We start from the raw sequence: 142,278 nt of genomic DNA on the forward strand, positions 1-142,278 counted from the left end.
CGTGATGGAGGTATGCAGCCTGAAGAGCTGTGGAAAATAGGACAGCCTGAGAGCTGTAGCAGCCTGAAGAGCTGTGGAAGATAGCTGTAGCAGCCTGAAGAGCTGTGGAAGATAGGACAGCCGAGAGCTGTGGCAGCCGGAGAGCTGGGACAGTGGAAGATAGGACAGCTGAGAGCTGTGGCAGCCTGAGAGCTGGGACAGATATGGATATTGTAACTGTGTAATGGAGAAATTGTTAAAAGAAAAGGGGGGAAATGTAGGGGCCTGAATATATGTATTGTTATAAAGGAGTCCTTGTGAATATATATATGTAGTGAGAGTCCTATGTATTAGATAGGTGGGTCCCAGCTATTCTAAATGAGCTACAGTTGCAAAGTCCTTAGTTGGGCAGCAGCTGTAGCTTGTGAAGGCAACTGGGATAAAAGGGGTGGGCCGAGAGCCCAGGAGGAGCCCCTATGGAAGCCATGAGGAACTGTGCTGCAGAGAGGAGCTGCATAATAGGACCAGCAAGAAGGTATGGACTTTAAGATGGGACTCCAGAAATATGAAATACAATAAGATAACAACAACACACTCAAGCCTGGTGCACATTGCTGGGACAAATCAAAATCCCAATAATCCACAGCCTAAATCTGTGATTGGAGGGCAGGCCTGAAAAACAAGATACAAACTGAGAATGTGGGCAGCTCTGCTGGGCTATCCTTTGCTTCCTCGCCTGCAGCCCTCTCAGAGGAGGGCTGTGTGGTGTGCAGGGCTGTGTGAGAGCTGGGGTGGCTCATCTGAGCTGCCTGCATCCCTCATCAAGCTCAGATGGCAGCAAGAGCTCTGGGCTGTGACCTGCAGCCTCCTGAGTGTCACAAGAAGGGCAGAAGGTGGTCCTTGCTCCAGGTGGGCTATCAAATTCCCCTGGTCTATAGGGGTACACAGCGCAGACTTAGTTAGGAATATTGTCAGGCCCTAAAGGGAAATCACTGAAGCTTAAAGACTCCTCTGGCAGCTCCTGCCCTGCTGGTCATCTCCTCTGGCACCTCCAGCTCCTGCCCTGCTGGTCATCTCCTCTGGCACCTCCCTGGGCTTTGCTCTTCAAGACTTTCTGGGCAGACTTCAGGAGCAGGGCAGAAATGCCCCTGTCAGTGCCACAGCTCCATGCTGGGTGTCTGGGACCAAGCCATGCCCTCCACAACCCCAGCCCCAGCAGCACCAAACCCACAGCATCCTGCTGGGACCACAGCTCACTTCCTTCTCTAACCTGGAATTACAGGCAGGCCCAGGAGAAACAGAGCTGGTCCCTGAAGGGCTCCTCTGGAGGATGAGGAAGGACCCAGCAGATGGTTTCAGTACAAGCTCTGAGGCAGGCTTGGGCGGGGTGGAGGCAGCCCTGAGGCCTGGCCCCAGATGTCGGTGTAAACAGCTCCTCTGGGCACTCCTGGCATGGACAGCAAGGGCAGCACGTCCCCACCTGCCAGGGCCTGAGATTCAGCCAGAATGTGCAGGCAGGGCTGAGCTGCCTCCTGCAGCTCTCTGGCAGCACAGAATCACAGAACCACAGACTCACAGAATCACAGAATAATGAGGCTGCAAGAGACCTCTGAGATCACGAGTCCAACCTATGCCCTTACACCTCAACTAGACTATAGCACCAAGTGCCATGGCCAGGCTTTTCTAAAACACATCCAGAGATGGTGATTCTGCCGCCTCCCTGGGAAGAGCATTCCAGTGCTTTATTATTCTTTCAGTGAAAAATTTCTTCCTAATATCCAACCTATCCTTCCCTGCCATAGCTGGAGACTGTGTCCTGGTTCTGTCAGAGACTGACCCCACCTGTCTGCAGCCTCCCTCAGGAAGGTGTAGAGAGCAATAAGGTCACCTCTGAGCCTCCTCTTCTCCAGGCTGAACAGCCCCAGCTCCTTCAAATGTTCCTCACAGGGCTTGTGTTTGTTCCCAGCCCCTCACCAGCCTCGTTGCCTCCTCTGGACACGCTCAAACATCTCAACCTCCTTCCCAAAGAAACTCTCTGGGCTAAATTCTCTGATAAATGTAGTCTAAGGTGCAGGAAGAAGAAGCTGTCATGGGTTTCTCTTGGCTCTGATGTGAGTTGTGTTTAGCAGGTTCTGCAGTGCTGGATCGTGTGGTTTCCTTCAGCATCTCCCCACAGCTATGCTGACCCAGTCATCTTTCCTAGAATCCTTCCTGTTTTCTAGGGTTTTCTCTTCTAGGTAAAGTTCCTGTATTATGATGACTCTCTGGTTTCTATGCATTCATTTATTTCTTTTTGCTTTTTATAAAAGAGCTACAAAGAGAGAGAGTTGAGCTCTGAGAAGGAACCTAAACACCAACCATCCACACAGTGTGAGACAGCTAAGTCTCTGGAAAGGGAGACCGAGGAAATCCATATTCTTAGCAAGAAGCCATCTGGAAATTGTCAGAAGACCTTGTGTGGGTGTGTATGAAGCACTCCTAACCCCTGGAGCTGATCTGGGGCTTCAGACAGGGCTCATCCATCCTGGATCTGGCCCTCCATGTCAGGGTGGGCACAGCCAGGGCTCATGGGCAGCTCTGCTTGCACCAGCACAGGGGCTGCCCTTGCTCTTGGGGTCTCTTGGCAAGCCCTGCCTGGCATCAAGCAGACTTGCTTTCAGTTTTTCCTTTTAAGCCAGACAAAGCCACCTCTTAGGGCTGTGAAAGCAAGAAGGGAAGGGGTGTCGCAGGCAACTTTTATGAAAAATCCTTTCCTTAGGATTTTTCCTCCTGAGAAGCTGGGAGGCCTCAGGAACAAAATGTAAACAATGGTTATCTGCTGCTGTGGAATGCAACAGGTGCATCTGGGATTGGTTTCATGTGGTTGTTTCTAATTAATGGCCAGTCACAGTCAGCTGGCTTGGACTCTGTGTCCCAGACACAAGCCTTTGTTATTCATTCCTTTCTATTCTATTCTTAGCTAGCCTTCTGAGATGAAACCTTTTCTTCTTTTAGCATAGTTTTAATGTAATATATATCATAAAATAATAAATCAGCCTTCTGAAACATGGAGTCAGATCCTCATCTCTTCCTTCAACACAAGGCCCCTGTGAACACGGTCACAAAGGGGAGCTGTGGGTTAGGGGTTAAGAGAGGGGAGCTCTGGTTTCATGTCCTGGCTACAAGGCTGCTTTTTTTTCTGTTTGTGTTGGGTCCCAGAAAGAGACTTTATGATGTTTGTGTGGGGAGGGCACCTGGATGATTTACTCCTGAGCTGTGTCAATAATGGTGTTTGCACTGGATTCATCTGAAGGAGGAAACAATCTTGAAAGCTTCCAAATCAGAGTTTCCGGCTCCTTCTCCAGACAGTGGCACCACCTGGGACCCCCAAAGGCAGGGTGAGCCCCATGGGGGTGTGGGATGAGTCTCTGGGGGGGGGGCAGGACAAACCCCATTCAATATTTGCAGCAGCCTGAGCAGGGCTGGCACCTGGAGCCAGCAGTTTTACACTAGCAGCTCACTGCTGTAAGCCATAGAAAGGTCTGATTTCACCCTGAGCTGCTCAGCAGGTCACTGCAGCACGTCTGCCATGCTCCTGCTGGGTGGAATTCATCCATGTCAGCCTGCCTGGCACCAGGCTCTTCACAGCCCCTGAAATGCTCAGTGCTGGGCTGGGCAGACTCTGGATCTGTGCAATGACACCTCCAGTGACATCCAGCCCTGGGAGCCCAGGGTGAGGAGGGGAGGAGGAGGAGGGCTCCAGCTGGGAGCTGCCAGCATGGTAAGGGGCTGGTTCAGTCTGGCCAGGAGGAGCAGAGGGGAATTGCTGCTGGGAGCGCAGTCACAGAGCTGCTGGAGCCAGGCTCTTCCTCCCCTCCAGTGACAGCTCCAGGGGTCCCACAGTGCAGGGCAGGCATTGGGAACCCTCTCTGCACTGGGGCAGGCTGCCCAGAGGGGTCAGGGAATCTCCCTCTGTCGCAGACATCTTTTATGAAAAATCCTTTCCTTAGGATTTTCCTCCTGAGAAGCTGGGAGGCCTCAGGAACAAAATGTAAACAATGGTTATCTGCTGCTGTGGAATGCAACAGGTGCATCTGGGATTGGTCTCATGTGGTTGTTTCTAATTAATGGCCAATCACAGTCAGCTGGCTCAGAATCTCAGTCCAAGCCACACACCTTTGTTATCATTCCTTATTTTTCTATTCTTAGCCAGCCTTCTGATGAAACCTTTTCTTCTATTCTTTTAGTATAGTTTTAATATAATATATATAATAAAATAATAAATCAAGCCTTCTGAAACATGGAGTCAGATCCTCACCTCTTCCCTCATCCTCAGACCCCTGTGAACAATGTCACATAACCCAGATGCAGATGGAGGCTGTCTGCTCCAGTTTCCAGGGCAGGGTGATCTCCACATAGAGATTATTGGTCCAGGAAGGGGAATAGATGTGGAAAGGATTCACTTTTGCCCCCTGAGCAGGAGGTGGGTGTGAGGAGAGAGAGCTGTTCTCGCAGGCTAAGGTGGCTGGAATTTTCTTTGAACGCACTCAGGATTTTGGAATAGAAGCAAGGCAAGGTTTTCTTGCAGGAGCAGGTGCAGTGTGTGCACAAGACCCTGGGGCAGCAACAACACCGTCCTTGGAATTGTGTGACACAAGTGGCCACTGAAAGAGAGGAGAGGTGACATGAAACTATCTTTAATATATTAAATATATATATATTTAATATATATTTAATATATTGTTATGTACTGTGAGCCTCCAGGACAAAGTCTGCTCCTGCACTTGCCACCTAGGGAACTCCTCTGGGAGTGATGAAGCCTGATTCCCTGTGCTTTGTGCTGTCTGGCTGGATCCTCTCTACTTTGTGTCCATCCCTTGTGGCTCTGCATGGCAGCAACAGGAAAATCCCCCTTGCAGGACCTCTCACTGCAGCCCAGATGCCCATGTTGACAGAACCTATGTGAGCTTCATTTCCTCATAGTTTCTTTCCTTCCTTGTTCCTTTGTTAAATTTATCTGGAGAAGTGGAACATTACTGGGAGAGGACTGACTGAGGCTCATGGCAGGATTTCTTCCTCAGGGGAGAGGGTAAAAAAGGGAGTCCAAGGAACCCAGCAGTTGATCCTGTTACCTGCTTACCTTGAAATTAATCATCACAAATATGTCATCATTGCTGAAGGCATCATTAAGTTCAGGATTTTACTGTCAGCCTAATTGTATGAACCATCTTTGTGTCTTGGTTAAGTCTTGAAATACAGTCTCTTCTGTGGGCTCTCTGCCAAGTGATTTAATTTTAATGCTGTTGGAGTCAGGTTTTTAAAGCACACCTCAAGCAGAGTAAACACACTGTGCTCCCTGGGCCTGGCTTGTTCCTGTACATGAGTGGGATCAGCTGAACAAGCCAAGCATGAAGATGTTGTGCAGCTGAGCCTTTCTGCCCTGAGCCACCTGGCTGTCCCCTGCCTCTGCTGCAGACAGCTCATGACACTCCAATTTTTATTACAGGAAGATCTGTAAAATGTTTACATTTCTTTCCTAAAATCCAGGTTGCCACAAGAGGTTTGTCCTCCAGTGAGCTGCACTTCTCCAGCCTGTTTTCAGAGCATGGGAGGGTGAAGAACAAGGGCAGCTGCCTGCAGGGCACTGTGGAGGGTGGGGGGCAGCAAGAGGAGCACCCCAGGAGAGCCCCCAGCCCTCTGTGCTCGGAGCTGCTGTGGGATGGATTTGTCTGGACAGGCTGGCAGCTCCCCGTGCCAGCAGGAGCTGTAGCTCAGCAGGGAGCTCTGCTGGCAAATGCTCCTCAGTGCTAATTAGCCCTGCTTGGCCTCCAGCCCTTGCTTGTTTGTTTGCTTGTTTGTTTTTCTTGCACTGGCTCATCTTACTCCTAAGATACAGCAAACATGTCATGAGCTGCCTGTTTCAGGCATCATCCGTGCTGCTGCTGATATAACATCCCATGAAGAAAAGAGATACAATCGTCACCTTCCCCACTGATGCCTGCCTGCTTTCCAAATCCTTCAGGAGCTGGGTTTGTAACCCAGCTCACTCTGATTCCCCCTTTACCTCAGACAGCCAGCGTGGTGTGTGGGGCTTGCAGAGGAGCTGAGGTGCCAAAGAAACACCCTGGTGTGTATTCCATCCCTGGGCGCTGGGACTGTGAGCAGCAGGGGTGGGTGTGTATTGTGTGTATTCCATCCCTGGGCGCTGGGACTGTGAGCAGCAGGGGTGGGTGTGTATTGTGTGTATTCCATCCCTGGGCGCTGGGATGTGCTGCTCTCCTGCCTGCAGGACCTCAGGCACCTGAGGAGCAGTGGTGGGCAGTGTGAGTGACCTGGGTGTGATGCTGTGGGAGTGATGCTCCTCAGTTTCCTGAGGGAGGCATGCTCCACAGCTGTGCTGGCAGCAGCACAGGGCAGGGAGGTGAGGCTCAGAGGAGTGGCAGTGCCAGCTGCTGGCTGTCCTGTGTGCTGTCCCTGCTGTGGCACTGCAGCACAATGGCCTCTTTGTGTGACAGGCCCAGAGGAAGCTGCACTGTCAGCTCACAAGCTCAGAAACAGCATGTGTTGTTGCAGGAGATGACAAGAGGAAAAGGAAAGCAGAGGTAACCTGCACCTTCCAGAGACCCCAGAACTGCTCCTGAGCCATGTGTTTGTATTGGCCATGTCCTGCATCATGTGGGAACTCCTGGAGGTCACACCAAGCAGGTGAACTTTCAGAATTGTGGTGTGAATTCTTTGCTGCCCTGATCATCTGACTGAGTGGCCTTCTGCTTGCCAGTGTGCCAATGGTACCTGTGACACCACATCCTCTGCCAGGGCTTCTGCACAGCTGGATTGCTCTGTTAGAGCAGAGAGATGGGATGGCCCCTCTTCTGTCTCACAGCAGCCTTCTCTTTCACTGGGTGACCTGGCAGCTGCTGTCTGTCCATCCTGTCACTCCTTCCCCTCTGGAGAGCCACTGCATTCTCGTGGCAGTCACACCCCTGTTTACACGATGCCCCTGATAAATTGCAGTCTGGCTGGAGCAGGAGCCATGGTCCTCGGCCAGCCTTTGGAAGGTATTCCAGATCCCTGCCTGGCAGCTGGCTCAGGGGTAGGTTCTGCATTAGCAGCCCTGGTTCTGACACCGCTGTGTCCTTGTGGAATGCTCTGAGCAGATGCTGCATCTGGCTGGGGCTGCTCCAGGTGCATTCAGATCATATCTTAGGAAAAGCTGCTCACTCACTCACACATTCCACTCCTTTCAGCAGCTTTCTGTGTGCCCTGGCTCCATGGGGACCCTCCCATTTCAGTGCCCATTTGTCACAGACATCTTTTATGGAAAATCCTTTCCTTAGGGTTTTTCCTCCTGAGAAGCTGGGAGACCTCAGGAACAAAATGTAAACATTGATTATCTGCTGCTGTGGAATGCAACAGGTGCATCTGTGATTGGTCTCATGTGGTTGTTTCTAATTAATGGCCAATCACAGTCAGCTGGCTTGGACAGAGAGTCTCAGCCACAAGCCTTTGTTATTCATTCTTTGCTGTTCTATTCTTAGCCAGCCTTCTGATGAAATCCTTTCTTCTCTTCTTTTAGTATAGTTTTAATGTAATATATATAATAAAATAATAAATCAAGCCTTCTGAAACATGGAGTCAGATCCTCATCTCTTCCCTCATGCTCAGACCCCTGTGAACACTGTCACACTCACTGATCAGTTTGGACTGAGCTGCTCCATGTGCTCTCACTGCTGGCTGCCTCAGTGCCCTGCACTCCCTGCTGCTCCACCCAGCCTGGCTCCAGCAGAGCAGGGAACACCTGCAGCTCTCCTGGGGGTGTGTCAGTGCAGGTGGTGCTGGCCTGGGTGGATCAGAGAGACCCAGGCTGTGCAGTCTGTCTCAGGAAGGGCAGGGTCTGAGTGTCCTCCCTGTGCTCCTTGCTGCAGATGTGAGCACCTGTCCCAGCTGCCATCTCAGCACTGTGCCAAACCTGAGCTGGTGACTGACCTGTTGTGCCAGGGCCTGCCTCTGCTGCTGGAAAACCTCCAGGGATGCCTGTCCCTAAGGTCACTGCCTGATAGAGACACGACAGCAGGCCCAAATCGTGCAGCCAGCCTCTGTCACTGCTCCCTGATCGCCTGTGCAGCCAGGCTGTGTCACTGTCACTGCTCACCTGTGCAGCCAGCCTGTGTCACTGTCACTGATCACCTGTGCAGCCAGCCTGTGTCACTGCTCACCTGTGCAGCCAGGCTGTGTCACTGTCACTGCTCACCTGTGCAGCCAGCCTGTGTCACTGCTCACCTGTGCAGCCAGGCTGTGTCACTGTCACCGCTCACCTGTGCAGCCAGGCTGTGTCACTGTCACTGATCCCCTGCTTGCTTGGGTAGTGTGGGGTACTTAGTTAAGTAAGTTTTAGGCTCTCCACCCTGTTTGGGTGCTGTTCTCTGCTACACCTTACACTTCACCTTAGGGTTAGGGTTCTGTGGCTTATGGTTAGGTTTTAGGGTTAGGGTTAGAGTTAGGGTTAGGGTTAAGTAGTAAGTAGTAGAAGTAGTAAGTAAGGTGATCACTTCACTGATCACCTGCTTGTTGAGGAGTTTTTGTGTAGAGGAATTTTTGGCTCTCCCTCCTACTTGGGTGCTGTTCTCTGCTACACCTTATACTTCAGCTTAGGGCTAGGGTTCTGTGGCTTAGGGTTAGGGTTAAGTAGTCAGTGCTAGTAAGTAAGTAGTAGTAGTAGTAAGTAAGGTGATCACTTCACTGATCACCTGCTTGTTGGGAACTTTTCATGTCAGGGGGTTTTTGGCTCTCCATCCTATTTGGATGCTGTTCTCTGCTACACGTTGCACTTCACTTTAGGGTTAGGGTTCAGTAGGTTAGGGTTAGAGTTAGGGTTAGGGTTAAGTAGTAAGTAGTAGTAGTAGTAAGTAAGGTGATCACTTCACTGATCACCTGCTTGTTGAGGAGTTTTCGTGTCAGAAAGTTTTTGGCTCTCCCTCCTATTTGGGTGCTGTTCTCTGCTGCACTGTACACATCAGTGGTGTAGCACTGCCAGGACTGACAGATCAATACACACCTTTGGGCTTTACACGCGTGTGACAGCTGTGGCCAAAGAAAACTCTATTTTCTGAATACAGCACACAGGTTATTGGGCCTGACTAGGCCTGCTAAGTACAGGACTTTTGTTCTTTAGTTTGCCAACACTGCGATCTGAATGCTTGTGCAGACTGGGAGGGTTAGGTGGAGAAATTCCCCTAAAGTCACACAGCTGGCAGATGTAGGAACAGCCCAGCCCTGCTGCTGCCCTGCCCACCAAAGTACACTGCTCCTGTGCTGTCCCTTCCATCATCTTCCTCCATGTACCTCCCCTCCCTTGTCCTTTCCTCCCTCCAGCCTCTGGGGCGAGGTGGGGCAGGGATGGGCAGGGAGAGTCTGGCTTGCTGAGCTCCATCTGTCAGGCAAAGCTGCACAACTCCCTTTCCTTGCACCAGCATTGAAGGAGTTCAGCAGCCAAGCCAGCTGGTAACAGCAATAAACTTGGCTGGTTCTTAGTAAATTTTTACCATCTCCAGATCTGGGCTAAAAATCCATCTTCTCCCCAAAGGGGACAAATGCTGCCAGTTGTCTGCACCACCCAAACCCTGTGACTCAGCCGTGATGGAGCTCCACAGGGTTCCTCATTGTGGGTACACATTGCACTGAACTCTGGCACCACTGAGGCACTCTGGCCTGCCTGCTGTTGCATTCCCCACCTGGAATTCACCACACAAGTCACAGCAGCACAATAAAAGCCAACAGATGAGCTGAGTCAGAACATTCGGTGCTTTGCTGTGCTCAGGTCAGGGCTCTGCTACCAACATTGGGGTTCCAACAGCAGGGAACCCCACACCACTGGGGCTACAGAGGGACTGCAGGCTGGCTCCCCTCTCCAACCCCAGTCTGGAAAGGGCTGCCTGTGCTCAGAACCTCTCTGATTTCTGAGGCTGGGATGTGGAGTCACTTAGAGCAAGTTGTTCCCAAGTGGAGCACACCCTGTACAGGGCAGTCTTTGTCGATGGCAGCTCACTGCTGTACCTGGTTTTCTCACAGGTGTGATGTACACGTGTTATTTTTGGCCCCTCAAAGCAGGTTTGGTGGTCACCCATGCCAAAGTTACACGTGACATGAGGTATTTCCAAGAGACCAACATGGGGTTTCTCCTCCCCTGGCCTGCCTGTGCTGTGTCTCCTCCAGAGACACTTCACCTCCCTCTGTGCAGCTCTCTGTTCCTCTGCCATGGATTTGGGACCACTCAGAAAGGTGGGTTTCACCCACAGGCTGTGTTGTGGTAGGCAGTGGGGCAATCATGGCTCTGGTAAAGGCGTTGGTTGTGCAGACTTTGGAACCAGATCAGAATCCAAAATTCCCCTCGACTGGGGAATTTTGGGGTGCCAAAAGCTCTGAAAACATCTTTTCTCGCAGTGAACAGCCACTGCTGCTCACTGCACTGAGAAAAGCTGGCAATCCCTGGGCAGACAAGGTGAGATGTGCTCATGTCTGGGGTCAGGTTTGCAATGGAGGAAGGCACGGTGGGAGCACAAGGTGTGGTGAAATTCCTGGAGAAAACGGTCTGCAGTAATCCAAACGGGAGTTCCCGTGTGCTGCAGGCATCAAAGCAGCCCCCCCTTGTGCAGGTGGGAGCCTGGGCTGCTCCCCGTGCCATGGCCAGACTCCACATGCCTCTGGTTTTGTTACTCATGCCTGAATCTTTTCATTCCCTTGGGGAAACTCATAAAAGTAATTGTTAAATCTCTGGCAAGGCGCTGGGAGGAGAGGGAGGTACAGGGAGATCTCTGCCCTGGCTGCTCTGTGGTGCTGCAGCCACCTCAGGCTGAGCTGGCCCTTGCCAGGGGCCCTGTCCCAGGGTGATGCTGTGATGCTCTATCCCCATTTGTGTGTTCTGTTTATGCTGGATATCATGTTCTGTGCCTTCAGGACTGGCTCTGAAGTGTGAAAGTTTTGTTTTGGTTTTGCCTCAGCCGCTCCCCCACCGCTGGTGGGACACACAGACAGGGCAGTGCATGGTGCTGCTTTTGCTTTTTGCTTTGCTTTTTGCTTTGCTCTTGCTCTTGCTCTTGCTCATGCTTCTGCTCATTAGTTAGTTTAGCTAAGCAGTCCAAATTTTCCCTGGACTGTTTCTCCTTCCCCTTTTTTGGACCTACACAAACCTGCTCCAGACTGGGACCTGGGAACACGGAGAGTTTGCACCTTGTGGCTGCAGCAGCTGCCCCAGCACAGGAGGGACTGAGAACAGAGCAACCACCCCCCGAGAGACTTTCTGAATTTGTCATCTTTTTCAGAGCAGTGACAGGGTGGTGCCACCTGGTATTGTTCATTTTGTGTGCTGGGGGTGCTGTGCCTGTTAAATAAAAAGGTTCTTTCCACTTCTCTCCTAGGAATCCTTCCCAAGGGGAAGGGGACGTGTGGGTTTGCTTTCTGGAGGGGCCTCTTTGGAGGTTTTCTCCCAAATTTGCCTTAAACCAGGACAGGCACCCATGCAGGGCCTCACCCATCCCCTTCCCCTTTGGGCTGATCAAAAACCTCCCTGGAGAGCACAGAACTATCAGAACTCAGTGCATCCCTCTGGATGTCCAGAGCTGCCAGGACCCTGCCAGGGGACTCAGAGACCCTGGCACACAGCCCAGAACACCTGTGGGTTTGATTGTGACCCATGGAGCAAATTGCCAGCTTTGTATGAGGACCTGAAGGCCACAGAAGTTTAAGCAGTATAATGATAAAATTATCACTGGGTGAAAAGGTAGATTTTGGGGTTTTTAGAATGGGAGTTTTGGGGACAAGATGGCAGAACTTGGACGTGTCCAGCCTTTCGTCTTCTTCTTCACCTCCATCTTCTGCAGTGATGTTGGCACTTCGGGATTGGTTTAGAGTAGAAGCTCACTGTCTAACACAGGTGATAGGTATTGGAAAGTAATTGTAAACATGTTACACGTAGTTTGTAGTATAAAGAGATAACACCACCCTGGGGCAGGCAGAGTGCCTCTGTCTGTCCTGCTGAGGGAACCTCAGCTGGACAGGAGGAAAATTTTATAGATAAGATACAATAAACAACTTTAAGAATGAAAACTGAAGAACTCCAGCTCGTTCTTCGGACACTTGGGCCAAAACAGAGACTTTTCACATATCTCAAGGCTGCAATTAACAACAAAACTCCGAGATGGAACCAGCACCCAGCCCCCAGCACCTGCAGTGTCCTCACCTTGAGCTGCTGAGTGCAGGGACCAGCAAAGGACACCAGGGATGGGACCTCTGGAGAGCATCTCCTGCCCTGGGAGGCTGCACAGTCCCCTGGAAAAGGGGATTAGGGCAAATATTTTGTTGTGTGCCCCAGACAAGAGCACTGAGCACTGGGTATTTGATACCCCAGCAGGATCACTCTCTGCCTGCCCGCCACAGCTAAGCCCGGTGCTTAGCATCAGGAAATCCCTCACAGCCCTGCAGCCTTTGAAGGCAACTGTGACCCTTTGATTGGCAGCCCTAAATCTGACTGGACTTAAAATAGAACCTCAACATCAGCTCTCTGAAATTCAGCTCTCTTCAAGCCTCATTTTTTTTGGCCCTGCTTAATTCTGATTTCGACATACAGGCATTATAATTAGGCAATTTGCAAATGGAAACCATAAAAAGAAAGCAAAATAAGGCTGTGTTATGTAGTGACAGCCCTGTGCTCACTATGTTAACTCTTTCCCTGGGCCATCAGAGATGGGATGCTGTGTTGGGAGGGCTCCTACTCTCATCTACAGGGATTCTTATGCTCTGGTTTTGTAACAGGTATTTCAAGCAATGGAGAAAAGAGGGGAAATTCCAGTCTCTGAGCTGGCTGACAGACACCAAACACTCCTGCCCAGGTGTGTCCCACAGCTCAGAGGGTCTCCAGGCCAGAGGCTATTTACATCAGTAATGGTGGGTGAGGCTTCATGCTAAGAGCTCTCTTCTGCTCTCCTGCCTCCATTTCCAGCTGCCTACAGTATTTCTGATTGCTTATCCCAGTTAAGGAACAGTGAAATCCACATATATGCTCCAAAGAGTTGGGAGTTTTTCACCAGTAATTAAACAGTCCTTTGTGCCTGCTTTACAGAGCACCTCAAATGAGACACCTCACACTGCCAACAGCTGCACAGCACAGCACATGGATGACAAAGATTTGTTTCTTTGTTTGATTTTAATTATTCTGCTTCACTGCAAAATCCCTTCCAGTTATCCCAGTATAAAAGCCCTGGGTAAACAAAGCTGATTTTGCTTGTCTGATGTGTTGATGGCACCGGTGGATTTTGCTGTGCTGGGGAGTTTTGCCAGGATAGCTGCAGCAGCAGGACTGGGCAAGGGCAGGTGGCAGGATCTGGATGTGCATCAATTGATTGGCAGCCAATGCTCTGCATCTCCTGCTCAGTCAGTGATCAGGAATTGATGGGGGTGGGATGGTGGGGATGGACGGAGAGCAGAGATCTCTGCAGCCAGGTCAGGAACTTGGGGTTCATTGCAAAGGGCCTGGGTGCAGGGCCCTGCTGAGATTTGGGGTTTATTGCCAAGGGCCTGGGTGCAGGGCCCTGCTGGGATTTGGGGTTTATTGCCAAGGGCCTGGGTGCAGGGCCCTGCTGGGATTTGGGGTTTATTGCAAAGGGCCTGGGTGCAGGGCCCTGCTGGGATTTGGGGTTTATTGCCAAGGGCCTGGGTGCAGGGCCCTGCTGGGATTTGGGGTTTATTGCACAGGGCCTGGGTGCAGGGCCCTGCTGGGAGCTGCAGCCACAGCTCAGAGCAGTCCTGAGAGAAGAGAGGGGGAGAGAGGATGAGAGGGTAAGAGAGAAAAAGGGTAAGAGAGCAAAAGGGGTAAGAGCTAAGAGACAAGAGTAAGAGTATAGAAAGTAAGTGAGCAAAGTTCCTGTTACAATACAATAAATCCTCTTCTGTGTTGAATATTCTGATTCTCACTAACCAATCTAATACAAGATACAAATCCTATAGCATCTTCATACAGCCTATAAGAATCATTACATTACCACACTGGGTTACATTTTAAATCCTAAAAACTCCTCTTTGGGCTCCTTCTGCCAAGCTGTAGGGTCTGCTCTGACCCTTGGAGCTGTCTGCAAGCAGAGGGTGTTGTTCCATCAAAAGGGGATTACCTTCAGCTGGCCATGACATTGTTTTCCAGTTGTTCAGTAACTGAGGCATCTCAAAGCTTGCTTTAATTTCAATCTCGCTTATAGTTTCCATATTCTCAAAATCTTTTGCCAGACAATCATATTTATAAGGCTTTCCTGCTTCGTCTTCCCCAACAAGGAACATGATGGGTGAGGGTTCTGCTGCCTCAGCCAGTACCCAGTGTGCTGGGAGCAATGCAGGCTGATCCCTGCTTGTACCAGGAATGTGTGGGGGCTTCCCAGCACTGGCAGCAGAATGTGCCAGGGAAGTGTGTGCATGTGCTGTGCACACCTTGAGGCTGGGGGTTTTTCCTCAGGGCACCCCAAAGTGAGATATGTCAGCACTCTGTGTAAAACCCGGATGCCCAGGCAGGCAGGAGCCTCAGCTGGGGCTGTGCCCTGCAGCTCTGAACAGGCTGCTTGCTGGAAAACATTTTTCCTGACCATTTCTGCCACCCTGACTTGCATTCAAACACTTCAGAGTCATCTGCTGGGGAGCTGCCAGTGGCCCACTGCTGCTCTGTGGCTCTGGGTCATGCACAGACACGCAGGGGAAAGAATTCTTCCCCTCACCTCCTTATCTGCCCAGGAGGAATGCAGAGCAGCCTTCATTCAGTGCACACACACCACGCTGTCTCCAGGAATAACCTTCTGAAATTACCTTTTTGGAGCTTGGGAGAGGGGGATGCTAAAGAGGAGCTGATGGTTTTGAGGGAGCTGGAGAAAGAGGAGAGCATGGAAAAAATAATAATAATAATTTCTATCCTTCTTTTTCCTGAAAATGGTGGTTCTCTTGCTCTCACAACTCTTAAATATCCCTTAAAAAAAGGAGGGATCATATAGTTTGTTGTTCTCCACAGCAAGCCAGCTGTATGATCTTGGAAACCTTTTCATCCTGCTTGTGAGTGCAGGAACTCTTTGGAAGCTCGAGATGAAGTTTCCTGTCTCTGCCCTGTGTCCAAGGGGCACACCAGGAGCTGAGCTGTGATTCCCTCCCAACACCTGGAATCAGAGCTCCCCAAAACACCACAGCAGGACCCTGTAGGCAGTGTGTGCAAGCCAATCTGCTACTTGCCTTCCACACTTTACTTCCCTGTCTGTGGTTGTCTCTGCTCTGCTGTTGCAGTTTCACTGCTGCTTTGGGCTGGTTCTTCTGCCCTCTGTGGTGTTGACTTTATTGTGGAAAAATGTGGTGAGGTTCTTGGAGAAGCAATTATTTTGTGTACTGGCTTTAGGCTCCTCATGTTTGCTGCCTCCTTATCTTTCTGTTTCCCAAGAAATCTTACAGATATTTCCTTCTGTGTGTGTTTAAATGCATGCACACCCATATATATGTATGTATATTTATGCATATACACATTTATGTATATATATTATGTATATAGGAGCTTGATACTTGCTCCTATCTACCTAATTAAGGTGTCCAGGGCATCTACACTGGAGTGTGGATACTTGCATGTATAAACCTAGCAAAAACTAATAGTAAGGTCAGGACTAAGTCTTTTGTCCCTGGGTGTGTGTGGCAGCCATCTTGACATCTTCAGTGTCATGCTTTTTGTAAGCTACAAGAATGTAAAATTTGGTGGGTGATTGGTTGATGATTTGTCATCATGGTTTGTATTTTTGTTTGGTTTTTTTGTGGGGTGGGGGGTTAGTTCTGGGATTAATTCTATGTTTGTTTTGGGGTGGCTATGGAGTGATGATGACAGTTGGTTATTGGTTTTGATACTAGGAAATGTAGAGGAAGGTTAATTTAAAGTGTATTGACAAATTATTTGGATAATGTAGGGATATATGGCTTAATTATTTAACCAAAAAAAAGTCAAGATAAAAAAAAATTGATGCGTAAAATGGAATTTAAATACTAGCTCCTAGTAAATGATACAATAATTAATATGTGTAATTAAGATGATAAAATTATCATATTAATTGCACAAGCACACATGTGGATGTATATATGGTGGGTCAAAGAAATCGTTGTTGAATTCCTGCAGTGTCCATGAAAATGAGTGTGTATTCCCTAAAATGAGTGTGTATTCCCTAAAATGAGTGTGTATTCCCTTCATGTATTCACTGAGAGGGGTTTTCACCCGTATCTGAAGGGATTTTACCAGATGTGGCAGTGTGGCATCGGTAAGCACAGTCAGCAGGCACCGCACAGCACTGCAGGTGCTGGAACTCAGTTCAGCCACGGATATTTCATGGCTCTGAGGCAGCCAGACTCCACTCCTCCCTGTGAAGAGGTGAAAAGGCTGAAAAGAGCATTGTTGAAGCTATGACAGACCTCTGGGACAAGGACATCTTGCCCTTGAGGAGGGGGTTATTGCCCACCTTGCTGTGGTGTCCGTCCCAGCTGTGGAAGGAGCCTTGGCTGGAATGGCAGAGATGCGGGTGCTGGAGTGGAGCTGCTCCTGCTGTCAAACACAGCTGCTGTCCTGGCTGGGCATTTTCTCTGATGGCAGCCACTCAAACCAGCATTTCCCCTGGGAATGGAGAGTGTTGTCCCCTGGAGCTGGCAGCTGTGGGTCTGTCTGAGGGGCAGCTGTGACCATGTTCACAGAGGTCTGAGGATGAGGGAAGAGATGAGGATCTGACTCCATGTTTCAGAAGGCTTGATTTATTATTTGATGATATATATTGCATTAAAACTATACTAAAAGAATAGAAGAAAAGGTTTCATCAGAAGGCTAGCTCAGAATAGAATAAGAAAGAATGATAACAAAGGTTTGTGGCTTGGGCTCTGTGTCTGAGCCAGCTGACTGTGATTGGCCATTAATTAGAAACAAGCACATGAGACCAATCCCAGATGCACCTGTTGCATTCCACAGCAGCAGATAACCATTGTTTACATTTTGTTCCTGAGGCCTCCCAGCTTCTCAGGAGGAAAAATCCTAAGGAAAGGATATTTCATAAAAGATGTCTGTGACAGGGACCCACTCCTGGTGTTGTGCTGATGGCACCTGGAACTGTCCCTGCTCTCTGGGGGTGCTCTATGGGCACAGCTCTGGAGGTGGCCACGGGACCCATCCAGCTGCTTTGGCACTACCCAAAGCCATCTGAGGGCTGTTTGCCAGTGGCCCTGCATGCAGGGTGTGCCCAGGGCAGGCAGATCCCTCCTGCCCAGACCTGCCCCGTGCAGGGAGTGCTGCCTGCCTGGGTTCAGGGCAGGAGAGCTGTCTGAGGCTGGGAGAGGCCCCTCTGATGTGCATGCCAGCAGCTGCACACAGACACAGACAGCAGGATGAAAGGTGAAAGGTGTGTAAAATCCCCCCGGGGGCTAGGATTGAAGCTGTGAAACCCAAAGCTTATGGAAACACTTCAGGCTCCATCTGGGGTAGCCATGTTTCCCTCCAGAAGCAGTGGGAGCTGAGAGATCATGGGCTCTGACTCTACTGGTGTTTCATTTTGGAGCAGCCATGTGGTTTTGAAGCAAATTCCCTAATTGTCCTCACTCTCTGCACACTCCATGGGCTGGCAGTGCAGTTCTTTGCAGACAAACTGGGCTCATTCTGGTGGAAACCAGATTAGAAGTTCTGCCTGAGCTTGCACCAGATGTTCTCCAGCTGTGGAAGAAGAGGGTGTGGTGGATGAAAGCAGCAGCTGGTCCTGTGGGCAGCTGGGAAGGACATGCATGTTTAGGGGCTTGCTCCAGGAGATTCAGCCTAGCTGGAAGTGCCATCCTCCAGCAGCCCACATGGGGGGTGCAGGAGCCTCAGAACCAACAGCTTCAGCCAAGTGATCTCACACACAATTCTCTGCTCTTGTAGGCACTGCCCTTGAGCTTCTGTGACCCTGAGCCCTTGGTGAGTGGTGGCCACAAGTGAGTGTTGAAGTTTAGCTGCACAGATCACCTTGCTTGTGTCCCACACCTGCAGTGTGGCCTGTGCTGGAGTGTCTGCAGGCTTTGCCCTGCCAGGGTGAGGGTCAAGTGTCCCCTCTTTGTGCTGGGTCAGCACAGGCCATCAGGAGAGCACTGGCTGCTGTTTGACACAGTAGGTGTTTGACAGAATGGCCAGAATGGTTTTCTTCCTCCTCTTCTCTTGCTGAGACCTCCGTCAGAACAGATGCTGGATATTCCCTGGGGTGATCTGGAAAGTGATGGCAGCCATCCTGGGACACCTCGGGAAGGTCCCTGCTGCCTTCTGCAGCTGTAAAACACCTCTGCTGGAGAGGATCAGAGTGTGGAGGCCCTGGGCTGGCAGCTGGGTGTGTTTTACTGTCAGGGCAGAGCAGCAGCTGCCTCACCTGTTCTGTGCCCTGGCTGTGCTGCACTGTCAGAACTCAGAGCATCCCTCTGGGTGTCCAGAGCTGCCAGGACCCTGCCAGGGGGCTCAGAGACCCTGGCACACAGCCCAGAACACCTGTGGGCTTGATTATGAGCCATGGAGCAAACTACCAGCTTTGTATGAGGACCTGAAAGCCACAGAAGTTTAAGTAGTGTAATAATAAAATTATCAGTGGGTGAAAAGGGAGATTTTGGGGTGTTTAGAATAGGGGTTTTGGGGACAAGATGGAGGGACTTGGGCATGTCCAGACTTTCTTCTTCTTCTTTGTCTCCATCTTCTGCTGTGATGTTGGCACTTTGGGATTGGGTTAGAGTAGAAGCTTGTAGGAGGACACAGTATGGGTAATGTAGAATGTAATCTTATCCCCCAATGAATTGCAGCTGAACCCTATTACTAACGATTAGGAGCAGGCTGGATGATAACAAGCAACACCTGTAACCAATAAGAACAAGTGGTATAAAAGAGTGGACTGATGGGAACTAGAGTTAGAGAAGTCAGATGGCTGCTGTAAGGACTAAGAACAGTCAGTGCTTAGAGGAGATGACTATGAGAAAATTTGAGGAGGTATGAAACTCTGGCGCTATGGAATCCTAGCACTACAATGATAAAAGAACTCTTGATATACAGGACAACAAACTATAATGATAATAGAACTCTTAATATATATATAAGGCAACAGAAGCTCACTGTCTAACACAGGTGATAGGTATTGGAAAGTAATTGTAAACATGTTATCTGTAGTTTGTAGCATAAAGAGATAACACCGCCCCGGGGGCAGGCAGAGTGCCTCTGTCCTGCTGAATGGACCTCGGCTGGACAGGAGAAAACTTTTTAGAGATAAGATACAATAGACAACTCTGAGACCAAGAACTGAACGTGTGGGCTGAAACAGAGACTGTTCACGTGTCTCGGGGCTGCAATAACCTGCAGAACTCCTGCGACTGCCCTGGGCTGAGCACTGGGCCAGGGAACAGCCCCAGGAGCTCTCCCAAGCTCACCACCTCCAGGCTCTGTCCCCTAGCAGCTGTCACTGGGCTGGGCAGGGCAGCAGAAGATCCGGGCAAGGCTCAGAGCAGGGCCAGTTTCCTGCAGCTGTCAGGGAACAGCTGGAACACAAAGCAGCTCTTTCCAGGCTCAGAGCCACAGTCTCCTGCTCCTCCTTGTCAAGCTGGGCACAATCCCAAGCACACTCTGCCTGCAGGAATCACTGCAGAAAGGGGCAGAGCCTGCTGCTCTGATAGGGACATCCCCTCCCAGCTGCTTGATAAGGGCCAGTATGGGACAAAACCTCTCACAAAAGCAGCAGAGGGTCACTGCTCAAAAGCAAAGCATCTCCCAGCAACACATTAACCTTCCCAAGCACAGTTTGGTGCTTCCATGAGCTCTGTGTATCCCTTTTTGCATACTGTAAGTGAATAAAGTTCTTTCCTTTACTCCTCAGCTAGAGCCTGCTTTGCTCTATTTCTGGTCACATCTCACAGCAGACACCAGGGGAGAATATATTATATATATGGGGGCACTGGCATTGTGCCAGCATCAGACCAGGACACCATGAAACCATGCCACCATGATTCCTTTGTGTTTGCTGTTGGAGGATGAGCAGTGCCTGGTTTGGGAGGCACAGTGCTCATACGGAGTGAGCTCAGGGCTGGGGCTGTGCACAGGGTGAGCTGGGCTGGCAGCACCACTGCCAACACAGGGGCAGGATGGCAGGAGAGCAGCTGGGTGTCCCCTGCCTGCTGGGAATGAGCCTTGGAGAAGGCTGGGAGCAGTGGGAAGGCTGGGCCAGGCACTGCCTGCCCTGGGGAAGGGCTACAAGGGAATGTTTGCACAGAAGGACAGGGAAGAGGCCAGTGCTGGAGCTGGGGAGACAGTGGAGAAGTGATTCATATGGCAGCTGGTTGGAGAGGTGCTTTTCGAGTCCTGCCTCATCTCTTTAATCTGAGCAATCCCTGGCATCTTGCTGGTGCTTTTCATCTCAAGATCTCTGAGGTGAATGCAGTCATCAGGAAGCTGGAAAAATTCAGGTGCAGAGCAGGTGGAGGTGAGAGCCAGGACTAAAACAAGAGCAGCTGCTGCTGAAACTGTCCTGCCCTGGAGAACCAGGGGGCTGCTGAGCAAGCTCAAGTCTGTGCTGAGCTCAGCTGTGCTCCTGAGCTCAGGGCTCTCCCTGCTGCCGTGGCTCTGTGGTGGAAAGGGCTCTCTGCTCCTTCTGTGGGTTCTGATGGCCAAAGCCCTGGTCCTGCAGGGGTTTTTAGCAGGTGTGTTTGTGAGGGCAGTGCCAAACCACAGCTCTCAGGTTGGCTGTTTTGTTCTCTGCCCCAAGATGTGCAGGATGTCTCGGCTGCAGCACTTTTGAAGAACGAGTCTGGACTCTTCACTTTTCGGTCTTGAGGTTGTTTATTAATTCTTATCTATAAAATTTTCTTTCTGCCAGCTGAGATCTGCTCAGCAGGGCAGCCACAGGCACTCTGACCACCCCTGAGGCGGTGTTGTCCTTTTATACTACAAACTGCATATAACATATTTACACTTAATTCCCAATACCCATCACCTGTGTTAGACAGTGAGCTTCCACTCTAAACCAACCCCAAAGTGCCAACATCACTGCAGAAAATGGAGAACAAGAAGAAAGGCTGGACACACCCTGATTCCTCCATCTTGTCCTCATAACCCCCATACCAAAAATCCTAAAATCTACATTTTGTGATCATTTTGTTATTACGCCATTCAAACCTGTGTGACTTTCACATCCTCATGCCAAGCTGGCAACTTGCTCCAAGTCAAAATCAAATCCTCAGGTGTTCTGGGCAGCACGCCAGGATCTCTGAGCCCCCCAGTAACTCTGGGCATCCAAAGGGATGTGCTGAGTTCCCACACATGGCAGATGCCAGGAGCCACAAGTGTCCTTTAGCCCAGAGTGTTGTGAGAGCAGTGTGTGTGGTTTGCAGAACCTGTCTGTGCAGGTGCTGCTCTCCTTGTGTTCAGTGACCAGGCTGTTCTTCCATCACACCTATCAAAATAACATCTCAGCACTTCTGAGGAGTACATGGGGTGCTGTGATTGCTGTCCCAGGTGGATTGCTTGTTCTCACAGCCTCTCCAGTGGGGAGAGCACATATTTTAAAATGCTATGCTTTGTTCTTTAATACCCATGTAGGCTAAGGAGGGCAGGGCAGGGGACAGAGAGGTTTGAGGTTGTGTGGTTGCTCCTCAGTGGTTTCTTCCCACAGTCCAGGAAAGTCCCAGCTCCCACACAGGGATACTCTGCCCTTGTTTTGGGGCTGCTCTGTCCCAAGGAGCTCCCCTGCCTCACTTTCCCATCCTGCCTCTTCTCAATGTGTGGAAGAGAAACAGCCTGAGCAGCAAAGATGGTACAGACATAGGCAGTGCTTCTGGGGCTGCAAACCAGCCACTTTCAGGTTATCCCAGCCGGAGTGAGAAATTGTCCTTCAGCACACTCCTTCTGCTGGGATGGAGGAAGAGGAGGCTGTGCAGGGGGAGAGGCAGAGAGGAGGGGGTTTGGAGAACTCCTGGTAAAGGAAGGGCCAACCTGGCAGTGGTTTCTCTTACCCCAGCAATCATTCCCTGCTGAGCAGCTTCCCAAGAGCCACCAGAGCTTCTGTGCCGTCATTTTCCCTTGCCTCCTTGAAAAGGCGTTGTCATTATATTGTAAGGGTTCCATATTGCCACAGTTTTGTACCTCCTTGATGTTTCTTGTAGGCAGCTCCTCTGGGCACTGACTCTTCCTTGTCCTCACAGCAGCCATCTGACTCCAGTCCCCACCAATCCACTCTTTTATAACACTCTTCTTATTGGCTACAGCTGTGGCCTGTTAACATCAGGCCTGCTCCAAATCCTTAATAATTAACCCAGCTGCAACTCTTTTAGGGGGTAAGATTACTTTCTATACTACCTTTATTTACTTATGTTCTATTCCCCTACAGGAAGGGACCCTGGAGAGGAGGCATCATTCCTGTTCCTCCTCAGTGGCATTCTGCCGAGCAGGATGGACAGTCCTTCAGCCCTGAAGAAGAGCCCTTGGAGCTGCTTCCTGAGGACCCAATCTCTTTGTGGCAGCAGATGTGGAATTGATTGAAGAAGTCCATTTGCTGGGTGGTGTTAGCTGTGGAAAACTTGATGGAAATGTTCTAATGCACTCTTCAATTGCAAATATGTGGTAGGAGTTATGCAATTTATGCTGCCTAATGCAGGAGCCATAGGAGAGCCTCAGAGCAGAGTGTTCCTAGGCTCTGGTAGGGCTGTGGTGATGCCCCCAGCCATGTTCTCACCAGGACTTGGACTTAGAGGTTAAATATCTCAGCAGTCCAGAACAGATCCAGGGCTGGCTTCAGCTTCTGCTGCATCATTCATGAGTATGGGAAAGCTCTGATGAATGTGACAGACTTTGGGTTAGGTCCTCAACACAGCATTGGTTCTCATGAGATGAAATGTGAGCATAATGTCCCTGTAAGACAGGAGTGCACAGGCTGGGAGCTCTGAGATAATGGCATAAATAAAGGGAAGGTGAAGTCTTTGCTGTTTGTTTTCACTTTCCTCCCAAGGAATCTCTTCTGCCAGTGACCTGCAAGCACTCCCAGTCATGGCAACATGGCTCAGAGCAGTTTGAAGACATTTGAATTGCTTTTGCAGGTTTTGTTGGGGGTGCAGAGGATTAGGAGCCCCTGCAGGCCCTCTAGAGAGGCCACACTGGCAGCACAGGCTCCTTTTTGCCCAAGTGAGCACTCAACAATGAGATAAGTGAGGATACAGCTCATGTTCCCTTGTCCTGCCCTGTGCTCAGCCCACTCAGGCAGTGATGTGCAGGGGCTCAGCACCACTCCTACATCTCCAAAGCAGTTTGGCCTTGTCGCTGAGGGTGGTTGTGGGACCTCAGGCTGGGAGGAGGAGCCAGGAGAAGGCAGGGATGCTCAGGGGCCCCAGGGGTTGTGTGTGCCCCACAGAAGACAGCATGGCAGGGCCCCAGTTTCTCTTATATACTGATGGAGCTCTGCACTTTCCCAGTGGGAAAGGGTTTGCTCCTGTTTCTGAGAAATAAGTGAGAGTTTTCCTCTTGGTTTGCATGAGAGCTGGTCTGGGAGTGAAGTTTCCATGAAGGGGACTGTTGTGCATGTGGGTGTTCTGTCCACCTGTGTCACAGACATCTTTCCATGAAAAATCCTTTCCTTAGGATTTTTCCTCCTGAGAAGCTGGGAGGCCTCAGGAACAAAATGTAAACAATGGTTATCTGCTGCTGTGGAATGCAACAGGTGCATCTGGGATTGGTCTCATGTGCTTGTTTCTAATTAATGGCCAATCACAGTCAGCTGGCTTGGACAGAGTCCAAGACACAAACCTTTGTTATCATTCCTTCTTTTTCTATTCTTAGCTAGCCTTCTGATGAAACCTTTTCTTCTATTCTTTTAGTATAGTTTTAATGCAATATATATCATCAAATAATAAATCAAGCCTTCTGAAACATGCAGTCAGATCCTCGTCTCTTCCCTCAACATAAGACCCCTGTGAACACCGTCACATACCTGGGCTTATGTTGCTATAAAAATCAGTAATTGCTTTGTAGTGAAGGCATGTGAGGGTCCTGAGGCTCATGTCCAGCCTTCCCCACATCCCTGTGATCTCTGCTTTTTATTCTCCATTCACAAACACATGCCAGGAACAGCACTTTGGCAGGGGACAAAGCCCAGCTCTGCTCTGTCCCAGCCCTGCCTGTGCTGGGGAGATGTGCTGCATCCAAACAGGTCTGTCTGGCCATGCCTGAGCCCAGGAATCTGGTCTGGGAGCTGGTGCTGGCTCTTTTCAGCCTGCATATGAGGTGTCTGTGCCTTGGGAATGCAGTCCCTGTGACCGTGTTCACAGGGGTCTGAGGATGAGGGAAGAGATGAGGATCTGACTCCATGTTTCAGAAGGCTTGATTTATTATTTTATGATATATATTATATTATATTAAAACTATACTAAAAGAATAGAAGAAAGGATTTCATCAGAAGGCTAGCTAAGAATAGAAAAAGAAGGAATGAATAACAAAGGTTTGTGCCTCGGTCTCTCTGTCCAAGCCAGCTGACTGTGATTGGCCATTAATTAGAAACAACCACATGAGACCAATCCCAGATGCACCTGTTGCATTCCACAGCAGCAGATAACCATTGTTTACATTTTGTTCCTGAGGCCTCCCAGCTTCTCAGGAGGAAAAATCCTAAGGAAAGGATTTTCCATGAAAGATGTCTGTGACAAGTACCAGCTGGGAATGGGGTGCAACCTGGAAGGTGCTGGGGATCCATCCCTGGGCTGTGCCCTGGCAGGGCAGGGTCACAACCACTGCTGCAGATGTGACAGCAGCATCTGCCTGGGCAGAGCCTGTATGAGTGAGGGGCAGTTCCACCAGCAGCTGCCAAGGACAGAATTCACAGAATGACCAGGTTGGAAGAGACCTTCAAGATCATCGAGTCCCACCCATCCCCAACAGCTCAACTCACCCAGTGCCACATCCAGGCTTTGTTAAACACACCCAGGGATGGGGACTCCACCGCCTCCCTGGGCAGCCATTTCACAACTTTATCACTCTTTCTATAAAAAACTTTTTCCTGCTCTCCAACCTGTATTGGTGCAGCTCGAGGCTGTGTGCTCTGGCTGTGTCAGTGCTGCTGCAGACAGAGCCCAGCCCCAGCTGAGCACAGGCACCTTTCAGGAGCTGTGCAGAGTGATGGGGGCAGCCCTGAGTCTCCTTTTCTGCAGGCTGAGCACCCCCAGCTCCCTCAGGGCTTCCTCTCAGGGTTTGTGCTCGCAGCCCTTTGGTGCTCTCCACTCTGCACTGCCCAGCTGGCAGCAGGAGCTGCTCCCTTTCTTCCCCTGGGGACAAGATGGGAGCAGCTGGCAATGCATTTTTGGGTTGTCAGTGGAGAGGTGATCATAATGAAGAGCAAAGTGTTATTGCTCTTGTACAGTCCTGGCTTTGGTGAAACCAGATGGGTTTGAAGTAAGTATGGAGTTCCTTTGTCCAATGTAATTAGAAGCTGAAATTCGTGTGTTTGAAGTGGTGTGAGTAATCCTCTGCTTTCTTTCTGAAGAAACATTTTTTTATTTGTTTTTTTACTGGTGGCTTGCAATGGATTCCTGCAGTACTGGTTGGATAGAGGACAAGGAGGTCATATAAAAAGTCACCACTGGTTTGAAATGAAGGCAATGAAAAACGAGTGCCTTGTACTAAAAGTGTTGCTGGAGGTTGTTGGCCAAGTATTGCAGTCTCACTTTCCTATTTTTAAAACTCTCTCACCAGCTGTGATGTGACCCTTCCCTCCACACCCACAACAGAAAAAAAGCCCTTACTGATTAGAAACAGGAAACAATAAAACTCACTAACCACAAAGTATTTCCAAAGACACAAAATAAACAAGCAGAGATAGTGGGAAATAGATATTTCCTGCTGATCTCCTTTCAGCACAGTAACTAGAGCTAATAATTATAGTCCCTGGGGATTTACAGCTTTTGGAGGGAATGTATGTTTTTATGATGACTGAAGTAAAATATTTTCATCAGAGTCTGTCCCAGCATAGCAAGGAGGTGGCCAGGAGTGCCATGAGATGCATTGGTGACACCTTCTAGAAGTACAGGAGTGTGACCATGTTCACAGGGGTTCTTGGACGAGGGAAGAGATGAGAATGTTGACTCCATATTTCAGAAGGCTTGATTTATTATTTTATGATATATATTACATTAAAACTATACTAAAAGAATAGAAGAAAAGGTTTCATCAGAAGGCTGGCTAAGAATAGAAAGGAAAGAATGATAACAAAGGCTTGTGTCTCAGACTCTCTGTCCAAGCCAGCTGACTGTGATTGGCCATTAATTAGAAACAACCACATGAGACCAATCCCAGATGCACCTGTTGCATTCCACAGCAGCAGATAACCATTGTTTACATTTTGTTCCTGAGGCCTCCCAGCTTCTCAGGAGGAAAAATCCTAAGGAAAGGATTTTTCATGAAAAGATGTCTGTGACAGGCTCTCATGGCATGGGCTTTTATCTGAACCTCCCTTTATATGTGACAGTAAGCTGGGAAGATCTTTAATGCCTTTTCTCTGCCAGGATTCTGCAGTTTTCTTTGCCTGGTTGCTTTCTCTAGCCATGAGTATTCTGTGTGCTTGGGCTGGCCCCACCTCCCACTCTCCCCTGGACTTTGCAGTGGATCAGGATGAGGATGATGATGATGATGTGTATTTTTCACATTAGTGATCACCCCATCAGGAAAGGGGGAATCTTCATTTTCAGGCAGAGGGTGGAAGCTGAGGTTGATATTTGTGCAGTTCTGGATCTGTGCAATTCTGTCTTCACCTGATGTCTGACCTGCCTTACCTCCCTCCAGCCAGGGAAGTGGGCCAGTTGTTTCTGCTGCCACCCTCATACCACTGCTCCTAATGGCTGGATAAAAGGGAAAGCTTCCCAGGAAAAGATGCTAAACCCGGAGGTGTCGGTTTCACTCCTGCAGCACCTCATCCAATACATCTCCTGCATAATGAGCCCCTGAACTGCGGGGCCGTTCATTAGTATGCTCCGTGTTTGTTTAGGAGCTCCCTGCTCCTTTATTTCTGCTGTGAGCAGCTTCTAACTGCCTCTGAGATGAAAAACGGGCACCAAATGTTGCCAAAAAGTGAGTAGATTTGTCCCAGTCTTCTCTGTCCAGTTTGCAGGGAATTTCACCTTCTGCTCTCTAGATGATCTTTGTGACTCAGTTATCAGTAAAAGCTGAAGCATCGATCCAGCCTGATAAACCCAATTCCTTATTTCCTTCATAACTTCTAAAGTGTCCCTGTGATGCAGGCAGGGCTGTCTGTGTGTGTGGTGAATGATGCTTTCCTACAAAGTGTTGGGGGCAGCCCCCAGTCCAGCCCCTCCAACTGCATCCAGGAAAAACTGTTTGTGAAAGAAGCAAATCGAAGCAGATGCTCCTCAAACACTCTTTATTCAGAGCACACAGGACAAGGCTGGGAGAAATGTCAGTCGTTATCTTCAAAAGGTTTATTTAGAACTTTTAGTTATGGAAACAAAAAAAATCCCTAAATATAACGATATGTAACATATATATATAACATATGTAAATATATATACACACATGTACTCACAAGCTCTAGAGCAGGCTGGGAACAGCAAAGCCTGAGTGAGCAACCCACAGAGCATTTCTAAAAAGTCCAGACCAAGTCTCTCCCTTTTTCTCTTTTTTTTTGTTTTTTCCTCCTAATAATTGCAGCATTTTTACAGGACTCAACACTGGAATATCCTACATGGCACAGGGATGATATTAAAAATACAAAGCAGAAGACACCAGTTGCTTACCCTTTTATCCAACAAAGGGATCTCAATGGCTTATGTGAGATCTGAAGGTAAACTTGATTCCAGAGAGGTTTGTTGCTTATTGCCTTGAGTTTTATTAATACAAAGTTAATTATTTTAGAATGTAAGACAAGAAAACTATATCATTATTATACACTAAAGAGCACGAGAGGATTCTAGACAATAATTTAGATGTATTAAATAAATAAGAAATAATAGCAGCCTTCTACAATGCAGGCTACACATAGGTTTACTTCGGTTTGAAGTACCCAGGTCTTTAGTACACCTACAGGAACAGATTTGCTCCACAAGTGTTTTAAAGCAACATATCTATAAGATACATACGTAAAGAGTGTCTAAGGTTAGGACAAAAATGGAAAGCACACTTTACCACGGTCTCCACATATCTAATGACCCCATTCTGGGGTTGAAATGGGAAAAATTTGGCTGCAGAACCTGTCTGGGAGGAGGCGCAGCATCAGCCTGGTTGCAGAGCAGCAGCGAGGGCAGCTGGAGGGGATTTTTGGCAGCCTGCTTGTTCTCCGCCGGGTTTGTGCCTCGGCCCTTGGGGCTCGGGGCATTTTTCTGTGTCGGGAGAGGCTGCAGAGCCGGGCTGCCGGAGCGGAGCGCTGCCTTGGCGGGCTCATCCCCCGAGCGGGGCAGCGATTTGAGCAGGTGGTTCAGCAGCCGCGCCCCCAGGCTCCTGTCCATCCACTCGCAGGTGAGCAGCAGGTTGTGCACCTCGTGCATGCACTGGATGTAGCCGGTGCTGTACCTCTGCTGCGCCTCCAGCCCCACCTTGGAGTCGGCTGTGCGGGACAGACACAAAGGGTGAGCGGGGCAGGGTCACCTGGTGGTGTCTGAAGCATCTCTGGCTTTAGAGATGCTTTGTGTGCGGGGAAATGGTGAGCCCTGAGCCCTGTGCCCTGCAGGGTGAGTGAGGCAGGGTCACCTGGAGACCTGCCCGAGCACCTCTGGCTTTAGAGATGCTTTGTGTGCGGGGAAAAGGTGAGCCCTCTGCCCTGCTGCCCGGTGCTGAGGCAAAACCGCACCAAAAAGCGGAAATCGGCTCAGGAAGGGGAAAACGCCTCCCGTGGGTTCAGCAGCGCCCGGCCCCATCTCCCCATCTAGTGGAGAAAGGCAAAGCCCGGCAGGCTGGGCCTGGGCGGTCTGAAAGGGGCTTGTGCCAGGCTGCCAGGGCATCACACCCCCTGGCACAGGGTGAGGGACCCAGCACTCACCCAGCATCTTGCTGCTCTGGATGTTCTGGAGGTGCTTCACTGTCATTTCCAGGATGTCTGCTTTTTCCAGTTTAGACTGCTGAAAGGAGAAAGGAGGCAGCACTTAAAGGCAGAGAAGAGTTTGCACCCTGCCCAGTTTCTCTAAAGATTATCCATTTCCCTTCCTCCCCCCACAACCCAGTTTCCCACCAGCAGAAGGACAAAAAGCAGCATAAAATGAGCACTTACATCCAGGTGAAATGCACCCACGACAGTCTCCTTCAGCTGGTCCAAGCAGTTATTAATCCTTTCCCTTCGCTTCCGCTCAATGAGGGGTTTCCTTAACTGGCAAAGAAAAGGAGCAGGAAAGATCTCAGTTGATATTTTCATTTCCTCTCCCTGCTGCAGTCCAGCAAGGCCAGAGATCCCTTCCCTGTGTGAAGCCAGAGCAGGGTGACGCTGCTCAGCAGGGACAAGGTGTGCATGGAGCCTGTGCCCATCCCTGAGGTGGCATCACCTCTCCCTTCTCCCACTTCCAATTGTTCCGAACACAGAAACTCAAAAACAGAGAGGAGGCATAGAAAGGAAGCAGAAAAACACCCACGAGTTAAAATCAGAGAAAAAACCATCTTTCCAAGAGGAGAAAAAGCGTTTGTGACAGCAAAAGCTGTTATCAGTAAAAGCTAAAGCATCGCTCTAAATCTAAAGCGCTTCCTGAGTGGCTGGCACCCCTCATTGACGTGCCCAGCTCAGGGACACTCACCTTCCTCTCCTCCTTGGTGCTGGCCACCTTGTGCGTGCCCGTGGTGGCCGTGGCTGTCATCCTGGGGCAGGGAGCTTGGCAGGACGGGATGGGATGGAATGGGATGGGATGGGATGGGAAGGGAAGGAGGCGCTGGGGCAGTGGCTCGCTCCCCTTCCAGCTGGGCTCTTTGCTGCTCCGCTGCTCCTTGGCTGTATTTATAACCCCAAATTAGCATCTGAAAGGCAACTTTCCTTGGCGGGACTTCTTTTCCCACACGAGGGGTCGAGCCCGGAGGTTTGTGGCCATCAATCAAAGCTGACAGGTCACTGCTTCTTTTCAATGACCACGGCGGCCCCCCCAAACGGCGACAGATGTCCGGCCTCCGACGCTGGGCTTTGGAGGGATCCTTTGTTCGGCAAGAAGGGCAGGAAAATGGGCGCGCTCGGAGCAGCTTGCACGGCTCCTCGTTCAATTCGCACAGATTCCCAGGGAGGCACACAATGGCCGGGAAGCGCTTGAATTACACCTGGGAAAATGCCTTCCACTCATCGTTTTCTCCTCTATCTCCTTGAAGCCATGCCTGTTTTTTACCTGCTAAGCTGACCCCAGTTGTTTCACATCATTGTAACAGGCTCTTAATTTAAGAATAGAGTACTTCAGCTGGGAGTTGCTGCTCCCAGGGATTATTGTTACAAGGAAATGATGAGCGATTAAAAACTGTTGACAGCAGACACCCGAAGGAAGGTTGTTTCCATCACAGAAATCCTCTAGGGAAAACATGGGAACTTTATTTACCTCCTGGGAACCTGAATTATCTGTTGCACCTGGGTGGATGTAGGTAATATGTAACTCTTCTAATTTTTGGCTGCTCTGCAGAATTTAATATTAAATGTACAGGGTATTGAAGGTACTAACAAACCTAGAGTTGAGTTAGTCCTGTGGAAGGTTTACTTCTTTGGGTTTTTCCCCCCATGCTGCGAGGCTTGGGTGGCTTTGTCTGTTTGCTGCTCTGGAATGCTAGGCCAGGGCATGAGGGGCCTTTTGAGGAGGCTTGGTGTGGGGTGAGAACACACTTTTATACTTCCTCACTTCTGCCTGGCTTGGGGGAGCGTATGAAGGCGTTTTCATGACGTTGCATTTGCTTTCTGAAACTTTCTGAAGCTGCTCTGCTGATGAGCAGGGTTTGGCAGTGTCCTGTTGGGTCCCACAGGTGAAGCCCTGTGGATTGGTGTCGAATGTGTCACCTTATTGAAGTGGAGAGGAAGCAGCTGCAGCGGTTCAGAAGCACTGCAGGCCCTCCCAATGCACTGGGGGGATTTCCCAGCTCCTGGGAAAAAGAAATATTTTATTCAAATGAATAAAAAATAAGAGCAGCATTCTACAATGCAGGCTACACATAGGTTTACTTTGGCTGGAAGTACCCAGGTGTTTAGTACAGCCACAGGAACAGAGCACTCCACAAGGGTTTTACAGAAACATGTCTGTGAGGTAGATGGTGCATGGCTGCAGAGCCCTGTGTCCCTCCAGCCCTGGGTGGGGACATTCCCCAGTGACAGCAGCGAGGACATCACGCTGCTCCTTGCTCAAGCACCGTGTGGGTGTGAGAGTGTCAATGCAAACATACCTGCAGCACTTCTGCACGCCCTGCTGCCTGGCCTCAGCACCAAAACACGTCCCCAGCCATGGGAGCTGGCAGGCAGAGGCTGTTTGGCAGTCACATGCAGAGCTGAGGTGCAGTTCCTTGGTTTTATAAGTGCCCTACTTTGGAATGGCCTGGGACGAGCTGGGGTGGTGGTTGTGCTGGGAGAGGAGGGTTGGGAGGGGAAGGTTAACTTATCCTTTGTGCCAGGTAAAGGGGTGGGATTCTTATCTCTGGGGTGTTGTCTTCAGAGACAGCAAAGGAGATCCTACCACCCCATGCAGGAGGCCCCACATCAGCCAGCCCAGGCTCCTCACCTGTGAAGACTCCTTTGGTTTTCCAAGCTTTTTCCATCCCAGGGAAATGGATTGTTGCTGCTATTTGTAAAAGGTGTAGCTGAGGCCACATGATTGCAGCAGCTCAGCCTGGAGCAGGCAGGGCTGGGCTGGGGGCACAGAGCTCACTCTGTTTTGTGCCCAGCCTGGCGGTGCCTGCCCATCTCCCTCCACCTTGTGCAGAGGGCAGCAGGGAGGAGGTGAGGCGATCTGACCCAGCTGAGCACAACAGGGGTGTCAGCAAATCCACAATCACCCAAAGCTCTGAAAAGTGTGTCCCAAGCCTGCAGGGTGCAGCATGTGCCCCGTGTTGCTGGCCCGGAGGCTGGCCAGGACAGTGCCACCAGGACAGCTCTCTCAGTGTCTGTGATGGCAGCACCTCCTTCCTCAGCCTCTCTCCCTCCCTTGGCCCTGCCTCGCCCTCCCTCCTGCCCCCTTTGTGCTGCGAGCTGCTCCAGCTCCGGGGCTGCTCCCTGAGCTGTTCCTCTCCCTCCCAGGCGAGTTGGTGGCCAGGGGACACGGGGCTGGCAGGACAGGCCATGGGCAGTGGGGTGGCCCTCAGTGTCCTGCGAGCTGCCCCAGCTCCGGGGTTGTTCCCTGGGAGCCCAGGTGAGTTGGTGGCCAGGGGACACCGGGCACGGGCAGCAGGGTGGCCCCGGGTGCCAGCCGGTGCCCAGCCCAGCCTGGCACCGCAGCCCCTTGCCTTGCCCCTTGCATCTGCTGCGAGTGCGCTCATTTCAAGGTTCATTTGTAAGACAGCGGCGCGGTGCAAAAGCAGAGCAGCTTTGGCTGTAAACAGTTATTTTACACCTCTCAGTCACGGCAAAAGCCTTTATTTGGGAGGCGGGGGTGCGGGCGGGAGAGCTGCCCTGGCTTTGGGCAAGGCTGACATCTGTGCCGGGGATTGCAGGCACCCAACAGCCCCATGCTAATGAGCATTTCGGGAGCTTTCTGCGAATTCCCGCCTTCCTTTGGCGGTGCCACTGCCAGGTTTCACTGAAAAGGGGATTCTCCTTTGTAAACAAAGCCTCTCTTTTTTCCTGGGCTTTCCAAAAAGAAAAAAAAAAAAAAAAAAAAAAAAAAAAGGAAAGAGAGAGGGGTGAGCGCTGCTTAGAGTTTTCTCCTTTTTTTTTTCTATTTGTCTACACTTCACACTGCGGAGAAAGAGAACAACTTTTAACATCTGTTCCTGCAGTATTTAAGAGGGAAAGAAAGGCTGTTGAAAAGGGGGAAAGTGTGGCAGATGTTGGCAGGTTCCCCCGGGCGCAGATGTCCCGCTCGGAGCGGGGCTTTGCTCGGGGAGCGGCGGCCGGGGCCGCGCTGAGCCTCGGGACACGCGACTGCCGGCCGGGCGGGGGACGTGGGAAAGCGCCGCCGAACAAAGGCGCCCATTCAAACAAACCCCGGAGCCGTGAACAATCTAATCACCAGCAGAGAAATGGGCAGCAGCCCCCAGCGAGGGCGCGGGGGCAGCCGGTGGCCACGGGACGAGAGAATTTGACCGGGCTGCAAGAGCAGCGTCCCTTCCTTGCCCTCTGTGCTCCCTCGGGGCATCCAGCACGGAGCTGTGGGCAGGGATCCATCATTGCTGAGGTGCTCTGCAGCCCGGCTGTCCCACACAGCAGACAGGGATGGAGGGCTAGATGGACCTCTCTGGATAGAGAGCAGGCACCCCTGGGCTGGATGGAACCCTCGGGATGGAGAGCAGGGAGAGCAGGCACCTCTGGGATGGATGGAACCCTCGGGATGCAGGGCAGGCACCTCTGGGATGGATGGAACCCTCGGGATGCAGGGCAGGCACCTCTGGGATGGATGGAACCCTCGGGATGGAGGGCAGGCACCTCTGGGATGGATGGAACCCTCGGGATGGAGGGCAGGCACCTCTGGGATGGATGGAACCCTCGGGATGCAGGGCAGGCACCTCTGGGCTGGCCAGGGCTGTCCCACGCTCGGGACAAGGCAGCACCAGAGGAGGGACTGTGGGACAGCAGGGACATCTTCGATTAGGCTTTTAAAAAAGAGCTTCTCCCAATAAAATAATAGTAATAATATAAATAATAATAATAATAGTACAGCAGGGTCATCTTCGATTAAGCTTTTAAAAAAGAGCTTCTCCCAATAAAATAATAGTAATAATATAAATAATAATAATAATAGTACAGCAGGGTCATCTTCGATTAAGCTTTTAAGAAGCAGCTTCTACCAATATAATAATAATAATAATAATAATAATAATAATAATAATAATAATAATAATAATAGTGTCTTGTTAATAATAATAAGCCTCCAATCCTATTGATTACATCTAGCTGAAACACCTTTGTAAAACTGACTTTGATAAGGAAAAAAAGTTTATTTTAACAGCTTCTACCAATATAACAACAACAACAACAATAATAATAATAAATAATAATAAAATAATAATAAATTGTTGTTAATAATAACAATAAGCCTCCAATCCTATTGATTACATCTAGTTGAAATATCCTTGTAAAACTGACTTTGATTGGGAAAAAAAAAGTTTATTTTAATGAAAGCAAAATTTTTGAGAGAACTTTTCATTCTCCTTCTTTCTGGCTGATAAAATAATTTCAAATAAGTTTTTTTTCCATGAAAGCTGGTAATATTTCTGTTGAAGCACTTTGTAGGAAACAAGTGAGAAGCCCAGAGAAAGAGAAGCCGAGCCAAGAGAATTCACATAAGAGAGTAATTAATTCCAGTTTGATCTTAAGGCTGAGGAGCTCTGTGATTGTTCCTCTAATTCCTGCAATTTTCAGCCTGCTCCATCTCCGCCCCAGTCCATTTTCTCTGGGTTGTGGGCAGGGCAGAGCTGCTCCTGCCCATGTGCCAGGACAGCTCTTCCTCTCCCCTGCTCAGGGCCAGAGGGCACAGCCAGGTGAGCTGAGCTGAGCTGCTTCTTTGGAGGCCAAGGATGGGGACAAGGAGCCCAAAGCCCTGCTAGGCTGTGTTCCTCCTGCCAGCAGAGGCCTTTCTGCATTTCAGCTGGGTGAGGAGCTCCATGCTGCAGGAAGGGTGCTGCACAGCCCAGGCTGGTGCCCCTGCCTCTTGCAGCTGTGGGCACCAACTCAGACCCTGACAGGGCTCACAAGGAGGCTTGTGCTGTACTGAGGCAAGCCCAGCCAAGCCCAGCCTCGGCCCTGGCTGGTTGATGAATGGCCTCGTTAAGGCAGCTCAGCCTCTGGCAGGGATGGGTTTGCTGTGTGTGGGAGGAGAGCTGGGCAGGTTCCTGAGCACTGCTCAGTCTGCAGTGGGGGGTCACAGAAGGACTGTTTGATCCCTCTTTTTTCCAGGCTGGAGATCATCCAGGCTGGGTTTGTCTGTGTGTCTGCTGGCTGGGTGTGGGGCTGGGGGTGTCTGGCCCCAGCAGTGCCAGGGAGGCTCTCAGAGGCAGGAAAAGGGGTTCTGCTCCAGGGTCCTCCAGTCCATCCCTCCCAGGTGTCTGTGGGTTTGCTGGGCCTGGTTTCTACTCTACTTCAGCTCTACTTTCACCATCTGCTGTGTGCTCTGGGCAGCAAGGAGCAAAGTGCAGGGCTGGCAGCGAGCAGGGTGAGGTGGGGACTGTGACCATGTTCACAGGGGTCTGAGGATGAGGGAAGAGACAAGGATCTGACTCCATGTTTCAGAAGGCTTGATTTATTATTTTATGATATATATTACATTAAAACTATGCTATGAGAATAGAAGAAAAGGTTTCATCAGAAGGCTAGCTAAGCTAAGAATAGAATCCAAAAGAATGATAACAAAGCTTCTGTCTTGGACAGAAAATCTGAGCCAGCTGACTGTGATTGGCCATTAATTACAAACAAACCAACATGAGACCAATCACAGATGCACCTGTTGCATTCCACAGCAGCAGATAACCATTGTTTACATTTTGTTCCTGAGGCCTTTCAGCTTCTCAGGAGGAAAAATCCTAAGGAAAGGAATTTTCATGTAAAGATGTCTACGACAGGGGACAGTGGCTGCTGCCAGCCCAGGCTGTGGGTTGGCCCTGATGTGTGACCACGGGGCATCCTCTGCACCCTGTGCCCCCTCCCTCAGCCCAAGCTCCAGCCCTGCCCTGCCCTGAACAAACACTCCCCAAGGAGAGGCTGCTTTACAAGGGCTTTACTCACTCTCAATAAAGAGGGTTTTGTCCAGCTGAGGTTTTAAAAGGAGTAAAGCTCTCCTTTAAAATGTTTAAACCTGGATGTTTCCCAGTAGCCACAACCCCCAGGCAGGCCGTGCTGAAGCCCTGCTTCACCAGGGCTGTTGTGCTGCTGAGGTATTCGGTCGGGAGGAATGTGAGGAGCAGCAGGACGTGCCAGTGCAGTGACTGGGGTGCAGGTGGTGCCGGGGCAGGCGGGCTGGCTCCCGGCACTCAGGCACCCAGCTGGAGATTACTCACTGCTGCACGGCCCAGGGGCACCAGGGCTGCCTCTCCTGACTGGCCTCAGTTCAGCATGGTGGACCTGCCATGGCCCATCTCAGCCCTGTTTGCAGGAGGAACATGTGTCCTGCAGCCCGTCCAGGACAGGATGGTGCTGGAAATGGCTTAGTCAGAAAAGCAAAGGATGATTTATCTGTTCTTGGGATATGGGGAAGAGCATTGGGAGAGCACAGTCTCAATGAGCAGATGTGGAGAAAAGCGTTGGTTGGTCAGAAAAGCAAAGGATGATTTCTTGGGATGTGGGGAAGGGCATTTGCTGTGTTGAGGGCACAGTCCCAATGAGCAGATACAGGGAAGAGCATTGGTTGGTCAGAAAAGCAAATGATGATTTATCTGTTCTGGGGATGTGAGGAAGAGCATTTGCTGTGTTGAGGGCACAGTCCCCATGATCAGACACCACCCTCGATGGAAGGTGGGCCCAAGATCACTGTCAGAGCTGGCAGAGGGAAGCCATGGCTGTGCTGGGAAGGCTGCTCCTGACACCTCTGTGTTGGGATCCTTGGGGATGCAGTGACACTGTGTGTGCCAGGTCATGGTTTCTGGCACAGGGCTGGCAGGTGATGGGGTTGGTGGCTAGGTGAGCATTGTGTGGTGGCTGGGGAAGAGGCACAGGGCATCTGGCAGATGAGGTTGGTGTGGTGAGATGTGGTGGCCTATCAAAGCCTGTGAGTTCACCGTGGTGTGGGCAGGGAGCTCACCTGCTCCTCCTGCTATAGCTGAGGAGAGAGAGTCATACATGGCATTGGACAGTGCCACATGAAGTATTTGCATCACAGAGAAAGCCCAGTTCCAAAGGAGCACTGAACATCTGGAAGTTCTGTTGACATCTCTAAATCCATCTCTAAATCCATCTCCTTTACCAAGTGCTCCAAACCCCTCTGGCCCCAGCTCAGCCTCCTGGGTACCAGCTGGCTCTGCCATCTTTGGGAGTGAACTCCTGGGACAGGAAATAATTACAAGGCTGGTACCAGCTGAGTAATTCTCAGCTTTTCTTTCACACACCCCCATGCAGCCTTGGTGTTAAGGATCAGCTGATGCTCTTGCCATTGCTCAAGCTGTCTCCTGCCTGGCAGGTTAGCAGCGCTCCAGGCCCCACAGGAAATCTTATCTGCTGCTTCTCAGCCAGAGTGTTTGAGACACAGCTGCTGGGCCAAAAGCACCTTATAGGAAGCAGAAAATCTGATAAGCTGTGTGGGTGGTGGCAGGCTGTAAGGGTTAGCCCCTTGCCTGTGCTGAATTTTACACAGAGAAGACAAAACAAGTGCAAACTCTGCTTTTCTTCTTCCCAGACCAGCCCATGCAGCAGCACCCACCTTCTCACAGCTCCTGCTTGCTCTTCATATCTTCTCAGGGCCATGGTTCTCCTACTCCAAGGTGACTAAGAACTAGCAGGACTTCCTATACCTTTTTGTTCCTCCACAGCAATGAGAAATGCTCATCCCTGTAATAAAGGAGTGTCTCCTAGAGACACCTGAAGAGGGGGGAAAAGTGAAGAAATTGAACCGGAGAGTTGGTTTTAGAAAGCAAACAATTAATAACAAAAACAAAATAGTAGAAAACCTTTTGCTTTAATTGGTAAAAAATTAGTTAAAAACATAGAGATAAAAAAAAATCTTAGAGTACATCACAAGGTTTTATACACCATGCAGGATGGACTTGGCTCACACAGACCAGGACCAGGCTGCAGAGGTGGTAGAAAGGAAAAGAGCCAAGCTTCATGAGGAGAGCACAGGGGCCTTTGAGGGACCATTCAAGGAGAGCACTTGAACTTTCTTTTTGCAGCATGCCTTGATGTATATCATTCAGGAGAGCAGTGCTGGGTGTTCTCACACTCTGGTTGTGTTATATCATTCAGGAGAGCGGTGCTGGGTGTTCTCACACTCTGGGTGTGTTATTTCATTCAGGAGAGCAGTGCTGGGTGTTCTCACTCTGTGTGTGAGATGTTACCAGATGTCACCTGATAACAATCTGTAATGGAATAAACCAAGTGCTTGGTTTATTCAGTAAGCTTTGACTTTGACAGCAGCATGGATGCCTGACTCCCCCTGGGCTCAGCACCCTGCACACCCCACACTGCAGCCTCTGCACTTCCCACACTGCCTGTTTCCTCTTAGCTTCTCAGTTCTTGAGGCTGCAGAGGGATGTGGGTTAAGATTCATCTTTGTGAGAAAAATATCTCTTCTGTGAGTAAATGTGGCTTTTGTGCCAGCCTGGCCACACGCCAACGCCTGCTTTTTATAGTCCGTGTGCTTACGTGTGCTGTCACCACATCCTGAGGCCTGGCACAGGACACCTTGTCAGCAGGAATGGGGCAGCCCCAGGCTGTGCTCTGCAGCAGGGTGACCTGTGTGCTGTCCTGGGCCCAGCTCTGGGGCTGCCAGGGGGGCACTGCCCTTATAGCAGAATTCCCAACCTGCTGCCCACTGCTGTTGCTGCAGGGCTGGGCTTGCAGCACCCCAGGAAGTGGGAAATGCTCACCTGGGTGTTTGGCACTTTGTGGTCCTGCCTTGGCACAGCCTGGCTGCTGCTGGGACAGTGGAGAATGGGAGGAGGGGAAGGCATGAGCTGCAGGGCTCTGCTCTGTGTGAGCCAAGTCCATCTTGCATGGTGTATAAAGCCTCGTGATGTTATCTAAGATTTCTTTTTTCATCTCTATGTTTGTAACTACTTTTTTACCAATTAAAGCAAAAGGTTTTATACTATTTTGGTTTTGTTTATGAACGCTGTCTGCTTTAAACCAACTCTCCGGTTCAATTTCTTTACTTTTCCCACCTCTCTTCAGGTGTCTCTAGGAGACACTCCTTTATTACAGGGATGAGCATTTCTCATACTTGTGGAGGAACCAAAAGGTGTAGGAAGTCCTGCCAGTTCTTGGGGCACAGTCACCTTGGGGTAGGAGAACCATGGCCCTGACAAGATGAAGGGCAAGCAGGAGCTGTGAGAAGGTGGGTGCTGCTGCATGGGCTGGTCTGGGAAGAAGAAAAGCAGAGTTTGCGCTTGTTTTGTCTTCTCCATAATGAGGCCATTAATTCAAATAATAATAAAACCCCTACTGCCACAACCCTTTTTTTCTTGCTTGTTGATTTTTAACATTAGGAGCTGTGCCCTGGGTTTGCTCTGTCAAAAAGCAAAAGAGGCCACGAGACACATGAGTTCCGTAAGGGGTTTTCCAGAAGAATACCTGTGATCAGCTGGGTGTCTTGTTGTGTTTCAAAGATGATGTTTCACCTCCTCTTGTTGTATTTCAAAGATGATGTTTCACCTTTCTTGTTGTGTTTCAAAGATGATGTTTCACCCCCTCTCCCCATTCCAGGTGTGTCTGTACACACATGTGCAGACAGTGATGCCCTCTCACACCTGCACACAGACAATTTTCAGATGATACAATTTTGTAGTCCTTTTCCAAAGCAGTGCCTGCCTTGGAAGGTTGGGACAGCAGAGCTCTGGAGCTCTCTCCTCCCTGGGAGCCAGGGGTCCCATCAGGAGCAGGAGGAGAGCTGCAGAAAAACTTTAGAGAGTCTCAGGACAGGTTGTGTGTGTGTATTTGCTGGTGTTGTCAAGTGATGTGGCCAGGGCTCCTGTGCCAGCTGAACCTGAATCCAGCTGAAGGGCAGCACTAAGCCCATGCCCCTCACAGGTTTCTGCTGTAAGAGTTAATTAATTCATTTCTGCAAAGCCCTTTGAGGGGGTAAAGGGGTAAGCAAGTGCACAGCAGTGTTATCCAGAGGCTGTGTGCTTCAGAGTTTAACAGGCACTGCTTAAATATGAACCAAGTTAGTCACCTTGTAATTTCTTTAAAATGTAAAAGAAGAGGGAGAGCATCTAAAAAGAATAACCCAACAGTAATTTTCAGCAGTGTTCACACCCTTTTATCTTTCTGCTTGATTTGGGATTCTTACTGTATTTGCTTCCAGTTCTATTGAATTAATGGCTGTATTTCACTGTTTTTTTGTGTATGGTGTTTTGGTTTTAGCTCAGGAAATACATTTTACACTAGTGCTGTTTCTAGCTCAGGAAGTACATTTTTCACTAGTGCTGTTTCTTGGGGTGACTTCTTTTACTTCCTTTCATGTTTACAATGCTGATGGAAACCTGGTTGTGGCTTTAGTAGTAGATCCTCCCTGGAATGGATGCTGTGCTTTACAGATAACTTTCAATTGTTCCACAGTAATAAAAAGTTTATTAAAATGACTTGCTCTCCAGGTAAAGGGATTTGCAACAGATTTTTTTTTCTATGATTGTTCACGTAATTGTTTGGGGTTTTTTTCTGACAATGTTTACATGCTAACCCTTAGTTCTTGTGGTTTGTTATAATGTTTTTAAAATGTGTTCTAATTCTGAAATGGAACCTTGAATTAAAGATAAATCTTGGAATGTCCACGAGGAAAGAACCTCTTAACTGATATGAAAGACAATTACATTTAATTGTGTTTTCTGCCATAAATAGGATTTTGGGGGTGAGTGTCTGCTCATTATTTATTAATTGAATGAACTGAAAAGTAAAACAATACCCACAGACGTTTCTTTGAGGAAAGCTTTAGGAGTCTGCAGTGAATGTCTCCAGGCAGTAATGGGTGAAATGCAGTTTCAGGAACTGTCATGGGCACTTGTGAAAGCTGGTGATTAAATTCAGCCACTGCAGCTTGGTTTAAAGTCCATGGAAAGACTCAGGATTCTTCTTCTGCCGAACTTTAAACAGAAGAAATTCAGCATAACTGCAGTTGTCCCTACTTCTAATATTTCCTCCCTGAAGCACCTTGTCAGGAGCCAGGAACACGGGCTGTGCTCTGGGAATCACAGCACTCCATGCCCAGTTAAACATCACCTGGGGGTTGGTTCTGCTCTCCCCTCCTCGTGTGCCCCTCCAGACAGCTGGCAAGAGGCCCCAGTGTGTATTTTGAGATGATCTGTGTCAGGAGGCCATGGAGGTCCAGAGCCCCTCCATCCCATGGCGTGGGTGACACACCCACAGCACAGGAGTTACCTCAGGGCTCCCAGCCCTGCTCCCAGCACAGCTGGACACCTGTGACACCTGTGTGACACAGCTCCAGCTGTGACTCTGTCAGTAAAACTGTGGACAGTGACACCCCAAAGTGCATGGCTGGCAGCAAGGGCTGGGGGCACGCCGTGAGGGACACGAGGGGCACCTGGGGCCTGCGTGGGATGTGAGGGGCACTCGGGGCCTGTGTGTGACATGAGGGGCACTTGGGGTCTGCAGGGGACATGAGGGGCACTTGAAGCCTGTGTGGAATGTGAGGAGCACCCAGGGCCTGTGTGGGACGTGAGGGGCATTTGGGGCCTGCAGGGGACATGAGGGGCACCCAGAGCCTGCAGGGGACATGAGGGGCACTTGGGGGCACCTGGGGCCTGCAGGGGACATGAGGGGCACCCAGAGCCTGCAGGGGACATGAGGGGCACTTGGGGGCTGTGTGGGACATGAGGGGCACTTGAAGCCTGTATGGGATGTGAGGGGCGCCCAGGGCCTGTGTGGGACATGAGGGGCACTCAGGGCCTGTGTGGGACATGAGGGACACCCAGGGCCTGTGTGGGACATGAGGGGCACTCGGGGCCTGTGTGGGACATGAGGGACACCCAGGGCCTGTGTGGGACATGAGGGGCACTCGGGGCCTGTGTGGGACATGAGGGGCACCCAGGGCCTGTGTGGGACGTGAGGGGCACTCGGGGCCTGTGTGGGACGTGAGGGGCACCCAGGGCCTGTGTGGGACGTGAGGGGCACCCAGGGCCTTTGCAGGACATGGGGGGCACTCGGGGCCTGCTGCCAGCAGAACAGTGGGGACAGGAGGGGAAGCCACGTGGGGAAAGGTCATGGAAAAGAGAAGATAGAGCAGGAGATGGCTACTGGGCCTTGTGGAGAGCTGGGGTGGCCAACCTCACAGAGCTGCCATGGCACCCCATGAGGGAATGGCTGCTCTGCATGAGATAAGGGCTGAAGGGAGACAACAGGGCAGCCATATGGAGCTGCTTGAAGGAGGGGTAATTTCACAGGCTGACATATTGTTTTAACCTAGTTTTGCTATTTTTCAGTCTAGGATGGTGATGGGAGGAGCTAGAGCTGAGGTGTAGGGTTCCTTGAGCCTCCCACCCGCTGCACAAAGGCCAAGGATGCCATTCAGCTCTGTCCTTCCTAAGCAAAGCACCTGCATGCTTGTCCTTCTAAATACCTTTTCTTTTCCCCAGTGAAGTAACTTGGATTTTTTAAATCTTTACTCACTTCCTAATTTGCAAGGATTAATTAATTCACAATGGCTCTCTCAGTCATGGCTGTGAATTAGCAAATCATTAGTGTGCCAAGAGCCCTCTCACATGCTGTATTTAATCCCTGCTTCTAAGAGCTTAGGAAAATCATGCTCTCTCTGCTCAGGGATTTCTCTGCAGTGTGCAGGGCTGGTGATTGCACTGAACCCATTTCTGGCCTGCTCTCTTTTCCAATGGTCATTTGTAGAGCAGTAGTGTCTATCCTCCAGGAGCTGATATTGAATCCCTTTAACAGTGCTTGCCTTTAACTCCTCCTCCTCTCTCCTCAGTACTCTGATTATTATGTTTAAACTCCAATGGTTTTAGCCTAAGTATGGGCTCACAATTTTTCACACCCTTTCCATGTTGGTTTTGAGATCAACCATTCCCAGCTCACAAGTGGGATATATGAACTGCCAAAATTTTGCTGACCACACGTTGTGAGTTGAGGTCCCATCACCTCACACAGGCACCACAACCCCTCCTGCTTCAGGTCTAGTGCTGCTGCATCTCTTCCATCTTCCTGCAACAGCAAGTAAATATTTGAGGTAGATATAAATAATATTAGGAGGTAAATATAATAAATAGTAGGGATAAATGTAATAAAATTAGGAATAAATATAATAAATAAATACAATAAACATTAGGAGGTAGATATAAATAAATGTTAGATATAAATAAATGCTATGCATGCACACTTGTTTTTACCCCCATGTCCTGTTCCCTGGGTTGCTGAGCATGGCAGGATTGGCTGGGGCAGCCCCTCATGGCTCCAGCTTGGTGCCAGGCTGGACCTGGAGTCCCTGGTACCTGTCCAGAGAAGTGTCCTGTGACCCACCCTGTCCCACTGCCCAGTGCCAGCCCCTCTGCTCCCCTGCTGTCGGATGCTGGGGTGGCGGCAGGTGTTCTCAGATGCATTTTCCATGTCTGAGCTGTAGCACAGAGCTGGTGGAGACCCCCCAAGAGGCCAGAGGCAGCTGTGCTCACCTGCATCAGAGGTTCAGCAGCCAGGGAACTGTGATGTGTGGCGCCCAACCCAAACCTCCCCAGCAGAAGTGCAGCAGAGGGATGTGCAGCCAGGTAATCAAGAAGAAGCTGAAGATAGAAGCTGTTATGGACATTTTGGGAAGCAGGTCCCTCATGGCTGCATGCCGGTGCTGCATCAGACCTCCTGGGGCAAGGTTTGTAAGAAATTCATGACTTGTTCCATTAAAAATGTATCTTCTGCTTTAAATGTATTATAATGGGCAATATCAACTTGATCTGTGCTGGGAGAGGTGTGGGCTTTTCTCCATGCAGGCTAATTTGCATTTGTCACAGTGCCAGTAATAGATGAGTATTACACACAGGGACAGGAAACCATCTGGAGGCCTTCCATGCCATGCTGGGGAGTGCAGAAAACCTGCAGGCTGTAAATCAGCAGCACCTGATGCATCAGGACAATCAGAGCACGTCCAAGGCACGAGTTCCAGCCCCACCCTGAGGCCCTGAGGGTCACGGCATGGAAAAGAAGTTTTGTGACACTACAGAGGGTGTAAAGGGTCTGCAAAAGGACAGGGCAGAGGGCGGTAAAAATGGTGAAAAAAACAGTAAATGCAAATAAAAAATGAATAAATACCAATAAATAAAATTTAAATAGTAATTACAAAGACCGTTAACCATTAATAAAGAATAAAGGAATAGGTTGCACCTCGAGTTCTGCATGCTGTTTTGAGTCCCTCACTTTAAAAAGGACATTTAGGTGCGAGCATGTCCAGAGAAGGGCACCACGGTTTAGAACCCTTGTGTGATGAGGAGTGGCTGAGGGAGCCGGGGCTGTTCAGTCTCCAGGGGCTCAGGAGGGACCTCCTTGCTCTGTACAACCCCCTGGCAGGAGGCTGTAGTGACATGGGGCCGGTCTCTTCTGCCATGTCTGCACTGGGAGGACCAGAGGAAATGACTTTAAGCTGAAGCACGAGAATCAAATTAAATATTAAAAGATATTTTTCCCTGTTCAGGGGGTCAGGCATTAGAACACGTTGACAGGGAGGTGGTGGAGTCCCCACCCTGGAGGTGCTCAACAGGCACCTACATCTGGTGCTGGGTGATGTGGTTTAGTGGCTCAGGGGTACAGTGACATGTACCATGGTTGAACCGGGTGATCTGAAAGGTCTCTTCCAGCCCTGGTGGCTCTGTGACTCCAATAATAAGGAAAAGCGCCGTGAACAATAAAACGAGGAAATAGCGAGAGGCGCGGCTATTTCCCCCTGGGTCCTCCGCGGCGGCAGGGGGCGCTGTGGCGCTGCGGCGCGGGCGGAAGCGCGGGCGGGAGGGCCGGGCCGGTGCGACGCCGTGAGCGCGGGGCGGGGGGGACGGGCCGGGCGAGCCGGGGCCGCGCCGCCTCTGCCGCAGCCGCAGCGCCGGAGCCGAGAGCCGCCAGCGGGCGGGCGGGGCCCGCCGGACGCACAGGTACTGGGACGGCCGGGGCTGCGGGGGGCGAGGGCCGTGGGCATTGTCCGGCGCGGGGCCGGGCCGTGCCCTGCGGGCCGCGGGTAGCGCGGCCCGGCCGGTGCCCGCCGCGCTCCGGGCCCGTTTGTCCGCTGGGCGCTGGGAGGGACCGGCCGAGTCCCGCCGGCCTGGGCGGAGGGCAGCTCCGGGGACAGCAGCCGCTGCTCCGGGGGTGCCGCGCGGAGCGAAAGGGCACGGCCGGGGCTGCGCTTCCCGTGCGGCAGCGCCCCGGTCCCCGAGCCGCTCCAACGTCGAGCCGGGGAACGATCAACGTAAAGCCGCGCACGGCCCGGCCCGGAGCGAACCGCAGCGCCCGCGCCGCTCCCGAGCTGGGCGGAGGGGCAGCGGCTGTCCCGTGCCAGCGGCGGCGGGCCGGGGGCGCTGCCCGCGACCACCGCTCTTTGTTCGGCCCCGGGAACACGCTGGGGGCGGCCGGAGGTGCGGGGCCGGCACTGCCTTGCGCGGCCTCTCGGGGTCCGGCCCCGAGGCCTCTTCCTACAATTGTTGTTGCTGGGGTGGCCCCGCTAGGCCGCCGCGGCCGTGGCTGTGCGGGAGTGCTGCTCGCAGCCCGCTCTCCTGCGGACTGACCCACGGACACCCAGCGCGGCCTCATCGCTGCTCCGTGCCATAAGGAAAGTTTTGCCGTTGTTATTTTCCCTGTAAATCCCTGGTATGCTACCGGTACTGAAACTAGGATGTATCCGGTTTTGGTAATATAAAAATTTGTTTAAATTTTAATTTCTGGTGAGGGATCATGTAGGTGCCCAGGATTTATTTAAAACCTATATGCTGTCTTGTGGGAATGGTGTGATTTAATTTGCATGATGAGTCAAAGATTAAATTACATGACCTAGGCTCTTCAGTTTCAGTGAGGCAAATAATGCGTGGAAGAACAGTTTCAGTGTAGATCAGAAATGAAATTTGATTAACATCGAAATGTTGTAAAGTTTTGTCTGCGCGTGGGTTATTTTTAAAACTTACCTGTCAAAAACTCTTAATTTAAGATCCTTAGCGGTGTGGTTTATCAGGAAGTGTGCCTTCCTTTTTAACACCTAGAGCTCGTGCAGGCTGAGGAAATTTAACATCCTGAGCTTGCACCTTGGTATCACAGCTTTTAAATAATAGATCTTTACTATTTAAAACACTGTGTACCTTTTGTTAATAGCTATTACTTAATACCTGTTGATGTGGCACATGCCTTTAACTGCAGAAGGAAAAAAAGGCCACACAATATTTTGTGAAGTAGGATAAGCATGGTACCCATTCTGGGCTCAGGAGTTAGTTGGTTTTTTTTTTTGATTTTTTTGTTTTTTTCAGTTGTCCTGTAGAAATTGGCAGCTAAGGTGATCTGATAGGTTTCTGCCTGCTGTAAGAATATTGTATTTCACAGTTTTAGCTTCATGGTTTTCATGTGGTGTGGGAAACTATTGGGTCAGCCAGCTAGGATGCTTTTGGCTTCAATTTATTTATATTTGATGTGGATCTCATCAGTAGTGTAACATTGCTGTTGTTGAGGCTTTCCTTGGTCGGGCAGAGGCACCTTGGGACAGGAGAGGTTGTGCCTGGTGGTGTTGGGAACAAGCAGGACAGTGTTAGAATGTGAGTTTGTACATAAGAACCATGCTGCTGAGTTTTTCTGAATGCTGACAGCATTGATTTTTCTTTTTCTCTTAAGTTTAATGACATTCTCTTCTTTATGTTGATACAAAGTTGTGAAATTTTGATGTGTTCTGTGTGCATTGAGTGCACAGCTGTGTAAAACAGAATTTATATTTGTAAAAATACATGTGTTTACCAATAAAAGCAGCAGTTGAGTAATACTTTGTGACAGTATGTCTTTGAGAGATAATTACACTCTTTGGGTATTATCAAGCCCAGACAAATGTATATTCCCAGTGGGGTGTGATAATATTAAAACTGCACCTCTTGGAATTACTTGATTGGCTTATTCAGGAGGGAATGGTGTCTATTTTGCATTCTGTCATGTAGCTCTTATTAATTAATGGCTGATAGTTAAATGAGACTTGACTCTTGCCCTGTATGTGCTGCACTTCCCAAGGTTTTTTTATGGCATTTTGGTGAATATGAGAATTACTTGCCAATGTCTTCCCTTCTGAATAATTTCTTTGTTCAGTGTTTGTAGATTTTTTTTTACATTATTATTTGCAGCCCGTTTTTTTTGGGTTTTTTTTTTTTTTTGGTGTTAAATATTTCTGAAAGCTGATAATCTCTGTATGTGCTTTAGAGGCTTTAGAAACTTGCTAAAATAATGATTTTTTTGGTGGAGTTTCAGAAAGCTGTACTAGCTGGTGCTGCTTTGAAGCAGGGGGCAGGAAGAAGCCTGGTGGCCTTTTGAATTCCCTTCTGGCCCTGCTTTTCTGTACTTGTGACACTGTGTAATATGGTTTAATTACAAGAGCAGCTATTAAAGTATGATTATCTTAGTCTAATTGGAGGCATCTTGCAGTTACCTATCAAAAATAAGATTTGACTCATCTGCTCCTTCAAAATTAATAGTTCCACAACACCCTGCAGCTATTTATGTAAATAATGTGCCAAGCAAAAATGTGAGTTGAATATTTTTCCAATATTTCCATTTCTGCACTGTACAGTTGATATTTTCTATGTTTAATTCTCTCTCTGGCCGTGTTTTCTGTCCATACCATGCTTTTGGCACCACGAGGTGCAGAGGTGTGAGCCAAAGGGAAGCTGAATGTCTGCAGTGAGAAGGTGAAACTTTATGCTGAAATCCCTCCCCACCCCCAAGTGCAAACACAAAGGTTAAATTAGAAGATGAGGCTGTCTTGAATTATTTTAAAGGACTTGAGCTGGGCTGTTAAATGCATGATCAGGAGTACCTAAGGCTTCCACTGGTGTCATGTGAGTTTGGGCTTTCTTTAGCCTGAGCAGAGTTATGTGCTTTCCTTATTGCACCTTGTGATAAAATAACACATTCATTTGCCCCTGTTTAAATACTCCTCATAAAGGCTTGAATTCAGGATTGATCCAAACTGGAAGCAGCCAAAATTCTGTGTGTTTACAGGAATAACTGTGGTTGTTCCTCAACAGCCTTGTGGCCTCCTCTTTTCAGACAGTGTTAATTTAGGAAGTAAATGGCTTAGGTTTAAATAAACAACTGCAATTTGCTTTCTAACTCCCTTGGTCTGAGCATTCTAGCTATGCTTGATATAATCAAAATACACTACAAAAAGTTCCTGACTGTTGTCCTCAAATTTGCTAAAAAGAAGCAAATATTAAGCCTATCCACAAGGGCAGAAAATTCTGGGGGATATTACTGAATATTGTAGCTAATCTTTCTGTTTATTGAAATTCTGCTACTTGTAGTTAAATTCCAAGTTCTTTCTAAAGATGCATTTCCTCTGTAATCCTTCCCTCCCCTTCAAACACTCAGAAAATTCTTCACCAGAAAGTTAAATATAGCAAGACAGTTCAAAAACTGGCAAGTTATAATTAGTAGAGGACTGTAGTATTAGTGTAAGATGTTTTTCTAAGTTCACAAACATCTTTGGATGAAGATATTTAGGAGTTACTACATAGATATTTAAAACATTGGATATTTTAAAAATTCAGGTATACTGCCAAGTGTGGGAAATGGCTGCATCAGTGAAAAATTACTCTGTGCTGCTTTTGATCCTTGCCCTGTTGTGTATTTTTTTAGTCAGTCTTTATTGATAACAAATTGTTTTTTCTTACTAAGAGAATGTAACAAATTGTTTTAACTGCAAACCCTGCAAGATTTGAAACACGAGACTTAAAAATAGCTAAGATAGAACTTGGCTATAAATTAAAGAGAATTAATTTGTCAGCTTTTCAGGGAGCTGAATGTATGTGACTGTGAGAACAGTACTTATGTTCAGTCACTCATGTGTGAAATGCCTTATCTCCTTTGAAGTTTATCTGTGTTAAAACACAGAATGAAAAAATGGAGAAGCATTTCCAGAAATGTGCAATGTGAATGTGTGATCTTTTTCTGGCTGCTAAAGCTGCCCAGACAAACAGCTTGACATCTGAAGAAACACCTTTCTGAGAAGTTTTCATTGTTTTATTTACTGATTTTGGAGTGAGGAGAGGCAGCTGCACAGAGTTGGGGAAGGTCCCTCTCACACCCCAGCTGGCTCTTGCACCAGTGTTGCTTTGACTGTGCAACTTTCTGTCATTTTCTCTTTACTTTCCTGGCCAGGTGCATCTGGGAAGCTCCTCATGGATGGATTTATTTTTCCAAATATTCATTCAGAGCCGCAGCAGCTTCTCAGCTCATCTGCTGAGGAGCTTGCTGTGAGAAAAAGTCTGTAGACACAGAGTTCTGAGTGACACCCTGTATGGAGTGGTGGATGTGTGTGCTGATCACACCCCTTCAGAGCATCCTGCTGCACTGGAGCTCTGAGATCTTCCCCTGCCTAAGCAGTTTCAGGAGGTTTTGCTACACTTATAAAAATGATGTAAAAGTTATTGGTCATTTTATTTTATTTTTGGCTGTTACATGTGAAGTTACTGCTCTGGCAGATGATCTCATTTTAATTTTTTTTATGTACTGCTATAATTTATAAAATTACCCACTATATTAACAGCCACATAACATTATGACTTTATTGTACAGACAAAGAATAAGCACAAGTAAAGTCTGTTCACAGAGGCACAAAATTTTAGCCAAGAAAATGTGGGGGGTTTTGTTGTAAAAGAGGCCTTAGGGATGCAGACATGCACTGAGTGTAACACAGGGATGCCTGAGAAGTCTCTCCCACATGGTTTATGAATGCCTGGCTCTTCTAACCTGTCACACCTGCTCTTCAAGTCCCAAGTTTCTTCTGACTGGAGTTTGGTAGTGATGGAGAAACTTCTCAGGAGAATTTAAAGAGATAACCTTGGAGGAGGTCACTTGAGGCATGGTTCCTGATAAAGACTTTTTGTATGCTTGGTACTATATTAGAAAAATGTTAAGAAAGCAAAGTCAGTCTCTGAAAAATCAGCAAATATCCCAAACCTTGCTTTGCTTATGCTGATTTGGTACAAAATCCTTCTGTGGTTGTTTCCAGGTTTTTTCAGCTCACTGCACATAACATCCTTTGAATGTACTTGTTTAGTGAATACACCAAATACACTGCAACTGAAGACAGGAGGTTCCAGGTCCTTGAGGGTTTTTCTTTGGGTCACAGACACTCATGACAGTACATTTCACAGTGTTCTTCAGCAGCATGATGCTTTCCCCCCTTTTTCCAGGGAATGATGCTTAAGCACAGAGATTTTCTTCCTCTCTTGGGGTGTGTGACGTTTGTTGTGCATGTTGTCTGCTAGAGCACTTGAGGAACACACACTTAAACCTTTTTTTCCAGTGACACCCATAAAGTTGCCTAAACATAGATATCTGGATATATTTTAAGTACTCCAAAGCACCTGCCCTAGAGGTTTGTGATTTTCTGAAAGGGCAGTTGGAGACCCAGCTGTTGATATTGGTTGTTAGCCTTGGAATCTCATCCAGAAGAGGATGAACACTCAGGCTGTGACCATGTTATAGGTACCTGGGTTATGTGTTACCTCAGGAGAAATGAAGATTTGGGATCAAATTCTGCTGCCTGAGTCTTGTCCAAGAGACCTGTTTTTGCTGCCCTCTGCCTTGTTGCCTCCTTTCCACCTTTAAAAAAGGAAAAGTTCCTATGGAAATTTATATTTTATAGTCTAGTATAGTTTATCAGTGGAATGAGTGAAGGTTTCAATAATCCAGAGAATTGGAAAACCTTAAATCAAGTGTTGGCTGTTGGATTTCAGGGTTCAAAGATGAACCTGAGAAGTTCAGCTTGTCTTAAAATATGTCTGAAAGCAAACACAAGCTGCAGTAACCAGGGTAAATAGTCTTTTTCCATGCACCACAGAGGTAATGATTGACAGCAAAGACAGCTTCTTGAGAGCAGAATATGTTGGCTAAACAAGTGCTGTTCTGGAGGTGATTATTTAGATTTGTAATCTCTAAGAAAAGCAGGAGATTGACTCATCAGAATTGACTAACATAGTTCTGTTTTATGTCTGTAATTGACATTGAGCAATATCTAAACTCTGCTGCCTCTGTAATAGGGTGGAGCTGGAGTAAACAGTTTTTCTCTGAGGAACTGCCTCCATTCATGGAGCATTTTGGGCAGAGTCCTGGCATAGCCGTGCTCTCTGACTGCTGTTACCCTTAACTCCTGTTATGGTGATGGGTTTGACATCATTACATCCAAAAGAGCCTCTTCATTACAGGGTGATGGAATATTTTCCCAAAAAGTCACAAAAACTTCAGGGCATTTGTGCATGCTCACAAACTTATGAATGTATTTAAGTTTTAAATTCCCTGACAGAATTGCTGCCAGTTTTCTTCCTCTTTTAACCAGGAAAAACCAAACAAACTTCAAGTCCCCAGCTTCTTAATTTGTGCTGTAGTTATTACTTCCTGCCTGTTTATAGATAATTTTTTTCTGTCACAAAGAGAAATAAACTCTGTTTAGTGAGTTTTCCTTCTTGCTTGGGAACTTATGTCTGTGTGTAGATATGTAAAAATAAAAAAAAATGTTTATAGGCATTTGGAGCTGGATTTATAGTTTACATCCAACGAAGATTAATTAGATTTTTGCTTTGAGGCTGAGCATGCAAGGCTTTTTGCCTCCCTTAGGAATTGTACTGGGTAGGGTCTCAGAGTTGTTGGAGTCTGAATAGTTCTGCTCTCCCTTTAGCACTGGCAGTCATTCCTTGTGTTGATGCAGGTTGAGGATTTAACACTATCAAATCTAGGAAGAAATGTCAAATCTGTGTTTCGGAAGTAGCTTTAGTGAACAATGAGAATGATTGTTGGCCAGAAATAAAAAAACTTTTCTCTTGAAATAGGCTGTTTTTAACTTTCAGAATTACTAGCAAGCATTGAAAAATGTTAGTAAGCACAACAGAAGTTTCTAACCCTTGTCTTGTATTCATTATGGTACTCTGACTTTCAGTGCTGTGGATTGATGCCTCTGAGATTTAGACCAAAACTCAGAAAATCCAGACTTTGAGCAAGTCCCTAAATTAGATAACCAAGCTAAACTAATTTCAAAATGACTGTGAAGGGAAAATGAAAATCTCTATTTTAGGAGCTAAAAGGGATAGTTTGAAAATCCATAAGTTACAGTGTCTCTCACATTGTTTATTTAAATCTTCTTTGACTTAGTAGCAAAGAGTTATTTTAATAGATTTCAGTACATCTGAATTCTGTGAAATCCCCTCATTTACTTCTGTTTCTAATGGATGGTTGGTCTGATTCCAAAATTGTCACTGCATGCCTTTTATTTTTGTAATTTCTGGGGAATGTACAGGTTGCATTACAGTTTATGGGCTGCATCGCAAGCAGTGAGGGCAGCAGGGTGAGGGAGGGAATTTTGATTTCTTGACCATTTCATCATTTGATTTAAGAGCTCTTGTTTGATTGAAGCCTCTTAGTGATAGAGAAAGTGATGATATTGTACTGTTGTACTCCTATTTAAGTAATTTTTGTAATCCCTAATTAAATAAAATTATGTTAAGCTGGTGCACCAGTTAATAATTTCAGGGGTTGGGGGTTTTTGTTTTGTTTTTCCACATAACCCTAAGGATACTGACATAGCTGGAATAAGTAAAATTGCACAGTGTTAGGAGTATAGGTATCAGCTAAAATACAAGTTGTTCCACCCAAGCTTGGTGTCAGCCCTTTAGGAGAATTACTGTCCTGCAGAATGGGGTTTTTTCAGTCATTTCAGGTACAATGTTTGATCATTCCTTGGGTATACTTGTAGAGATGAAAACTTTTTATGTAGTGTTCCAGTTTCTCTTGGTAGCATTGCACAGTAATTGCATTAGAGGAAAATTGGGAGTTCTTGTTTAAGTATTGTGAAACAATTTGGTAGTTCCCTTTTCCAGTCCAGCTCTTCTGAGCAGATAAATTAAGGGAAGTGTCCCTCAGAGGTGCTTCCCACCATGTTAGCTGATCTAATTTTAGTCCCATTAGTCACATCTTGTAGCAAACCTTGTTTTTCAGTGCTGTCTGCAGCCAGGTAGCTCTCGGCCAGGTTTTCACCTGTGGCCCTGTCCGTGTGTCAGGGAGTGCTGATTCCTGTATGGACAGACAAACAGTGTCTGTTTGTCACACCTGTGAGCCCTCAGGGCTCCTCTGCCTTGGAGACCCCTGTCTGCAGCAGCTATTGTGAATTGTTTGAAGTCCAACCAGTTGGGAAGTCTCTCTTTTGGAAGGGTGTCTTTCCTTTCTGCTGTGTGATCCCCTCCAGGCTCCTTTTTCTTTAAATCCTTTTTGAAACTTTTGGTCAACAGCAAGCAGGAACTGTAAGGTACTACCTTGTGAATTTTGTTAAACTTTTTAGGAAGACTTTTAACCATTTTCTTGTAGTTGTTACACTCATGGAAGCAGAGCTTTGCTTAGCGTGATGTGGTCTGCATGGAAAGAGAACTCAAGTGTCCCCAAAAAGAGAAAGACAGATGAAAAGTATTGTGTATCAGCACAGACCTCTGACACATTGTTTATCTTGTGTTTTCATTGATATATAATAACTTTGAGTAGCTGACACTCTCAGGTGGTGTCAGGAGAGAAAAGGATTTTCACCTGGGTTTCTCAGGAATGGCTGACTGAAGTATCCTGCTGTAACACAGATCTTTGGACTGGTGTCTTGTGAGTCATCAGAAGGACTCTTAATTAGGTTGTCATGGCAGGAGCTCAAGCACATTTTGGGAGCAATCTAGATCATTCCCCCTTTTTGATTCCTGTGCTGCAGAGCATTTCATAACGTGAAGTGGAGTTCATGGGTTAGCCTGAAAATCTATAAAAGTGAAATACAATGGCATGGTGTTGATGTTGTGACTCTCCCCTCATCTCTCCTGAAGGTTTGTGACTGATAACTCTCTTAATCCTGGGATGCATCACCTCTGCCATTGAACATGCCTTTCTGTGCTCTGTGTTGCCCCAGAGGAGCACACCTATCTTGGCACTTGAGATGTGGTATGGTTCATGTATCAGAAATGAATTCCATTAGTGACTTTGGAGATTTAGACTAAACATTTAAACTGGCAGAAGAAAGAGAGGTCATTTAGGGGAACTGTGCAAAGTACACTTTCCTACAGCCTCTTAAGGTATATTGTGTTGAAATTATTTATGTGAAATTTCTGTATTGTAATGGCTGGTTCTTTTCTTGGGAGAGCAAAGTGAATTCTACTTTAAGGTCTAGTTTTTTTGCTTGGCACAAAATCTGGTCACTTACTCAGTAATGGTTTGTTGTTTAGTTTTAAATGGAGATAATTTTATGATAGAATCATTGAATTATTTGGATTGGAAAAGGACCTTAAAGACTGTCTAGCATGGGCAGGGACAGCTTCCACCAGACCAGGTTGCTCAGAGCCCCGTCCATCCCAGCCTTGGACACTTCAGGGATGGAGCATCCACAGCTTCTCTGGGCAGCCTGTGCCAGGGCAGTGCACGCTCACAGGGAAGAATTAATTCCTGATATCTAATCCAACCATGTCTGCTCTCAGTTTGAAGCCATTCCCCCTTGTCAGAAGCCCCTTTGAGGTCTCCCCAGAGCCTTCTCTTCTCCAGGCTGAACAACCCCATCTCTCTCCTCCTGTGTCCATTGCAGAGGTGCCCCAGCCCCTCTGATCACCATTTCATCTCCTCTGACTCACTCACATGTTCCTCATGTGCTGAGGGCCCAGGGCTGGGTGCAGCTGAGTCTCAGCAGAGTGGAACAGAGGGCAGAATCCCTTCCCTTGCCCTGCTGGCCATGCTGCTTGTGATGCAGCCCAGGACATGGGTGGCTTTCTGGGCTGCCATGTCGCTGCCGTGTCACTTTAGGCTTCTCAGCAGCACCACCCCTGGGTCCTTCTGGGCAGGGCTGCTCTCAGTCCATTCTGTGCCCACACTCTGTGCTCAGGATTCCCTGTCCCTGCAGTTGCTGTGCTCATTGAGCTCTGTAAGGACTGCATGAGCCCACATGTCACCCTGTGCCACCCTGGGGATGGTGTCCCTTCCCTGCAGCCTGCTGTGACCACCACCCCTGCTCAGCCCCACACATCTGAACGGTGCCAGTCCAGCTGTGACCCCTGGGGAACACCACTCCTTGTGGGGTGTAATACATTATCAAAGTGTTGTCTCTTTCCTGAGCCCTGGATATCAGGCTGCATTTTAGCCAGCTGCTTCTCATGAGTTCATTTCTCACTCTGATGTCTTGGTAGCAGTGAAACAGATGTGTGCCTGGATGTCACAGATGTGGTGTGGCTTGTAATGCATTGATTTTTGGTTTTTCTTTTTCTTCCAAGTGATGATCATGAAATTAATTCTTAAGTACTTTGGGGAAAAATATCTCCTGGCTATCCTGTAATTTTGCTGCTCTTTGTGATGTGCTCCCCTTTGCCACATTGTCCTTGGTACAGCACACCTGAGAGGAAGCAGGAATTCTGTCTGAGGATGAGTTCTGTACTGAAAGGCACCTCCACACAGCTAACTTGGGAAAATTGGACACTTGATTGATGGTGTACTGATTCTGGCTGGCAGTGTGAAGGAAGAAGCACCCTTTATAAAAGTACTTAACCAGTGAAGCCCTGGCACAGTTGCAGTTATCATGGTCAGAGGCTGTGGTTTTTACTAATCTAAGCTGTATCTGCACTGGTAGGATTTGCTAGCAGAGCTGTGTCAGTAAACCCTTTGTACTGTCATCAAAACTGTCTTTTAAGTGCCAGGGACCATGGCAAAAAAAAATAAAATAGTGTGGCAGAAAGCAGATTTGTCAGATGGATAATGATGTGTGGATCAGCACAGATACTGCTTGTGCTTCAGCTCCCAGTACTAGGTGAGAGATAATTGAAGGGAAAAAGCCCTGGACAACTCTTTTCCTTTACTGAATGAGGATGTAATGAACTAGAGGAAAAAGATTGCCAGTAATGGTGGTGTCATGATTCTCAGTTGTTTATTGATTGCCCTCTCCTGCTTTCTCTGTGTCTGTACATAACTCCCATAGGTTATTAGTCAGGAACTCCCTTTTGTAGAGGAGATATGGATCATTGGATCATGCACCAAATTGTCTTGGTTTTGTGTAGTGAGAATCAGCTCAGATGCATGAGAATTGATCTCCCAGTGATTTACATTTTAGTCTTTGTGTCGCTGTACTGAGTTGAGGTGACAGTGGCAGAGCTGAGGAGTCAGCTGTGGTCTCAGCCAGCCCTGTGGACTGTGAGCAGCTCTTTGCAGTGCAGCTTGCTGTGCTTGGGTTTCAGTTTCAGCCCTGCCTCTGCCCAGCTGAAGCACAGCAGTGAGCCCAGGTAGATGAGCTCTGTGTGATTGCCTGGCATCCCAGCTGGTTTGTTCTTGTGGAGCTGAGGTGGGCTCCACAGTAGTGTAACACAGAGAGTCTTTCATTGTGTGCTCCCACATGGATTCTTTTGAAAGGGAAGCCTTCTCACACAGTTTGGTAAAGCTGGAGTTCATTCCATGCTGCCTGTGGCAGGGGTCAATAGTAATCACTGTGGGAAGAGGGATTTTCCTTGGTGTGTTTTCCCAGTTCCTATGTCAATGTGTTTAGGATGTTCCTGAGCTCTGTCACAGTCACTACTTTACTGCTCATAATGTTAGTGCTTTAATATTGTTCTTTAAGTCATCTTGTTTTGTAGGTTATGTTTGTTAAAAATGTGTTCATCTTAAGGTACATTAGATGAAGAGCTATGTTGTGTTAAAGTTTAAAAAACTTGGATTGAGCATTAGAAGTTACTAGCAGGCCACAGAATATGGTCTCCAAAGAAAGTAAAGAAACTATGCGAAAAATATTGTGGAATTTCTTTAAAGTTAGTTTTAAAAGTGATGCATGTCTTATTGAAATTGTATTTGGGTAAATACTTTATTAATTATGATTTTTTTCTCCCTAGATTTGTTATTTCTACAGCTTTCTGGTAGGTGGCTGTAGTCAGGTGGGGTTGGTCTCTTTCTCCAGGCAGCACTGACAGAACCAGTGGAGACAATCTGAAGCTGTGAGAGGGGAAATACAGGTTGGATATTAGCAAAAAGGTTTTCATGGAAAGAGTGATAAAGTTGTGGAATGGCTGCCTGGGAGGTGGCGGAGTCCCCATCCCTGGGTGTGTTTAACAAAGCCTGGATGGGGCACTGGGTGCCCGGGTTTAGGTGAGCTGTTGGGGCTGGGTTGGACTCGATCTTTAAGGTCTCTTCCAACCCAGTGAATTTGTGCTGGTAGAGAATGGCTTTACTGTGTTTAGGTTTTAGTTTGAGAGAATATCCTCTAAAGAAAACTGTGCCTTAGAGGATTGTGGCTGGAGCATCCCCAGACCTTGCAGTTTCTTTGTTCTCAATTTCTGTTCAGAAGGCGCTGAAGTGCACAAGCACCTCCCTTGTGCTGGTACTAGGGATTCTCACCCTCCTACCCTGTGTCACCAACTCGTGATTAAAGTGATGTTTTCCCCCAGCCTGTTGCCCCAGTGCTGATGCTGTGTGTGCTGCTGGTTTCTGTCCTTCACCTGGGGGCTTTCTCACACTCAGCTCAGTTGAGTTCTTGGAACGTGTGGACTCCAGGCTGTATTTCACGATGTGAAATCAATCAGAAATGAAACTGCAGTGTCCTTCTGCCTCCACTTTTGCCACTGCTTCAGTCTCAGAATTGACCCTTAGATGTATATCAGAAAATCTGGTACAAAGAGAACCTCTGGAAAGGAATGGGAATAATAAAGCAAAGGACTAGAAATAGTTACAAAGGAGATTCTTGCTTTGCATTTTTGCTTCCAAGGGTGGGTAGAATGGCACGTACAGAGTTGCAGCATTTTTTGTCATGTAACAAATATTCAGGGGTTTGTGATGATGCGGTATGGGCAACTGAGCCAACAGGGGATTGACTGGATACCAGGTTAGGAGAAAATTGTTTCAGCTTCTGCCTGGGCAGAAGTGGGCAGAATGTTGTCTGACAGCTTTCCTGAAGCTCCAGGTAAGTTCTTTGGGTTTTTTGCCCCCAGTGTGCTGGAGATAGTAGTTGTTTTTTGTGCTGAAGTGTAGGATTATTATTGTTTTTATTAATTTTTCAATATACTTCCCAAGGAATGGGTGAGGCATTCCCATGCCTGTCTGTATACCATATTGCAATATAGGAGTGAGGTTTGTGGGGGAATGGATGGGTGGGGTAACTCTAAACAGCACACCAGGGAAAGAAGCTGAGTCATAGGATTTGCTTCTGCATGGAGACAGGCTGGGATCTCACATTCTGAGCTTTAGCATTAACAGGCTTTTCTGCTTAGGCAGAAGCCCCTTAGAAGCAGCAGTGCTATTTAAAATCAATTTATAATTAATGTTTCTGTAGCTGTGTGTTAAACTGCAATTTCTGTAACAATCTCCCAGTCACAGAGTGTAATGTGGCTTTGGGGGCTGCAGTGGCTGCCCTTTCCTTTTTCCTGCATGGTGCAGGTGTCTGCTGGAGAAGGAGGCTCTTGGAGAGGCAGAAGGATCAGTAAATTAATTGAATGGCAAGAGAGAAGCCTGCTTAATGAAAGGAATCAGGTGGCATTTGGTGCTAAAGAAACAAGCAGGGCTATGAACTGCCAGGGTTTTAATTGTTTGGAAATATTCAGAAAGTAAGAAGCTATGTCACATTATTAATTTCATGTTTATGTAGAGATTTATTTTCCAATATTACCCTTTCTTTTTAATCCATTGAATTATTTTTTTTTTGTTCGCTTCGCCGTTCTTCTGTGTTACAGGAGGAAGTTTTTTCTTCATGATTTTAATTTTGCTATTTTTAAAGAGGGGAAGTTTTTTTCATTTTAATCTTTAAGTGGGTCACACTACAAATAATTCTGTGATGCAGAGTTGTGAAACTGCTTTTGAAGCACATTAAAGCTTTTGTGTGCTGCAGACTTGATAGAATATGTTAATAGTGAATTTTAAGAAAGATGCTAAGTTTCTGTGCTGGGTGGGACATGGCAAGTATGAGATGAACATGCCTGTCCTTCAAGAAAACTTGTATGTATGAATTATATTCCTCACAAAATTATCATTATCACAACAGATCCAGACAGGTAATTGCTGTAATTCTTTTATCCATATTTTAAAGTTATATTGAAAGAAACACTGAAAAGGTGTGTGGAAGTATTTAGAGGATAGCAATTATTAATTTTTTTTTAAATTATCAGTAATTATAATTTACAAGCAGAGCCATGCTCTGCCATGGCTACACTGAGCAGTTCATTGTGGTGTGGCTCCTGCTCTTTATCAGTCTCATTTCCTTTGGGAAAGTTTTACAGGTGAGCTTGTATTAATAAACTCTGCTAGACACATGTTTTGGTTGGGAGGCTGTTGAGTTTCAATTCATTTTACATATCCAAAAGAAAAGAACTGCTTTGCTACAATACTGAAGCTCTGGAAAATCTTTTAATTTAGTGGAAAACCAAATATGCAGAATGAGGATACTGAAAGATGTAGAACCCGGCACATGAAAAATGTGCAAGAATGTTTTAATGAGGAATGTGAGTACTGAATAACCCAGTGAAGGAAATGATGGCTGCTGCCCTCAGTCACTGCATTTATGCTCTCAGAAGTGCTGAGGCCTTTCAGGAATTGTGCTCTAGGCAGGAATTTGCAGTGATGAGCTGGCAGCAATATTCCAGCTGCTTCCCAGTGGCACCTGCCTGCTGTCCTGCACGTGTCTGGGACAAAGCACAGGCAGGAGCTTCAGCTGCCTAAATACTGGTAGCTGTGACATTTCATCATCTTGTACAAGAGGGTGAATAGCTAATAAGGTGTCACTTCTGGCTTTGAAGTACTCACATTTTTTTTCCAAGGAGCATGGTAGCTTGCATAAAAAATGGTTCTTGGATCAAAGGCATGGCTGTCAGTCTTCCTCTGGGATGCTGGGCATGTCTGAGGGAGACAGTGCTTTTAAAAATGCATAATTTCTCGATCTGTTCCTGGTTTTATCATTCCAACCAGACTTCACAGTGGTGAATTCTAGCTGAGCTTACAGCCCCTTGTAGCAATTACACCTCAAGAAAACTGATTTGTGTTATTGTTTCCAATGCTGGCTTAATGGTCCCTGTTAATCAAGAAGCATTCAGCAAAAGAGTGACTTGTGAGGGACATCAGGTCTATCAAGACAAACATGAGCTTGCTGCATTATATTTTTTAATAGCAGTGTGCCCCTTTTTAGCAAGATACAACATGCTGTGTCAGTAATAGGCTGATAAATTGTCAATTAAAACTCCACATGCAGTGCAACCCCAACTGTTTATTGTGAAACTTGGTATTTTGCCTTTGTAGACTGATTAGTTTATTGAAGTGTGTTTGCTTAAGCCATTCTCCTATGTGTTACCAGCACTGTGGAAGGTAATTGGCACATGATATGATTTCAGGATAGGAGTTGGCAGCTCCCCTCTACCTGGAGGAGGAGGAGAAGCTGGTGTGCCCTTCCCTCCTGGCTGCCTCGTCCCCCTCCTCATCCCCTCCTCGGGCTGTTGTGGCTCACAGCTCAGGTGCCTTGTGCTGCTTTGTCTTAAAAACCTTTCAGAATTTTTATTTATTGCCCCTCATTTTTATTGGCTTTGTCTTCTGCCATTTTGGTCAGTTCAGTCAGCACTCTGGGCACTGGGACAAATATCAGACTTCTCAAAATAACTGATGGAAAGTGACCTTGCCCCTCCAGCCCTGCTGTTGGTTTGGCTCCAGCCTCACCATGAGGTGCTCTTCTGGAGGGATCAGGAGCTGAGGGAGCTGATTGACAGCTACTTGCTGCTCAAAGGGATGATTTTCCTACATTCCCTACACTACTCATTGTTTATTTTCCTTTCTGGTAGCTTGAAGAGTGCCTCAGCCCCTGAGTGGGTCAGCTGGCCATAAACAGGGGATGGGGAGCTGGGGGGAAATGGGATCTCCCCATCAGCCCTGGGCTTGCCTCATCTGCCCTGAGAAACCTTACTGGTAATTATTTGGCCTTACTGAAATTATGTTGGTTTTGTTTGATCTGCAGCAGTTTTCTTCTTATGTGCACGTTAAATGGATGTTCCATGGGTGCTCTCACTAGGCTTGCATTTTCATTTCCCCTCAGGAAATAGCTGAAGGGTTTTTTCCTCCTCTTTTCCTCATCAGGAGCTTGCAAAAGCAGTCAGCTTAAACTCTTGGTGTGTATAAATAAGGCAGAAGGATGCAGTGAGGAGTTAATATAGTGCAATTAAATGGTGAGGGCCACAATAGAATAAGGATTGAGTTTATTGCACCTGTTTGTCTCACAGAATTGGAAATGTGGGGCCTTTGTACATTAGTTAAGGAGTATTTTGCAAGGGGATAGATGGTGGTTTGCTCTCTGGAGCTGGAATAGATGTGGATATTTAAATAATGCTTTATTTGTGGATTATACTTCTGTGCAGAGAAAAAACAAAGTTTAAACTTTATTTTGTGGTATATTCCTGGTATGTCTAAATTTAAAAGGCTTGAGTTTGTGTCCTTATGGTGCTGGTATGGTTTTCCATTCAATTGAATCCCTTTGCCTTTCAAAGTCTGTGCTGGTGAGACTTGGGTGCCACAAATTCATTTGTCTGTGGAGTAACTACACATGTTAGTGCAGTCAGGAGTGTAATTGTACCATTTCTTGTACCTATATTGTTCTGAAAATAGTAATGCAGGCATCTCACAGTAACAAAAATATACTTCCTACAACAGAAAAAAACCATTTATTCTAGCAAGTAATCAGGGTTTAAATGGTGGCACACACTTCTGATATAGAGGTAGCAAATTTTCTGACCCTTCAAACAAAAAAAGCTCAGCTACATGACAGACGATAGTCCAGACTAGTGCATTTATTCTTTAGAGAAAATAAATTAATTTAAAAAAAGAAATTGTTTATCATGCTTCTGTATTTGTTCCTGTGGCATTTTTTCTGCTGGAGGGTTGTCCTCACAGAAAAATGCTGGATTTTTTTTCTCAGCAGACACTTTAAAATCTTATAGATATAAATCAGACATTATTGATTGTGTGGTCAATCCAGTGAATCAAAAATCACAAAGCCTTCTAGATAAAGCAGACTGCATGGATTCCTGGTGCATTGACAGAGCTGGAAGTTATATACCATCTGCAACAGTGGGGCTTCTATCTCTGGGTATCACAAAAGCCCCAATGTCCCAGAGTGCCCGAGTGTGTCACTGGAACTTCAATCTCTGCGTGTTTGGCCATGTGCCATGTTGTTGTGTGATGGTCCATTGGCACTGATAAATCAACATCACATTTCTGTTTGTGGCTGGGACCCCAATGCTTTGAGGACCTTAAATTTTGTTACCTTTAACCTATTGAATATTGGTGAAATAAAGACATGCCTGAGAAACCTGAGGTTTGTATTATATTGTGCATTAACAAATGGTGAAGGTGAGGTTTCTGGGAAGGCAAGATAAAGCAAAGCAGCCCAGCAGATCCATGGACTTGTAGCATTTTAACCCTTCAGGAATCCTTTGTTTAGCCACAATCAATGTTTTATCCTGAATTTGCAAGGCAGCCAGGTGCTGGTATTGTGAATCAGTTATCATTTGACATGATGTAAGGCCTATTCTTATTTACAGCAAATGTCATTTGATGTTGTTCCCTTTTTGTGTTGTGCTGCAGATGTGCTGGGGGCAGCTCTTTCCGATCCCTCACAGATGTTGCCATTGTCTATTGTGCCCAGGGTGCTGCTGGGGGTGCTTTTGCTGGGCTGAAAAAGGAACAGCCTGTCTGTGTTCTCCTGCATGAAGTACAGCTTTGAGACAAAGCACTGCTCCTCCTTTTTTCCCTTTTTTTTCCCCCCTTTTTTTTCTCCTTTTTTTCTCCCTTTTTTTCTCCTTTTTTTCTCCTTTTTTCTCCTTTTTTCTGCCTTTTTTTCTCCCTTTTTTTCTCCCTTTTTTTCTCCTTTTTTTCTCCTTTTTTCTCCTTTTTTTTCTCCTTTTTTTCTCCTTTTTTTCTCCTTTTTTTCTCCTTTTTTTCTCCTTTTTTTTCTCCTTTTTTCTCCTTTTTTTCTCCTTTTTTTTCTCCTTTTTTTCTCCTTTTTTTTCTCCTTTTTTTCTCCTTTTTTTTCTCCTTTTTTTCCTCCTTTTTTTTCTCCTTTTTTCCTCTTTTTTTCTCCTTTTTTTCTCCTTTTTTCTCCTTTCTTTCCTCCTTTTTATTCTCCTTTTTTTCTCCTTTTTTCTCCTTTTTTTTCTCCTTTTTTTTCTCCCTTTTTTCTCCTTTTTTTCTTTTTCCCTCTTTTTTTCCCTCTTTTTTCCTCCTTTTTTCCTCCTTTTTTCCTCCTTTTTTCCTCCTTCTTTCCTCCTTCTTTCCTCCTTCTTTCCTCCTTCTTTCCTCCTTCTTTCCTCCTTCTTTCCTCCTTCTTTCCTCCTTCTTTCCTCCTTCTTTCCTCCTTCTTTCCTCCTTCTTTCCTCCTTCTTTCCTCCTTCTTTCCTCCTTCTTTCCTCCTTCTTTCCTCCTTCTTTCCTCCTTCTTTCCTCCTTCTTTCCTCCTTCTTTCCTCCTTCTTTCCTCCTTCTTTCCTCCTTCTTTCCTCCTTCTTTCCTCCTTCTTTCCTCCTTCTTTCCTCCTTCTTTCCTCCTTCTTTCCTCCTTCTTTCCTCCTTCTTTTCCCCCTTTTTCTCCTTTTTTTTCCCCCTTTTTCCCCCTTCTTTTCTCCTTCTTTTCTCCTTCTTTTCCCCCTTTTTCTCCTTTTTTTCTGCTTTTTTTCCCCCCTTTTCCCCCCTTTTCCCCCCTTTTCCCCCCTTTTCCCCCCTTTTCCCCCCTTTTCCCCCCTTTTCCCCCCTTTTCCCCCCTTTTCCCCCCTTTTCCCCCCCCCTTTTCCCCCCCCCTTTTTCCCCCCCCTTTTTCCCCCCTTTTCCCCCCCCTTTTTTTTCCACCTTTTCCCCCCCCTTTTTTTTCCACCTTTTCCCCCCCCTTTTTCCCCCCCCCTTTTTTTCCCCCCCTTTTTCCCACCCCCCTTTCCCCCCCCCTTTTTTTTTCCCCCTTTTCCCCCCCCTTTTTCCCCCCTTTTTCCCCCCCTTTTTTCCTTTTTGTTTTCAGGTTTTTTTTTTTTCTTTTTTTCTTTTTTGCTGTTTTTCTGTTTTTCTTTGGCAGGATGTGGCCCACGTTTTTCAGTAACAGAATTTGGCTTCAGGGTTTGTGGGATCTTCCTTCTTGAGGCCCCAGATGATGTTCCCATCAGTACCATTGCATTCCTTCCTGTAATAAAACTGAAATGGCATAAACAGTGTATTTACTCCATTTTATATAATAAAAGAAATACCTTGAAGCAAAATGTCATCTTCAGTAATCAAGAATGTAGATTTTCCTTCTTAGTGGTGCTGGCAGTCATTCCTGATTTTTCTGAATTGCTTAGGAGAGGTTCATACAGGAACTTACCTGGATTGGGAGAAAATATTTAATAAGAATGTATGCTAGTGAGCTGTTATTGATTATTTTCTACTAGATATGCTGGTATATAGAGTGAAACTTGTTATGACTTGAGTATGCATGTATGTATATCTGATTTACACAGAACCTGGAAGGTTTTAGGAATAAATCAAAGCTTCAGACTATTGTTAATTTGAAGAAAAAACCAGGCACTGTCTAGAGGCAAATCAAGTTTTTCAAACCTAGACCTTTGGCACACATGAGGACAGTTGTTTAATATCAGTATTCTGTATTTCCATAGATTTTGTGTTATCCATGTAGTCTTTTAGACTTTGGGAGTAGCATAGTTCTGATCCAGAAACTGAGTGTGCAGGGCTGTTTTCTTTGGTTTGATTTACTTTATTTGTATATTGCTGTCATACCAGATTTTATGGTTCCATATATTTTTGTTCTCTCAGCTGTTTTGATTCCTAGTGGATCTGCTTCTGTTTTAATGCCTAATCCAAGGAATTAAGACTGGCAATTTCTCTTTGTACTGGGAAATATTTTATATATTTGTACATATGTTGTCTGATTGTTAGTTGCACTTTTGATCATAGGTTTTTGGATGAGCCAGCCCTTCTCTGTTACATGGGTATAGCCATCATCCAGAATGAACAGGCAGAGTAGTTGTTAAATACTGTTACTATCAGTGCTGATATACAAACATGAAAGAATCCAGATTTGTTTTCAGGGCTCATCTTTATTTGGCAGAGTAGTAAACAAAGGGAGAAATAAAGAGAACATTTAAAATGTTGCTGTGATGCTTGAGGTGGGGAAATTGTGTTTATTTTCACACTTTCTCTTTCTAGGAACAAAAAAATCCTGTGTGAAAATACCACAATTTTCCTTAAATATTGTTTTAAATGCCATTGTATTTTTATTGTATTAAATAACAGTCAGTAGTGGTGCTTTTCTTAGCTGTAGGTTTCTGTTCTGCTAGATGTGATGAAGTTTGAGGCATAAAATTCTCTTGTCAAAACAAAGACCTGTGGGCACTTTTTGATCTCTTCTTATCTCCTGCTTTTGTAATTTCAGTGTTACAGACCCTTCTTTATGAAGATTGTGAGAGGTTACTACAATGACACACTCTAGAAAATAAATGCAACAGAAATCCTTATGATGTGTTAAAGAATGGAAATGGCTGGTGGAAGGTCTTGTTTCAGTCTTCCTGCTGATACTTCTATCTGGAAGCAATCTAATTAAAAACTACCTACTTTATGCTTTAAGTTATTTGTAGGTATGGAATTGTGAATGTATGATCTCTGTAACTGCTTACCTGAAATTTCTATTTATGGAAATTTATTTGGCTGAAGATCCAAGTTCTTTGGAACTTTAAAGTTTTGCCCATGGGCCAGCCAAATTTATTTGTTTAAATAACAGAAATAACTCAAGAATACCATTGTATTGGGATTTTCATCACTGATCAAAACTGTTGAGTAAGATGAGGAATAAAGTTTTGGAGTTCCTGGTGGGTGAGCTGGTATTTTAATCAGGGAGCAAAGTGCATTGTGTCAGATAAGATCCTTTAACATGTTCTGGTTACAGTTGGCTTGTTACTCACCACACAGACACTGCAGGGAGATGGAAATTCAATTTTCAGGGTAATCCCCCTTCTTTGGAATGACAGTGCAGGCTCTGCTCTGCCCTGCCAGCCTCAGCTGTCTTTTGTGTCTAGCAGAAGTAGCACTGTCAGCATTTTTAATGGAGGATTTCCTGTTCTCTTCTGGCTAGATGAGAGTTGTAGAAGTATACTCCATGTAATTCACTTGTAAGAAGGTTTTATTGTTGTTTAAATGTGGGTGTATGTGTTTAGTGACAAAAGCTCCAGTACACGCATTTATTCCAGTTGTATTTTCCATTTTGTACACAGAAGAGAGTATGTATATGCGTGTGTGTGTGAAAGTAAATATGTGTCAATATACAGAAGAATAAATGTATTTGGATTCAAGAGCCAGATATTTTTAGGGAAGGAAACCTTCTCCTGTAAGGCATGTTTTATCTTTTTGAGAAAGCTACACAAGGTGTTGATTTTAATGTTTTCAAGTGCTTTATGTATCCCTGCCAGGTGTCAAATTTTATTTCCCATAAAATGTGTGAGGTTGAGAGTGTATTTCAGGCTGCTGTCTGTAGCCCTGCCTGCTCATGTTTGTGGGTCCTGCACTAAGGTGCACACCTTGGGGTCTGCTTGGCATTTGCAAATTGATTATGGAGTGAATCTGGGTAAAAGCATGTACCTGGGCAGTCCCTGCAGGCCCTGGGACACCAGGAGCTGTGTGTCAAACACCTCATGGGAGAAGGCATTTGGCTTAACAGCACTAATTGGAATAATTGATCCTTGTAAGTCTTGCCCATATGGGGCACGTGTGCACTTTGTGGCTTTGGATATAATTCATGTACTCGTTAATTTGCTCCTGAAGCATAAGATGATTATCTTAATGTGAGTTCTTTGGTGTGTATCTTGTATTTCAAAAGAAATAGAAATATAAGAATTTAAGTTTGTCATGGCAAGCTCTGGTTCACCTGTCAGGGATCATTTGTTCCATGTATGAATACCTTTGCTGCTCTCTCTTTGCGTGTGTTATGCAGAGCTCAAGTTTCTATTTTTGATGTACTTTCTTTCTCCTCCTTTTCAGGTGAAGCAGGAGCCACAGAAGGAAGACCTTGTGGTTTGCAATCATGCCATTCCCCTTTGGCAAGTCCCACAAGTCTCCTGCAGACATAGTGAAAAACCTGAAGGAGAGCATGGCAGTTCTAGAAAAACAAGACATCTCTGACAAAAAGGCAGAAAAGGTACAGTTGTGATGTTCCACTTGCTAGATGTTCCAGTGGGGGAAAGGGGGAATTTACAGCTCTTGAAACTGAAACAATTAGGAATTATTTGGGTGGTTTATACTGTGATAAAGGGTAATTTATGTACCTTTGAACAGGTGTGTGTGCTGTTGGCTGGTTGGCTTACGCCACTGGAAGCTGATAATGACATTTCAAACGATTTGGCACTGTAGGACATTGCATTCTTTTAATGAACAGCTCACAGCTGTACAGTGTTCTGCTCTTGTGACCACCACAGTGCCTTCACTGCTGCACGAGTAGTTCTGTCTCTGCTTGTCCATGCAAATCTTTACAGAGCAGAGTGTCTCTTACTGAAGCTGAAGAACTTTGTGTCTTCATGGATAGAGGATCTATTATGGCTTTCCTGCCTCTTCTTCAGCCCACAGTAAAATGTGAGAAGTTCTGTGCTGGTGCAGTTTCCTTTACATGGGTGTCTTGTACCTGTCCCCAGTCATTTCCTTCTCAACTGGCACTCTGGCTTTTACAGCTTTACAGGAACTGACCTCACAGTTCAGCCTGAGTGCAGCTTCATCCCACCTGGTGAATTGTGTGGCTGAGGTTGAGATGAGCACCCTCCTTGGAGCCTCTCCCAGAATTATTTAACTATTGTGTGCCATTCTTGGCACCCCCTGAGTCCCATATTGGAGTTAGTCACAATCTTTTCATGTTCACCTATATTTTTAAGCAGAGTGTGGCCAGCTCTTCTACATTCAGTTTCACCTAGATTTGGCACTGTTACTTCTAAGGGTCTTGATTAAATTGCCATTTATTTCTGTTATTCTTAAATAATTAGCATCTTCTACCCCTTTGCCACCATGTGGTATGTTCCAGGTGTCTTGCAGGGTACCACAGTAGTTTCCTCTGATGCTTTTTCTCTCCTATTGTAGAGAAAAATGTTACATTTTGTTCTGCAGGCTTGTGTGAAGGCTGGAAGGTTTTCATTTGCTGCTGCTCTTCTTTTGTCTCTAAAAGAGCCTTCTGTCAGGAGAGGAGGGTTAGGTGCATTCTGATGAGGCTTGGCACTGCCTCCTTTATCTTGGGCTCATTATTAGTTCCTGGAGATGTGGCCTGGTCTTAAAATCTGTGTTATTCTGTGTTCTCTTTCTGCTGGGACCCCTAATGGGGAACAGAGCAGCTCATCCCATGGTGTGTGTCCTGCAGCACGTGCCTGTGCTCCTGATGCTGCTGCTGGAGGTTGCTGTTACCTTTTCTTCTTGCTGGCCTTTGGTGCCACACCTCCATCTGTTTGAAAGTGCTCATTTCTGTGAGGCTGCTGCTCTGACAAGAAGTAATAAAGCCTGTGGAATTGTTTTTCCTGTGTCAGACAGAGGGTAACACGTTGTGCAGGAGAACAAAGGGCAGCCCACATTCCCTGGGTTAAGTGTGAGGAGGGTTAAATCCTGACACCCAGGGCAATGAGCCTGGGCATGGTGCTGCTGTTCCCCATCATCCTTGCTGTTCACAAAGGAGCTGGTGAACCCCAGCACCCACACCACCAGTGTCCACATCTCCATGCAGAGGTTCATCAGGAAGTGTTTGTTCCTTGGCAAGCCAAGACTTCAGCAAGGTGACTCTGGTTGTGACTCTTTCTCCATCAAACCAGCAAAACTCAGGAGGTTTGCTGGTTTGAAGGAGAAAGTTCTGCAATGTGTTATGGACCAGGCATCAGATGTTTGAGGGCACAGCTCTGTGAGCAGACACTCTGAATTTGTGCCCTCTTCCTGTCCAGTCTGTAGAAATGACTGGGGTGAACTTGGAGTTAAAGGACAGTGGCCTTTATTAGAAAAGAACAAACATTTCTTTATGACCATATCTCAGTATTTAGGCATCTTTTTCATTATCCCTTTTATTATGATGATCCTTTCTGCCATGTAACTTTTTGGCCTCCTTTGGAGAAGAATTCTGTGCTGGTGGCAGGGTAGTAGAACAGAAATAGAAAAACTCATTCTACATGAAGCACAAAAATTGCTGCCTGGTACTAAAAGAGGAGAGGGATGCAAAAGTTGTTCTTGTTTTTATGACTTCATTTTTTTAGTGATGGGATATATATATAGAATACAGTGTGTCTCAGTAATTTTGTCATTGTAGCTGTTTGATCCAGGGTTGTGCTTTTGCAGCCTGTCACATATCATTGGTGCAATTTCAGTGCTGGGTCAGCATGCTAAATACTCAGTATTGGTTATAAAAATACCCATTTGGGTTAAAGGATTAACTTCTTTTCTTACACACTTTCATTTCTTATAATGCAGAGTTTGCTACTATGTGGAGAATGCTCTTTAACAATTTTGTTGCACAATTGGAAATACAGATTTGTAAGAAAATTAGACAAATAATTTTCCCTGGAAGTTGTAAGTGTAATTATGCTTGAACAAAATTCCTCATTTTTTTTTCAGTGCTTAGGCTGAAATTTAAAACCATTTAATGTTTTTTGAGTGGAAGAAAAACATCAAAGGAGGTAATAAAGATGTTTAAATCTTGGACAGTGTGTGTTCCTGTCCATTCTTTGTAATCAAAATAGAAGATATTCTTCAAAGTAAAAGAGGTAAAACAACAGTAATGTCTTGTTCAATTATGAAACATTTTGCCCTGTAACACTGGAAAATTTGTTTTCTAATCAAAAATCTGAAATTCAAGTGTATCCTAGTTACATGTTAATCTAGCTTTTGAGCTTAGTGAAGACTGGAGAAAAATTAACCAGGTAGTTCTCCAGGCCATTTGAAATGTCTTTTAATCATGTGGTGCTCGTTTAGGAGCTGGGCTGTGGCTCACTTGTCCCACCTCCCTCTGTGCCTCAGCTCTGGTGCTTGCTGCTCACTGCTGTGCTTAGCACAGAGCTCCTGGCTTGCTGTCTGTCAGTATTTGGGAAGGGGAATGAGATGTCAAGTGCTTTAGAACCGAAAAGTGTTCATCATTTATGCTCTTTGTTCTCCATTGCCTGTGCTCTCTCAGAAGGGGGCCTAAAGGGAAGGGAAGCCTCCTTTCCCATAAGCAGGACTTACCCTTGATCTACTCCATTAGTCTTTATTCACATCTCTTCCTCCTCTTTGGCTGATGGCAGCATTTTTCTCATACTCCACTTGCCTTGGTGTGTGGCACACATTTACTGTGCTGCAGGTAAATATTTACTCATGCAATCAGGTTGTTCTTCACTACCCTGTGACCTTGGCTTGCCCTGGCCCACAGATCCCTTTGTTGGAGCCTTGCTGTGATCTTCTGTGGTTGTTCTCTCTCCTGGATGTCACAGCTGTGTGGTGGCAGCACCATGAGCTGCTTGGCTCAGCTGTGCCAGGGTGATGCTGTGCCATGCTGCCAGAGGTCAGATTTCATTCAGGGAGTTCATGGTGTCATTCACAAAGCAGGAAAATCCTGGATTTGTTACGCATGTGTGTACAATTAATCTGTGCTTGAAAGAAGGCTAAAGGTTAAGTCATGTGCCTGGCCTCTAATGTGGGGCTGGGACTCAGGGGGTAAAGCTGAGCCTGCTTCTCTTCTAATTGAACTTTTCTGTACTGTCTCCAAGCTAAATGTTCACTGGAAAATCATACAATAATTTTTGGCCTTTAGATGTGCTACTGCACTGATGTAGTTACTAATACATTTATTGAAATAATGATTTTTAGTTGTGATAGATACTGCTTTCCACTCCTAAAATTATTCACCCAATACAGGTTCAAAGCTATATCTGGTTTATCTTTTTATGGATGTTTTCATTAATAGTGCAGTTTCTGTAACTGCATTATCCATGGGTAGGTAGAGAACCCCCAGGCACTGAGGTTCCATGGGTCTGGAGACTGCCAAGCTCTCTGGAAATATTTCAGGACTGGCCATGTGTTCTTTATCTTTTTCTGCTGTTCACAAAGCCCAAATAATCCAGCTGTACAACTCTGACTAGAGTCTTTGGGGTTTGCACTGCTTACCATTTCAGGAAATACTCAATTTAAGGGCATTTCACTGATCTTTCCAGAGACTGTAATAAACCATAGCTATAAAGACATGCAGCTATTCTGGTGTAACAGTCATATGTGTGACTTCATGGTGTCTGCTTTTATTTTTGAATAGTATCTTCCTGTCCTTCATAAACATAGAGAAGTAAATACTTTCTTTATTCTCCTTGCTTTACATTTCTCTTTTATAGTTTGGCTTGTCCTCAGATGGCACTCAGGAGGCCATCAGGGTGCTGGAGGCAGGGCCACCTCAGTCCTGCCAAGCATCACTCCAGCTTCATTTCTGGGAATCTTCTGGAAACTGAGGTTTTCTGGAAGTATTATATCAGTGACCAATGTCTGTCAATGCACTACACTTCATAAAATATAACGTCCTTGTAGTTCCTCTACTCTAAAATTCAACATCAAAAGGACGAGAAATAAACTCAGACAAACTTGTAGAACCTCCTTACTCTTGTACATTCCATGAACTCTCAGACATATTCCAAATACAAGATGTGCAGACCTATTTTTGCCATTTCAGATGCAGAATGGAATTTAGATAGTTACACTGAAAAATAGAATGCTACATTAAATATTGGTGTGAAGAGCCAAGTAAAAAACCACTAAAAACAAACAAAATCAAGAAACAGAAGAGAAGCTTGGCTAGCATTACTTGCAAGATTTTCTAAGATACTGAGATGTAAATTGCCTAATGCACTGATCTCTTTTAAGAGGGGAAAAAACCTCTAGACAGAAAGATCAAGATACACAATGAGGTTCCTCCAAAAACCGATGCTCAAAAGTGGAACTGACAATCAGACAACATATCTACAAATATATAAAATATACCCAGTACAATATATGACCAGGGTTATTTTATATATACAGAATACTCACACTCTCTATATATTTTATAGAGAGTATAAGTATATATTCTATATATGTATATATAAAACAGTATATATTTTATATGTTAAAATTTTTATTTTTTAACTATTAACATCTGTATTTATATGCTCTCAATATTGATTAGGAACAACGTGAATTTTAGAGAAAAATTTCATGGCAAGTCATATTTGAAATTCATTGGTGCCAGAAAATCAATACCATCTGAGGAGAAGCCACACTATACAAGTGAAATGTAAAGCAAGGAAAAGAAAGAAAGAATTTATTTCTCTATGTTTATGAAGGTTAGGAAGATGCTAATCAGATATAGCTCTGAACCTGTACTGAGTGAATAATTTCAGTAGTGTAAAGCATACCTGCCAGGCTGAGCTGTGCTGCTTCTGAGGGATGTGGTTTGGCAGCCTTGAGCTTTAGGGTCTTTCCCAGCCTCAGTGACTCAGTGGTTTGTGTCTCTAAGTGCTGCTTCCCACTAAAGCTCTGTGCCATGCCAATTCCAGTGAAGCACGTGCAGGTGGTCCTGGCAGCAGTGAGGAGCACTGGAGTCCTCCTGTCTCTGCTGAAGGTCCCAAACTGCATGTTCATGTTGGGCTAGAGGCTTTTTGGTGTTATAAACACTCAGTGTTTGGACACACTGCATTATTTTCTGCCTGGTTTGCTAGCATTTCTATTGCTGGTGTCTGTCTTGGGCTGGTGCTGAGGGAGAGCCCTCAAGTGCAGTTGTTGACATTTGGGGTTGGGTTGTCCTCTTCCTTGGGGTTTTGGTTGGACAAATTCTCCATTCTCCTTAATGACAGGCATGCCCTCGATACTGCCATGGTTTCAGCTGAAATAGGAGTTCCTTGGGCTGCCTTTCTTCCTCTTTCATTTGCTTTCTACATTAGTGTGCAGGGACAGACTTTGCTTCCTCTTCCCTTGGTAGCCATCCATCAAAGATATCTCTTCATATCTTCATGTCTGACAGATGTTCCTGTTCTTCTACAAAAGAGCTGTTTCCTCTGACTTCCAGAGAACAATTGTGTGGTGTAATCCTGCTCCAGCATGGGGAGCTGGTGTTCCCATTTCACCTCTTGAGGAGCTGCTGAGAATCAAAGTGCTCTTACTGAGCACCTGCTTCTTGCTGTCTGACCAGCAGTGCACAGAAAATCCCTTGGGATTTCAATTGAGGAGGAGACAACTGGGACTAGGAACTGAAGTAGCAGGGAGTGGAGAGTTGTGGAGGAGCTAAAAATGATACAGAGCCTCCTTAAAGGTCATGGAATCCTTGCTTGCATACCCAGCAAAGCTGGAATGGCTTTAGCTCAAATAGTGCATGGGTCATGCTGATCCTAAGCCTCTCTGGATAAAAAGCACAAATGAGAAATCTCTTTACACACTCTTTATAAGACTGGCAGTGTCCAGGAAGTGGTAATTTTTTCACTTTATTAATTTTCTGTAAGCTGTCAATCATGAATACTTTACATTCAAGTGTATGCATACTTTGTTGGCAGGTTCATCTAATTACTAAAAATCAGTGCACTTACAAACCATTCAGACTTTTTAGGCATGTGAAGAACCATTATAATTAAACTAGCTATTTATGATGATAATTTTCAGCATTTTGCCCCCAAGCTCAGTAAATAAATATATATTGAAAGGAGTAGTTCTTTTTTTGGTGCAATACAACTGTGTTTTAAGATTTAGAAGTGGGTATTTAGAAGTATTCTTGTTGATTTATATATATATTTTTAAGTTTTACTTGTGAGATAACTGTTTTTCCACTGCTAAATGCTGCTCCAGCTCATCCTGGCAGCTTAGGAATTCCTCACAAGTGACAGGTCAGACCTGTCTGGCTTCTGTAAAGTGGGCTCCAAGCAGGGAAGGGTTTTAGACCTTTGATTGTGTCCTTTTGAGTGTAACTCTTTCTGGGTCTGTTGGCCAAGTTGTTCTTGTGTGCTGAGATAACCTGAAAGTTAAAGTTGGTTCTCCTTGAGGTTTTGTTTGTTGGAAAACTTCACCCACAGTAACTGGAATGGGAACCTAGTATTTGACAAAACCTGTCAAAATCCACAGGAGGAATCAGTTTGGTGTCTCTGAGCAGTTCCCTAGGCACAGGCAGGAGGCTCCAGGTCACGTTTTCCAGTCTGATCCTACACAACTGTTTTACAGAATGGAAATTTTGTCAGGTCCTTTTCATCCTGTTGCTGTTCTTTAGGGGATTTTTGAATGGGAAGTTAAAAGGCAGTCACAAGGAAGAGATTTTTACCTTTGGTAACTAAATTGTGTATGTCTTGCCTCTGCTTTGTATTGTTTGGTTTTTTTTTTTTTTTTTTTAATACCAGTCTCATAACAGTCTTATGTGCAGAAAGAATATCTATTGTTTTTTTACCAGATTGTCATTTCCTGATTATTCCTCCCCCCCAATGGAAGTTTTCAGATGTTAAGAATAAAGGAGTGTGCAGTCAGAAAGACAAATGGCATTGTTCTCTAACTGTATTGTTTTCCCATTTTCTTTAGGCGACAGAGGAGGTCTCAAAAAACCTTGTTGCCATGAAAGAAATCTTGTATGGCACAAATGAGAAGGAACCCCAAACAGAAGCTGTGGCACAGCTTGCTCAGGAGCTGTACAACAGTGGTCTTCTTAGTACCCTAGTAGCTGACTTGCAGCTCATTGATTTTGAGGTAAGAAAGGAGGGTTTGACATTTTTTACATTCTGTATGTTAAAATAAACACATCTGAATTCCTACCACTTTAATGGTTTAGATGTTTCAGTCTTCAGCTTTTAGGTTGTGGTTATGACACATCCATTAGAAAGAGACTGACCAACTATGGAATGTAAAATCTGTGAATTTAGACATATAAACACAGATTTGAAGCAGATAAACCTCTAATGTGGTGGTACAGTTCTGTTAAAATCATGGAATAATTCTGAATTGTTGTTTACACAGAAGGGTTAATCTCTTAGTAGTAACCCTGTGGTGAACACAAACCATAGTACTGCAAGATGTGTCTCTATGTTCATCTTGCTACATCAAATTAGTAGGAAAAGTAATAGAATTATTGTAACATTTATAACAAGCTTAAGTAAATAATTTAAAGCTGTTAGTTTTATTAATAGTCCTTTATTTCTCTCTTTTTTAGAAACAAGTGATGCAACCTTTTTGGTTTCCTTGTCTTTTTTTCTGTTTATTAAAAAAAAACCTCAAGTTTTTGTTGATCAATTCAAAATAGCAATACTCATATTTAAAGGTATCTCTCCACAAGCCTCTGTGGCTTTTGTCACCACATCACATGGAATAATTTAGCACCATAGAGAAAAATCCTATTTAGGTATGAGATGTTGCAGTGCAATTGGATTTTTCTCTTTTCCCTGAGGTCTCACAAGAGGCGTGTGGTTGTCTAGGAAAGGAGCCAAATCCATGCATCTAACCCCACAGCCTCAACCATAAAGATCATCCCACTTCAGATTGCTTAAAAATGGGATTGTTCATAAACAAGTAGCTCACAATGCAAACAGAACAGTTTAAAGTCCTATTGTAATTTGACATTCCAAAAACAATGGCTTTCTTCCCTGTTCTTACTTCTCTCCCCTGCACCCCACCCATAACTCCCTCTGATTTGTGTTTAATTATAATACAGTGGTATTTTTTCCCTACCCACACAAATGTTTATACCATACATAAAACATTCAGGTTGTTAAATAAGCAAGGAAACCTGGGAAAGCTGAGAGGGAATGCTGAACTGGGCTGGCCTTTAATTGCTGAAGAAAGAAAATCATGAAACATCATCTGGATTCTGCTGACCTCTAGATTGGTATCAGCCTGGTGTTTACTCAGGCCAGTTATTAGCAAAGGAAACCTTCATTATCTGCTGCTAATGAAGAATGAGAGCCATTTGCACAGGCTTGCTCTCATTAAGGAGAGCTGTGCTTTTCATTAAGGGGACATGGAAGGGTTGGGAGTTGTTTCCTGCCTGTTCTGCTGCTCTGTTTCAGGAGGATGTGATGGTTCCCCTCGGAGGCAGGAGGAGTCATTGATGCTTTCTAGGCTGGACCACATCTGCTTTTTATGGCTGGCAGCTGGCAGAGTGTCCAGCTATTGTTGGGACCTAGAATTCATGTCAACACACCTGTGCTCCAGATGTGCTCCAGCTTCCGAGCTGTTACAAAGCCAGCCAGATGTTGCCTTTGATATCCCACATGTCTGTGTGGGTTTACTGCATTTGAAGCAATTTTTCCATGACTGATGGAAATACAGATTCGATTTTCTGGTGGTTTTTAAACTTGAAGAGTGGGTTTGGAATTTTTTTCTTTCTGGTTTCCCACCACAGCTGCACGTTATTCAGTGACAAACTAAACTCTTTTTCCCTTTCAGTCTCACTTCTGAAGAAGGTTTCTTTCTTGAGCAGCTTATTAATAGACAGGGACTGGTCATTGTGACTCTTTAACTGTCTCAGATGTACTATGGTGAGAACAACCCATAGAAAAGTAAGAAGTAAAAGCTAGAAAAATAACAAAATTGGATGTTTTAATGAAGAGAACTGTAACTGCAGCTCTTGCCTTGTGCCCAGGCCTGTTTAAAGTGTTGCCCTTCCCTGGAAGCTTGCTTTCCAGTAAAGCAGTCAACACAACCAATCCTAACACTTACCAGGTATCTCCTTGCTGGTTTGCACTGAGAGAGATGGTGTCCCTGGTGAAACTGGGTTTCTTGTCCTGTTGGTTTGGGATTTTTTAAATGAAGAATTAAAAAAACCCACCCAAAACAAAACTGCCTTTTGCCTCGGGGAGCTGAATCCTTCTGCTGGGAAGACAATACAAGCACAGTGTCCCTCTCACCTCTGGCTGTGGTGACTGTTGGCCTTGTTGGGCCATGAGGTCACTTGGCAAGGCACAAGAGAGTGACAAAACCTGGCTGTGGGGTTGCAGTGTGCACAGGCAGCTCAGGGATGGTGAGAAGGAAATGCTGTTCTTGCTGGGGACTGCAGGCACACGCTGCGAGCCGCAGCGCTGCTGAATGGGAGTTGATGATTATATTATGTGGAGTTTGAGTAAAGCAATTCCTGCAAACACTGCTCTACTCATGTCAGAACAAAGAGTTCTGGTGTTGCTTTGGGCTGCCTTTCAATGGAATTGTAATTGAGAAAACAAGGGTTTACAAACAATCTCTTATATCCTGAAAACAACACTCCAGCAAAACTGTCCGTGGTAATTTGCAAACATGCCATTTGTAAAGCTCCACTCCTCCTACGTTTTCATAAACATTTCATTTCTTTCCTGCAGTCTTTTTTGCACTGATTAGAAAACTGAAAGAATTTTAAATAATTGATGATGTTTTTAAAATTCTTGCTAGTTAAATAAGCCCTGCATTTTACTCAAAAGCTTCCTGGTGTTACTCAGGAGATTTACAGCACCGATAGAGCTTCTCAAGAAACATTAAATACATCTAGGTTTGGTGTAGAGCATTCAGGGAACCTGTAGGTGGAGTTGCTTAACAGGCCTTTATTTGCAGGTCCAAGCTTAGTGCAAGCTGGCCTGGTCTTTTTCTGGAATAGATCTGATAACATAATCCTGGAGGTGTCTTTGTGCAATCCAGAATAAACAGTTAACTGCAGAAACCTGGCTTTTAAATGGTGCATTTGAATGACAGTGGAAGCTGTTTATGTTTATAATCACCTTTTTGTTAGATGTCTGCCAGTTTGTCTCTTCAGCTGTGGTCCTACAGAAGAAATAAACAGGAGATGTGTATTTATTCAACAAAGAACATTTCCAGTTCCTTTTAAACTGTCTGGTGCTGTGCTTGTGAATTTTTGTGTGTATCATTTGTGCTGAATTCCAGCATCCTGGCCTTATTTATACTGCTTTTGTGCACTGAAAAATGTGAGACTTGCATTTTAGGTCAGTGGATGATTTCTGTGTATATTATTCATCCATTTCTTTATTCCACTTTCATAAGTTGCAGTTCTAAGCTGGATGTTGCAGTTGGAAATGCTCTGCACACTCTTAATGGTGGCATTGTGTGTCCCTAAACAAGGGGAGAGGATAATGGAATATTGAAGAAACACACTTCCAGGCAAGAGCACAGTTAAAAACTGTTCTGCTGTTAGCAAAATCAAATATCAAATAAGCCCAGGAGATTGATGCTCCATAGAAATACCTGCTGAGACATCAGCTCTGAATGTAAATTCCCCATGATCAGCCTGCAACGTGGTGTCATGTTTTGAGTGCTTTGGCATATTTGAAATGGGCATAAAGAAAGAGAATCTGGTCAAGATCAGAGTGTGGAGGCTGCCTGAACTGCAGAACCCCCCAGTACAGCTGCATGAGGTGATGATAATGTTTCATTGTTCACTTGCCTGTGGACTTCCATATTTTGTGTTTAACTGCTGATGTTTTTGACAGGGCAAGAAAGATGTTGCTCAAATTTTCAACAACATTCTCAGAAGACAAATTGGTACAAGAACTCCCACAGTTGAATACATCTGCACTCAACAGAATATCTTATTCATGCTATTAAAAGGGTAAGTGCACTGTGAACCATAAATATGCTTTTACATGGAGTAAGGGCTTTGTAAATGCACAGAGAAGCAGTGAGTTCTGACATGTTTGCTCTTCCTTTGCAATATGCTTCATTTTATTTTCTTTTTCCTTGGTTTTGGGGTCTGTAATTCCCCTAAGTAAAGGAAAAGTTAAGAAGTAGAACCCCAGCCATCTACTTCTGCATGAAAAAGAACTGAAAATTGAGAACTGTTAGAACTCTGAAATACTCTTACTGGGCTAGTAAGATATTTTCCTTTCAGTATACTATTTGAGCCTTTTTAAATTTAAACTACTGTTTAAGCCTTTTCTCTTGTGAACTTACTCATCAACAGTTGAAGGCTGTTCTTTTTCCTTTTACCCACAATAATTTCCAGTTTGCTGGCCTGTCTTAGACTTCTTATTCATAGTGATTTGTATTGCTGTATTGACACAAACAGACCACCACAAACCTGACCAAAAAAGAATGATTTGTGGTATATTGTGTCAGACAATTGTTTCTTCCTCTCTTCTTGTAATATCTGCATTGCTGGATATTGGAGGGTCCTGCCATACTGAGTACTTGTAGAGCTGCAGCTCCCAAACATGAAAGCAGAAAATAATTGCTTGCATTTCTAGTAACATTAATTAAGAAAGTTCTGAAAATTGCGATTTCACTGTGTTATTTTGGGACAGACGAGCTCATCAAACATTAATAAATTTAAAAATACAGCTATTTATAAATCTGGCTGCAGCTTCTGGGTAAGCTTGCTGTAGTTGAGGAGTACTTATTCCACTTACTGGGATAACTCAAGGGTGTATGAAAGGGCCACTCATCTCAGTGGGATATGCCTGTTGCTAGCATTACTTGCCTGTAATGTCATTTAAATGTCAGAGGGACTAAAGAAAATATTAGTTGTGGCATAATGCAAGAGAAATTATTGATTCAGTGCATCTTCAAACTGATTTACAAAAGAAGGGAAAGCTTGAGGTGCAGAGAGACAAAACTGCTTTTTCAGCGTGTTCTCATTGGTAAGTGGTTGAATGGGGGCTGCACACATTGGTGCTCACTTTTAGTCTGTGTTGTCACACTTCAGAGAGCTTTATCCTCCCAGGGGTATTGAAACTCATATTGATGAGTCAGGATGTTTGAAATGGGCATTTAGCAGCTTACATGTTACTACATCTGATATCCAACTGAGACTAATTTATGTGAATTTAAACTGTGGCATGAATTGCAAAAAGCTCAGTAGATTTCAAATCTCCATGACAGGTTGAATGGAGAGTATTGCAGGATTTAATGCAAATTATTTCAATTTTTTTTTGGTAGGGTAATATAGTTAATGCTTAGTATGCACAATGATACTTTTCTCCTGAAATTGTGGAGAATTTCAATTAGCTCCCACTGGTTTAGGAGGGATCACTCTGGAGTATGAGGCAGGAAGGCATGTGAGAGGCTGTGACTGCTCCAGAAGCTGGAACCCCATGATGTGCTGAAAAATGGTTTAATGGAAGAGGAGATCTGAATTTATGTCCAGTATTGCTAACCCCTCATGCTCATATGGAAGGTTTTATGTAAATTGCTGTCATGTTTAAGCAAGCAGCTTTCAAGGCAGAACATTTGCTGCTTTTCCAGATGTCTGCAATCCCACAGTATGGAACAAGAGAGCAAAGAAAGTATTTTTATTCAGTCTTGTTTCCCCATTTGTGAAAATCCTTTTAATTGGCTGTAATTGTAACTGGTAGCTATTTCATCAGTGTTTAGTAGAAATATTTAAAAATAGAGTTTAATGCAGAAATAAGAACCTCTAATTTTGATGGGTTTATTTATTGATGGTATTGAAGGCTGTAATTAGCAGTGTGGTGCTGCAGTGCTAACTTGTGCAAGTTTATAAACTCACAAAGAATCTCTTGGCTTTTGTGAACAGGTACGAATCTCCAGAAATTGCTCTCAATTGTGGGATAATGCTCAGAGAATGCATCAGGCATGAGCCACTAGCCAAAATCATCTTGTGGTCAGAGCAGTTCTACGACTTCTTCCGATACGTGGAGATGTCCACGTTCGACATCGCGTCCGACGCCTTCGCCACCTTCAAGGTAATTCCTCAAACCTGGGAGCTGCAGCTTCTCTGCTTCTCTGCCCTGGGCACCCTCTGCTGTGGTGCTGCTCTTGGAAAACAAGCCTTGGCAGAGGAGAGGAGCCATGGGTGTGATGGGGATGGGTGAGCTGGACACTGTGGTTCCTCATGTCTCAGAATGCCGTACAGTACATTTGCTCCCCAAAATCCTGTTCTGAGTAAGCTGTATCATGCATTACCTGAATGCAGGTGTGTGAATACACACAGTACATTTGCTCCCCAAAATCCTGTTCTGAGTAAGCTGTATCATGCATTACCTGAATGCAGGTGTGCTCTTTAAATCTGTGTCTTCAGCTCCTCCTGAGGGTATCTGATGCTGTTGCTTTGTCTGGGGAAATTTTCTGTAGTCCAATTTTTGTGTCCCTAAAACAATCAGTTATGGTGATAGTAAGCATAATATTAATCAAGATTAAATGGTGGGTCTTAACCTCAGTTGTGTGTAGTTGTGTGCAGAGTAAATACATATAGTACATTTGCTCCCAAAATCTTGGTCTGAGTAAACTGTATCATGCATTACCTGAATGCAGGTGTGCTCTTTAAATATGTGTTTTCAGCTCCTCCTGAGGGTATCAGATGCTGTTGTTTTGTCTGGGGAAATTTTCTGTAGTCCAATTTTTGTGTCCCCTAAAGCAATCAGTTATGGGGACAATAAGCATAATATTAATCAAGATTAAATGGTGGGTCTTAACCTCAGTTGTGTGTAGTTGTGCATAGAGTGTAGCCTTGATCCACAAATAGCACCCTTCAGTGATAATTTCACAGGCTGTTTCTCTGTGAATTAAAGTAACTCATCACAGATCTTTGCTAAGGGATGCCAAGATCCTGAGCAGTGCTCAGGTATTGGATTCATGTCCTAATACAGTATGTTTAATGAAGTAGCAGAATTTTGGATTGAATGTCTTACATGTGTGAGAATGTTTTTGTACTGTTGAAATATTTTTAGTGACAGTGCTGGGTTTGTGCTTTCTTACAGGATTTGCTTACAAGACACAAGTTGTTAAGTGCAGAATTTTTGGAACAACATTACGATAGGGTGAGCAGACACCTTCTCATATTTAGAGCTCTCTAGTTCTGTGTATCTTATTTGAAGAAATTGGTTTTTTCCCTTGTTTAGTTGTGGTTTTGGGGATTTTCACACAATATTAAATCAGCTGTACTTGGGGTTCAGTTTCCCTCCCCCAAAGCCAAAACAAGGAATGTTGGAGAGTTTCATTTATCCTGACATTTTCAGCTACATGACTTCCATCCTTTTGCCTTTCAACAGATTATTCAGAACCAGTTCCACAAAGATATTTAAGTGTTTAAATCTTATTCTGATTAAAACTCCCAGACTTACAAGCAATAAAAAAAAAAAAAAAAAAAAAACAAGTACCAAAACCAAGACCAACAAACTTGGGATCACATTGATTTTTAAAGGTTTGTCTCCAGGCATGTTCACTAATTCACAAAAATCTCCTCTGAGTGACTCAGCTTTAAACAGGAGACAAAAATTATTATTCCCCTTTTGACTACTTGCTTTAGCCCTGAAATATCTCCTGAATAACGCTTCAGGCACTGTTTGGGAACCAATTAAGAGGCTTTGAGAAATTAGATGTGCAGAGTTGATACTTAGCTCACCTCTTCATCTACTTTGAAGCAAAGTTCTTCTTGCTATGTAATAATGTCTAAAACTTTAAGAGATTTTGATGAATGCATTTCTGAAAGAAGTCACAGTGAAACTGTATTTTAGACTACTCATGAATAGTAAAACTTGACAATATTAAAAAAACCTAAGGAGTGTGCAAAGTAAATGTTTATTTCAGTCCTCCCTGACTCAGTGATGTCCTCACGTTTTGACACACTGAATGGCAACTCCAGTTGGTCCCTTGGGCATTTGTAAAAACCCTGCACAGATTGAAAAATCAGTTTGCTCTGGTGAGTGCAAGGCATCAGAGTCTTCCACTGAAGGTGGGAGCCAGCCTGGCTTCTCCTGCAGAGGGAGCCCGTGCTGTGCTTTCCAGGGAGTCCTGGGAACTGGGAGCTTGTGGAATTCACAGGGAACCCCGACCGGAGGGAGAGAATGATGCAGCTGACTCCACTGATAGCAGGAGGCTAATTAATTATTTTATTATACTATATTATTCTGTATTCCATTACACTATGTTACATTACATCTAAACTGAATCTGCCAAGTGTGGTGGTGTTTGAGGGTCCCCAGGATGAGGGAAGAGATGAGAATCTTGACTCCATGTTCCATACTATTCTATTCTATTCTATTCTATTCTATTCTATTCTATTCTATTCTATTCTATTCTATTCTATTCTATTCTATTCTATTCTATTCTATTCTATTCTATTCTATTCTATTCTATTCTATTCTATTCTATTCTATTCTATTCTATTCCTATACTAAAGAAAGAGAAGAAAGGAGACATCAAAAGGCTGAAAAAGAATGAATCATAAAAACTTGTGACTGTTCAGAGCCTTGAAACAGCTGGACCATGAGTGGTCATCAAGTAAAAACAATCCACATGAGACCAATCAAAGATGCACCTGACACATTCCACAGCAGCAGATTATATTACATTATATTACATTATATTACATTATATTACATTATATTACATTATATTACATTATATTACATTATATTACATTATATTACATTATATTACATTATATTACATTATATTACATTATATTACATTATATTATATTATATTATATTATATTATATTATATTATATTATATTATATTATATTATATTATATTATATTATATTAATTTATGTCTATTCTATTCTATTCTATTCTATTCTATTATATTATATTATATTATATTATATTAATTTATGTCTATTCTATTATATTATATAATATTTATATATAATGTAATGTAATTATAATTATATTATAATTTTATTATGATTATATTTTAATATAATACATAATAACTACATATTATCTATTTTAACTTTAAACCATATTCAATGTTTAACTTTGTATATGCTTTAAAAGCCTAAGTAGTGACAGTGTAGTTACAGGAACCCACTGAGATTTCAGATTCTGTTTGGTTTTGTTAGGGATTTGCATCTTCTCCACTTTGTTGCAATAATTTGGAAGAAGATGCCTGTGACACTTGTAAAAGTGCTAATCCTTCTCTGTATTCTGTGTTTAGTTCTTCAGTGAATATGAGAAGTTACTTCATTCAGAAAATTACGTGACAAAGAGACAGTCACTTAAGGTAAGGCAATTTTATTTTCTTCTGAAATGCAAAGAGATTCCCTTTATTTTCAAGGTGAGTTAACTTTATTTGAAATGGCTTCTGTAACAGCCTTGAACAGTATTTATTTTAACTCTTCAGACATTTTAATTCTTGAGATCAGCTAATTTTTTTAGTCCAGTTGTTACATATCTCAGTGTCCAGCACAGGCCAAAGTAATTTCTCTCCCTATGAAAAAATGGCTCCTCAAATATCTTTATTTTTATTGATTTTTTTTTTCCTTCAACAAGTCTGGTTACATTTAAATAATTTAACAAAGATTCACATGATGTGCCTAAACCAATATTGATCTTGCATTCAAGTAGGTAAAAAATAGTGAATATAAATGTAATGCAGAGCTTGCAGCAAAGGTGATCCTTGTGGGCAAAATCCTTTTAAACCCTTTAGGTAGCAAAAGAACAGTCAATATTTCTGTTTTATTGGGTTTTGGGTTTTTTTAAAAGGCACTCTTTCTATGCTGAATAGCTTCTGTATAAGTGGAAAAAATAATGAACTCATGGGAGAAATAAATGAAAGACTTCTCTTTGCAATTCGTAACAAGGGGGAGCTGTGATTTTTCACTTTCTGAGGAAAAGGAGAAACTGTGTAGTTGAAATAAGGGGAAAATGTGCACCTGCACATGGAAATTTAGGGCACTTAGTTGTGTTACTGCTTCATCTCCTGACCACTGGTGCTGCATTCCCAGAGCCCCACACCACTTGAGGGGCTCTGAAAGCATTTATACATCCAAATTAATTCTTCTGTTAGTAATTTTTTCATTTTTCATTCTTTTCTGCCTTCAGCTTCTCGGTGAATTGTTACTGGACAGACACAACTTCACAATTATGACAAAGTACATCAGTAAACCTGAAAATCTCAAACTAATGATGAACCTTCTACGAGACAAGAGTCGTAACATTCAGTTTGAGGCCTTCCATGTGTTCAAGGTATGTTACAAAAGCCCACCAGGAAACAGAAGCAATCTGACCAGAAGTTGTTTAATTGAGTAAACTGCTTAGCTGAGCCTAAATGGAGCTGACCTTAATGTCTGCTCAGTGATTAAATAAAGGAAGCACTGATGTTTGCTTGATTATGATCCATCTTTACAAATTGATACCTTGGATATCTTTTGAAAACCATTTAGAAACCACTTAGGGACTTCCATGGGGTTGTCAGAGTAACATCTCTCAGAAACTTCTGGAATTGAATGAATTGAGATAAGGAGGAATGCATGATTCCACATAAAATCATGGGGTTCAAAAGTGATTTTATCACACTGCATGATGTCTGAAAGAGAGCAGTATTTCACTCAGGTCACCTGGATAGTAATTTGAACATTATGCCAGATGGCTTCTGACTTTGCTAAGAGTTATAACTGGAGGTCTAAACTTTGCAGTGAAGTGTGAGATTCCCATCAGATGCTGCACAGGATATGAAACCATGCATTTGCCATAGAATTTAACCATAAAGTGCCTTCAGTGGTTTCTGCAGAGGCTGTTGAGGCTGGTCCCCTCACACAGACTAGATTTACTTTGGTACTGATGTTCAGCTTATGCCCTGATTTAAAAAAAAAGTAATTTTATTAAAAAACTTGAAGTATTTTGGTGGGATACCGAAATAATTAAAACATAATTTTAATTTATCATCATCAGTATTTTGGTAGATAATTTCTTTTTTAACTTAACCTTTTGTTTCTCGCTGTTGTGCTCAATGCCTTTTATTTTCTTGCAGGTGTTTGTAGCCAATCCTAACAAGACACAGCCTATATTAGACATCCTTCTAAAGAACCAGACCAAACTTATTGAGTTCCTCAGCAAGTTTCAGAATGACAGGACCGAGGACGAACAATTTAATGATGAGAAGACCTATTTAGTTAAACAGATCAGGGATTTGAAGAGACCAGCACAGCAAGAAGCTTAAAACTCCAATAAACCTTTAAAATATTAAACCCAAATTCAGCATTTGCTGTTAGATATTCAGCATCAGGCACTCTTATCGATTCATGAGGAACATTACTGCTAATCTGCTGTTCAGTGAACGGTTTTTGTTTTTTCTCTTTTCATTTTTAGTCCAAGTTGAGAAACATAGCTGCTGCTTTCTTGCACAATGTGGACTTTCTTGATATTTGTGTCATTTCAGAATTCAAAGACACTGCTTGTTTTAGGAGTCCTGAAAAGAAAGATTCTAGGTTCGTGAAAGCAAACATATAGATACTAGTTTGGTCTAGGAGAGAAGGTATTCATGTAGTTAAGTTACAGGTTGCATGCTTGCAAATCTGAATAAATCTGTATGTTTGCACTTACCTTGTTTGAGATAATGAGCACAACGTGACCTGTGCATACCTGGCACCATAGTATAAGATTATATGCCTTGATTTAAAACAAAAAAAAATGTGCAGTGCTTTATTTGTAATCAAAGGGGAAATGTATCTAAGATGTGAGCTTATTGGGATAAACAGTTGTCTTGCAAATAAACTGATATTGAAACTTAGCAACTTTTAAAAGAGTGAAATCTCAAGGTTCATAAGGAAAATGTATATATGCCTTTCACTGCTTTATAGAATTTTTTTTTGGACATGATTTGATTTTTCTGAGACTTGACTTGTAAACTTGGAAATATGTTCTAAGGGGTTTTGTTAATTTTACTTTAAAGGTATTTCAGACAGTAGACCTAGCAGTTACATTTTGCATTTCATTTCAACAATGCTTGCTGGTTTCTTTTGTATATAACTCCTAGGCTGCTCATTTCTTTAAAATATGATTTAATTTGTACAGCAGAGGAATGTTATTGTATTAGTCTGTAACTATTACCTAATATTGAGTTTTGCAAAATGAATGCTCATATGTAATTGAATACTTCAGATCACATGGAAATGCTGATTTAACAATCTTAAGTACTGCAGCATTTAAAAGGAAACAAACACCCAAACCCAAACAAATTCTTTGTATTCACATGTCTAATGGGGTGCCATCAATTAGGGTAGGCTGAACCAGAGAACTGGAACCCTTTCTGCTCTGTTCTTACCAGATAATATTGGCCTTATTTAATTACACTTGCATTGTGCTCACCAGCTCTGCAAATGGCAAGGATTATGCTAAATTAATATTGATTCCTCTGACTTCTGGGGAGCCTGCAGTGCGTCATTTCTGACAGTAAATAACTCAGTACAATAGTTGTGTGAGTGATTTCATTCCCTCCAACCTCAAGAAGCAATTCCATAGGTGTCCTAGGATAACAAAATGATCTCATTTTTGTTGATTTTGTTCTTTGTTGCTGCAAACTATCAGTATTTATAAAAACAAAAAAACCCAACTGATTTTGCACCATGTTTTTGTTACTGTGACCATACAAAAGGAATCTACTAAATATAGCTAAATGATGTTATTAAAATTGTATCTATCCATCATATAGTAACGCTGAGATCACAACCAAGCAAAAACTCGTGGATTGGGGGCTGGAAGTTCCAATTCTGCATGACTGAATGATTGTGAATGCTACAGAAAATGTTTCTTGCTTCCTGTCCTCTTCCCATTTGAAATATTTCACAATCAGTGACGTTTGAGCTTATTTGAAAGCCTTCACAAGGAAAATCCCAGAGCTCCAGAAAATTGAGTGTTTTCACTCGATTGGTTAAAACTGCTCTTAACATTAAAATTGGTCTTTTAAAGGTTCTGAACATGTCCTTTGCAAACAGAATCATTTTGCTTACAGGAAGGAAAATAGCTGACTCTTCCCAGAGATGCCAGGCAGAGCTGGCAGGAGGTGGTGTTGTAGCTCAGTACTAACTGTCTGTTATATTTTGGTTTATCATAGCTGAGTGGAGGAAACATTATTTGCCAAGTTACTCACCATAACATGTTAAGGCTTCCTCTTTAGAAAGATGTAGATGTGCTAAAGATTTCTATGTGTAAAGAAGTGAAAACATTTGGACTGGGATAGAGGTTTCTCTATATTGGGCCTTGGAATCAATGGCTATGGTGACTTTTTTAATATGTGGAAACATTTGAATGTTGGCTTTCAAAAAGAAGTTGTATTTAAATTAAAGCTCCTTCGATGTGCTGTTCATATTAAAAAACTTGTTCTGGAAGTGGTTTCTTATCTGCTTGAAGGCTTAAGGGTATTACTAAAACATATTTAAATGCAAGCTTTTTTTTGGTTTTGTTTTGTTTTTTTTTTTTTTTTTTTTTGTTTTGTTTTTTTTAATAATAATAAGAGATGTATACAATTGTAATTCTATTTCCGTGGTAGCATTTCATTTCTCCTGAGGAAAATGTTTCGTACCCAAAAAATCTGGCTGGCCCCATAATTTAAATTAAAATAAAATTTTGAAGAAAAATGTGTGTTCTTTACTGTATTACTGAAGAGGATCAGTTTCTTGTGGATGTGTATCAGGTCTCCCTTATTGCCTTAGAGTGGCTCAGCTTTCTTCCTTTCAAATACAAAATCATTTTAAGTCATGAGAAACTCTGGCTTGCACAAACATTTTTAAAGAATTAAGACAAAGTGCTATATTAAAGATGCAATCAATTTTGATTTATTGTTGGTAGCCTCCCTTGCCTTGTTGTGTTATTATTGCTGATTCTATTTCTTTTTGGCAAGGGCAAAGAGGAGATGCTGTTTCCTGTGTCCTGGCTGGAGACAGGCCCTGATAAGGTTGGTTGATAAATTTTTGGCCCTTCACTTCTCTCTGATTTTCAGGAGCTGAGTCTGTAATTGGTCACTGGGGTCTCCTCTGGAGCTGCTGTCACAGGTAATGTGTCTGCCTCAGCTAATGCAGTGTAGCAAACATCAGCAGTGTTGTGTTTTAAACAGCATTCAGGAGCTTTTGGTGCAGCTTCTGCAGGTGGTTTTGTTCAGCAACATTCCTGAACAAGAAGTTGCCCTTCAGGAACATAATTAACTTTGCAGACAGAAATAGTTGGTCTTTGGTAGCCCCCAAAGACCAAATTATGAGGGATGTTAAAATTAGGGCTCATTTGTGTCCTTTTTTGTCTAGGGGCATTATTAGTTGTTTTGTAACTAGGTTGATAAATCATAGTTGGAGGGTTGAGAGTCAGTAATTCATCGATTGTCTAGAGACCACACCTGTTTGAGCCTCTGTAGACAATGTTGGCATTTCTCTCCTCACAGACAGGAAGATCCCGGATTGCAGGGGGATGGGGTAATTAGTACAGCTAATCAGACAAATGGCAAATTTGAATTGAGTGGACAAGTCAGGCACTTGATGAGGTGTTTGGTGGGAGGAAGCACATGAAATGCAAGGTGTTTTCCTGACTGGTTCAAATTTGCTTTCCCCACAGAGGTGATGAGCAGGACCTGCCCTCTGAGCTGGCACCTCCAGACCCTGAGCAGGAGCTGTGGGATCACCCTGGGACAAAGCTGCTGTCAGTGAGTCTCTCTCTGTTATTCTGAGTCATTCCCTACAGGCAACTTCATCAGCTTTCCTTCTGCTTCTTCCCCTTTTCCCCCCTGGCTGGCTGCTGTTGAATTATTTCCCTGTCTATGCTGCTTTTCTCCCCATGGCTGTTCACTCTTTGGGTGCAGTGCCTTTATTTTCTGTCACCTTTGTGGTTATTTCTGATCCATCCGTATTCCCTTCCCCAAAGGTTTTGGCCATTGTGAGGCAGTTATAAGTGCTGTTTATTTTAGCTTTCCAGCACATTGCAATTCAAGGTGATGGTTAGTATCATAATGAGGAAAACATTACATGTTACCTCCTTAAATCATTGCCTAGCTTAATCTGAGGACACTGAACTTGTGAAGAGTTGTTTCTGGCATATATCATCTACATTTATAAGTATATTTATAAGTTGTTTCTGGCATATATCATCTATACTTACAAGTGTACCAGGGCAGATCCAGTTCAAATCCCACAGAGGCAGGTCAAAACATCCCAAAAATCATAACCTGGAAAAAAGCTGAAAGGAGAGAGCAGTGGTGTGCATCAATGTATTGCATTCTTTGAAGGGAATTGGCTGTTTCAGGAGAGAATGATGGAAAGGGACACTACCTGCAGGAGCATGGAGAGACAGGACAAAGGGGAATAGCTTTAAACTGAAAGAGGGCAGGTTTGGATTAGATAGGAGGAATTTTTTTTTTATTGTAAGGGTGGTGAGGCAGTGGTACAGGTTGCCCAGAGAAGTTGTGGATGCCCCATCCCTGGATGGAGCCCTGAGCAACCTGAGCTAATGGAAGGAGTCCTTGCCCATGTGGGGGGCTGGAGTGAGATGATTTTGAAGTCCCTTCCAACCCAGACCATTCTATGGGCCTGTGTTCTGCTCCTGTTCCTGTTGATGCACCTCTCTTTAAAAAATGCCACCACAAAAGCCCAAGTTATACAGCCAGCTTAGAGTTTTGGTGAGTGTATTGTATTCACAACAAAAAATAAAGGCAAGCTATTTTTTAGAGGGCTCTTGTTGGAGATTCTGATTTACACAAGTAAGGATATTTTGTTTCCTTGCTCAGAAACGCCTTGGCCAGAGCTGACACCCTCATTTTCCATAAGAGACCCTTAAGGCTGGAGGTTTTCCATTGCAGGAGAGTTTTGCAGCTGTGCTGTGGTGGGATGTATAATTCCAGAGTGCAGGAAAAGGAGGGTGTCCCATGGCTGGAGGTGACAGCACTGGGTGCCACTGGCCTCAGTGTTCCTAATGCTGGCAGCACTGTAGAATTTACCAGGAGGGCATGTTTAAAATAAGGGAAGATAAAAACAGTGTGCGGTAATAGAAAGATACAATTTAGATATGTTTTAGTGGCATATGTTTAGAAAAAAAAGAAATTATTGCAGTCTATTCTCCTTGCCTGAAATTAAGTCATCAGTAGGTGGTTTTCCACTTCTTCCCTTGCAAATTCCTTGTGCTGAGCTGTCATGGAGGATCCCATTAAGAGTTCTTTTTTCCTCTTTGGGAATGTCCCTCACATCCCACCAAGGAGAAACTCAGGGTGATAAAAATGTGAGTGTTGCTTAACAAGGTTCTAAAATTCAAAGATGTTGAACTGAATTTAATATGCTTAATGTTATTCAGAGACTAGGTTTGCATTTATTTGAGCATAAAACAAGAATAAAAGCTGTATAGGTTTATTAGATCTGTTTTAAAAATGTTGTATATTGCAATATTAATAAATAAGCTTTTGTAACTATAATTCAGGGCATCTAAATAAGGCATGCAGTGTTGAACAGTTTAAACAACTGAGATGTGAGCCAGCCAAGCTCTTGGCCTCAGGTCTTTAACAGCATCTCCAGATTGTATGGAATTATAAGAAAAAGTGACAGTTTGAGAATTCAGACTGTAATTCAGGTTTGTGGGCATCCAACAGATTGAGAAATACAGTCTGGAGAGAGTACAAGGTGCAGAGGTTCACCTGGCTGTAAAACTTCAGATTGCAGCTGCTGAATTTCCTCACCTTCCACCTCTGGAATTACAGAGTGCTGGGTTGTGCCAGCTAATACCCAAATGATGTGGAAACAGCATTTAAGGATTTACAATAATTCTCCTTTCCTAAAACACACTTTTCCCTAGCAATTGTGTCTTGAATTGGGAGAGCAGTCCCACAAACCCAGTATGGGCAGAGCAGAGTTTTCCTGTTTCTGCAGGGGGGAAATAATCCTTTTGGCTGAGGTTGGTGGTGCTGCACATGCTGCAGGTTGGAGGAACCCTTACAACACACAGAGCTGCAGGTGAGAGCTGATCTTGGCTGTAAATCATCCCAGAGGGATGTTCTAGAAGGACAAAAAGCAGAGATAAAGCAAACATAGCAGGGATATTTACAGACCTATGGAAGAGTGTAAGATGAGCTCACTGGAGCTTGTCAATAGCTTGAAAATATCTATTATTTAATAGATTTAAATTTAAAAAGTGATTTTTGTTGCAATCCTAGGTTCAAGGCCATCAGAATGCATGGAATGTGGAATATGCTGCACACTGTACAGGCAGGCTGGGAATTTTGGCTTCAGTTTATCTAATTTAAAAACCCAGGTGCTTGACAAGGACCAAAGTGTGAAAAAGCTTTGATGGGCAGATGCTGAAAGTGTTCTTGATTCTTGGTGTTACTTGGGAAGCAGGAACCCAGCTTGCACATTAAAAAATGAAAATGTTAAAATACTACACAAGTCATTCCTTACTGCTGCTTTGCAATTTTAAAAGGTTTTTCCATTTATGTCTTTGATACAAAAGTAACCTGAAAGCTAACATTGGGATAATTTAAATTTTTGCAGAAAAAAGAGAGCATTTAGGAGAGCATTAAGTTATGAGTTATTTCTTTTAGCTGAATGTTTCTTCTGATTAATGCTTCTTCTGGCAGCCTCGATGGTGTAAATTATGTGACTTGACTGTGCATGGCATGTTGGTAATTCGTAACACATAACTGTGCACGTTATGTGTTTAGTAACACATAAAGTGCACATTTGGTGTCATGTTTGTGGGGTGCTCTGGTCTAAGGTTTATATGGGAAAATTCATGGCTACAGTGAGTTATTGTCAATTTTAGACATCCCAGTTTCAAAAACAAAGTCTTGTTTTACTAATAAAGGTGTGCAGAACCACGGAGTTGATAATGGTTGATGTTTTTTCACAATGAGCAGCAGACTCAAGTCTGGTTTTGACAAACACCTGTCAGGCAGGCAGGTGAGAGCCCAGGTGCCCCATTGCTGTGTTTGGCTGTGGGTTTGCTCATTGCCACCAGCTCTGGAGGCTCTGCAGCTCCCAGGAGGAGGAGGCTGAGCTCCAGCTGCAGTCTGACCTGATGGCTCCTGCCTCATGCCACAGATCAGCTCAAACCTGCAGGACACAGAGCCTGGAGCAGGACAGGGCACTGAAGCACAGTTTGAGGAAAGATGCAGCAGCTTTGTGTTACCTGTGTGTGCTCATCCTCATCAGCTGTTTCTGCTCTGGGGATGTAGGATGGTTTAAATCTTCTTTAGCTCTTTTGATGCTCCCACTCCTTGCTTCTCAACTTCCAAGTCCATAAAGAATATTTTCTGCACTTCTGTTTTCTAATAGTTAATCTCTCTCTTACTGAGTCTGATTCTGCACTTAGAAAATCCCAATCCTCTTGGCAAATCACATCTTTCACTCTTGCCCTTCCCTTCTGATTTCTGCCAGTTGTCTTTTCAGCTCATTTTTCAAGGGGCTCTTTGTATTTTTGAGGAACTGTTCTGTAATTGCCTGTAAGAAGTGCAGTCATTTGTCTGCCCATTTTTATTGTGGGTGTAAGGAGTTTATCATCCATTATCATTGCTGCAGGTAACATGATGTGCTATAGGAAATTCTGCTTGTATGTGATCAGGAAATAGAGTGAGAGGAGATCCCAGGTGCTGCCCCTGTGGGGCTCAGCCCTGTCTGGCCCATGGGGATGAGGAGAGGGCTCGGAGCAGCAGTTTGACCAAGGGACCCTTTGCTTGGAGAGGTTTGGTGTGTGGTTGGTGCCCAGGCAGTGCTGGTGCTGTCCACACCCCCACAGAGCTGTGTGGGGCACTCAGTGCCTGCAGCTGATAACAGATTGATAATGCAGTGTTTTAGTGCTTTAGGAACTCTGCTTGCTGCCCTATTTGTAGGAACACTCAGCCCTGGGTTTCTGGGGACAGGGATGGGCTCTGTCAGTGACATTTGCAGCCTGTCCTGTCCCTTCTGGGCTGTAGGGGGTGGCTGTGACAGTGTCCCTGATGCCAGGCCAGCTGGCAGGGTCACACAGTGGCAGTGCCACCCTGTGACAGAGATCACATCACTGATACTCTTCCTTCAGTCCATCAGTTCCAACCCTTTCTGTCACCAGCAGTGACAGTGTCACAGCAGAGACCTCTGTCTCCATGGCCCTGTTCAGACTGACCCTTGCAGCTCCTATGCAGCTCCAGTGCATCAGCCAGGCCCTGCAGTGCTGCCTGCCTGATTGATCAGCACTCTCAGGGACAGAAAAGGCAAATCCAGCAGAGTTTGAGTTGCCACAGCAGAGGACAAAGGAGCTCCAAGAGTTCCCCAAACTGTGGCTCCACAAGGGCTGTGCTCAGAACTGACCTGCACCTCCCCTGGAGAGCTCTGGGGTGACAGCTGTGTCACTGTCACCTGCTGCTTGCTAGGAGCTGGTTTTGTGCCAGCATGTGCCACCTCTCAGCCTTTCCCTCTGGCACAGCTCAGAGCTGGCTGAAGGCTGCTGGAAATAAATGCTGCCCAAAAGCTCTGCTTCCTTCAGGTCCTTGCTGTAGCTGCTGAACTGCTGGACATGTGTGCTCTGCAGGGTCACATTCATGGTGCAGGAGGTTCTGCTTTATTTGAAGGGGAGTGAAGAAAGAAGTTCATAGACCAGGGAACAAAAGTCCAGTGACAGACAGAAGATATTAATTGGAATGTCCTTATCTTGCTGTGTGGCCTTTCACTTGTGGAGAAGGTAAGTGAGAAGGTCCCTACCCAGACAGTACAGGTAGCTCTGATCTGAGGTTCTCCACACTTCAGAGAAGGCTCCAAAGGGGGCAGTTTTCCATCTCTTTTTGTCCCTAGAGCAGCAAAGTCACAGAACCAGATCTGGATCATGCAGTGCTTGTCCATGGTGACTACAGTTTTGGGTTTGGGATCTGTTTCCTTGGTGTTTATCTGCACATTGTGGCCTGAGCCAGAGCCCACTGAAACAGGAAAAGAAGATTACTGCTGGCTTGACAATCTGGGCAGTCCAGATCTCACAGCATTCCTGGTGGGCACTGGGAGGGCACAGGAGGGGCCTCCTTTTAGACAAGTGTGAGATGTTGTGTGGTTTTGTTTTTAAACAAAAACAAATGAGAACCAAGCTTTGGCAGCATTTTCAGCTGTAGGAGAAACTTCTGCTGAAGGGGAAAAGGACTGGAGGGCATCAATGGATCTGTCTCCCATCCAGGTTCCTGGTGGGAACAGCATGGAGTGCACAGGTGTGATGGGCACTGTCTGTGTCCCTGTGTGGGGTGAGGGAGCCAGGCAGGGAGGGCACAGCTCCAGTGATGCCAGTGTGGAGCTGCTAAGGGGCAGCAGCAGCAGCTTGGCACTGAGGAGTGTCACAGACATCTTTTATGAAAAATCCTTTCCTTAGGATTTTTCCTCCTGAGAAGCTGGGAGGCCTCAGGAACAAAATGTAAACAATGATTATCTGCTGCTGTGGAATGCAACAGGTGCATCTGGGATTGGTCTCATGTGGTTGTTTGTAATTAATGGCCAATCACAGTCAGCTGGCTCAGGCTCTCTGTCCGAGACACAAGCCTTTGTTATTCATTCCTTCTATTTCTATTCATAGCTAACCTTCTGATGAAACCTTTTCTTCTATTCTTTTAGTATGGTTTTAATATAATATATACATAAAATAATAAATCAAGCCTTCTAAAACATGGAGTCAGATCCTGTTCTCTTCCCTCATCCTCAGACCCCTGTGAACACCATCACAGAGGAGTGGCACCTGGGATATGAGGGGTGAGGAAGAGGATGGGAGCTGGGAGGGAACAGGGATGGAGGAGTGGAGGAAGTGGTTCCAGCAGAGAAGAAAGGGTGTGGGGGTGGAAATGCTCAGAAAGCACCTGGGGGTTACTGGAAGTGCCTCCTCCCTCACTGCAGAGCCTGTGTGGGTCTGTGTCTCACTGCTGGAGATCCTGCATGGGGCTCTGTAACCCTGCTGTGTAACTGGGGCATTGTCACCCCTGCCCTGCCCTGCAGGCACCTGTGACACTCATGGTGTCAGAAATCAGCAGCCACTCGGGGCCATCTGAAAACTGCACTCCAGCCCCCTCTTTGTCTGAGGCTGGGCTCTGCCTGGACTTGTCTGCACCAGAAGATATCCAGAATTCACATGGATCACCTGGGGCATTGAGTGCTTCGGTTAGTCCAGGTCAATTCAAAATGAAATACTATCTTTTGATCCTCTTTGCAAACAAACCTTTTCAATTCTTTTTTTTTTTTTTTTTGGCAGAAACAACCTTTTTTTTTTTCCCCCTCATGGAAAATTCCTGTTTTCTCAGAAACAGAAAATGTCCCCTATGGAAAATTTCCAATGAGCTCCAATTCTAAACCTTGATGCCAGCAAACATCTAGCAGGCATTAGCAGAGGGTGACTCAGGGTGTAATGTATCATTTAATTCTGACTGGGGCAACATAGCCACAGGAACTGGAGAACACAAGCAGGCTCTCAGCATCTCTAGCTCAATATTCACTAGGCAATCCACCAAAACCACATATGCAGAGCAGGGAAAAAGTGTTACAATAACACTTCAGTATTGAAAGCTCACATCTACCCTGAGAAAGAAACTGGGAAAATGTCATGAGATGCACCATCTCTGCTTCCTCTTGCTGACTTCAAAATCCAACATGTTTGTGTTACAAGAAGATGCTTTTATTTTGTATTTTTATGTTTTTAGCAGATAGTTTCACCACCCAAGGGTCTGAGAGGTTTCCTGCTCCTACAAGCAGTAAAGAAAATAATCTGTGGCATTTTGTAGGTACAACAGACTTGGAGTTTGTTCTGTTGTTGCACAAGAAATAATCTCCAGTCCTTGTCCAACAACTCTGCTGCTGCTTTCCTACCCAGAAAAGAGACCAGCTGGCTCAGAAAGTATTTTTCCCTTCAGCAGGAAAGGGGTGTGGGATACAAGTCTGTTTGAAACGGTAACTTGGACCCTATTCACCATGACACAAAGGCAATGAAAAGGTGCTTTATTTATCACTATTTATCACTAATTTCACGTTGAGTATGAAGGGCAGGTTTCTTTTGCTCAAACATAGCTGTGAATTTTTGGGGGCACATAATTTATATTTTTTAAAGTGAAACCATTAGTAACTTAATGATGCTAAATTTTTACTATTCTAAAAGTATTTGTTGCAGCTGAACTAAATTTTGTTTGGTTTTTGAATCTTCAAATTTGTTGACTTTTATCTGCAACCTTAAGAATTCTGTGCAAGATGGGCACAAACCAAATGTCCTTACCAATATACTTGATCCTGACTTGTGCATGTCTTTGATGCTGTTTGCCTCAGAGCCTTCTATTCAAGTCAAGACTTGAATTTTTAATGTAAAAAAGAAGCAGGAACAAAAAAAATTCCTTTTAGAATAAGAGAGAACTACTGAAAAACCTCTTTCATGTCCTCTATGCATTATAAAAAGGGAAGAAAGTAATCCAAAGGTTCTTTGCCTCCTGCCTTTGAAGGTCTCCTTTCATGATCTCTTCAAGCAGTTCTCTCCTGGTTTTTTTGGGTTTTCTCTAGTGTGAGCCTTCCCCCCACAGAAACAGATGAATAACATTTCTCTTGTTTGTCATTATAGAAAAGAGGAAGTTTTACACTCCTGCCTCTCAGGTGCCATCGTGAGCTGCTCTTTGCACTTTGCAGCAACAGACAAAATCCTGCTGCCTTCTCCTGCTGCAGTCTTGGCTTTGGGAGTGATAAAAAGTGAAAATCAAAATGGGATTACAGCATTTAGGACCCATTTAGTTTCTCAGGGGCATGGAGTTGGAAAGAACTGAGCCTTCCAGTGCTCCTGCAGGAAAGACCAGTGAGATGTTTCATGAGGAAGTTTTCTTTCTGCACAGCTGAGCACGCTTGCAACCTCATCATGGCAAGGGTTCCACCTGAGCAGCTGCTGGCAGTTCTGCAGAGTTCACCTAGCCTGTTATCTTTTCTAAATATATAAATGTAACTAGGATTTGAGAAAGAAAAAAGGTAAAAAGTAATGGGAAGTTAAGTCATGCAGGATGATACACAAGGTCGGAGTGTTCCTTGTTTATCTTGTATCTCTACACCGAGTGCACTATTGCACAATGTCACAAGGGCTGGATATTTTCTTCAGTGTAGTGATGCATTTTAATTAAATTCACTGCTTAAAGTGCAGTTATTCATTAAAGGTACCCAGCTGTCCTGAAAGGCATCCTGACCTTGGATACCCAGTCCTCTGAAGAGGACTGCTAAGGATATGAACTAAATAAACATTTTAAATATAATCACAGACAAAAAACACAGAGAGCTTCTCGAGCAGTTGACTGCATCCATGTGTTCTGTTCACCTTGCTAGTCCCTCTGCAAGTTTCCAGGTCACACTGTTCCCCATCTGACATCAGCAAATCAAGGCAGGTATGTCCCCCTCTGACAGAGCCTGGATTTGGCTCAAGTTTTGAGGCTGAGCCCCAGCCTCTGCAGGGACAGGGCGGAGCCCCTGGGCACTCCTGGATCACCTCTGAAGGGAGTTTTCATGAGGGAAGCAAGCAGATACAAAAGCTCTGCAAAATTCAAGCTGCATCTGTCAACAACAAAGAATGTACAGTTCTCAGCTAACAATAAAACATTTATTTGTTTCCATTCTCCTACCTTTTTTTTGTTTTCTACTGCTCAAGTGTTCTCTGTGTTGAGGTTGAATCTTTCAGGCTCCAGTAGATGTCTTCCCTTGAACACAGAGGCCCTGTTTTTCCCTAGAATCTTCTGCCCTTGTCTAGCCTCAGTGTAAAATATCCTTTGCTGCAGAAATGCATTTCTTACTTCTCTCATCTGCCCAATGTTCCTTTCTTTCTGAAATTTTTTTCTTTTATCTTCTCAGATCCAGCACTATGACTTTGATCTTGTTTTCTTTTGCTGGTGTTATCCCATCATCAGGCAGTGAGAGACAGAGAAGAAGACTGGCTTTATCAGGAAGACAGTTATTCTTTTGTTCTCCAGGATTACAAAGGCCTTGGCTTCTAATGGTCTTTACTCAACCCGTGCATGGATCAGCAGGTAAAGGACACCATTGTCTTTGCTGAGCACAAGGAACAGGGGGCAGTGAAAGGTGGGCAAAAGACAACAAGGAATTAGGTTTCAAACAAATAAATTTGATTGAAGAAGTTTCCCCACCTCCTGAATTGTCAATGAAGCTGTAACAGCTCCGTCTGCTTTGACAATTTAAACTGCAGCCCCAAATCTGAGTGTGTTTCAATGAGGGCAAAGGCTTGCAAAGGTAGGACATGTTTTTTGGCTCTGCCAAGATAATGTGGTCTCCTGGTGCCTAGGAGGTGGTGATCAAAGAAAGGCTGTGTGGGGGGATTGCAAGTGTCTGCTGGTAAAGGGAAGTGAGGGATGTGTAAAGGTCAGAGTGCTCTGTTGATAAGGGGATGCACCAAAAGGGCACAGGAACCACAGAGGGCTTCCTGTGTCATTACAGCAGGTGCTGTGTGAAACTGAGAGAATAGCTGAACAAAGCAAACCACAAGGATGGCAGGATATTTAAAGCAAAATGGGAAATAATGAGTCATCCCTATTTATCAAAGTGCAGGAAAAGCGATTTCTGTCTCGGGTAATTTCTTGATGGGATATAAAGGCAGCCTTTAACAAAAGGGGGGGAAAAAAAATCTTCATTCCATTTAATTTCCTTTAGCCCAAGCAACCAAAATCCCTTTAGACTACAGAAGCTACCTGTTATGTAACATTGTTAGGAAAAAAAGTCAGTATTTTCCAGGAGTCTGGAGTTGAATCTGTCCCTGTAATCAGTGATGTGTTGCTTGGTTGTAAACAAACACATCTCTACTCAGGAATGTTCCTCATCAGGTACCCAGAGTTAAACAGCACCAGTGCAACATTAGAGAAACATCTGGAACAGATAATTCCCATGGAACAGGTAAGGTATTGATTTGGGAATTTCTTGATTTGGGAATTTATTGAATCTGTCCCTGTAATCAGTGATGTGTTGCTTGGTTGTAAACAAACACATCTCTACTCAGGAGTGTTCTGTAAGTAAGTGTTTTTCAATGTTTCTGTAAGTGTTTCAATGTTTTTCTGTAAGTGTTTTTCAATGTTTCTCTTCTCTTTGCTGATTTATGTTCGGCTGATTTATGTCCGGTGATAGCTCAGGGACGCCACTTGTAAGGTTTTCTGTTTTTCTCCCGGCTTCTTTATGTCCAGAGATGGCTCAGGGAAGCCACTTGCTCGGTTTCTTGGCTGTTTAGGCTTGTAAGTTTTCTGGTGCTGTTTAGGTGGCCTGGAAAGGCCCAGGGATGGCCTTGAAGAGCCGGCGCTTCAAAGGACGAGGAGAGACTCCTGATCTTGTCTCGGTCTCGGTGTTTATTAATTGTTTATCTAAAAGATTTTCTTTCAGCCCGACAGAGGTCTGCACAGCAGCCAGCCATGGGCACACTCTGCAAGCCCCCAGGGCGGTCACTTATCTTTATACCCGAAGTTACGTGTACAATATTTATCATTTCTCCCCAATACCTTCTACCCTTATTAACCGGTGCACTTTTAGTAACAACCAATCCCAAAGTGCCACCATCACCACAGAAGATGGAGGCCAAGAAGAAGAAGAAGAGGACACGCCCCAATTCCTCCATCTTACTTCTTTAGACCCCCCTGTACCAAAATCCTAAACCCTGTGTTTTACACTCTAATTAACTTATCCCTTCACCATACACCCAGTGAAACCTTCCCAGTCCTCATACAGGCGTCGTCTCCTGTGTAGGATCAAAATCCTGCCACCAGACACTTCTGGCAACATTCCAGGACTCCCGAGCCCCGCAAGGGTGGTCTCGGCCACTCTGCACCTCCATCCTCAGGTGCTGAGATCCCACAGTGTTCCTCAGATACCCAGGTTTAAACAGCACCAGTGCAACATTAGAGAAACATCTTATTTGGAACAGATCATTCCCATGGAATAGGTAAGGTATTGATTTGGGAATTTGTTGGATTTGGTGTTCCTTGTTGAAAGTTTGGCTTCCCAGAAGTCCTGGTTCCTTGGGGGAAGACCTTGCCAATGCCTCCAGACATTCCCTCTGTTTTGTGTGGATTTATGCTTCAGCCCATCTGCTACATTCAGTGGACTCTTTGGCCATCAGAAGCTTTTCCAAAGAGCTTTCAGGCAAGTTGCTACTCATTATTCTGGTAGTAAATCAGGTTATACATGTTGGTTGCCTCAAGTGCCCAGCACTTGCACAGGTGCTGCTGTCAGAAATAATCCTCCTTAGCAAGGCAGGCTGGTGCTGTGAGGAGAGTCACCCCTCCTGCAGACTGCCCATATGCTCTGCTGCTGTCCATCTGTTGGAATGAGGAGAACCTTCCAAGGAAGGGGAGGCTGCAAACGTGCACAGTGTGAGGCTGTGAGTCGGGATAGGCTAATGCTGATATCACTGCTGCTTGGTCACCTAGGTGATGGATCTGGCTGCTATAGTAACCTGCAGCCTGCATTGCTCATCAAATACAAATTTTTACAAATAGCATTGTTTTAAGGTGCTCTTGCCCTGTCTGTTGCCCTTTTAAAATTTTTACGTGGGTTGTGAGATGAGACTTTGGAGTTTTATTGTCTGTTTTTTCCTTGAAATTGTGTCCTGGAAAACACATGATGTTTATGCTCAAATATTGAACTTAGGATAGAGATGTTTGAAAAATTAAAGACATGTTATTGCTCTTCACCTTCTGAAGTCTTGCCTCTTAGGCCCATCCTTCACTATGCAAGATGATGTTTCAGAGGAGCTAGAGCCAATTAAAAAAATTTAAATATATATATTAATGTATGCCAGGTATCCACAAGGGCTTCTCACATTCTTTTGCCATCATGCAATGCTGTGCCAGGGCCATGTCTGGGATGTGGATATTCTATGTATGCCTTGTGGGGCACTGCAGCATCTCTCTTGAGCCAGAAAAGAAGGAATTTTAATCCATACAGTGCTCTCAGCTCATGGATAGTGCAGTATGTTCATCCAGGGATCCCCCAGATATGCTGCTGGGTGGGAGATGTTCATGGTTCATGTTATGGGGTGTCTCACTGAGATCTGTGGGAGATGGACCAGCAGTCAGGAGGGCACAGAGTGGGAGAGCAGCTCCTAAGAGGAGTGTGGGTTTTTCTTTTTGATCACTGTGAAGGAGTTGGGTGTGTTTTCAGGAGTCCCACAGTGGGTTATCTTTTCCACTTGGACAATATTGGTAGTAGGAGATATTAAGATCCTTATATATTTGTAAGTATAGGAATTTAAAAAATAAGCATTTATTATATATATATTTATTTCCTATATATTTTTAATTCCTTAAATCAAGAGATTTTTAAGTTCCTCTTGGCAGAGAAGAATAGGACAAAGGAGAATATGTCATGGTGACTTGTGGAGGGACAAACTGGCATATCCTTCACAATGTGACCTGACTGAATGGATTTTCTGCTTTCTGGAAAATTGTACAAGGTATAAATAAAAATCTGGATAAACACTGATGAAATCCAACCCAGAAGTGATTAAAAATGAGGCTGCCAACTTTCTGTCTCACACAGGGCACTGCAGGTTTACCATGAAGGCAGAGCAGGGCCGACATGCACACCCCAGGACTACACCAAGACAAATCTCAATATAAATGGGAACCACAACATACAGCCCATTTCTTAGAGGCAAATTTGTGGCAATACCCCAAAGAGTATTGCCCAGTCATGTCTGAAACATTCAGGAGAGTGTTCTGGTGTCCCACCCTGCAGTACTGAAACTGCTTTGCCTACCCTTGGCACAACCAGCTGTGCAGCTGTTGCTGCAGCTGTGTTGGGTATTTTGAAAAAGCACGACAGGAATATCTGTTCATGGCACTCCAGCTGTGATACCAACCTGAAAATATTGAATATTGCCTCTGGGCAGTGACAAGACTGCAACTGCTCTGCAGACCAGTGTCTGTGCTGGCAGAACAGGCACGAGCTGTGTCCATATGATCTACCAGCTGATGGCTTCTCGTGTGTGGGATGGAAGTGGAATGCACATTCCCAGGAACAGGGGTGTTTGGTGGGCAGGGATACACTGTGGTAGGCCTTGAAGATAAAAAACCCAGGGGAAAGGAAGCTGCCACTAAAGGATGCTCTGTGCATGAAGTCATCTGGATTTGCTGTGCCCCTGCTCCAAAGAGAGGTGGCTGCAGAAAGGTTGTGCTGTAGTTTGGGCATTTGCTGAGGATCTGGGGCATTCTGATTTGGGTTGCCCTCACTGCTGGGCAGAAAGGTGTCAAGCAGTGTAGGGGACACAAAGAGAGTGTGGGGAGCTTGCTCCAGCTGTGTGAACACTGGGCCCATGTAATCAGCTGCATTAGAACTAACCCAAGTGTATTTTCCCTTGCTTGTCCATTGGCACAATTGGCTTCTAAATGTGGTGGAGTCTAAGTTCACTCCATGAGCCTCTTCTAATCAATGGGCAGCTCTCCTCCATGGCACATGCCAGTTTTCAAAGAAACAACATCACTGAACATCATCAGAGATGTTATCTTCATTCCCTTGTCCCTGGGGCCTTCTGAACAGGAGCATGGCAATTACTGGGTGTAATTTAATTTGCTTGCTTTGACTTTTATTTCATTTGGGCTGTGAAGCAGAGCATTCTTACACAGCAAGGTTAGATCAGTTCAGCTGACTCCAGGCTTGCTTGAATTTGTAAAACATGTGCTGATGCTGTGAACAGGAGTGGTTCTGTCTCTCACTGCAAACTCCTTGTCAGCTGTGCAATGCTGAGATTTGTTTGGTATTAACTCAGTTATGGGTGTGATGGGATGTCTCATGCTGCTGAGGGGGTGGCAGGTTCCTTCCATGTCACCTGATCTGCAGCAGTTTGGGGTGTGACAAAGCAGGTTTGTTTGTTTGTTTGTTGAACAACAAAAGGGTTCTTCACTGAGTCACCCTCCCAAAGAAGAAGCTAAAACTGAGGATGTCCAAGCTTTTATTTTTTTGCCTTGTGTCCCCAGTGGCACACTTCAGTCTGCACCTCTGTTTAACATGCTGGCTGTGGGTTTGTTGTTCTTGGTTTTTTTTCATCTTCTGGTGTGCATTTTCAGGAGTGTATTCAGGCAAGGCACTGAAGTACCAAATCTAAGGAACCAGGGCAAGCAGGAGGGTGCCTGCTGTGCAAATATTTTGGGTAGTGATGGGGCACCAGACAGAAATTTCAACAGAGACAGAAGAAGTGAAAGAGAGCAGAGGAGATTTAGGCTCTTCCTTTCACAGTCCTACACCTGGTTAAAGGGAAAGTCTCCATCTCCTAGGAAGTATCAGTATGTTACACTGCCCTGTGATACCTCATCCCTCTTGGGTTCAAGGCAATGACAGTTCTCTAGGAGTGTAACATAAAATCCTGAGATGTTCGTGGAGAGTGCAAATTAAAAGAGACAGCAGACTCCTCAGAGGATGTGGCTGTCATGGAACACCACAGTCACTGTAGCTGAGCTTTCAAAGCAGCTCTTCAACACTCAAGCTGCTGGCAGGTGACACTTTCCTCCTTCCCAGCCTAAACTCTGCTGCTGGAGAACTGCTGCTGGTTTTCAGTGTCATGTTCCTTTCCCTACAGTGAATTCTGCTCTTGCCATAAATCATTTTATTCAGGCTGAGTGTGGTCACTCACTCTTAGCAAATCCTGACTCATAGGGTGGTTTAAAGAAGGACCTTAAACATCATCTCATTCCAACTCCCTTGCCATGGCAGGAACACCTCCCACTGGACCAGAGCTCCATCCAACCTGGCCTTAAACAGTGCCAGGCACGGGTCATCCAGAGTTCCTCTGAGCAATCTGTTCCAATGCCTTACCATCCTCACAGTAAAGAATTTCTTCCTAATACTGAGTCTAAACCTGCCCTCCATCTGTTTGAAGCCATTGCCCCGTGTCCTGCCACTCCATACACCTGTAAATAGTCCCTGTTGAAGGAGAGGAACACTGAGAAATAACAAGGTGGGGCCTTTGCTCACAGTAGGTTACTTGCATGATGGATGGGGTTGAGCTGGTGAAAACTGGGGGCTGCTGGTGTAAGTTAATACCTCCTCCAACTCCCTGGCTCTTCTGCAGCTGACTGAAACACGCATTGTGCTCAGAACTGAAATTGCAGGCACGTTTTCTGGGGCTGGGCGCCTGGCACCACAGAAACTGGAGCCAGTGGTGCTTCACCCCCCACATGTGAGGCTGGCTCTGTGCTGCATCTGCACTAGGCAGCCACCCACGATGGTTCTGTTGGTTCAGACTCTGCTCTGACAGTGAGGGAACACTTGCCTGCACCTGCCAGAGGATGGGTTTTGCCAGGCCTAATGACTTGGAGGTAACAGTCCTGGTGGTGGGGGGAACACAAGGCAGTCTCCCAAATCCCCTCCCCACTTGGGTCTGAGGCCCTGGCAGGGCTTTGGCTCAGGCTGTGCTTTTCCTTTGGCCTCTCAATGCCAGACAAGCAGAATATTTCAGGGTTGGTGCAGGTACAGCAAAAAGCCCAGGTCTGGAGTACAGAACTAGAACTGAGGTGACAGAAGGGAAGGGGCAGGGAGAGCTCAGGTGATCTTCTCCTGTACCTGGGGCTCTGGGGAATGGGGCAGGAATGAGCTGAACCCCTTGGGGCTGAGACCTCACACTCACTTTCCCCAGCAGCTCCTTAAATCTAGCCCCAGCCTTTCATCCTAAACCAGCATCTCCCCTTCTACAGCCCCTTTCTCCCCTGGTGCCTAAGCTGTGGTTTAACACTTGCATTCATATGTAAAGGTGGCAAATAGGGCCTGTCCCGCTTGCTGGGCTTTCTTGGGTTTGTTTCCTGTTCTTTTCACTCGAGTTCCCTCCTGCTGGTGCCAGAAATTATGTAAAGTTGAAGTCATTTGATTTGTGGAACACCTAAAAAGTTTCCAGGTAAATTGTGGATATTTCAATGGAAAATCTCCCTCTAAATCATAAAAAGTATAAACTATACAACAGTCCTGGTAATTTTGCTGTCTTATCCCATGTCATAAAAATCCAGATTGGCTATTTTGGGTGCTGTCTCCAAACCACACTTTCCCTTCCTATTCTCACCATCCCTCCCCACTTTTTGGCACATTGTGTGAAGGGGTTTTGGTGGAAATCAAATGTTAACAAGCCCTTGGCTTTGGCTTTCAGCAGTCCTGCCAGCTGTGGTTAACTGAGAGTTGTGGAGGTCAAAGCCATTGTGCACCTGCTCTGTGCACACCTTTAGAAATGTGAATATTTTTTTGCAGCTACTGACTGAAGGATGCCAAGTGTTGGGCTTTTATAAACCAGAGTTTGTAAAAGAGAGAAAGCCAAGATACCTGGAGCTTGCTAGTTTCCAGGAGGGAGACTAATCCAGGATAATTTCTACTATTAGGAGAAAATTACTCTCTTGTTATTTTTGAAGTACATAATGGTAATAGTTTTCCATTTACCCTCCTAGGCAGCCCAAGGCATCCTGCTGCTGAACCCTGAACCACCAGGGTTTTTTCCAAAGAAAAGAAGGAACAAAGGATGTGGTCCCTGATAGCTGTCCCAGGGATTGACACATTGCCCTGGCTGGTGGGGCAGGTACCCAGGAGTGACAAGAAATTCAGCTGCAGGTGAAAGCTGTAGCTTTACATGGAAACCACTGGATTGATTCTCTACCTTTGGCTACAGGTAATTGCTATACCTCATGCAATTATGTGTGATAATTAGAAGTAGATTGTGTAAGGAATAACAAAAAACCTGAATACATCCTCTGCATTTGTGGTCTGTTCCTTTGAGAGTGATTATGATTTTTTTAACAGTTTATTTTTTTTTAGCCCAACCTAAACATTTCTGTTTAGTTGATCAAGCATAAGAAGGGAAAATAAAAGTGTATTTTCAGCACATTACAGAGTTCTGTGCATTTTTAGGCACGCTCTCTAGGACAAGAACTGCAGTGGGAAATCAGAATGATTTAAGGACTCTAAAATTCTCATTTCCTTCCAGCCTGATACAGTGAGGGATGACAGCTAAGACACCACGCAGACCTCAGAAATAGATGCAGCTCAAACATTTTGGTTGGCTTGGATATATTAAAGCAGTTATCTTGTGCCCTCTCTGTAATACTGGTTTGTTTCGGGTTTTTCTACATAGATGCTTTTTGAAAAGTGAGAAGTGGCAAGGTAGAGGACAGTTTAATAAAGGCTTATAAAGGTACCAATTCTTCATTTCTTGAGAAGTGCTACCATGCTGCTATTCTTAATGAAAGGTCAGGCAACTAAATTGTCCGTGGGATTCCAGCTAATTACATTCAGAGATGGAAACTTTGTTGTCACAGACTAATAAAGCAGCAGATGGCTTTAAGGAAGTCGGTAAGGAAGGTGGCAGTTTTAAATAGAAACCTGGTTGCTTAAAAATAGAAAAGAGAGTAGATTTGAGGGAGATGTTCTGTAAGCAGCATGTCACTTCTCTGCTGCAGGGCAAGAAAGATGGTTTTTAGCAGCATTAGAAATGTTGAGTTCATTGTCAGTGTTCATCCTCTAAGCCCCCAGCTGAAGAGCCTCTAGCTGGAGATTTCTTACTGAGAAATCTTTTAGTCTGAAACTCAGCCTGTGATAACTTGGGTGATTTTTCTGAATGCTTGCAAAGCCATTTATCCAGGGATGTAATTGAAATCCGGAGATGCCACAGAACACCGTGGCTGTACTGAGACCCAGGCTTGAAATGTTAAACAAGTAAAGATGCTTAACAGTGTAGAGCCTTAATGTTGACCCATTTTATAATTATTTAGACATTTTCCTTTGCTTGTTTTGGGTTCATTGTTATGCTGAGAATAATTTGCCTTCCTTGTCAACCCTGCAGGATTTTATGGTACAGCAGAAGTAATATTCCAGTATTCCAGCTATGTTCACACATACTGCAAACTTGAGTGTGATGGTGTTCACAGGAGTCCCAGGACAGGGAAGAGATGAGAATCTTGACTCCATGTTTCAGAAGGCTGATTAATTATATTATATTATTATATATATTATATTAAAAGAAAATGATATATTAAAACTATACGAAAAGAATAGAAGAAAATATTTCATCAGAAGGCTTGAAAGGAAAGGAATGGAATGATAATAAAATCTTGTGACTGACCAGAGAGTCTGAGCCAGCTGGACTGTGCTTGGCCATTAATTAGAAACAACCACATGAGACCAATCCCAGATGCACCAGTTGCATTCCACAGCAGCAGATAACCATTGTTTACATTTTGTTCATGAGGCCTCTCAGCTTCTCAGGAGAAAAAATACTAGCAAAAGGATTTTTCATAAAATATGTCTGTGACACTTGAAGATTGTTTTGAGGCACTTGTGCATATTACTGTGTATAAAAGAAAGAACAATTTTAAAGAACACATGAACATGAACAGCATCCTGCAGGTTCTGTGCCTCCCCAGGAGCAGTTTTTGCTCTGGATGTCCTTCTGGAGCCAGTTCAGGCTGTGCAGGGCAGGGAGGGCAGTGGCTGCCAGGGGAGGTTTCCTGCAGGGGAACAGCCAGGCTGGGGACACCCCAACACCTGCACACTGATGTCAGTCTCACGCATTGATCAATGCTGCTCCCCAGCTGAAGCTGGAAATCAGCTGTGCTCTGGAGAGGACCCAGGCTGATTCAGCAGCTGACAGGCCAGCCCCTATCAAGGAGGGGCAGAGTCGCACTGTCACTGCTCCTGGTGCTGTGCTGCTGGCTTGGCTGGGGTGTGATGCTGCCTTCACATTTGCTTGCCTCTGGGAAAATCAATAGACTAGTTCTGCCAGGAGCCCTAGTGAACAGCAAGAGCCTTGTGCCTCTTTCTCTCAGTATCTGTCACAAATGACATAAATATTAGAAAAGGATCCTCTACTCTCCTGACTGCAGACTTGTTCCACCAGTCCCACAGACTGACTGACTGAGGGTTGGGGGCCAGAGTCACCTTAGACATAAATGGAAAGAACAAACCCTAACTTTATCTTCTGCCTTTAAACTGAAGGTTTTAGTGTCAAGCTTTCTCTGGTTTTACCACATGTACGACTTTGTAATCACTTTTCCTCAGCTGCATCCTGGCTTTAGGTTTCTCCTCTGAGACAAGAGCTGCCTGGTGGAGCACGGGGCTGGAGGAGAGGAGGTCAGGCAGCTTTGTCACACAGAGGGCTGTCCCTGAGGAAGAGTGGGCTAAACAACCCAAAAGAGGGACACAAGGGGATTTCTGCCCTGTTCTGGCCATTTCCTTGCTCTAAGGTTATGTGTGATACAGCATAGATGTTTTAGCAGAGTTAGCATTTGCCTAACAGCTTTGGGCAGGGAACACCCTGCTGGGTGGTCTCCTGGTTTGAATGGTGATTCTGAGATGTTTGAATCTGGCTGTAAACAGTCCAATTTCCATAAACTCAGGACCATCTTGTCTCAGTTTGAGCTCCTGAAATTGGAGCCTGTTGTGGAAATGCAGTTCCTTATTTCTGTGTGAGATAAAACTTGTAATCCCCATGTAACTTTTTCCCACAGGGTGGGATGCTGGGAGGACTAAACAGCTCCAAATATTGAACAATGTAAGTCAGCACTGTGAGCAATTGTTGTGAGTCAATGTTGAATGCTTGCCAAAGATGCCTTTTACAAATAAAATTTAGCACTAATTTATCAATGGGTTAGTTCAAAACATGATGTAAAGCACTCAGTACATAATGAACCCATCTGGATCGAAAGAAAATGCTCATAACAACTTTATTATAAATAAATACTATGTTTAAGTGGACCAAATCAGTGTAAAGGTAGTGCTGTGTTTATCCACTGACAATTTCCTACCTTCCTTATTACCTGTAACTGGCAGACAGGGTTTTGATAATGTTTTTTCCCCCTTTTTTACTTAACAAAACTGTCAACATATGTTTTTTACTTCTTGCTGTGGAAGTTTATTTCTTCTCCCTGCTGCTCCCCAGCTATCATCTGGTGGCACAAAAGCAACCCAACCATCCCCCCAGTTCTCTTCTGCATGCCACACTCTGCTTCTGGCAGATGGGCATTTTGTGGATCACTGTGGATTTTATGGATTTCTCAATTTCGTGGATTACCCACGATGAAGATAATCCATCTGCGGTGCTGCCCGAGCTGATCCTGGGGAAAGGCCACCCAAGTTCCTCCATGGATCCCGTTCTGTGGCCTCCAAGCGAGGAGCAGCTGGGTTTTCCAGCTTTCCCCAGAGTAACCCCAGCTCTGTGTCCATCTGCTGCAGGCTGATGCAGCTTCAGCCTCGAGGGTAGTTGGATTTTGTTTTGTTTTGTTTTGTTTTTCCCCCTTGCTGACCCGATGGCAGCAGTGCCCGGGCAGTACTGACCGTGCCATACCCCAGATCCCGCTCCGTGTCCCGCAGCCCGGCCGGTCACAGCGGGGCCCGACGGTGCTGCCGGGGTGCTGGGGCAGCGGGGCCCCGCGGGCAGGCACGGCCCGGGCCGGCTCTGAGGGCTCGGTGCCCGTCCGGTGCCGCGGGCGGCTCTGAAGGCTCGGTGTCCACCCGGTGCCCGTGCGAGGCTCGGCTCTGAGGGCTCGGTGCCCGCCCAGTGCCCGTGGCGGGCTCGGCGCCCGCCTGGTGCCCGGGCTCGGCGCTGAGGGCTCGGTGCCCGCCCGGTGCCCGTGCGGGGCTCGGCTCTGAAGGCTCGGTGCCCGCCCGGTGCCCGCGGGCGGCTCTGAGGGCTCGGTGCCCGCCCGGTGCCCGTGCGGGGCTCGGCGCTGAGGACTCGGTACCCGCTCGGTGCCCGCCCGGTGCCCGTGGCAGGCTGGGCGCTGAGGGCTCGGTGCCCGCCCGGTGCCCGTGGCGAGCTCGGCGCTGAGGGCGGGCGCGGCGCGGCCCCTCCCCGGGGCGGTGCCGGGGCCGGCGGTGGCGGCGGAGCGGGGCCATGGTGAAGATCGGCGTCCAGCAGCCGCCCGCGGCGCTCAAGCCGGACAAGGAGAAGGAGAAGGCGGCGGGGGGCGATGGGGTGGCGGGCGCCGTGCTGCTGCCCCCGGGCGCCGTGAGTGGGGCGGGGGCGAGGGGCGGCGGGGGTCGAGGGGTGCGGGTGCTGTGGTGCTGCTTCGGACAGGCACCGGCAGAGGTGTCCGGCTTTACCGGCGGCTTCGGGGCTTGGTGGGCGCCCAGAGTTCAGAGGAGCGGGGAGGGGATGGGGCAGGGTAGGGGCGCCCTGGCGCCAGCAGCCGTCCCTGGGCACGGGAGTGAATGTCCAGCGCACACAGGGGCAGCAGACCTCATCCCTTCGGGCGGGTTAGCCTGCGGGAATGTAATTTCGGGTTGGTCATGCACGGGTGGATGTCAGATCCGGCCATCCCTGAAGGCTTTGGGTTGGCACGGGGAAGAGGCAAGAGGAGGAAAGCAGATGGTGCTGGAGCAAGATGGGAAGCCAGGGGCTAAGGGCACAGAGCTCTACATGCTTTGCAGATGGGACTTGACACGGTGATGTGGAGCTGCCCTGCTGGCTCCGGGTGATGGGTAGGAGAGGGGAGCCAGTGCTCATGCCTGCAGGCATCTCTTCGGGCACAAGGGGAGCGAAGGCACTGGAACATCCATAGCAGAAGATGAAGAAGGTGCGCTGGGGCTGGGCACAGCCGTGTGGGTCACTCTCGGGCTGTGAGAGCCGTGGCCAGGCAGTGCTGGGCAGTGCGAGGGTGGCACGGGCAGTGCCCCTCTCCAGCACAGACAGCGAACCAGGCACTGTTGTGTTTGGATGCCGGGCAGTGCGGGGCTGACACGGGCAGTGCCCCTCTCCAGCACGGACACTGAACCAGGCACTGCTGTGTTTGGCAGGAGTTGGATGTTTGTGAAGTCTCTGATGCTGGAGAGCCCCACTTGCCAGCCCTGCTGTGAGGGTGGACCTGCTGGGTGGATTCCACTCTGTGTAGTGTGAGGGTGTCATCCTGAGCTGGGCCTGACCCACGGCATCCACTCTGCCCTGTTACAGCACTCCCGTGTCACAGGAGGAGTCCTAAATGGCATTTCTGTATTCCTCATAAATGCCTAGGCTGTGCATGTGGTCTGATCATTTATTGAACCCTAGTCTCTCTCTGACTCAAAGAACGATGTGGGAGCTGTGGTTTTGCTCTGTTCCTGCAGCAGTGCAGAGTGTTCCTCCTCATGTGCCTCAGCAAACAAGTGGGAATGGCTCTGGAGAAGTGCTTTGCAGCAGGGGCTTCAAGAGACTGCCCTGTTCTGCAGAGTTCAGGCAGTCAGACCGTGATGATCTCTCCCATCACAGATGACACGCTCACTCTCAGCTGTGCTGCCAGGGTCTGACTGTGCTCAGTCTGTCATGATTGCATCTGTTAATCTCACCAGGGAGCTCTGCAGAGACCTGGGGAAACGTGGTTGACAGTGACCTCTCAGTGATTTCCTGACTGTATTTCCTAATTACAGAACTCAGGTGCTCGCTTGCTTCCTGCCTCTGATGTCCAACCCTGGAATCTGACTGTCACACTGGACTTCAGCTCACCCTGCCATTAAACCAGCCTTCCACAGCCAGAAACTCAGTTCTTCTGTTGATCCTGACTGGGTTCAGGCAGGATCTGTCCATTTCTCAGGAGCACTGTGAAAAAAGCAGTTTAAAAAGTAATAACAGATGACAGAAGCTTGTTTCTATCATTAGTGCTGCGAGATCCCAGCAATCAAAATTACTCTGATTCAGGTCCTGCCAAATGTATGAAATTGGCTTAGGTAGCAAATAATAAATTTTGGGGTGTTTATGTTGCCTTGGGCCTTCCTCTGACTCCTGGGAGGCAGGGGGGTGTTTTTTTAAGCCCACCTCTGTGAGCTACAAAGGAAACTAAAAACATGAATTTATACCAAAGACTCCTCAACAATCTCCTGATTCCAGCAGACAGACATGTAAGAACATCAACATGAGTTCCATGCAATAAGGGCAGGAGTGGGTTACAGTGAGTCTGTGCAGTGTGAGGATGTCCAGGGAGCAGCACATCCCCTGATATCAGGTGGCCTCTTCCTGATGGTGTTTTTCAGACTATGGAAATGGATTTCAGACTATGACAGTGGATTCTTTCTTCTGCTTGGGCTTAGCTGGACCTTTACCTTTTCCAGACACCCAGCTTGTGGCGTTGGTCTTTCCATATCCAGGCTTTTTTTGCCACACTCCCGCTCCTGCTGCCAATAATTTCTGTCTGTGTATGTCTTTCTCGAGCTGCCTCACAGCAAAATGGCATTGGTGACATGCAAACAAGATGCTCTGCATTCCTCTCCTCTTTGATCTCATAACTTCAATCCCAGTGATAGGAGCCAGAGCTGGGAGATGATTCAGCGGCAGCTTCTGCAGCCTGGGGATTTTGGCAGGTGCTTGGTGAATGCAGAGATGCAGCAGGCAGGAAGATGTCTGTAATGCTAATGTGTCCTGAAAAGTAGTAGGTGAGCAGTCCTGACAGCAAGCTTGCATGTGCCTGAACCTTGTTTCTCCCTGCACAGCTTGGCTTGAATCAGGAAGAATATGCAGAATATTTAAACTCCTGTCAGAAAAATCCATGTAATTTTGAGACTGTTGCAAGACTTTAAGGGATTATAGAAGAAACAATCCTGTCATTTAGTAGGAGCTATAGGGATGTAGCAGCCTTGAGCAGAAGGCAGCTTGAGGTTATGCAGCCTTTGTGTTCATTGGGAAATATTTGTTCAGATGCAAAATAGTATTCAGAAAGTTTTAATTGAACCCCATATTTGCAGTCTAAAATGGAAATAAATAGACACATAGGCTGTGTCTGTAACTGGGCTGGGAAGTGTGCTCCTTGTGATTGTGGTGGATGTTGAAATCTACAGGAACCAAATAACACTGATGGCTGGAGCTCTCTGGTCAAAACGTGGGTTGGGTTTTTTGGGTTTTTTTTGATCCCTTGTGCATCCCTCTAATACCTGCTCATTATTTGGCAGAGACAGTGCAAGAGCCAGAGGAGAAGGGGTTTCATGAACAGCTGCAGCCTGACCTAGTGTAGGTGGAAGTGGGCAGAGGAGGGCACCTGTCAGCCCTCTGTGCAGAGTGCCTGGGGGAATTGGTGCCTGACAGCCAACACAGGCTGGTGTCTGGGGACAGGGGGTCTGCAGGAAACACATCTGGGTGACCCAGGGGCTGCTTTCACAGGAGCCTCTTGTCCTGCCTCTGGGAAAGGACTGCTCCTGCAGTGCTGTTTGTCTCTGGAAGGATGAGTGTCGAAGGCAGGGCAGTGTTTGCTCAGGTCTGGCTGGTGGGACAGAAGGGTTTTACGGGCCAGGCAGGACTGGGAGAGCTCTCTCCATACCCACAGCCTGGTGAGCCTGCTGGAAACACCTTGGCAGTGCCTCACAGCCCCAGGGACTGCAAGGGGCTTTCCAGGGTGCACACAATGCTGCCTGCAGGCTGTGACTGATGTTTTGCTCTTGGTTGGCTTCAGTAATACCAGGCTTTGATTTGATGTCTTTCATCCCATCTGCATTCCCAAAGCCTTGACAAGACTCAGTGGCCTTTGGATCACACCCTTCCTGCTTGAATGGAGTTTTCCACAAGGAGCTGCTTGCTGCCTGGCACTGGATCCATCCAACCCTCTGTGTCTGGGTGGTCTCTCTGTAGCTGCCCCTCTCCCTGCTGGGTGCCCCAGCTCCTGGCTGGCAGCTGAGCTGTCCCAGCCCCCTCCTTGTTGCCACAGCTCCCACACCCAGCGTGGTTGCCCTGCTTGGCAGAAACAGCAGGGCAAAGCGTGGAAACCCGTGGGGAGCGCATTCCTGAGGACCCCTCTGTTCCCTGTGTGGAGCATCTCCCCAGTGAGGAGCAGCTCTGCTGTGGGTGTGGAGCTCCAAAGCAGGCAGACAGTGCCTCGGTGCTGGGGCTGGTGCCCTGTCCATACTCCCCTGCCTTTCCTGATGCTCAGCTGGGAATGCTTTGCATTTGCCCGAGCAAGCCCAAGAGGCTCAGCGCTTTGTGGAGACAGCAGGACAGCAGTGCTGTCCCAGGGATTTGCTGCATGAGCAGTGACGCTGCAGAGCTGGGCTCCAGCTCAGGGACAGGTGGAGGAGCAGAGGCTCTCAGGGCACATAATGCAGGGTGACACCAACCTGTGGGTGCTGCTGTGCCAGGGCAGTGCTGGGTTTGGGGAGCGACTCCTTTGCGCATTGTAAGGTGGGAGACAGATGGCGAGGGAAGGGGATGTGAGGAAGAGTCTTTGAAAAAGAGGCTTTTTCACAAAGCAGGCTGGAAATTCAGAGAGAGGAAGGAAAAGCTTGCTGGCAGCAGTGTGGATTGATTGTGCTCATTGACATGTTTGCAGGCTTGAGTCCAGCCTTGAGGCTCTTGAGCTGTGGGGGTTCTCACCCTGCTCAGGCTTAGGGAGTTGAATACGAATATCCTCATTTTAAGAAGCAGCCTCCTGTAACAGAAAGTTATTCCTGGTCTTTGCCCAACCCTCCTATAACCACCATGGTGATTTCTTTTTGTGGCCTATATGGAGTTGTCAGCTTAAAGAGAAGCACTGTCATTTGGTTTTGGTTCTCTGTGGTTTGGGGATGCCCTGGAAGAGAGGAAAAGGTTTGAATTGGAATAAAAAAGATGCTCTGGACCCCTTGCAGGATCTGCTCTAGTGAAATACTGGACTTCAGTGTCTTACAGGACTCCAGACATGAATATTTGATATTCCAGCTGAGCATGACAAAGGATCTGACTAAAACTGGCTGAGGGATTAGGACAGAGAGTATCTGTTCCAAGCAGAAACATTATAAATGCAACTCAATTTTGAAACATGTAGCTGTCTTTCACCAAAGAGATGTAGACTGAAGAGCTGGAGCCAGAGGAGCTGGAAACAGCTGTGCAGAGGTTTGTGTTCTCCCAGAGCTGGGGCAGAGCTGGAGCCAGCCCAGCTTTGCATGGAGGAGCTCTTCACTTGGGAAGAACCTGTTGAGTTTACCTGCTTTGGGCACAGCAGTTTTGGTGAGGTTTTTTTTTTTGGCTGAACACAGAAAACCAAGAAATATCTTTAAACAGAAGAGTTTCAAAGGGTACAAATGAACCAAAAGTAAGTATGAGACAGAAGCCCAGAGGAAGGGAGCTGCATCCAGCAGAGCACTGCAGCCAGGTCTGGAGAGATGGAGGATGAGGTGTCCTTGTGCACTGCTCTGCAGTTGCTGATTTTGTGCTACCAATGTTTGCTCATTACCAGGTTTACAGGAGATGGAAACGCCATCTTGACTTGTAGGTGCCTATTTTCGTCCCAAGTGATGTGTGAGAATCTAGGAATGTTTGGGTATTTTTTTAATGCCAGTGTTACCATTTGAAGGAGGACAGTGTGAGGGTGCTGGGTTTTTGCACTCATCTCTCTGCACTTGCTTTTCAGAGTTGTCTTCCTTGGTGCCATGCCCTACCTTTGAAGTCAGTTTGAACAACAAAGAGAAGGGCAAATTTGCCTCCTCTCTCATGCTGTTGTTAAACTAGACACCTTTTCTTTGTGGTGAATTTTCAAGTGTAGGATTGACTGTCACAGTTTTCTTATACTGTTGCTGGGAGAAAAGATAATAGCTGTCAGTGTTCCAGAAGGGAGCAGTGACTTCATTTTATGGTGTGACACTGTGCAAATCCTGATTTTCAGGGAAGAAGCAAATGCTCTAACCAAGTCTGGTTCCTTGAAGATAACAGGAGATGCTGGACTCTGCCCCTCTGCTTGCAGTGATCAGTGCAGGGTTCTGGCTGGGACTGTCCCTCTTGTCTGCAGAATCAGCAGAAGGCAGGATGTTCTTGGGCATCTTGGGCATGGCTGTGTTCCTTCTTCCAGCTTTTGGGAATCAGTCACATCTAGAGGAAGAGTGAGGAGGGACAGTGCTGGCTTCATTGGCCATAGCCAGATCAGCAGTGCTTGGCTTGCTTTTGGTGAGATCCAGAATGCCTGCTCTGACCATCTCTGCCAGCTCCAAGGTGGGTGCTGTGATTTTAAATTGCACACACCCAAAAGCTCTCCAGACATGGAGCTGGCTGGGGGAAGCAGGGAGAGCCCAGTGGCAGTGTCCAGGTGAGTCCTGTGCTTCCTCAGCCTCCCAAGGCATCACCAGAGGTGAGAAGCTTCAGGTGAAATCATGTGAAACCTTTGGATGTGTCTTTTCCCATCACATTTTCTGCTTTCAGATGTGTTGCCACAGCACCCAATCCTTCACACTTCTTGCAAAATCAGCCTGTGTCTCCCTTGGCTTGTGCCCAGGGCCACTTGCATGGGTTGCTGGTGGGTTTGTTTTACATGGCAGCAGTTGTACAATTGCTGGCTGGGAAAAGGGGAGTGAGTCTCATGGGAGAGCTCAGCACTCTGGTGGGGACCCAGGCTCATGGCTTGCTTCTTCCAAGCCCTGCATGATGGTAGAAGCAAACAGACTGGCTTTGGTAGCAGCTTCTCTTCCCTCCACCCAGGAGGAGAAGGAAGGCTCAGCTACACCAAGAGCAAGCTGAAAGCTGTTGGCATTTCCTTACCTCAGTTTCACAGTGTTCTTGGATATTTTTGGCATTTGTGAGAGGTCTTTTAAGGAGTCAGGTGTCTGCCCACCTGCATATGTCTTTATTTTGAGTCAAGGCTCTCTTTGAATTTGCCAACCTCTCAGTTTAAGAGCTTCCCCTATTCCCAGAGCAGCTGCTCTGCTTCACTCTTGCTTGAGCTGCTTTTGCCTATCATTGCTCTAGAGAGGTTTGAGACCCAGTGCCAAAGCTTAACCTCCATTCTTCTCCTGGGGAAGATTCCCATTCTTTTCATGCCACTTCCCACTTCAGGTTTTTTTTTTTTTTTTTTGGTAAAAAACCCTAAACAACCCATGGCCTTCATTCACAGGGCTGTGCTGGCTCCTTCCCTCCCCAGGTGCTCCAGAGCCTTTTAGCTGTGGTGTTGTTCCATGGAGGGACTGATTTTCCCCATCATTGCAGTGAGTGGCCTGGAAATCAGGCTGTGTTTATCATTATCAGTATTTTGGCAGTCAGGCTGTTAAATGCCCAGGTTGGGATATTTTAATTTTTTTGCCACTTTGTCACAGCTGTTTATTTTCTCTCTGCCAGCCTCTCTGTTCAACAGGATGCTCAGGGTTTCAGCTGTGAGCGTGGTAAGAACAGTCTTGTTTTTACCAGGGGCTTTGTTGGCTCTGCTAATGCTCTGAATGGTTTTACTCCTGGGAGAAGGAGAGGGAGGCTGGAATCATTCCAGCTGGAAGTTGTTGTGCCTCTGCCAAAAAAACAAAACAAAACAAAAATATGGAAATTAATTCCTCACCCCTGTGCAAAGAGGGAGGAGAAACAGCCCTTTAGTTCCATAAAGGGATGAAAAAAGGAGAAAAGAGGGGGGTTTATATCTCTCTTGCCAATGAAATGAGGGAGAAGGAAAATATGATCACTGAGTGCTCAGGAGCTCCCACATGCTAGGCTGCATTTTTAACATCCTGCTGTCTTTGTCATATAGCAACAATGCTGGGGGTTTTAATTAGCCAGTGGTTGTTTTTGATATTCTAATTTCCAGCACTGTGAAGTGACTCCTGAGGCAGGTGGCTTTGTTGCTAGTCACATGCTGTGGTGTCTCTCAAAGGTGTGAGTAGATTCATTTATTGCAACTTTTTTTTGCCTTCAGCTGTGATAGTCCCTTAATTACTGGCTTGCTTTTGGGGTTTTTTTGCTTCCAGGCATCTTTGAGTCGGAAAGTCATCAGTTGTGTTCTCTGTGGAAATGCTGTGGCCAGTGCAAGCACTGCTCAAGGACTGTGAGCAGGGACTTTGGTTGCCTTGGAAACTGTGAGCCATATATATATATATGTGTGTGTGTTTTCCTTTCTGTCTGTGCATGCAGACCTAGAGCATCAGAAATGCCCTTCAGCCTGGAAGGACTCCCCTTCCAAGTGTGGGTTCCTTGAGAGGCCTCTCATTGTCAGTGCAGAGCTCTGACCCCTCTCAGCCAGGGCAGATCCTCAGGCAGTGTTCCCCCACGGGCTCACCCGGTATTCTCCTCATTTTGCTTTCTCTCCTCTCTCCAAGCATAACTGCTCTTGAGGGCAGGACTCATTTTTCATTCATCTGGCACAGGAACCTTCTTTAGAGTGTCGGGGCTGCTTTGATGGATGCCAGGATGCCTTTGCTGTGATATTTTATCTCTGTTCCTCTCCCTCTTCTTGTCTGCCTTTGCCTTTTCCCTGTGTGTAGTCTCTCACCTCCCTGCTGCAGAGCTTGGCAGCTGCTCCAGTCTGGGCCCTGCCTGCCCACCCAGCTGGCTCTGGCCATCCCTGGGGCTCTCCACCACAGAGTTCCACTGTGTTGGAATTCCTGAGTGCAAGTTACATTGTTCTGATGAGGGTTTCTTAACTTTGGAGCCTGCATCCTTTGAGGAAGCCATGGCAGTGTCTGCAGTTATGTCAGGGCATCAAACCTTGAGAGCTCAGGCTGCTGCTCCCTTGAACAGTGTCCCACAGAGTGATGGCATATTTTAGATGGCACTGCTCTCCAAACTGCATCCCTTTGCATTGCATTTCTCTCCTCACTTGTCAGTCATCAAAATCACATCTACTATTTTTAGTCAGCCCACGCTTCTTTTCCTGTCGGGGGTGTATATTTAGACACTTGCCAATCTCTGTCCCCAGTTTGTCAGGCCTTGCTACACCTAAAATGAAAGATTTCAAACCCATGTGTTTCAGAATGCAGGGAGCAGGGTTTGTGGAGGGCTCCTGTGTTTCTGAAGCTGCAGGAGCAGAAAAAGGCCCAGAGCTGAGTCCATCTCTGCCAAGGCAATGTGTGACTTGGGAAGGGATCGAGGCATGACATGACACTTTTCATCTTCTCACTTCTGTCGTCTTCAGCAAGGCATGGGTGATGAAGGAGCAATAATGTCACATTTCTATTTTTATAACCTTCTCCTGTATTAATGAGAAATTCCAAAGGCAGCATCTCACTAGGTATGGTTCTTGTGACCAGCTCCTGCAGTGCTGTGTCCTAAGGCTCAGTGCTGGGAAGTTGGAGGGGTTTGCTCAGCCACAGGTGTCTGGGAGGTTTCCCTGCTCTGACTCACTGTGGCCTTTGAACTTGATACTTGATTTCTAAATCTTGAACCAGACATTGTGCCCAGCCAGGTTTCTGTCCCCCAACCCCCTTGTAGGAGAACTGTTCCTTAACCATTCAGTACAAAACAGGGATAACAGGACACCAGCCATTTTCATCATGTCCTCAGCAAGACCTGAAATTCCAAAGAAAATCCATGAAGACTGAATCAGGGCTTTTCCCCACCCTTTAGGCTACTTTCCAGCCTCTTCTCCCCCATGGTGTGTATCATGCCTCCATCCTTTCCCATCTGGGTATTTGCTGCCTGCACTCTGTTGCTGTGCTGGCCCTGTGAGCTGGCAGGGCACTGAGTCATAGTGAAGAGTCTGTTTTATCTGAGGAAAGGAATTCCTTTTTATATTCCAATATCCTGTCTGCTGCTGGTGCTGGGCTGAATGCCTGACAGCAGTCAGAGTCAGCATGTCTGGGAGCTCAGGCTTCTGTATGGAGCTGCCTCTGAGTGTCCCAGGGGAATGAAGGATTAGCAGGACAATGCCAAGATGTGCAGGTGCTTTTTGTGACAGGTGGGTGCTTTTCCCCCATTGTCCATGCAGGGGAAGAACAAGCTGTGGCTTCCCCTTGGCTTGCAGAGCATAAGGAGCTCTACCCACTGCCTCTTCTGAAATGATTCCCTGGGAAGGGAGCTGGCCCAGCCCTTTCTGTAGGGTCAGCAAAGTGGTACTGCCCAGGAAAATGGAGCAGAGAAGGGATCAGTGTGTGGAGAGGCAGCAGGTGCTCTGCAGAGCTGGGATGTGTCTGTGCATCCTCCCCACATGCACAGCTCTAGTGCCTGGACCATGGACATGCTGCCCTTCTGCCGCTGCTGTTGCTTTTCCTTCTCTAACAAATAAATGTTTGTCCTCTGCTCAGCCCAGGGAGGGGAGGAAGGGCCTTATGTTCATTTTTGTGTAAAATACCTCCAGCTCTTGCAATATCGTGTTTAAAAAAACAAAAAGAGGAAAGCCCATTTACTCAGCTGTCCCTACCTCTTCCGAGGGATGGTTTTAACCCCAACTTTCCCATTCCTCTTGGCCAAAAAAACCCAAGCTTGATCAAGGCAGAAAATTGATAGTATAGCTTGTTGCAAGCAGTGTGTCTGGTTAATGAATTCTCTGGAACATTGTTAAATATCTGGTGAAAGTACAGCATTTTTGTGTGTTAATATTTTGATTTTTGTCCTTTGGAAATGCACACCTTGAGGACATGAAGAACTCTTCAGGAGAACCCTGCTGCCAAGTCTGATTCTCCCCTTGCTGAGGAGCCAGGCTTTCCTAGGCAAGAAGAGATGGAAATCAGCTGTGATGGATTTTCTGTTTTTTAGAGCACCCTGTTTGTAAACAATTCTACTGCAAGGAGTGGGGGTCCTGTGAGAAGGGAGGTGTGTAGTGGTACAAGCAGGGCAGCAGCCTGTGCAATAAACTTGGATTTTTGCAGGCTGGTGCAGATGAGTTGTCCTGCTGGGGATGCCTCCAGCCCCAAGCTGAGCTGCAGACTGAGGTAGCTGCTTTTAAATTGTCCTTTATTCACAGTGATAAAGGCTGGTGGCCTTTCCATCTGCTGGGCTGGGGGATGGAGACACACTTTTTCAGTCAGGTTTTCCAGGTGATTTTTATGCAGTATTTTGCAGGACTGTATTAACTGTTCCCCTTGACCTGGCTGGCTGCATTTTTAACCTCACTGCCTAAATTGCTGCTCTCTCAGAATGGTTGCTGTTGATTTTTTTCTTTCCTCCCTCAGAATTTGGGGGTTTGTTTAATAACTTCTTCCAGATAAAAGCTCTGCTTTGCTTCTCCCACAGGGCAAAGCTCTGGCAATTTTCCTGAAGCCAGGAATGTTTTGTAGGGAGCAAAACCCATCTTTGGCAATGAGAGGCCGGATGTTTTACAGTGTCTTTGGCCATGCAAAGAAGACAGAGCTATCCTAGCAAGTAGCAAACCATTGTGGGCTGGTTTCCCTTCTCTACCATTCCTCAAACACAGCTTTTCTCTTAGTGGGAGTATTTTTTTGCCCTTTGAGTTGCTGTGTCCTCATGAAGCCTCTCCAGGCCGTCCCTGGAGCCAGCGCTGGCAGCCCCCAGCAGGAGCAGTGCTGCATTAATGTCTTGGTTTGGAAAGACAGGTGCCTGCTAAGGAAGGCAGGAGCCTCCCCTGAAATGGAGAATGTAAACCCTCCCCACCCCTCCCAATCGCTATAAGTTTTAAATTAAGGGGCTCTTAGGCAAAAATATGGGAGCAGGAAATAACAGTTCTTTAATAGGGAAGAAAAAAAATAAAAGGATAAAATAAACAATGTAGAACACTACAACAACACTGCCAGAGTCAGAACCCAACCTGACTCCCTGTGGGTCAGGGTGTTGGTGGCAGTCCCATTGGAATTGTGGCTCAGCCCTCCTGCAGTGTCAGGGGTGGTTCTGCTGGAGCAGGGATCCTGTAGAGAAGGATGGATTCTTCCTCTGAAGATCCAGTGGAAGGAGAGGCAGCTGCTGTTCCTCTGGGGAATCCAGTGCAGAAGCCATGCTGGTGTCTCAAAACCTCTGGATTATATCTGGGTAGGAATGCTTGGCTCCTCCCTCTGGGCTCACATCTCCCAATGGGATGCTGCAGTTCTTATCAGCCATGCAGTGACATTCAATAGCTGTTATCAGCAGATGCCCCCTCCCAAGGGAGGAGTGAATGTGGTCACTCAAAGGCAAACTGCCCACTTGACAAAGGTAATCTGCCATACAGATGGGAATGGAAAACATCTTGTATTGCAATTTTGAACAATTAACCAGCACTGCAACCTGGCACCCTTTGGATATGGTTCACTTGCAGAGCATTAAACATTTTCTCAGCCTTGCTTCAGTGTCAGGAGATCCTCTTCTTTCTCTTCACCCTCACTGTCTGCACTCTCTCTGTGATGACAAGTGTCTGGGGAAAGCTGCTTTTGTGAAACACTTGACATCCAGCATGACTTTCTTGTCCTAGTGGTTCATGTCAGAGAGCCTTGAAACTTCCTCTAGTAATGTGATTTCTTATTTTCTGTTCTTTGTGGCTTGTCAGAGTTGCTGCTCATTGTCTGCAGAAGGAGAGGAAAAATGTAATATTTTTCAGCTTGCTCATCCCTTTATTTGCTGGAGGAGCAGCAGCAGCAAACTGATTGCAGTGATCCTTCAGTGCAGGAAGCTGGAGGTGAATCGAGGTGCTGTGGGTCTTTCAGCAGCTGGGATGAAGCAGAAATAAATGTAGATTAACTTCTCCTGGAGATGTGCTGGAATTGTAGCTCCCCAAAGCAATTTGGTCTTGGCAGTTATCAGGTTGAATGTGGTAGGAATAAAAAAGTATCTGGAGGAGTCCCTGTTGGCTGGGAGTAGAGCAGGTAGGAGAGGGGCTGCAGGCTCCTGGCTCTGCCCCCGTTCCTGCATCTCAGTGGAGCTCCTGGAGCAGGGAATCCCCACCTGGCAGGGTCCCCATGAGTGTCCCAGTCTGGGACAGGAATGATGCCTCCAAGCCTGGCACTGAACTGCTGCTCTTGCAAGGGCTGCTCCGAGGTAGGGAAAGGGAAAGAGATGTTTGCTGCCAGCTGGGCTGGGCAGAGCTGGTCTGATGCCACCTGAGGGTGGTGGGGACACAGGGGCCTGTCCTGTTGGGGCTTCAGCACTGGCATCACCCTGTGGGTGTTGGCCACAGGGTTATTCTGGAGAAACATCTCTTCCTTTAAGAAGTGAGGAACCTTAGAAATAAGAGGCTGATGTTTGCTTTTCAGTCATCCTCCCATTCGTGGCAGTCTCCAAGTAGCTGTGGAGAGTGTCTGTAGTCAAACACAGATCTCAAATGGCACAGAGGAGTTAATCTGCAAGAGCCCTCCCTGGTGCCTCTCTCCCCAGCCTGCCTGCTCAGCTGAGGGCAGCTTTCAGCTCTTCTGTGTGGAAACTGGGGCATCTCTGAACCAGCTCCTTTCATCTGCTTCTGAAAGGCCTTACATCATTCTGCTTAACATTTGAAGGGTTATTTTGGTAGAAAAACAAGAGCATCACAGGTTGGGATGAGCTGTCTGTGGGAGGTAACCCTGCCTTTGCACTGCCCTCTGTTGTCAGGGCTGTGACATGGTGAGCTGGCTACTGTCTGTAAAGATGGGGCAGCACTCTGAAGAGGACAGGTCTGTTTTCTTCTGATGCCCTGTCCATTTTCCTTTGGAGCTGTGCTGCAATGTGCTTGAAAATGAAGTTGAGATCATCACATCTGTTTGTGTCAGCTCACCCCAGCAGGGCCAGGAGGTGCCAGTAATTCCCATCACAAAAATTTCCAATGAGAAATTCTGCCATGAGTGCCAGCATTTCAACTAAACAATTTTGACTACTAGTAATTCCCATCACAAAAATTTCCAATGAGAAATTCTGCCATGAGTGGCAGCACTTCAACTAAAAAAATGGCTATAAATACATAAATGCTGTTATATTCAGTAACCAAGAACTAAGAGTTCCTGATCTTATTTTTTATTTTTGGTCAGTCTTTACCTCCCACTGAAACAAAGCTTGTCTTTGTTCTGAACAATTGGTGGGAAGCTGATGATACACATGTCTGTGTATGTTCACACAAACACACACACAGACACTTTTTTTTCAATACATATAAATATATAGGTATTTAATGTATATAGTTTATGTATCTGGGGTAAGGGAGGAAAAATGCACAAGTGTTTTACTGTTGCCAGGTGTGAAGTAGCTTTGCAGGGCAGTGCTTGCCCTGTTCATTGCACAACACAACTTCTTTGGATGGGTTCAGCAGGTTGCTGGTGGCCTGGAGCAGCCCTGGAGGGGCCAGCAGGTTGCTGGTGCCCTGAGGCACTCTTTGAGGGCATAGCAGGTTGCTGGTGGCCCAGAGCATCCTCTGAGGGCCCAGCAGGTTACTGCTGCCCTGGAGCACGCTTTGGATGGGTTCACAGGTTGCTGGTGGCCTGGAGCACCCTTGGATGGGTTCACAGGTTGCTGGTGCCCCAGAGCACCCTTGGATGGGTTCACAGTTTGCTGGTGGCCTGGAACACCCTTTGGATGGGACAGCAGGTTGCTGGTGGCCCAGAGCACCCTTGGATGGGTTCACAGGTTGCTGGTGGCCTGGAACACCCTTTGGATGGGACAGCAGGTTGCTGGTGGCCCAGAGCACCCTTGGATGGGTTCACAGGTTACTGGTGGCCCAGAGCACCCTTTGGATGGGTTCACAGGTTACTGGTGGCCCAGAGCACCCTTAGAGGGTTCAGCAGGTTGCTGGTGGCCCAGAGCAGTCTCTGAGCTCAGTGTCTGTCCCCAGGAGGAGCCGGGCCCCGCGGCGCAGGGCCGCCGCTCGTCGCTCAGTGGGGTGTGCTACCTGACCATGGGGCTGCTCGTGCTGCTGCTGGGGCTGGTCTTTGCATCGATGTACGTCTACAGATACTTCTTCATCACCCAGGTAGGAGACACTTGGGAAGCACTTCTGGCTCCATCAACCCTAGCAGTCTTTGAGGGAGGTGCTGCTGGATTTTGTTGCTGGGCACTGAAGATGAGGCATTTCTTAAGTGCTAGGCTCAGGCTGACCTCCATTCCCAATGCCAGGAAGGGCCTTCCAGAAACCCTCCCATTCCCTTATGGCTTTGTTTTGCTTTCTCATTAACTGCATAAAAATATCCTGCCAGTTGTACCTTCTAAACCCCATTGCCTGGGGTGCAGCAGTCTGAAAGCATGGCTTGTGAGGGGAGAGCAAGCCTGGAGGGAGCAGGGGGGTACAGGCAAGGGAACAGCTTTTTGCAGTAGGTTTTGTAGGCTCTAGCTCAGAAAAACTCTGTAGGTGGGACAAAAATAGGTGCTGCTATTAATAAAGCAAGCAGAGAAGTAAGAACAAAGTGGGAGATGATGTAGAAAGTGAGCCCTCAACCTCCATTAAATTCAGCACCTTTTCTTCCCATTGTCTTTGCAAAGCCTGGCCCAGCCTGGCCAAGGCACTGGGCTGGCAGCACTGTGGAGGGTCAGAACACAGGGAATGAGACAGGGCAGAGCTGCTTTTTGAGGAGGAAACTGCTGAGCTCTGGCTTGCTGAGTGTTTAGCCAAGAAACCCTGAGCACTGATTTGCACTGGAGCCCTCGTTGTGCTGTGGAGTGGCTATTAGTGAATGAGTTCTCCCAGGACTGCTGCTGCCTTCATCTCTGCAGCCAGCACTTATCCACTCAGCAGAAGAGTCTTTTTATATACTCCTTTTCTCCATACATTTCCTTGCTGTCAAATTAATTTGCGGTTTTGTTTCAAGAAATCATCAGTGCTTTATTCCCCGTTGTCATTCACACCTGATCTGGAAACGCTGTGACAGCCCCAGGGCTGCTCCCCCCTCACACACAGCCCTGTCCCAGGTGAGGGCACCTGTCCCTGGGCTTTTGGTGGTGGCACTTCCCGAGGAGAAGCAGCCCTGGCCCCCAGGGAGGTCCTGGCAGGGACACCTCCCAGGCTGCTCAGAGAACAGCAGCTCCTGTTTTGCTGGGAGGTGAATCCACTTTGTTTTGCTGCATTTGCCACTCTGAGCTACAAGGGCCTCTAGAAATGATTCTCTGCTCAGCCCAAGCTTCTATGCCTCCTAAAAAATACACCAATTTTTTCTATGCCTCCTGTGGAAAAATGCAGTTACTGGGAGCCATGGAGGGATGTGAACAGCCTGGTGAGGAAATACAAGAGCTTGCAGGCAGTCAGTTTGCCTTTCTGAATTACTCCTCATAAAAGCCAGCAGGAAATTCTTTATTCCTTTTGGACCTGGCTTGTGACAGTGTTCACAGGGGTCTGAGGATGAGGGGAAGGGATGAGGATCTGACTCCATGTTTCAGAAGGCTTGATTTATTATTTTATTATATATATTACATTAAAACTATACTAAAAGAATAGAAGAAAGGATTTCATGAGAAGGCTGGCTAAGAATAGAAAAAGGAATGAATAACAAAGACTTGTGTCTGGGACAGAGAGTCTGAGCCAGCTGACTGTGATTGGCCATTAATTACAAACAACCATATGAGACCAATCACAGATGCACCTGTTGCATTCCACAGCAGCAGATAACCATTGTTTACATTCTGTTCCTGAAGCCTCCCAGCTTCTCAGGAGGAAAAATCCTCAGGAAAGGATTTTTCAGAAAATATCATGGCTACACCTGGCTAGCATGGAGTGAGATGTGATCATTTCACAAGGGTAGTTTGCACTAAGTTCACCAAGAATTTTTTTTCTGCTAAAAACCTTGATCTTACAATACCCTCAAGCATCTGATGAGTGTTTTACCCAGCAGGGGTACACTCCTGTTTGCTGTAGCTGTTGGGGGGTGTTGTTTAGCCCTGCCTGGATTGTGCTGTACCCCACAGCTGCCCCGTGAGAGCGTGTTCCACTGCGGGGTCCTGTACGAAGACTCGCTGTACTCGCCCTTCAAAGGGCAGCTGGAGCTGCACGAGGATGTCAAGATCTACATTGAGGAGAACTACGAGCAAATCAATGTGCCAGTGCCCCAGTTTGGAGGGAGTGACCCTGCGGACATCATCCACGATTTCCAGCGAGTAAGGAGCTCCTGGGGCCTGTGGGGGCAGCCATAGGGCTGGGCTGGGTGCACAGCTCCGTGCTCATGGCCTAGCACTGTCTCTGTTGTCACAGGATCTATTCCTGAGCTGCCCTCTCTGGGCTTTTCCAACCTGCTCTGCTTGCAGGGTAGGGAGGTTTGTTTAACACAGTGTCCTGTCTTCCCTGAATTCCCTCTCCTCACCCATTTTCCCAGTCAGGGCTCATTGCAGAGGGTTCATTTGTGTCATTCCTGTGCTTGGCATGCAGGGTCTGACAGCATATCATGACATCACCCTGGACAAGTGCTACGTCATCGAGCTCAACACCACCATCGTGATGCCTCCTCGCAACCTGTGGGAGCTGCTGGTCAACGTGAAGGTACAGCTGCAGCCCTGCTGCTTTTCTGCATGCTTTCCTTGAGTTGGAAAGCTCCTGGCAAATCAGAACTGCTGTGTCTGGGGCAGTGAGCCTTTGCCCTGAGCCTCCACATAGAGTGAAGGCTTCAGCAGGTTTAGCTGAAGTACTGATTGTGCAGACAGTGCAGGCATGATGATCAGCCTGACCAGGGAGACACACAGAAGCAGCAGGTTCCCTCCCTCTGGTTTTCACTAGGAATCAAGGGAAAAAAGAAAAAATTCCTTCCTTTCCCCTTCTGAGTTTTGCACTGTGGTTTGCAGAGCTCTCAGTGTCCCTTGGGGAGGAACAGGCCTTCAGCACTCACCTTTCTGGGGGGAATCTGTGCTGCCCTCCCTTCTGGGCTGCAGCACCAGGCTTGGGCTCATGCAGTTATGCTCACAGCCAGCATTAATTTGGTTTAGTACCAGCGATTTTGTTCAGTTCAGAAGCCTGTGCTGCTGAAAGCAGCCATCTTAAAATAGAATACTATTTAATCTTCACAGCAGGGAAAAAGCACAGGATTTTGCAGACTGAAAAAGGTACCTATCTGTCTCAGTCTTCTGCAGGTAAATCAAGGCACTGAGCCTGGGTCTTTTATCACTCCTGTGAGGGTCTATTCAAAAGAAAGGTGGAAAAAAGACAATCTAATTCTTACTCTTTCTTAAATTCTCTTTGCTCGCTTCCTGCTATGTGCAGTATGGTGAACTTTGCAGTGTGAGCTCAGAGACAAGCAGTAATGCCTGGAGAGAGCCTGATCTCCAGTCCCTGTCAGACTCCCACTCCCAGTTTGTTTCCTTGCAGTCCTCACAATTTCATGCACTGTGACTGTCTGGCAAATGTGCTGGGAACCCACTGGGGTACAACACACATTTACTTACAACTCATCCAGACCTGTCACAGCTCCTGACCCTGGCAGGTGACCAGTCCCTGGGCAGAGGGAAATGGAAAAGGCAGGATTGCACAAGCTGAGAGAAAACAACTGAGAGATTGGGAGTGCTGGTCACATCCTAAAATAACAGATATAAACTCACAGTCAGTGAAAATGATGCATTGTCTTTGAATTTAAAAAGAGGATTTAAAAAGGGGATGTGCTTATGCTTACATAAGCACATATGTGGTCATGTGTGAAGAGCCCAAAGCGGGTGTGAATTTAAATGACCTCGTGATTATTGAGATGGTTCAGTAGTGTACAATCTGTCTCTGGAGGCTTTAACCTGTACCTTAGAGACATTGTTTTAAAATTATTAGTTTGGTTTTGGGCTCAGAAAAATTTTTCTACCACGAGGACAGTGAAGCAGTGGAACAGGGTACCCAGGAAGGTTGTGCTGCCTCCTTGAAATACTTGAAGATTTCAAGACCAGGTAGGATAAAGTCCTGAGGTCCCTCCCCAGCTGAATTAGCTGTGATCCTATGGGCCTGTCATCTTCATGGCCACATGTGGGAGGGGTGGCCTTGCTGATCAAGCAGAAAGCTCAAGTTTATTCCTGCTGCAGGGAGGATCTTTATGACCCTATGACTTCCCCTGCTGCTCAAAACTTGTGCCTTTTGGATGCTGGGTGAGCTTTGTTGGTCCTTGGAATTGGAGACTTTTTCCTTCTCTGTATCTCTGAATGCAGTCAAGTCCCTAATGAATGAGAATTATTCCCAGCAGAAAGTTTCGTTTTGGATCTGTTCAGTGACTGCATCCCTGTTTCTAGAATCAAATCACAGCCCAGCAGTTAACACCAGTGGTTTGCTCCAGCAGACTGGGGCAGCTCAGGGAGTTGGAGAACCTCCTTTGCTCTTTCCTCCTGGCCAGCCTGGTGCCAGAATGCCCCTTTGCAGAGTGGCTGCCACATGCCCTGTGCCTGCTTCTTTCAGGCTTTGTTTTGCACAGGTGTGATAGTTCAGTGACCAGGGTTGCATCAGTGTCTGACATAAAAGAATGGAGGGATGCTCCCCCTACAGCAGCAGGAGCCTGGAGGTGACCAAGTTACATGATGGACCATCCACATCTCTTGCAGAACATGAGATGGTCACAGCTTTAGCTTGCTGAAGGTACTGTCCTTATTGCACAGTCCTGCCATGGAGGAGTGGTGATTCCCCCTTCACCTGCCACAGCTATTTCAGTCTGAGACAGTGAAGAAACTGGCTTGTGTGCTCATGTCTGTGTCACTGAGCCTCTCCCCAGGCCAAGGGTGTGGCACATCCTGAACCCCAGCCCTAGCTGTCACTGTGACACCCCCTGCCAGGGGCTGCAAGTATCTCACAGCCCCCCTGCCTTCTCTATTATTGAGAATCAATAATGGAATTTCTTACAGAACTGAAGTGTTAGTGCAGTACAAACTGGCACTAATTCTCTAATCCTGCAGTGTTAGAGGACAGCCTTATTGATCTACCTGGCTGTGCCAGCTCAGCAGCACAGCACTGAGTTAAGGTAGTGTGTTTCCAGGTGTGTCTCTGTGGAGATAACCAGTCCTGGGAAACAGAAGAGGTGAATCCTGAAATGGTGCTGCTATTGCTTGGTTATTGCCTTGGTTTGAAAAGACAGGTGTCTGCTAAATGGAAAACGAAATGGAAAATGTAAACCCCCTGCCTCTGAATTATTATAATTTTGAAATTAAGGGGCTCTCGGGCAAAGATGTGGGAACAGGAATAACAGTTCTTTACTAGGAAAATTAAAAATACAAATACAGTAGTACAAAAAACCCAGCAGTCACAGAGTCAGAGCAGTCCCTGCCCCCTGTGTGCCAGGGCGGTGTCCCAGCCCCATGCCAGGGGGGCTCAGCCCTCCTGCAGTGCCAGCTGTGGCTCTGCTGCAGCAGGGATCCTGCACAAGGGGGGAGTTTTCCTCTGCAGCTCCAGGGCTGCTGCAGATGGGCCTGGGCTCCCTCTGGCCATGCAGGGCAGCAGAAAGCTGCTCCTCTGGCAGTGCAGGGGGCAGAGGCTGCTGTGCTGTGCCAGGCTCAGATTGGATCCAGGCAGGAATGCTTGGCTCCTCCCCTGGGCGGAGCATCTCCCCATGGGATGCTGGCATTGGATCAGCCCTGCAGGGACACTCAGTGGCCATGGACAGCAGAGATCTCCTGCAGGGAGCGTTGGCTGGGGGAGAGAGAAAGAAAAAACTGCCCCGGGGACAGCAGAGAACTGCCCCAGCTCTGACAGATGGGAATAGAATACACACCCCCAGCTACACCTTTCAGCTGGAGACAGTTATGCTTGGCCCCTGGGTCTGACAGTTCTTTTATTTCTTTGACTCTTCTTAAGGAAAAGGGACCAGAGGTGATTCTTTGCTTCATGATCTAGTTAGCATCTGCTCACAAGAATCCCTGGCACAGGCTGCCCTTGTTACACAGCTGTTTGTTGCTACAGTGATGTCCAAACATGAAAGATGCCCTGAGCACCTGGGAATGAGCTTGCAGAGAGTCTCCAGTGCTGAGCTGAACTCTTTCCTGTTGTGGAAGATGAGACCTCCATCTCTGGGGACTCACTGAAACCCTGTTTTTTCCATCTCCTGGTAGCTTTCTGCCATGACACCTCACTCATCACCCTGGCCTTCACAGCGGCCTCTACCCAACAACGGGGATGTCACTGCCCCAGACATTCCTGGGGCAATGAAGGTGTGTCAGGCGCTCAGTTCTTCTCTGAATGTGCTGCCCATGGCCCATCTCTAGTCCCCATTCCTGTGGGCACTAAGGGCAGGATATCACTTGGTTCTGCTCAATGGACCAGAGAGGAGAGGAGAGGAGAATGTTGAAATCTGAACTGGGCTGGTGGTTTTGATTTTTTCCTTTTGAAGTAAATGTAGAGTGCACATTTCAGTGGAGTTCCTGGAATTTTGGTTAAGCTTTTATTTCTCTCCAGATGGCTTTGTTGTACTCTCAGAGTTACAGTTTGGGCATCCTGCTCTAAAATTTGGGTCAGTTTATAACAGGATTGATACTACACTGACTTCACCCCTTATGTGAACATTCCATTTTTGGATCTCATCTATTTTGTGTGCACTGTGCTAGTAGCAAGGGACAGTTTCTTGCAAGGACAAAGTCACACATAACTGCCCTCAGTAAGTGGAGCTTGAGCCTCAGCAGCGAATGAGTTTTCCCCAGTTTGGTTGTTCATGGTGCTCTGCGTGAAACAGTTGTGTTCAGGGAGTGTTTGTGCCTTATTTCAGTGGGAACTCTGTTCTTGCAGAAGGGGACATACCTGCCTCAGACGTACATCATCCAGGAGGAGATGATCGCCACGGAGCACGTCAGCGACATGGAGCAGCTGGGCTCCTTCATCTACCGCCTGTGCAGCGGCAAGGAGACGTACCGGCTGCGGCGGCGCGGCGCCCGCCGGCGTGAGAGCCTGCCTGCTCCTCATCCTCATCACAGCCTGCCTGCCCCTCATCCTCATCACAGCCTGCCTGCCCCTCACACCCTCATCACAGCCTACCTGCTCCTCAGCCCCTCACAGCCCCTGATCCTCATCCTCATCACAGCCCCTGCCCCTCACACACTCATAACAGCCTACCTGCTCCTTAGCCCCTCACACCCTCATCACAGCCTGCCTGCCCCTCATCCTCATCACAGCCCTGCCTTGCCCCTCAGCCCCTGACAGCCCCTGATCCTGCTTCTCATCACAGCCTGCCTGCCCCTCAGCCCCTGACACCCTCATCACAGCCCCTGCTCCTGAGCCCCTCACACCCTCATCACAGCCTGCCCGCCCCTCAGCCCTGACAGCCTCCCTACTCCTCATCCTCATCACAGCCTGCCCGCCCCTCAGCCCTGACAGCCTCCCTGCTGCTCATCCTCATCACAGCCTGCCCTGCCCCTCAGCCCTGACAGCCTCCCTGCTCCTCATCCTCATCACAGCCCCGGATCCTCACCCCCTCACAGCCTCATCACAGCCTGCCTGCTCCTTAGCCCCTCACAGCCCCTGCTCCTCATCCTCATCACAGCCTGCCCTGCTCCTCACCCCACATCACAGCACTGCCTCTGTTTCTCACCCCACATCACAGCACTGCATCTGTTTCTCACCCCACATCACAGCCTTGGCCCTTGTTGTTCACCCCACATCACAACCCAGTCTCATCCTCCTCACCCCACATCACAGCCCTGTCCCTGTTGCTCACCCCACATCACAGCCCAGTCTCATCTTCCTCACCTCACATCACAGCTTCATACCCCAGTCTCATCTTCCTCACCCCACATCATAGCCCTGTCCCTGTTGCTCACCCCACATCACAGCCCTGCTCCATCCTCCTCACCCCACATCACAGCCCAGTCTCATCCTCCTCACCCCACATCACAGCCCTGCCCCATCCTCCTCACCCCACATCACAGCCCCTCTCTGGCTGGTGCAGCCATGCTGGGCTCTTCATGGCCAGAGCTGGTTTCCCTCTGGGGCTTTGCCTTTTCCCATGCAGTTAATCCAAGCCCAACTTCAGGATGCTGCAAACGGGTGCTGAGTGCTGTGTTTGTGTCATCCATCAGCCTGATACAAATCCTGCAGAAATGATTGCAGGAGCCAGCAATTCATTTCCACGTGGGCTCCTGGGGCTGAACTAATGGCAGAGCTGTTGGGAATTGTTTGGAAAATTTCCCTAATGAAGGCACCCGATTCAGTGGCAGCTATTCAGAGCAGATTAGATCCGCAAATTGCCTTTAATTAATTAAGTTCATAATAGTATGGAAAATGTTGTGAAGAGGGAACATTGGACTGTGTAAAAATGATTTCATGGAAATTAGCAATATGTATCTTATATTGCAGTGGTAGCATTGCTGCAAAATACTCTTTAATACCAGTATTTGTAATAATTTGCTTTTAAGGTATAGTTAAAGGCTCACCTGGTACATGGACCTACAGTCAGTGGGGTTGGGGTCTCTGGGGAAGCTGCAGGGTACAGTCCCCATGGCTGTAGCTGATGGTGCTTTCCTAGTGGGAGCTGCACTGACTCCCATGGAGCCCTGGCAGTCATTGGGGCACCCCAGCTTTGCTGTAAGGGGGGAGGAGCTGCCAGCAGAGCTGCTCAGAGCTGGGGACTTGCATTTGGAGGGCATGGGGAAGTGTTACCCAGGGGGAAGCATTGCCCCAGGCTGGGGCCACAGCAGGATCAGGCACACAGGGATACAAACAGGTGCTTTAAACACTTCTTGGCTGTGACTTCTGCTAGTTTCTGGAGGCTTTCTGGTCCCTGAGATAACGCTGAGATGCTGTCAGCTGAAACCAGCTGTTGCCAGGTGACTCCTTCAGCCCATGGCAGCTCTTACTGCAGGACTATATCCTAGAGGAGGTTGTTAGTTCTTCCAAAGACCAGATAAGGCTGCTTTCCATATGGGCTATGTTGTCCCCCCATTTCAGTGTTCAGAAATTGCATCTCATCTGCTTTCCTTCCCCTCCCTGCTTTGGTTCTTGCAGATTCTCATTTGTTGATTCACCTCTCTCCTCTGTTTAAATCACCTCTAGGTATCAGTCGACGTGAGGCTGGAAACTGTCATCGCATTCGTCACTTTGAAAACACTTTTGTGGTCGAAACTGTTATCTGCCAAAAGTCATGAAGCACTCTCCAGATGTAACCTCCCTTGGCTTTGCTTGCACACACATGCTCTCAGCCCTCTCTTTAGACATGGTAATCTGGCTACTTTTTATACTCCCCCCAGCTTGTGCAGCTCTAACCTCTGGGGTCCTTTGTGGCCCTTTCTTCCCTGCTACCTACCCAAGACATTGGCTGGGCTTAAATTTACACAGTGCTCAAAGATAACTGGGGGTAGATGCAGCTTCTTCCACATAACAGAATGGAAATCCCCTTTGGGAGCAGGTTTGGGTAGAGGAATAGAAATGCTGGAAATAGGTGCTCTTTTCCTGGCTGAGCAATTTCAGGCTGGGATATTGCTCTGGGACAGAGGGGGTATGCACAAGGGGAGGATTTCCATTTTGGGGCTGATACAATGACCTAAACCAGGTGCACTTAGGAAAGGAATAGCTGTGAGGCTACAGACAGGGCAGTTTGAGAGCTCAGCAGAGGGAAGGAAGTGCCAGCAGCAGAACTGGTGGTTACTGGCAAGTCAAGAAGAAGGTTTTTCAAATCTTTTGACAGTGTGTATTCTTATGTAACTCCTCCAGTGAAAGCTGTTTTGATAGCAATCACTGTAATCCAGCTGTGTATCACATTATCTGCAGGCAGCAGTGGAGTACAGATACTGATAGAAGGCAAGATTCAGCTGATCAATATACTGCAGAGAAATTGTTTGAACAAAACTGCATTTCTATTGATCATCAGACAAAAGAATTGCAGAGTAATTAAATATTCTTCCCTCCGTTCCATAAATGTAGTTAAAACTAATTAGGTTCTTGAAATGCAGGCAGTTTTTTGGCTTGAAAGAATGGGGTGAGTTTCAACTTGGCACATTCTTGTTAATTGGTTTCCAGCAAATCTGGACCTGTTCACCATCTGTTGAAATGAGCCTGTTGTTTTGGAAGAGGAAGGATAAAGTAAATGCAAGTACAATCATTAACTCAGCAGAACCAAAATGCAAAGTTAATATATTTTAAACTTCTGAGTGTTAATTTTATGAGTTAATTATGTGAAAACAAAACAGGATCTCAGGATGGTCGTGTAATGCAATAGGAATTAGTGTATCGTTAGAGGCTGAGTATTTATTATTTCACATAAACATAGCTATAAATATTAATTTCTGTCAAGTAGAGGAGGACACTTTGGTTTCATTCTGCTTTAAGCTTGACGTAAAATGAAGAATTAGGTGCACTTCTTGCAGGTTGGTGTGGAAAGTTTCCCACTGCCAGATGGGTATTTACTTTTCTAGCATTGTGTTTTCCCAGCAATAACTTGCTGCTAGCCCCAGCCTTTAATTGCCAAGAGGATGACAAGAAGTGGGTCAGAGAATTGGTTCACTTCATGGAAGTAACTGGTAAATTTAAGCCCTCATTTCTCTTCATTTCTAGAAGCCTGAGGCTGCACTCAGGTGCACACAGGCCTCTTGCCCTCCCCTCTGGTTCTGCATGATGTCATTGGATGTGCTAACTGTGCAGTCCCGCAGCTGTAAGGGCAAACCTTGGTTCTTTGGGGTCAGCTCATGTGCTCACTGTTCCATAGGGTGAGAATGCAGTTGTAGAAAGAAAACATAAGATGCTTTGTATATTTTGTCTGGTGGGAATCTTACTTCTTAGGAAAAACCCATGGGATAATAAAGTCTTTTACCTCTGATGTGTGAAGTGTGTGTTGGTGTGCAATGGGAGCCACAAAGCTGTGGCTGATGGGAGGCAGCAGCTGGGGGGTCCAGCCCAGTGGGATGGATGCTGCAGTGGGGAGGCCCTCCCAAGGAGATGGGAGAGCTGTGGGGATGTGGCTGCCCTGCTGGGGAGCTGCCCAGGCCTGCAGGCTCTGAGGGCCCTTCCCTCTGCCATCCCTGGGACACCCAGGGCAGCCTGTGTGGGGAAGGTGCCCAGCTCAGGTCTCTGAAGCAGACAGATAGCTCTGCTGCTCGAGTGCCTCGTGGGCACTGGATGTTTGTGCTCAGCCCTGCTTCTCCATCTGTTTGATTTCTACAGAAAATGTGTCCAACGTGACCTAAGCCTGCATTTGCCTCCTGGCTGGCTCTGTGGGGCCAGTCTTTGGGGTTTTCCTTTCCTCACTACACCCAGAAATTAAGGGGTCCCTTAGTACCCTCCCAGGCTTTCTCCCCCTGTTTCATCCTTCTGGTTGGAAAGTGTCAGAATATTTTCCTGACCTTGACTGTTCCTCTTTCCACAGTTAGTCTCTGGTCAGTCAGGGAGGAAGTTCATGTTTCGCTCCTTACAGTCATTTTTGCTGCATTTTGCATTTAACTCCTCAGTGTATGGGTGCTTTTTCCTTCCTGGGGTTCTGAGGGGAGCTGCACCTTACAGTGACTGTGTTTGCCAAAGCCTCTTCTCCCAGGCTGGCCTCTTCTTCCACACCTCTGGGCTGAGGAAACAACTCTGCACCACTCTGGAGGTAGGAAACCTGAACCTTTCAGACATGCCTCTGGAAGGCTGAAGTGCTGATACTGAGAATGTGATTGATGCATTCCAATAAATCCAGATAGCAGTGAGTCAGCAACTGAGACCTGTCCACTACAAAAAAACAAAAAAACAAAAAAACAAAAAAAAAAAAAAAACAAACCAAACCAGCTTGTTTTGTGAAACTGTGTTTTCCAAATTTCCCTCAGGGTTCAGATTTTCATTTTCTGAGGTTGCATTTGTTGCCCCTTGCTCTTAAGAGAACTTAAAACAAATCAGTTCTACTCCCTAATCTTGCTCACACTCTGGCAGAAGGCTGCTTTATTTGATTGGACAGTGGCACATATACAAGCTTGGCAATGAAACCTGCTTTAGGAAGACTGGCAGAGATGCAGCTGAAACCCTAAAATATGGGTCACTGTTATAATGGCTGGCATCTAATATAATTTGCTTTCTAATACTTGCATATTGCAGCAATATGCAGTTTACCTCTGCCAGACAGTGCACAGAAAGTCAAAGTTGGTCTAGCTCTAGGAGCATCCAGCTCCAAGCTCTGTTTTGTTGGATTTTTTTGGTTGTTTTTTTTTTTTTTTTTTTTTTTTTTTTTTAAAGAAGAAAGAAGTGCTATAAAATTATTAACTTAGCAGTTGAGGGGAGCTACCTCAGTGTCACTTATAAAACTTAAATGGATGTTTTATTATTTCTTTTTCTATTTATTTATTATTATATTTTTCTATTTATTTATTTATTTCATATATTATTTATTTATATTATTTATTTATTTTTATTTATTACGAGTTGCATTTACAGTCCAGTCCCATCCCGTGCTGTGCAGCCCTTTGGGATCTCTGCAGCCTTGGGACAAGGAGTGTCCAGGCCCTGGTGGAGAATGAAGGACCTGGCTTTGCACCAGCACCATGGAGAGCCCGTTTTGGTGGGTGCATCCTGCTCATGTGTCCCACCAGGATCTGACCAGCTCTCTGTGTGTTATGATGCCAAGCTAAGGAAAGCCTCTTCTCTCTCCTGTTCAAGCTCATCCATGTGCCTTAGGATGTGCAGGTTGTTCTCAAAGCATTTTGCTGCTCTCCTTCTGAATCCCACCTGGAATGTTACAAGAACAAGTGCTGTGGGTGCTGTCACAGCTTCCCAGAGAGAAAAAGGCATGTTTGGACAGCTATGTGATAGACAAAAATAGCTTCCCAGGTCACAGGTAAATGCCTGCTTCTGGCTCTTTTGGCAAGTACAATTCCTGATGTCCCACTGAAATCATTGAGGTGCTGCAGCTCCATTCAGGGAGTGTTTTCTGGGTTAAATGAACAAAAAGCAGAGTGTGAAGGAACAGAGCCTCTGATATGGGTTGAGCTTTAGTGAATATTTCCAGCTAAAAAAACCCAATAGTATAAAAAGGGGTGGAAGCAGCTAAACTTCCTGATGTTAAGCTGAAGCATTTGACATTTTAAGAATTAAATTATTATTTCTTGTTTCAAAACAAATTTTATCCAAAAATGCTGAATCAAAATGGTGAAGTAGCATGTGAATAAATAAAACACTGTTCATTTTGTGTTAAAAGAAACATTTAAGTTGACCAAAATATCTACAAAACAGTAAACATTTTGGTCAACTTGCCAGCAGGGCCCTATGAGACTGGGAAGAGAACTGGAGCTTGAAGAAATGTTTGGACCATCCAGCTTGTCATATTTAATTTAGGAGTCTTTGTTTCTGGAGAGCAAGGACATCTCCTAGAGGATGCCTGTGCTCAGTTGAGGACTTCCTGCATATCTACAGGCTGGGGCACTTCTGGTGCTGGCAGCTACCATCAGAGCAGGGGCTGGAGCTGCTGCTGCAGGAAGAGCACAGGGGCTGCTCATCAATTAATTCCTTCTCTCTTATTAAAATCTTTGAAGAAGTGTGTGGGCTGAAGAATCAAGAATCAACTGTCTCCTCAAGTTTGCTGAGAAAATTTGCTCTGGGAATATTATTATTCATGCTGGATATGGAAGGTGTTTGTGCCAGCTCTAATTAACTGTTCTCACTAGCACAAAGATGTTCTCCAGTGAAAGCCAGTGTGTTACTCTACTGATTTGGATTAATTAATGTGAAAAGGCCAAGTATGTAATTTTGTACTTGAACTTTTAGATCTGTATTTGAATTGAAATCATATTATGCAATGATTGAATATTCCCCTGGTTTGACTGGGGAAGAAGTTTCCAAAAAGAAGGCAACTTTATGTTGAAGAAAACCTCTGAAATTAAAATTTGTTTTCTTTTCAAGAGGTTTTCTGGAATGTCACTCTGTTCCCCCAGTTGTTATTCATGCAGTAACTTGTTCTCTCTGAAGTAAGAGCAAAGGCTTTGTATCAGGCCCCATCTCATTTCTGCCCCTTTTCAGATGGTCATTATGTGCTTGCCACTGCCAGAAGGACAGTCAATCCCCTATGTCATTCTCCCTTCTCTGAAAATTGTTGCAAGTAAAACTCAGAGAAGCATCTGTAAGCTGACTTGCTCTGGTACTGTGATACCCAGAGCTGCCATCTGAAAATGCCCCAGTGTCAGCAGTGTCATCAGAGCAATACCTTCTGCAGAGGCTTTGGGAGCTGCAGCTGTCCCTTGGGCGCCTTCTCCTGCAGTGTGCCTGGGTCTGGTGGCACTGAGGAGGCCTGGGAAGCACCTGTGGGCAAGTGGGCAGTGGCACTTCGTGCTTTGCAATGCACAAAGAAATTTTGCAAGCTGGATTTGAGAAATGAAGGATTTACAGCTCAGTGGTTGTGAATGTACAGGAGCCTCTGTGGCAATTAAACCAGCAGCACCGTGTTAGTGGCCTCTGGGGGGTGTGTAGGAAAATACAGGCCAATGCAGTTATCCTTTGGAGAAAGGCTTGAATCTGACACAGCTGGGGGTTTAGGTTTTAAGGACTGCAAGTAGTAATGTGAGGCAGCATTTTATGACTTCGCTGAGTTCAGCTTGGTCTCCAAATTAGGCTGATCATTTTGTAGGTCAAATATTTGGGAGCAGTCTAGCAAACTGCTGCATTGTTGTTATACAAGCTAAGAATAAACACAGGAGGTCACTGCATAAACATCCAGGAAAAAAAGAAAAGTCCAGGATGGAACAAACCATGCACAGACACCCACATCTACAGGCTGGGTTTGCACGGCCATCTGCAGCCTCAGCTCCTGGGGAGGGGAGCAGGGGAGGCTGTGTGGGCTGGCAGCCCCACTTTCCAGGTTGTGCTGCTGATTGCTTTTGGGTTTGTAAAGACTTCAGCAAGACCTGGTGCGAGATAGGGCTGTCAGACTGTTATGAATAGAAAAGCTGGCCATTTTTTTAAAAGGTTGCAGATTCACAGGTTGGGCCAGTTGCTGCCAGGGTGGAGTTCTAACTGTTGATGGTTAAGAATTCCCCTTTTGTCAGTGGCACCCTGCTGCTTCCTAGAAGATGACACCCAGACAGCGAAGAGGAGGAGACCTCAGAGTTGGCATGCAAATGACATCGGATCCAGCATGCAATGGGAGGGACCCCTCACCAAACCTAGCCAAAAACCCCTAAAAACAATGAGCCAACACAAAATTGATGAATCAAAGCAATGTCTAGACATGAGGAACAGAATCCAGTATCCACCAAGACCCTTTTTACCCCTCACCCTAAACTTGAAAAATATGTCGGCTAGATAGAAGACCTTGAATGTTAAAGCAAAAATCAAAGTAATTTTCCAGTGCTCTCATGAGGATGGAAGCCCCAGCTCTGCCCATAGACCAGTAGACAAAGCTGCACTTGTCCTCCTCCTTCAGGTCACTCTGGACCCATTGGTTCTTCCCACCCAAGCTGATCACTTTTAATAGGGGCATTAAAAAGGAGAAAGGTCTCCTGCCCATGTTTATTTCAAGACCAGCTGTGGGGACAGGGAGCAGGAGGGGAGGGCTCAGTGTGTGGGCTGGATGCTGACTCCAAATTTCTGAAAGCACTCCCCATCCGTGGCCTTCTCCAGTGCTCCTGAGGAGTCCCTGGGTTATAAGGAGCTTTACACATATCCCAGATGGCCCTTTGGCTGTGGCACAGTCTGCACACACTTGCCATGGGGCACACAGCCAGAAGGGCTGCAGCAGCCACTGCCTCTGAGGCTGCTCACTGAGGCACGAGAGGAAAACACAACATCCTCCTTAAAAACCAACAGCACGCCTGGTTATTAAGCAATGCTGGAAAGATCCCGTGACACCACGTGCAGCCCCTGTGGTGTGAATGTGGCAGGCAATGCACGGCAGGCTGTGAATGGGGCTGGGAACAGCAAACAGGTGATTTCCCACCCCACTGCTGGCAGGAACTGTTTACACGTGCTGTGTTTCCCTTTGTGGGCAGGGTGGTTGTGAAACTGTGCCTCAGGTCAGGGTCTGGGTCAGGGGAAATGAGGTTAGCCACAGCAGGGAGCTGCTTGGATGTCCAGGGGAATGGGAGCTGCTTGGATCTCCGGGGGAATGGGAGCTGCTTGGATGGCCAGAGGAACAGAAGCTGTTTGGATGGCCAGGGGAATGGGAGCTTCTTGGATGTCCAGGCTGCTTGGATGGCCAGGGGAATGGGAACTGTTTGGATGGCCAGGGGAATGGGAGCTGTTTGGATGGCCAGGGGACTGGGAGCTGCTTGGATGGCCAGGAGATTGGGAGCTACTTGGATGGCCAGGGGAATGGGAGCTGCTTGGATGGCCAGGGGAATGGGAGCTGCTTGGATTGCCAGGGGAATGGAGTCTGTTTGGATGGCCAGGGGAATGGCAGCCTTTCTTGAGTACATTTGCCTTTGCCGTGTGGGATGGTGATTGTTGGGAATGAGCACTGAGCTCCATCCCAAGCCCCAGGCCTTGGCTGTCTCTGTGCTCCCTCCCTGGCCTGCCAGTCACAGACACTGCCCTAAGTAGGTCCTTATCAAGCTCTCAGTTGTATTTTGGGGACAGCTGCCTGTTTGAAGGGTCACAGCTGTCAGTCTTGCCTCGGCTTGAGCCCAGGACTTGGGAAGGAAATGAGGGCCATTTAAGCATATTCTGTCGGCTGCCCTATTTTGGTCTCAGTTCCCCATTCAGTTGAAGACATCCAGATCCCCAGCACTGTAAGGAGGGGCTCCTGTCTTGGCAGCAGCAGGCTGGGAAAAAAGAATTGCCTGATCAAAGTGCTTTGAGAAGCATTTTGCTGTATTTGGAAAGCAGTGCTTAGAACCGACACTCATCCCACTCTCCAAGACAAATGAATGCTGCAGAAGTACAGACAGTTGCAATGTAGCTCGAGCCCCTCAGAAGCATGAAGCAGGTTTGCATTAATCCTTTTGGACCTTTTCTTTCTGTGCTTTATAACAGCTCTAAAAAAAGTTTAAATTAAGATGTCATGGATAGAAATGCTCGCTCTTTCTCCCTGACCCAGTATTTTAGTGTTAGCCCATGAAATGCATGAGCCAGCAATAAGCAAACTCAAACCCAGCTGCCATCATAACAGCAGCTACCAAATATCAAATGGCTGGTTTAAATGTTAAGTGTGAGGAGGAAAGCATGTCAATTCTCTAAAAAGGTTTGCAAAGGAAATGCACTTTGCTTCCATTCAGTACTTTTGATGAAGTTGCTTAAGTGCCCTAAAAGGTAAATATCTGATATTAATCTCCTTGACAATTTGAGTTCATCTGCTGTAGCTGTTCCTGAAGCGCCACCTCTGCCAGAGCAGGGTATTGTGCTCGTCCATACAGGGAGCTGATGGGGCTTTACATCTTCAGTTTGCCTCTTTCCCTGTATTTTTCATTAACAGCCACTGTTCTTACACTCTGCTGGAAGGGCAGCACCATGCAGGGCTGTGTGCAGGAGCTGTAAAACTGATTAAGGCCTTCTAATATTTG

At 46.2% G+C, this 142,278-nt stretch overlaps 3 protein-coding genes across 3 annotated transcripts; 2 read left to right on the top strand and 1 right to left on the bottom strand.

Annotated features, from left to right (window-relative positions):
• Positions 1–27,836: 27,836 nt before the first annotated feature.
• Positions 27,837–29,965, bottom strand: LOC132077763 (transcription cofactor HES-6-like). Its single transcript, XM_059479639.1, is given in 5 exon segments — positions 27,837–28,574; positions 29,007–29,085; positions 29,235–29,330; positions 29,749–29,851; positions 29,853–29,965. Coding segments are annotated over 5 exon segments (813 nt in total). The 3' UTR covers positions 27,837–28,152.
• A 14,772-nt stretch (positions 29,966–44,737) lies between these two features.
• On the top strand, positions 44,738–87,928 carry CAB39 (calcium binding protein 39). The gene is made up of 9 exons (XM_059478989.1): positions 44,738–44,857; positions 66,951–67,107; positions 74,472–74,636; positions 78,353–78,471; positions 80,395–80,563; positions 81,578–81,637; positions 83,762–83,827; positions 84,649–84,792; positions 85,577–87,928. Exons 2-9 carry the CDS (start codon positions 66,994–66,996, stop codon positions 85,763–85,765), a joined length of 1,026 nt encoding a protein of 341 aa, XP_059334972.1. The 5' UTR covers positions 44,738–44,857; positions 66,951–66,993; the 3' UTR covers positions 85,766–87,928.
• A 22,399-nt stretch (positions 87,929–110,327) lies between these two features.
• On the top strand, positions 110,328–135,644 carry ITM2C (integral membrane protein 2C). Its single transcript, XM_059479474.1, has 6 exons — positions 110,328–110,487; positions 124,811–124,948; positions 126,871–127,059; positions 127,328–127,438; positions 131,627–131,777; positions 133,886–135,644. The coding sequence occupies exons 1-6, from the start codon at positions 110,374–110,376 to the stop codon at positions 133,975–133,977; spliced, it is 795 nt and encodes a 264-aa protein (XP_059335457.1). The 5' UTR covers positions 110,328–110,373; the 3' UTR covers positions 133,978–135,644.
• The last annotated feature ends 6,634 nt before the right edge of the window (positions 135,645–142,278 follow it).

This window comes from Ammospiza nelsoni, chromosome 10, assembly GCF_027579445.1.
Source record: "Ammospiza nelsoni isolate bAmmNel1 chromosome 10, bAmmNel1.pri, whole genome shotgun sequence".
NCBI lineage: Eukaryota > Metazoa > Chordata > Aves > Passeriformes > Passerellidae > Ammospiza > Ammospiza nelsoni.

Bases quoted from the DNA above. Each gene is read 5' to 3' on its own strand.
- CAB39 (XM_059478989.1), top strand. From the start codon at position 66,994: ATGCCATTCCCCTTTGGCAAGTCCCACAAGTCTCCTGCAGACATAGTG. The intron at 74,637-78,352 runs GTAAGAAAGGAG...TGTTTTTGACAG, and splicing joins TGCAGCTCATTGATTTTGAG to GGCAAGAAAGATGTTGCTCA. The intron at 83,828-84,648 runs GTAAGGCAATTT...TTCTGCCTTCAG, and splicing joins CAAAGAGACAGTCACTTAAG to CTTCTCGGTGAATTGTTACT.
- ITM2C (XM_059479474.1), top strand. From the start codon at position 110,374: ATGGTGAAGATCGGCGTCCAGCAGCCGCCCGCGGCGCTCAAGCCGGAC. The intron at 127,060-127,327 runs GTAAGGAGCTCC...CTTGGCATGCAG, and splicing joins TCATCCACGATTTCCAGCGA to GGTCTGACAGCATATCATGA. The intron at 131,778-133,885 runs GTGAGAGCCTGC...AATCACCTCTAG, and splicing joins GCGGCGCGGCGCCCGCCGGC to GTATCAGTCGACGTGAGGCT.